Source organism: Myxine glutinosa, chromosome 1, assembly GCF_964187855.1.
Source record: "Myxine glutinosa chromosome 1, kmMyxGlut1.1, whole genome shotgun sequence".
Lineage (NCBI taxonomy): Eukaryota > Metazoa > Chordata > Myxini > Myxiniformes > Myxinidae > Myxine > Myxine glutinosa.
The window spans coordinates 14413572-14555340 of NC_136261.1; the positions used below are offsets into that span (position 1 = coordinate 14413572).

The 141769-nt window shown below is 53.2% G+C and overlaps 1 protein-coding gene across 1 annotated transcript; it reads left to right on the forward strand.

The window, feature by feature from the left end:
• The first annotated feature begins 57912 nt into the window (after positions 1-57912).
• Positions 57913-118763, forward strand: LOC137415075 (uncharacterized). The gene is made up of 5 exons (XM_078784043.1): positions 57913-58012; positions 69744-69797; positions 106378-106422; positions 110858-110908; positions 116923-118763. The coding sequence occupies exons 1-5, from the start codon at positions 57949-57951 to the stop codon at positions 118536-118538; spliced, it is 1830 nt and encodes a 609-aa protein (XP_078640169.1). The 5' UTR covers positions 57913-57948; the 3' UTR covers positions 118539-118763.
• Positions 118764-141769: the final 23006 nt, after the last annotated feature.

A 141769-nucleotide genomic window follows, 5' to 3' on the forward strand; every position in this document is an offset into this window, starting at 1 on the left:
GATCGTTTAGCCCCTCCTCGATCGTTTCACCCTGCCTCGATCGTTTCGCCCCGCCTCGATCGTTTCGCCCCGCCTCGATCGTTTCGCCCCGCCTCGATCGTTTCGCCCCTCCTCGATCGTTTCGCCCCTCCTCGTTCGTTTTGCCCCTCCGCGTTCGTTTCGCCCCTCCGCGTTAGTTTCGCCCCTCCGCGTTAGTTTCGCCCCTCCGTGTCAGTTTCGCCGCTCCGCGTCAGTTTCGCCCCTCCACGTCCGTTTCGCCCCTCCGCGTCCGTTTCGCCCATCCTCGTCCGTTTCGCCCCTCCTCGATCGTTTCGCCCCTCCTCGATCGTTTCGCCTCTCCTCGATCGTTCCGCGCCTCCTCGATCGTTTCGCCTCTCCTCGATCGTTCCGCGCCTCCTCGATCGTTTCGCCCCTCCTCGTTCGTTTCGCCCCTCCGCGTTCGTTTCGCCCCTCCGCGTTCGTTTCGCCCCGCCTCGATCGTTTCGCCCCGCCTCGATCGTTTCGCCCTGCCTCGATCGTTTCGCCCCTCCTCGATCGTTTAGCCCCTCCTCGATCGTTTCGCTCCTCCTCGATCGTTTCGCTCCTCCTCGATCGTTTCGCTCCTCCTCGATCGTTTAGCCCCTCCTCGATTGTTTCACCCTGCCTCGATCGTTTCGCCCCGCCTCGATCGTTTCGCCCCGCCTCGATCGTTTCGCCCCGCCTCGATCGTTTCGCCCCTCCTCGATCGTTTCGCCCCTCCTCGTTCGTTTTGCCCCTCCGCGTTCGTTTCGCCCCTCCGCGTTAGTTTCGCCCCTCCGCGTTAGTTTCGCCCCTCCGTGTCAGTTTCGCCGCTCCGCGTCAGTTTCGCCCCTCCGCGTCCGTTTCGCCCCTCCGCGTCCGTTTCGCCCATCCTCGTCCGTTTCGCCCCTCCTCGATCGTTTCGCCCCTCCTCGATCGTTTCGCCTCTCCTCGATCGTTCCGCGCCTCCTCGATCGTTTCGCCTCTCCTCGATCGTTCCGCGCCTCCTCGATCGTTTCGCCCCTCCTCGTTCGTTTCGCCCCTCCGCGTTCGTTTCGCCCCTCCGCGTTCGTTTCGCCCCTCAGCGTTAGTTTCGCCCCTCCACGTTAGTTTCGCTCCTCCGCGTCAGTTTCGCTCCTCCGCGTCCGTTTGGCCCCTCCTCGTCCGTTTCGCCCCTCCTCATCCGTTTCGCCCCTCCTCGATCGTTCCGCCCCTCCTCGATCGTTTCGCCCCTCCTCGATCGTTTCGCCCCTCCTCGATCGTTTCGCCCCTCCTCGATCGTTTCGCCCCTCCTCGATCGTTTCGCCCCTCCTCGATCGTTTCGCCCCTCCTCTATCGTTTCGCCCCTCCTCTATCGTTTCGCCCCTCCTCGTTCGTTTCGCCCCTGCTCGATCGTTTCGCCCCTCCTCGTCCGTTTCGCCCAGCCTCGATCGTTTCGCCCCTCCTCGATCGTTCCGCCCTCCTCGATCGTTCCGCCCCTCCTCATTCGTTTCGCCCCTCCTCGATCGTTTTGGCCCCCCTCGATCGTTTCGCCCCTCCTCTATCGTTTCGCCCCTCCTCTATCGTTTCGCCCCTCCTCGATCGTTTCGCCCCTCCTCGATCGTTTCGCCCCTCCTCGATCGTTTGGCCCTTCCTCAAACGTTTCACCCCTCCTCGTCCGTTTCGCCCCTGCTCGATCGTTTCGCCCCTCCTAGTCCGTTTCGCCCCTGCTCGATCGTTTCGCTCCTCCTCGATCGTTTCGCCCCTCCTCGATCGTTTCGCCCCTCCTCGATCGTTTGGCCCTTCCTCGATCGTTTTGCCCCTCCTCGATCGTTTCGCCCCTCCTCGATCGTTTCGCCCCTCCTCGATCGTTTTGCCCCTCCTCGATCGTTTCGCCCCTCCTCGTTCGTTTCGCCCCTCCTCGATAGTTTCGCCCCTCCTCGATCGTTTCGGTCCCCCTCGTTCGTTTCGCCCCTCCTCGATCGTTTTGCTCCTCCTCCTTCATTTCGCCCCTCCTCGATCGTTTAGCCCCTCCTCGATCGTTTCGCTCCTCCTCGATCGTTTCGCTCCTCCTCGATCGTTTCGCTCCTCCTCGATCGTTTAGCCCCTCCTCGATCGTTTCGCCCCTCCTCGATCGTTTCGCCCCTCCTCGATCGTTTTGCCCCTCCTCGATCGTTTCACCCCTCCTCGATCGTTTCGCCCCTCCTCTATCGTTTCGCCCCTCCTCTATCGTTTCGCCCCTCCTCGTTCGTTTCGCCCCTGCTCGATCGTTTCGCCCCTCCTCGTCCTTTTCGCCCAGCCTCGATCGTTTCGCCCCTCCTCGATCGTTCCGCCCTCCTCAATCGTTCCGCCCCTCCTCGTTCGTTTCGCCCCTCCTCGATCGTTTCGGCCCCCCTCGATCGTTTTGCCCCTCCTCTATCATTTCGCCCCTCCTCTATCGTTTCGCCCCTCCTCGATCGTTTCGCCCCTCCTCGATCGTTTCGCCCCTCCTCGATCGTTTGGCCCTTCCTCGAACGTTTTGCCCCTCCTCGTCCGTTTCGCCCCTGCTCGATCGTTTCGCCCCTCCTAGTCCGTTTCGCCCCTGCTCGATCGTTTCGCCCCTCCTCGATCGTTTCGCCCCTCCTCGATCGTTTCGCCCCTCCTCGATCGTTTGGCCCTTCCTCGATCGTTTCGCCCCTCCTCGATCGTTTGGCCCTTCCTCGATCGTTTTGCCCCTCCTCGATCGTTCCGCGCCTCCTCGATCGTTTCGCCCCTCCTCGTTCGTTTTGCTCCTCCGCGTTCGTTTCGCCCCTCCGCGTTCGTTTCGCCCCTCCGCGTTCGTTTCGCCCCTCCGCGTTAGTTTCGCTCCTCCGCGTCAGTTTCGCCCCTCCGCGTCCGTTTGGCCCCTCCTCGTCCGTTTCGCCCCTCCTCATCCATTTCACCCCTCCTCCATCGTTTCGCCCCTCCTCCATCGTTTCGCCCCTCCTCGATCGTTTCACTCCTCTATCGTTTCGCCCCTCCTCGATCGTTTCGCCCCTGCTCGGTCGTTTCGCCCCTCCTCGATCGTTTCGCCCCTCCTCGATCGTTTCGCCCCTCCTCGATCGTTTGGCCCTTCCTCGATCGTTTCGCCCCTCCTCGATCGTTTCGCCCCTCCGCGTTCGTTTTGCCCCTCCGCGTTAGTTTCGCCCCTCCGCGTTAGTTTCGCCCCTCCGTGTCAGTTTCGCCGCTCCGCGTCAGTTTCGCCCCTCCGCGTCCATTTCGCCCATCCTCGTCCGTTTCGCCCCCCTCGATCGTTTCGCCCCTCCTCGATCGTTTCGCCTCTCCTCGATCGTTCCGCGCCTCCTCGATCGTTTCGCCTCTCCTCGATCGTTCCGCGCCTCCTCGATCGTTTCGCCCCTCCTCGTTCGTTTCGCCCCTCCGCGTTCGTTTCGCCCCTCCGCGTTCGTTTCGCCCCTCAGCGTTAGTTTCGCCCCTCCACGTTAGTTTCGCTCCTCCGCGTCAGTTTCGCTCCTCCGCGTCCGTTTGGCCCCTCCTCGTCCGTTTCGCCCCTCCTCATCCGTTTCGCCCCTCCTCGATCGTTCCGCCCCTCCTCGATCGTTTCGCCCCTCCTCGATCGTTTCGCCCCTCCTCGATCGTTTCGCCCCTCCTCGATCGTTTCGCCCCTCCTCGATCGTTTCGCCCCTCCTCGATCGTTTCGCCCCTCCTCTATCGTTTCGCCCCTCCTCTATCGTTTCGCCCCTCCTCGTTCGTTTCGCCCCTGCTCGATCGTTTCGCCCCTCCTCGTCCGTTTCGCCCAGCCTCGATCGTTTCGCCCCTCCTCGATCGTTCCGCCCTCCTCGATCGTTCCGCCCCTCCTCATTCGTTTCGCCCCTCCTCGATCGTTTTGGCCCCCCTCGATCGTTTCGCCCCTCCTCTATCGTTTCGCCCCTCCTCTATCGTTTCGCCCCTCCTCGATCGTTTCGCCCCTCCTCGATCGTTTCGCCCCTCCTCGATCGTTTGGCCCTTCCTCAAACGTTTCACCCCTCCTCGTCCGTTTCGCCCCTGCTCGATCGTTTCGCCCCTCCTAGTCCGTTTCGCCCCTGCTCGATCGTTTCGCTCCTCCTCGATCGTTTCGCCCCTCCTCGATCGTTTCGCCCCTCCTCGATCGTTTGGCCCTTCCTCGATCGTTTTGCCCCTCCTCGATCGTTTCGCCCCTCCTCGATCGTTTCGCCCCTCCTCGATCGTTTTGCCCCTCCTCGATCGTTTCGCCCCTCCTCGTTCGTTTCGCCCCTCCTCGATAGTTTCGCCCCTCCTCGATCGTTTCGGTCCCCCTCGTTCGTTTCGCCCCTCCTCGATCGTTTTGCTCCTCCTCCTTCATTTCGACCCTCCTCGATCGTTTAGCCCCTCCTCGATCGTTTCGCTCCTCCTCGATCGTTTCGCTCCTCCTCGATCGTTTCGCTCCTCCTCGATCGTTTAGCCCCTCATCGATCGTTTCGCCCCTCCTCGATCGTTTCGCCCCTCCTCGATCGTTTCGCCCCTCCTCGATCGTTTCACCCCTCCTCGATCGTTTCGCCCCTCCTCTATCGTTTCGCCCCTCCTCTATCGTTTCGCCCCTCCTCGTTCGTTTCGCCCCTGCTCGATCGTTTCGCCCCTCCTCGTCCTTTTCGCCCAGCCTCGATCGTTTCGCCCCTCCTCGATCGTTCCGCCCTCCTCAATCGTTCCGCCCCTCCTCGTTCGTTTCGCCCCTCCTCGATCGTTTCGGCCCCCCTCGATCGTTTTGCCCCTCCTCTATCATTTCGCCCCTCCTCTATCGTTTCGCCCCTCCTCGATCGTTTCGCCCCTCCTCGATCGTTTCGCCCCTCCTCGATCGTTTGGCCCTTCCTCGAACGTTTTGCCCCTCCTCGTCCGTTTCGCCCCTGCTCGATCGTTTCGCCCCTCCTAGTCCGTTTCGCCCCTGCTCGATCGTTTCGCCCCTCCTCGATCGTTTCGCCCCTCCTCGATCGTTTCGCCCCTCCTCGATCGTTTGGCCCTTCCTCGATCGTTTCGCCCCTCCTCGATCGTTTGGCCCTTCCTCGATCGTTTCGCCCCTCCTCGATCGTTTGGCCCTTCCTCGATCGTTTTGCCCCTCCTCGATCGTTCCGCGCCTCCTCGATCGTTTCGCCCCTCCTCGTTCGTTTTGCTCCTCCGCGTTCGTTTCGCCCCTCCGCGTTCGTTTCGCCCCTCCGCGTTCGTTTCGCCCCTCCGCGTTAGTTTCGCTCCTCCGCGTCAGTTTCGCCCCTCCGCGTCCGTTTGGCCCCTCCTCGTCCGTTTCGCCCCTCCTCATCCATTTCACCCCTCCTCCATCGTTTCGCCCCTCCTCCATCGTTTCGCCCCTCCTCGATCGTTTCACTCCTCTATCGTTTCGCCCCTCCTCGATCGTTTCGCCCCTGCTCGGTCGTTTCGCCCCTCCTCGATCGTTTCGCCCCTCCTCGATCGTTTCGCCCCTCCTCGATCGTTTGGCCCTTCCTCGATCGTTTCGCCCCTCCTCGATCGTTTCGCCCCTCCTCGATCGTTTCGCCCCTCCTCGATCGTTTCGCCCCTCCGCGTTCGTTTCGCCCCTCCGCGTTCGTTTCGCCCCTCCGCGTTCGTTTCGCCCCACCTCGTTCGTTTCGCCCCTCCTCGTTCGTTTCGCCCCTCCTCGATAGTTTCGCTGCTCCTCGATCGTTTCGCCCCGCTTCGATCGTTTCGCCCCACTTCGTTCGTTTCGCCCCTCCTCTATCATTTCGCCCCTCCGCGTTCGTTTTGCCCCTCCGCGTTCATTTCGCCCCTCCGCGTTCATTTCGCCCCTCAGCGTTAGTTTCGGCCCTCCGCGTTAGTTTCGCTCCTCCGCGTCAGTTTCGCCCCTCCGTGTCCGTTTCGCCTCTCCTCATCCGTTTTGCCCCTCCTTGTCCGTTTCACCCCTCCTCGATCGTTCCGCCCCTCCTCAATCGTTTCGCCCCTCCTCGATCGTTTCGCCCCTCCTCGATCGTTTCGCCCCTCCTCAATCGTTTCGCCCTCCTCTATTGTTTCGCCCCTCCTCTAGCGTTTCGCCCCTCCTCTATCGTTTCGCCCCTCCTCGTTCGTTTCGCCCCTGCTCGATCGTTTCACCCCTCCTCGTCCGTTTCGCCCAGCCTCGATCGTTTCGCCCCTCCTCGATCGTTCCGCCCTCCTCGATCGTTCCGCCCCTCCACGTTCGTTTCGCCCCTCCTCTATCGTTTCGGCCCCCCTCGATCGTTTCGCCCCTCCTCTATCGTTTCGCCCCTCCTCTATCGTTTCACCCCTCCTCTATCGTTTCACCCCTCCTCGATCGTTTCGCCCCTCCTCGATCGTTTCGCCCCTCCTCGATCGTTTGGCCCTTCCTCGAATGTTTCGCCCCTCCTCGTCCGTTTCGCCCCTGCTCGATCGTTTCACCCCTCCATGTCTGTTTCGCCCCTGCTCGGCTGTTTCGCTCCTCCTTGATCGTTTCGCCCCTCCTCGATCGTTTCGCCCCTCCTCGATCGTTTGGCCCTTCCTCAAACATTTCGCCCCTCCTCGTCAGTTTCGCCCCTGCTCTATCGTTTCGCCCCTCCTCGATCGTTTCACCCCTCCTCAAATGTTTCGCTCCTCCTTGATCGTTTCGCCGCTCCTCGATCGTTTTGCTCCTCCTCCTTCGTTTCGCCCCTCCTCGATCGTTTAGCCCCTCCTCGATCGTTTCGCCCCTCCTCGATCGTTTCGCCCCTCCGCGTTCGTTTCGCCCCTCCGCGTTCGTTTCGCCCCTCCGCGTTCGTTTCGCCCCTCCGCGTTCGTTTCGCCCCACCTCGTTCGTTTCGCCCCTCCTCGTTCGTTTCGCCCCTCCTCGATAGTTTCGCTGCTCCTCGATCGTTTCGCCCCGCTTCGATCGTTTCGCCCCACTTCGTTCGTTTCGCCCCTCCTCTATCATTTCGCCCCTCCGCGTTCGTTTTGCCCCTCCGCGTTCATTTCGCCCCTCCGCGTTCATTTCGCCCCTCCGCGTTAGTTTCGGCCCTCCGCGTTAGTTTCGCTCCTCCGCGTCAGTTTCGCCCCTCCGTGTCCGTTTCGCCTCTCCTCATCCGTTTTGCCCCTCCTTGTCCGTTTCACCCCTCCTCGATCGTTCCGCCCCTCCTCGATCGTTTCGCCCCTCCTCGATCGTTTCGCCCCTCCTCGATCGTTTCGCCCTCCTCTATTGTTTCGCCCCTCCTCTAGCGTTTCGCCCCTCCTCTATCGTTTCGCCCCTCCTCGTTCGTTTCGCCCCTGCTCGATCGTTTCGCCCCTCCTCGTCCGTTTCGCCCAGCCTCGATCGTTTCGCCCCTCCTCGATCGTTCCGCCCTCCTCGATCGTTCCGCCCCTCCTCGTTCGTTTCGCCCCTCCTCGATCGTTTCGGCCCCCCTCGATCGTTTCGCCCCTCCTCTATCGTTTCGCCCCTCCTCTATCGTTTCGCCCCTCCTCTATCGTTTCACCCCTCCTCGATCGTTTCGCCCCTCCTCGATCGTTTCGCCCCTCCTCGATCGTTTGGCCCTTCCTCGAATGTTTCGCCCCTCCTCGTCCGTTTCGCCCCTGCTCGATCGTTTCGCCCCTCCTAGTCTGTTTCGCCCCTGCTCGGCTGTTTCGCTCCTCCTTGATCGTTTCGCCCCTCCTCGATCGTTTCGCCCCTCCTCGATCGTTTGGCCCTTCCTCAAACATTTCGCCCCTCCTCGTCAGTTTCGCCCCTGCTCTATCGTTTCGCCCCTCCTCGATCGTTTCACCCCTCCTCAAATGTTTCGCTCCTCCTTGATCGTTTCGCCGCTCCTCGATCGTTTTGCTCCTCCTCCTTCGTTTCGCCCCTCCTCGATCGTTTAGCCCCTCCTCGATCGTTTCGCCCCTCCTCGATCGTTTCGCTCCTCCTCGATCGTTTCGCTCCTCCTCGATCGTTTAGCCCCTCCTCAATCGTTTCGCCCCGCCTCGATCGTTTCGCCCCGCCTCGATCGTTTCGCCCTGCCTCGATCGTTTCGCCCCTCCTCGATCGTTTAGCCCCTCCTCGATCGTTTCGCTCCTCCTCGATCGTTTCGCTCCTCCTCGATCGTTTCGCTCCTCCTCGATCGTTTAGCCCCTCCTCGATCGTTTCACCCTGCCTCGATCGTTTCGCCCCGCCTCGATCGTTTCGCCCCGCCTCGATCGTTTCGCCCCGCCTCGATCGTTTCGCCCCTCCTCGATCGTTTCGCCCCTCCTCGTTCGTTTTGCCCCTCCGCGTTCGTTTCGCCCCTCCGCGTTAGTTTCGCCCCTCCGCGTTAGTTTCGCCCCTCCGTGTCAGTTTCGCCGCTCCGCGTCAGTTTCGCCCCTCCACGTCCGTTTCGCCCCTCCGCGTCCGTTTCGCCCATCCTCGTCCGTTTCGCCCCTCCTCGTCCGTTTCGCCCCTCCTCGATCGTTTCGCCCCTCCTCGATCGTTTCGCCTCTCCTCGATCGTTCCGCGCCTCCTCGATCGTTTCGCCTCTCCTCGATCGTTCCGCGCCTCCTCGATCGTTTCGCCCCTCCTCGTTCGTTTCGCCCCTCCGCGTTCGTTTCGCCCCTCCGCGTTCGTTTCGCCCCGCCTCGATCGTTTCGCCCCGCCTCGATCGTTTCGCCCTGCCTCGATCGTTTCGCCCCTCCTCGATCGTTTAGCTCCTCCTCGATCGTTTCGCCCCTCCGCGTTCGTTTCGCCCCTCCGCGTTCGTTTCGCCCCGCCTCGATCGTTTCGCCCCGCCTCGATCGTTTCGCCCTGCCTCGATCGTTTCGCCCCTCCTCGATCGTTTCGCTCCTCCTCGATCGTTTCGCTCCTCCTCGATCGTTTAGCCCCTCCTCGATCGTTTAGCCCCTCCTCGATCGTTTCGCCCTGCCTCGATCGTTTCGCCCCGCCTCGATCGTTTCGCCCCGCCTCGATCGTTTCGCCCCGCCTCGATCGTTTCGCCCCTCCTCGATCGTTTCGCCCCTCCTCGTTCGTTTTGCCCCTCCGCGTTCGTTTCGCCCCTCCGCGTTAGTTTCGCCCCTCCGCGTTAGTTTCGCCCCTCCGTGTCAGTTTCGCCGCTCCGCGTCAGTTTCGCCCCTCCGCGTCCGTTTCGCCCCTCCGCGTCCGTTTCGCCCATCCTCGTCCGTTTCGCCCCTCCTCGATCGTTTCGCCCCTCCTCGATCGTTTCGCCTCTCCTCGATCGTTCCGCGCCTCCTCGATCGTTTCGCCTCTCCTCGATCGTTCCGCGCCTCCTCGATCGTTTCGCCCCTCCTCGTTCGTTTCGCCCCTCCGCGTTCGTTTCGCCCCTCCGCGTTCGTTTCGCCCCTCAGCGTTAGTTTCGCCCCTCCACGTTAGTTTCGCTCCTCCGCGTCAGTTTCGCTCCTCCGCGTCCGTTTGGCCCCTCCTCGTCCGTTTCGCCCCTCCTCATCCGTTTCGCCCCTCCTCGATCGTTCCGCCCCTCCTCGATCGTTTCGCCCCTCCTCGATCGTTTCGCCCCTCCTCGATCGTTTCGCCCCTCCTCGATCGTTTCGCCCCTCCTCGATCGTTTCGCCCCTCCTCGATCGTTTCGCCCCTCCTCTATCGTTTCGCCCCTCCTCTATCGTTTCGCCCCTCCTCGTTCGTTTCGCCCCTCCTCGTTCGTTTCGCCCCTGCTCGATCGTTTCGCCCCTCCTCGATCGTTTCGCCCCTCCTCGATCGTTTCGCCCCTCCTCGATCGTTTCGCCCCTCCTCGATCGTTTCGCCCCTCCTCGATCGTTTCGCCCCTCCTCTATCGTTTCGCCCCTCCTCTATCGTTTCGCCCCTCCTCGTTCGTTTCGCCCCTCCTCGTTCGTTTCGCCCCTGCTCGATCGTTTCGCCCCTCCTCGTCCGTTTCGCCCAGCCTCGATCGTTTCGCCCCTCCTCGATCGTTCCGCCCTCCTCGATCGTTCCGCCCCTCCTCATTCGTTTCGCCCCTCCTCGATCGTTTTGGCCCCCCTCGATCGTTTCGCCCCTCCTCTATCGTTTCGCCCCTCCTCTATCGTTTCGCCCCTCCTCGATCGTTTCGCCCCTCCTCGATCGTTTCGCCCCTCCTCGATCGTTTGGCCCTTCCTCAAACGTTTCACCCCTCCTCGTCCGTTTCGCCCCTGCTCGATCGTTTCGCCCCTCCTAGTCCGTTTCGCCCCTGCTCGATCGTTTCGCTCCTCCTCGATCGTTTCGCCCCTCCTCGATCGTTTCGCCCCTCCTCGATCGTTTGGCCCTTCCTCGATCGTTTTGCCCCTCCTCGATCGTTTCGCCCCTCCTCGATCGTTTCGCCCCTCCTCGATCGTTTCGCCCCTCCTCGATCGTTTTGCCCCTCCTCGATCGTTTCGCCCCTCCTCGTTCGTTTCGCCCCTCCTCGATAGTTTCGCCCCTCCTCGATCGTTTCGGTCCCCCTCGTTCGTTTCGCCCCTCCTCGATCGTTTTGCTCCTCCTCCTTCATTTCGCCCCTCCTCGATCGTTTAGCCCCTCCTCGATCGTTTCGCTCCTCCTCGATCGTTTCGCTCCTCCTCGATCGTTTCGCTCCTCCTCGATCGTTTAGCCCCTCCTCGATCGTTTCGCCCCTCCTCGATCGTTTCGCCCCTCCTCGATCGTTTCGCCCCTCCTCGATCGTTTCACCCCTCCTCGATCGTTTCGCCCCTCCTCTATCGTTTCGCCCCTCCTCTATCGTTTCGCCCCTCCTCGTTCGTTTCGCCCCTGCTCGATCGTTTCGCCCCTCCTCGTCCTTTTCGCCCAGCCTCGATCGTTTCGCCCCTCCTCGATCGTTCCGCCCTCCTCAATCGTTCCGCCCCTCCTCGTTCGTTTCGCCCCTCCTCGATCGTTTCGGCCCCCCTCGATCGTTTTGCCCCTCCTCTATCATTTCGCCCCTCCTCTATCGTTTCGCCCCTCCTCGATCGTTTCGCCCCTCCTCGATCGTTTCGCCCCTCCTCGATTGTTTGGCCCTTCCTCGAACGTTTTGCCCCTCCTCGTCCGTTTCGCCCCTGCTCGATCGTTTCGCCCCTCCTAGTCCGTTTCGCCCCTGCTCGATCGTTTCGCCCCTCCTCGATCGTTTCGCCCCTCCTCGATCGTTTCGCCCCTCCTCGATCGTTTGGCCCTTCCTCGATCGTTTCGCCCCTCCTCGATCGTTTGGCCCTTCCTCGATCGTTTTGCCCCTCCTCGATCGTTCCGCGCCTCCTCGATCGTTTCGCCCCTCCTCGTTCGTTTTGCTCCTCCGCGTTCGTTTCGCCCCTCCGCGTTCGTTTCGCCCCTCCGCGTTAGTTTCGCTCCTCCGCGTCAGTTTCGCCCCTCCGCGTCCGTTTGGCCCCTCCTCGTCCGTTTCGCCCCTCCTCATCCATTTCACCCCTCCTCCATCGTTTCGCCCCTCCTCCATCGTTTCGCCCCTCCTCGATCGTTTCACTCCTCTATCGTTTCGCCCCTCCTCGATCGTTTCGCCCCTGCTCGGTCGTTTCGCCCCTCCTCGATCGTTTCGCCCCTCCTCGATCGTTTCGCCCCTCCTCGATCGTTTGGCCCTTCCTCGATCGTTTCGCCCCTCATCGATCGTTTCGCCCCTCCTCGATCGTTTCGCCCCTCCTCGATCGTTTCGCCCCTCCGCGTTCGTTTCGCCCCTCCGCGTTCGTTTCGCCCCTCCGCGTTCGTTTCGCCCCACCTCGTTCGTTTCGCCCCTCCTCGTTCGTTTCGCCCCTCCTCGATAGTTTCGCTGCTCCTCGATCGTTTCGCCCCGCTTCGATCGTTTCGCCCCACTTCGTTCGTTTCGCCCCTCCTCTATCATTTCGCCCCTCCGCGTTCGTTTTGCCCCTCCGCGTTCATTTCGCCCCTCCGCGTTCATTTCGCCCCTCAGCGTTAGTTTCGGCCCTCCGCGTTAGTTTCGCTCCTCCGCGTCAGTTTCGCCCCTCCGTGTCCGTTTCGCCTCTCCTCATCCGTTTTGCCCCTCCTTGTCCGTTTCACCCCTCCTCGATCGTTCCGCCCCTCCTCGATCGTTTCGCCCCTCCTCGATCGTTTCGCCCCTCCTCGATCGTTTCGCCCCTCCTCAATCGTTTCGCCCTCCTCTATTGTTTCGCCCCTCCTCTAGCGTTTCGCCCCTCCTCTATCGTTTCGCCCCTCCTCGTTCGTTTCGCCCCTGCTCGATCGTTTCGCCCCTCCTCGTCCGTTTCGCCCAGCCTCGATCGTTTCGCCCCTCCTCGATCGTTCCGCCCTCCTCGATCGTTCCGCCCCTCCACGTTCGTTTCGCCCCTCCTCGATCGTTTCGGCCCCCCTCGATCGTTTCGCCCCTCCTCTATCGTTTCGCCCCTCCTCTATCGTTTCACCCCTCCTCTATCGTTTCACCCCTCCTCGATCGTTTCGCCCCTCCTCGATCGTTTCGCCCCTCCTCGATCGTTTGGCCCTTCCTCGAATGTTTCGCCCCTCCTCGTCCGTTTCGCCCCTGCTCGATCGTTTCGCCCCTCCTAGTCTGTTTCGCCCCTGCTCGGCTGTTTCGCTCCTCCTTGATCGTTTCGCCCCTCCTCGATCGTTTCGCCCCTCCTCGATCGTTTGGCCCTTCCTCAAACATTTCGCCCCTCCTCGTCAGTTTCGCCCCTGCTCTATCGTTTCGCCCCTCCTCGATCGTTTCGCCCCTCCTCAAATGTTTCGCTCCTCCTTGATCGTTTCGCCGCTCCTCGATCGTTTTGCTCCTCCTCCTTCGTTTCGCCCCTCCTCGATCGTTTAGCCCCTCCTCGATCGTTTCGCTCCTCCTCGATCGTTTCGCTCCTCCTCGATCGTTTCGCTCCTCCTCGATCGTTTAGCCCCTCCTCGATCGTTTCGCAACGCCTCGATCGTTTCGCCCCTCCGCGTCCGTTTCGCCCATCCTCGTCCGTTTCGCCCCTCCTCGATCGTTTCGCCCCTCCTCGATCGTTTCGCCTCTCCTCGATCGTTCTGCGCCTCCTCGATCGTTTCGCCTCTCCTCGATCGTTCCGCGCCTCCTCGATCGTTTCGCCCCTCCTCGTTCGTTTCGCCCCTCCGCGTTCGTTTCGCCCCTCCGCGTTCGTTTCGCCCCTCAGCGTTAGTTTCGCCCCTCCGCGTTAGTTTCGCTCCTCCGCGTCAGTTTCGCTCCTCCGCGTCCGTTTGGCCCCTCCTCGTCCGTTTCGCCCCTCCTCATCCGTTTCGCCCCTCCTCGATCGTTCCGCCCCTCCTCGATCATTTCGCCCCTCCTCGATCGTTTCGCCCCTCCTCGATCGTTTCGCCCCTCCTCGATCGTTTCGCCCCTCCTCGATCGTTTCGCCCCTCCTCGATCGTTTCGCCCCTCCTCTATCGTTTCGCCCCTCCTCTATCGTTTCGCCCCTCCTCTATCGTTTCGCCCCTGCTCGATCGTTTCGCCCCTCCTCGTCCGTTTCGCCCAGCCTCGATCGTTTCGCCCCTCCTCGATCGTTCCGCCCTCCTCGATCGTTCCGCCCCTCCTCATTCGTTTCGCCCCTCCTCGATCGTTTTGGCCCCCCTCGATCGTTTCGCCCCTCCTCTATCGTTTCGCCCCTCCTCTATCGTTTCGCCCCTCCTCTATCGTTTCGCCCCTCCTCGATCGTTTCGCCCCTCCTCGATCGTTTCGCCCCTCCTCGATCATTTGGCCCTTCCTCGAACGTTTCGCCCCTCCTCGTCCGTTTCGCCCCTGCTCGATCGTTTCGCCCCTCCTAGTCCGTTTCGCCCCTGCTCGATCGTTTCGCTCCTCCTCGATCGTTTCGCCCCTCCTCGATCGTTTCGCCCCTCCTCGATCGTTTGGCCCTTCCTCGATCGTTTTGCCCCTCCTCGATCGTTTCGCCCCTCCTCGATCGTTTCGCCCCTCCTCGATCGTTTCGCCCCTCCTCGATCGTTTCGCCCCTCCTCGTTCGTTTCGCCCCTCCTCGATAGTTTCGCCCCTCCTCGATCGTTTCGGTCCCCCTCGTTCGTTTCGCCCCTCCTCGATCGTTTTGCTCCTCCTCCTTCATTTCGCCCCTCCTCGATCGTTTAGCCCCTCCTCGATCGTTTTGCTCCTCCTCAATCGTTTCGCTCCTCCTCGATCGTTTCGCTCCTCCTCGATCGTTTAGCCCCTCCTCGATCGTTTCGCCCCTCCTCGATCGTTTCGCCCCTCCTCGATCGTTTCGCCCCTCCTCGATCGTTTCACCCCTCCTCGATCGTTTCGCCCCTCCTCTATCGTTTCGCCCCTCCTCTATCGTTTCGCCCCTCCTCGTTCGTTTCGCCCCTGCTCGATCGTTTCGCCCCTCCTCGTCCTTTTCGCCCAGCCTCGATCGTTTCGCCCCTCCTCGATCGTTCCGCCCTCCTCAATCGTTCCGCCCCTCCTCGTTCGTTTCGCCCCTCCTCGATCGTTTCGGCCCCCCTCGATCGTTTTGCCCCTCCTCTATCGTTTCGCCCCTCCTCTATCGTTTCGCCCCTCCTCGATCGTTTCGCCCCTCCTCGATCGTTTCGCCCCTCCTCGATCGTTTCGCCTCTCCTCGATCGTTCCGCGCCTCCTCGATCGTTTCGCCTCTCCTCGATCGTTCCGCGCCTCCTCGATCGTTTCGCCCCTCCTCGTTCGTTTCGCCCCTCCGCGTTCGTTTCGCCCCTCCGCGTTCGTTTCGCCCCTCAGCGTTAGTTTCGCCCCTCCACGTTAGTTTCGCTCCTCCGCGTCAGTTTCGCTCCTCCGCGTCCGTTTGGCCCCTCCTCGTCCGTTTCGCCCCTCCTCATCCGTTTCGCCCCTCCTCGATCGTTCCGCCCCTCCTCGATCGTTTCGCCCCTCCTCGATCGTTTCGCCCCTCCTCGATCGTTTCGCCCCTCCTCGATCGTTTCGCCCTTCCTCGATCGTTTCGCCCCTCCTCGATCGTTTCGCCCCTCCTCTATCGTTTCGCCCCTCCTCTATCGTTTCGCCCCTCCTCGTTCGTTTCGCCCCTGCTCGATCGTTTCGCCCCTCCTCGTCCGTTTCGCCCAGCCTCGATCGTTTCGCCCCTCCTCGATCGTTCCGCCCTCCTCGATCGTTCCGCCCCTCCTCATTCGTTTCGCCCCTCCTCGATCGTTTTGGCCCCCCTCGATCGTTTCGCCCCTCCTCTATCGTTTCGCCCCTCCTCTATCGTTTCGCCCCTCCTCGATCGTTTCGCCCCTCCTCGATCGTTTCGCCCCTCCTCGATCGTTTGGCCCTTCCTCAAACGTTTCACCCCTCCTCGTCCGTTTCGCCCCTGCTCGATCGTTTCGCCCCTCCTAGTCCGTTTCGCCCCTGCTCGATCGTTTCGCTCCTCCTCGATCGTTTCGCCCCTCCTCGATCGTTTCGCCCCTCCTCGATCGTTTGGCCCTTCCTCGATCGTTTTGCCCCTCCTCGATCGTTTCGCCCCTCCTCGATCGTTTCGCCCCTCCTCGATCGTTTTGCCCCTCCTCGATCGTTTCGCCCCTCCTCGTTCGTTTCGCCCCTCCTCGATAGTTTCGCCCCTCCTCGATCGTTTCGGTCCCCCTCGTTCGTTTCGCCCCTCCTCGATCGTTTTGCTCCTCCTCCTTCATTTCGCCCCTCCTCGATCGTTTAGCCCCTCCTCGATCGTTTCGCTCCTCCTCGATCGTTTCGCTCCTCCTCGATCGTTTAGCCCCTCCTCGATCGTTTCGCCCCTCCTCGATCGTTTCGCCCCTCCTCGATCGTTTTGCCCCTCCTCGATCGTTTCACCCCTCCTCGATCGTTTCGCCCCTCCTCTATCGTTTCGCCCCTCCTCTATCGTTTCGCCCCTCCTCGTTCGTTTCGCCCCTGCTCGATCGTTTCGCCCCTCCTCGTCCTTTTCGCCCAGCCTCGATCGTTTCGCCCCTCCTCGATCGTTCCGCCCTCCTCAATCGTTCCGCCCCTCCTCGTTCGTTTCGCCCCTCCTCGATCGTTTCGGCCCCCCTCGATCGTTTTGCCCCTCCTCTATCATTTCGCCCCTCCTCTATCGTTTCGCCCCTCCTCGATCGTTTCGCCCCTCCTCGATCGTTTCGCCCCTCCTCGATCGTTTGGCCCTTCCTCGAACGTTTTGCCCCTCCTCGTCCGTTTCGCCCCTGCTCGATCGTTTCGCCCCTCCTAGTCCGTTTCGCCCCTGCTCGATCGTTTCGCCCCTCCTCGATCGTTTCGCCCCTCCTCGATCGTTTCGCCCCTCCTCGATCGTTTGGCCCTTCCTCGATCGTTTCGCCCCTCCTCGATCGTTTGGCCCTTCCTCGATCGTTTTGCCCCTCCTCGATCGTTCCGCGCCTCCTCGATCGTTTCGCCCCTCCTCGTTCGTTTTGCTCCTCCGCGTTCGTTTCGCCCCTCCGCGTTCGTTTCGCCCCTCCGCGTTCGTTTCGCCCCTCCGCGTTAGTTTCGCTCCTCCGCGTCAGTTTCGCCCCTCCGCGTCCGTTTGGCCCCTCCTCGTCCGTTTCGCCCCTCCTCATCCATTTCACCCCTCCTCCATCGTTTCGCCCCTCCTCCATCGTTTCGCCCCTCCTCGATCGTTTCACTCCTCTATCGTTTCGCCCCTCCTCGATCGTTTCGCCCCTGCTCGGTCGTTTCGCCCCTCCTCGATCGTTTCGCCCCTCCTCGATCGTTTCGCCCCTCCTCGATCGTTTGGCCCTTCCTTGATCGTTTTGCCCCTCCTCGATCGTTTCGCCCCTCCTCGATCGTTTCGCCCCTCCTCGATCGTTTCGCCCCTCCGCGTTCGTTTCGCCCCTCCGCGTTCGTTTCGCCCCTCCGCGTTCGTTTCGCCCCACCTCGTTCGTTTCGCCCCTCCTCGTTCGTTTCGCCCCTCCTCGATAGTTTCGCTGCTCCTCGATCGTTTCGCCCCGCTTCGATCGTTTCGCCCCACTTCGTTCGTTTCGCCCCTCCTCTATCATTTCGCCCCTCCGCGTTCGTTTTGCCCCTCCGCGTTCATTTCGCCCCTCCGCGTTCATTTCGCCCCTCAGCGTTAGTTTCGGCCCTCCGCGTTAGTTTCGCTCCTCCGCGTCAGTTTCGCCCCTCCGTGTCCGTTTCGCCTCTCCTCATCCGTTTTGCCCCTCCTTGTCCGTTTCACCCCTCCTCGATCGTTCCGCCCCTCCTCGATCGTTTCGCCCCTCCTCGATCGTTTCGCCCCTCCTCGATCGTTTCGCCCCTCCTCAATCGTTTCGCCCTCCTCTATTGTTTCGCCCCTCCTCTAGCGTTTCGCCCCTCCTCTATCGTTTCGCCCCTCCTCGTTCGTTTCGCCCCTGCTCGATCGTTTCGCCCCTCCTCGTCCGTTTCGCCCAGCCTCGATCGTTTCGCCCCTCCTCGATCGTTCCGCCCTCCTCGATCGTTCCGCCCCTCCACGTTCGTTTCGCCCCTCCTCGATCGTTTCGGCCCCCCTCGATCGTTTCGCCCCTCCTCTATCGTTTCGCCCCTCCTCTATCGTTTCACCCCTCCTCTATCGTTTCACCCCTCCTCGATCGTTTCGCCCCTCCTCGATCGTTTCGCCCCTCCTCGATCGTTTGGCCCTTCCTCGAATGTTTCGCCCCTCCTCGTCCGTTTCGCCCCTGCTCGATCGTTTCGCCCCTCCTAGTCTGTTTCGCCCCTGCTCGGCTGTTTCGCTCCTCCTTGATCGTTTCGCCCCTCCTCGATCGTTTCGCCCCTCCTCGATCGTTTGGCCCTTCCTCAAACATTTCGCCCCTCCTCGTCAGTTTCGCCCCTGCTCTATCGTTTCGCCCCTCCTCGATCGTTTCACCCCTCCTCAAATGTTTCGCTCCTCCTTGATCGTTTCGCCGCTCCTCGATCGTTTTGCTCCTCCTCCTTCGTTTCGCCCCTCCTCGATCGTTTAGCCCCTCCTCGATCGTTTCGCCCCTCCTCGATCGTTTCGCCCCTCCGCGTTCGTTTCGCCCCTCCGCGTTCGTTTCGCCCCTCCGCGTTCGTTTCGCCCCCCCGCGTTCGTTTCGCCCCACCTCGTTCGTTTCGCCCCTCCTCGTTCGTTTCGCCCCTCCTCGATAGTTTCGCTGCTCCTCGATCGTTTCGCCCCGCTTCGATCGTTTCGCCCCACTTCGTTCGTTTCGCCCCTCCTCTATCATTTCGCCCCTCCGCGTTCGTTTTGCCCCTCCGCGTTCATTTCGCCCCTCCGCGTTCATTTCGCCCCTCAGCGTTAGTTTCGGCCCTCCGCGTTAGTTTCGCTCCTCCGCGTCAGTTTCGCCCCTCCGTGTCCGTTTCGCCTCTCCTCATCCGTTTTGCCCCTCCTTGTCCGTTTCACCCCTCCTCGATCGTTCCGCCCCTCCTCGATCGTTTCGCCCCTCCTCGATCGTTTCGCCCCTCCTCGATCGTTTCGCCCTCCTCTATTGTTTCGCCCCTCCTCTAGCGTTTCGCCCCTCCTCTATCGTTTCGCCCCTCCTCGTTCGTTTCGCCCCTGCTCGATCGTTTCGCCCCTCCTCGTCCGTTTCGCCCAGCCTCGATCGTTTCGCCCCTCCTCGATCGTTCCGCCCTCCTCGATCGTTCCGCCCCTCCTCGTTCGTTTCGCCCCTCCTCGATCGTTTCGGCCCCCCTCGATCGTTTCGCCCCTCCTCTATCGTTTCGCCCCTCCTCTATCGTTTCGCCCCTCCTCTATCGTTTCACCCCTCCTCGATCGTTTCGCCCCTCCTCGATCGTTTCGCCCCTCCTCGATCGTTTGGCCCTTCCTCGAATGTTTCGCCCCTCCTCGTCCGTTTCGCCCCTGCTCGATCGTTTCGCCCCTCCTAGTCTGTTTCGCCCCTGCTCGGCTGTTTCGCTCCTCCTTGATCGTTTCGCCCCTCCTCGATCGTTTCGCCCCTCCTCGATCGTTTGGCCCTTCCTCAAACATTTCGCCCCTCCTCGTCAGTTTCGCCCCTGCTCTATCGTTTCGCCCCTCCTCGATCGTTTCACCCCTCCTCAAATGTTTCGCTCCTCCTTGATCGTTTCGCCGCTCCTCGATCGTTTTGCTCCTCCTCCTTTGTTTCGCCCCTCCTCGATCGTTTAGCCCCTCCTCGATCGTTTCGCCCCTCCTCGATCGTTTCGCTCCTCCTCGATCGTTTCGCTCCTCCTCGATCGTTTAGCCCCTCCTCAATCGTTTCGCCCCGCCTCGATCGTTTCGCCCCGCCTCGATCGTTTCGCCCTGCCTCGATCGTTTCGCCCCTCCTCGATCGTTTAGCCCCTCCTCGATCGTTTCGCTCCTCCTCGATCGTTTCGCTCCTCCTCGATCGTTTCGCTCCTCCTCGATCGTTTAGCCCCTCCTCGATCGTTTCACCCTGCCTCGATCGTTTCGCCCCGCCTCGATCGTTTCGCCCCGCCTCGATCGTTTCGCCCCGCCTCGATCGTTTCGCCCCTCCTCGATCGTTTCGCCCCTCCTCGTTCGTTTTGCCCCTCCGCGTTCGTTTCGCCCCTCCGCGTTAGTTTCGCCCCTCCGCGTTAGTTTCGCCCCTCCGTGTCAGTTTCGCCGCTCCGCGTCAGTTTCGCCCCTCCACGTCCGTTTCGCCCCTCCGCGTCCGTTTCGCCCATCCTCGTCCGTTTCGCCCCTCCTCGATCGTTTCGCCCCTCCTCGATCGTTTCGCCTCTCCTCGATCGTTCCGCGCCTCCTCGATCGTTTCGCCTCTCCTCGATCGTTCCGCGCCTCCTCGATCGTTTCGCCCCTCCTCGTTCGTTTCGCCCCTCCGCGTTCGTTTCGCCCCTCCGCGTTCGTTTCGCCCCGCCTCGATCGTTTCGCCCCGCCTCGATCGTTTCGCCCTGCCTCGATCGTTTCGCCCCTCCTCGATCGTTTAGCCCCTCCTCGATCGTTTCGCTCCTCCTCGATCGTTTCGCTCCTCCTCGATCGTTTAGCCCCTCCTCGATCGTTTCACCCTGCCTCGATCGTTTCGCCCCGCCTCGATCGTTTCGCCCCGCCTCGATCGTTTCGCCCTGCCTCGATCGTTTCGCCCCTCCTCGATCGTTTCGCCCCTCCTCGTTCGTTTTGCCCCTCCGCGTTCGTTTCGCCCCTCCGCGTTAGTTTCGCCCCTCCGCGTTAGTTTCGCCCCTCCGTGTCAGTTTCGCCGCTCCGCGTCAGTTTCGCCCCTCCGCGTCCGTTTCGCCCCTCCGCGTCCGTTTCGCCCATCCTCGTCCGTTTCGCCCCTCCTCGATCGTTTCGCCCCTCCTCGATCGTTTCGCCTCTCCTCGATCGTTCCGCGCCTCCTCGATCGTTTCGCCTCTCCTCGATCGTTCCGCGCCTCCTCGATCGTTTCGCCCCTCCTCGTTCGTTTCGCCCCTCCGCGTTCGTTTCGCCCCTCCGCGTTCGTTTAGCCCCTCAGCGTTAGTTTCGCCCCTCCACGTTAGTTTCGCTCCTCCGCGTCAGTTTCGCTCCTCCGCGTCCGTTTGGCCCCTCCTCGTCCGTTTCGCCCCTCCTCATCCGTTTCGCCCCTCCTCATCCGTTTCGCCCCTCCTCGATCGTTCCGCCCCTCCTCGATCGTTTCGCCCCTCCTCGATCGTTTCGCCCCTCCTCGATCGTTTCGCCCCTCCTCGATCGTTTCGCCCCTCCTCGATCGTTTCGCCCCTCCTCGATCGTTTCGCCCCTCCTCTATCGTTTCGCCCCTCCTCTATCGTTTCGCCCCTCCTCGTTCGTTTCGCCCCTGCTCGATCGTTTCGCCCCTCCTCGTCCGTTTCGCCCAGCCTCGATCGTTTCGCCCCTCCTCGATCGTTCCGCCCTCCTCGATCGTTCCGCCCCTCCTCATTCGTTTCGCCCCTCCTCGATCGTTTTGGCCCCCCTCGATCGTTTCGCCCCTCCTCTATCGTTTCGCCCCTCCTCTATCGTTTCGCCCCTCCTCGATCGTTTCGCCCCTCCTCGATCGTTTCGCCCCTCCTCGATCGTTTGGCCCTTCCTCAAACGTTTCACCCCTCCTCGTCCGTTTCGCCCCTGCTCGATCGTTTCGCCCCTCCTAGTCCGTTTCGCCCCTGCTCGATCGTTTCGCTCCTCCTCGATCGTTTCGCCCCTCCTCGATCGTTTCGCCCCTCCTCGATCGTTTGGCCCTTCCTCGATCGTTTTGCCCCTCCTCGATCGTTTCGCCCCTCCTCGATCGTTTCGCCCCTCCTCGATCGTTTTGCCCCTCCTCGATCGTTTCGCCCCTCCTCGTTCGTTTCGCCCCTCCTCGATAGTTTCGCCCCTCCTCGATCGTTTCGGTCCCCCTCGTTCGTTTCGCCCCTCCTCGATCGTTTTGCTCCTCCTCCTTCATTTCGCCCCTCCTCGATCGTTTAGCCCCTCCTCGATCGTTTCGCTCCTCCTCGATCGTTTCGCTCCTCCTCGATCGTTTCGCTCCTCCTCGATCGTTTAGCCCCTCCTCGATCGTTTCGCCCCTCCTCGATCGTTTCGCCCCTCCTCGATCGTTTCGCCCCTCCTCGATCGTTTCACCCCTCCTCGATCGTTTCGCCCCTCCTCTATTGTTTCGCCCCTCCTCTATCGTTTCGCCCCTCCTCGTTCGTTTCGCCCCTGCTCGATCGTTTCGCCCCTCCTCGTCCTTTTCGCCCAGCCTCGATCGTTTCGCCCCTCCTCGATCGTTCCGCCCTCCTCAATCGTTCCGCCCCTCCTCGTTCGTTTCGCCCCTCCTCGATCGTTTCGGCCCCCCTCGATCGTTTTGCCCCTCCTCTATCATTTCGCCCCTCCTCTATCGTTTCGCCCCTCCTCGATCGTTTCGCCCCTCCTCGATCGTTTCGCCCCTCCTCGATCGTTTGGCCCTTCCTCGAACGTTTTGCCCCTCCTCGTCCGTTTCGCCCCTGCTCGATCGTTTCGCCCCTCCTAGTCCGTTTCGCCCCTGCTCGATCGTTTCGCCCCTCCTCGATCGTTTCGCCCCTCCTCGATCGTTTCGCCCCTCCTCGATCGTTTGGCCCTTCCTCGATCGTTTCGCCCCTCCTCGATCGTTTGGCCCTTCCTCGATCGTTCCGCCCCTCCTCGTTCGTTTCGCCCCTCCTCGATCGTTTCGGCCCCCCTCGATCGTTTTGCCCCTCCTCTATCATTTCGCCCCTCCTCTATCGTTTCGCCCCTCCTCGATCGTTTCGCCCCTCCTCGATCGTTTCGCCCCTCCTCGATCGTTTGGCCCTTCCTCGAACGTTTTGCCCCTCCTCGTCCGTTTCGCCCCTGCTCGATCGTTTCGCCCCTCCTAGTCCGTTTCGCCCCTGCTCGATCGTTTCGCCCCTCCTCGATCGTTTCGCCCCTCCTCGATCGTTTCGCCCCTCCTCGATCGTTTGGCCCTTCCTCGATCGTTTCGCCCCTCCTCGATCGTTTGGCCCTTCCTCGATCGTTTTGCCCCTCCTCGATCGTTCCGCGCCTCCTCGATCGTTTCGCCCCTCCTCGTTCGTTTTGCTCCTCCGCGTTCGTTTCGCCCCTCCGCGTTCGTTTCGCCCCTCCGCGTTCGTTTCGCCCCTCCGCGTTAGTTTCGCTCCTCCGCGTCAGTTTCGCCCCTCCGCGTCCGTTTGGCCCCTCCTCGTCCGTTTCGCCCCTCCTCATCCATTTCACCCCTCCTCCATCGTTTCGCCCCTCCTCCATCGTTTCGCCCCTCCTCGATCGTTTCACTCCTCTATCGTTTCGCCCCTCCTCGATCGTTTCGCCCCTGCTCGGTCGTTTCGCCCCTCCTCGATCGTTTCGCCCCTCCTCGATCGTTTCGCCCCTCCTCGATCGTTTGGCCCTTCCTCGATCGTTTCGCCCCTCCTCGATCGTTTCGCCCCTCCTCGATCGTTTCGCCCCTCCTCGATCGTTTCGCCCCTCCGCGTTCGTTTCGCCCCTCCGCGTTCGTTTCGCCCCTCCGCGTTCGTTTCGCCCCACCTCGTTCGTTTCGCCCCTCCTCGTTCGTTTCGCCCCTCCTCGATAGTTTCGCTGCTCCTCGATCGTTTCGCCCCGCTTCGATCGTTTCGCCCCACTTCGTTCGTTTCGCCCCTCCTCTATCATTTCGCCCCTCCGCGTTCGTTTTGCCCCTCCGCGTTCATTTCGCCCCTCCGCGTTCATTTCGCCCCTCAGCGTTAGTTTCGGCCCTCCGCGTTAGTTTCGCTCCTCCGCGTCAGTTTCGCCCCTCCGTGTCCGTTTCGCCTCTCCTCATCCGTTTTGCCCCTCCTTGTCCGTTTCACCCCTCCTCGATCGTTCCGCCCCTCCTCGATCGTTTCGCCCCTCCTCGATCGTTTCGCCCCTCCTCGATCGTTTCGCCCCTCCTCAATCGTTTCGCCCTCCTCTATTGTTTCGCCCCTCCTCTAGCGTTTCGCCCCTCCTCTATCGTTTCGCCCCTCCTCGTTCGTTTCGCCCCTGCTCGATCGTTTCGCCCCTCCTCGTCCGTTTCGCCCAGCCTCGATCGTTTCGCCCCTCCTCGATCGTTCCGCCCTCCTCGATCGTTCCGCCCCTCCACGTTCGTTTCGCCCCTCCTCGATCGTTTCGGCCCCCCTCGATCGTTTCGCCCCTCCTCTATCGTTTCGCCCCTCCTCTATCGTTTCACCCCTCCTCTATCGTTTCACCCCTCCTCGATCGTTTCGCCCCTCCTCGATCGTTTCGCCCCTCCTCGATCGTTTGGCCCTTCCTCGAATGTTTCGCCCCTCCTCGTCCGTTTCGCCCCTGCTCGATCGTTTCGCCCCTCCTAGTCTGTTTCGCCCCTGCTCGGCTGTTTCGCTCCTCCTTGATCGTTTCGCCCCTCCTCGATCGTTTCGCCCCTCCTCGATCGTTTGGCCCTTCCTCAAACATTTCGCCCCTCCTCGTCAGTTTCGCCCCTGCTCTATCGTTTCGCCCCTCCTCGATCGTTTCGCCCCTCCTCAAATGTTTCGCTCCTCCTTGATCGTTTCGCCGCTCCTCGATCGTTTTGCTCCTCCTCCTTCGTTTCGCCCCTCCTCGATCGTTTAGCCCCTCCTCGATCGTTTCGCTCCTCCTCGATCGTTTCGCTCCTCCTCGATCGTTTCGCTCCTCCTCGATCGTTTAGCCCCTCCTCGATCGTTTCGCCCCGCCTCGATCGTTTCGCCCCGCCTCGATCGTTTCGCCCTGCCTCGATCGTTTCGCCCCTCCTCGATCGTTTAGCCCCTCCTCGATCGTTTAGCTCCTCCTCGATCGTTTCGCTCCTCCTCGATCGTTTCGCTCCTCCTCGATCATTTAGCCCCTCCTCGATCGTTTCACCCTGCCTCGATCGTTTCGCCCCGCCTCGATCGTTTCGCCCCGCCTCGATCGTTTCGCCCCGCCTCGATCGTTTCGCCCCTCCTCGATCGTTTCGCCCCTCCTCGTTCGTTTTGCCCCTCCGCGTTCGTTTCGCCCCTCCGCGTTAGTTTCGCCCCTCCGCGTTAGTTTCGCCCCTCCGTGTCAGTTTCGCCGCTCCGCGTCAGTTTCGCCCCTCCGCGTCAGTTTCGCCCCTCCGCGTCCGTTTCGCCCATCCTCGTCCGTTTCGCCCCTCCTCAATCGTTTCACCCCTCCTCGATCGTTTCGCCTCTCCTCGATCGTTCCGCGCCTCCTCGATCGTTTCGCCTCTCCTCGATCGTTCCGCGCCTCCTCGATCGTTTCGCCCCTCCTCGTTCGTTTCGCCCCTCCGCGTTCGTTTCGCCCCTCCGCGTTCGTTTCGCCCCTCAGCGTTAGTTTCGCCCCTCCGCGTTAGTTTCGCTCCTCCGCGTCAGTTTCGCTCCTCCGCGTCCGTTTGGCCCCTCCTCGTCCGTTTCGCCCCTCCTCATCCGTTTCGCCCCTCCTCGATCGTTCCGCCCCTCCTCGATCGTTTCGCCCCTCCTCGATCGTTTCGCCCCTCCTCGATCGTTTCGCCCCTCCTCAATCGTTTCGCCCCTCCTCGATCGTTTCGCCCCTCCTCGATCGTTTCGCCCCTCCTCTATCGTTTCGCCCCTCCTCTATCGTTTCGCCCCTCCTCGTTCGTTTCGCCCCTGCTCGATCGTTTCGCCCCTCCTCGTCCGTTTCGCCCAGCCTCGATCGTTTCGCCCCTCCTCGATCGTTCCGCCCTCCTCGATCGTTCCGCCCCTCCTCATTCGTTTCGCCCCTCCTCGATCGTTTTGGCCCCCCTCGATCGTTTCGCCCCTCCTCTATCGTTTCGCCCCTCCTCTATCGTTTCGCCCCTCCTCTATCGTTTCGCCCCTCCTCGATCGTTTCGCCCCTCCTCGATCGTTTCGCCCCTCCTCGATCATTTGGCCCTTCCTCGAACGTTTCGCCCCTCCTCGTCCGTTTCGCCCCTGCTCGATCGTTTCGCCCCTCCTAGTCCGTTTCGCCCCTGCTCGATCGTTTCGCTCCTCCTCGATCGTTTCGCCCCTCCTCGATCGTTTCGCCCCTCCTCGATCGTTTGGCCCTTCCTCGATCATTTTGCCCCTCCTCGATCGTTTCGCCCCTCCTCGATCGTTTCGCCCCTCCTCGATCGTTTCGCCCCTCCTCGATCGTTTCGCCCCTCCTCGTTCGTTTCGCCCCTCCTCGATAGTTTCGCCCCTCCTCGATCGTTTCGGTCCCCCTCGTTCGTTTCGCCCCTCCTCGATCGTTTTGCTCCTCCTCCTTCATTTCGCCCCTCCTCGATCGTTTAGCCCCTCCTCGATCGTTTTGCTCCTCCTCGATCGTTTCGCTCCTCCTCGATCGTTTCGCTCCTCCTCGATCGTTTAGCCCCTCCTCGATCGTTTCGCCCCTCCTCGATCGTTTCGCCCCTCCTCGATCGTTTCGCCCCTCCTCGATCGTTTCACCCCTCCTCGATCGTTTCGCCCCTCCTCTATCGTTTCGCCCCTCCTCTATCGTTTCGCCCCTCCTCGTTTGTTTCGCCCCTGCTCGATCGTTTCGCCCCTCCTCGTCCTTTTCGCCCAGCCTCGATCGTTTCGCCCCTCCTCGATCGTTCCGCCCTCCTCAATCGTTCCGCCCCTCCTCGTTCGTTTCGCCCCTCCTCGATCGTTTCGGCCCCCCTCGATCGTTTTGCCCCTCCTCTATCGTTTCGCCCCTCCTCTATCGTTTCGCCCCTCCTCGATCGTTTCGCCCCTCCTCGATCGTTTCGCCCCTCCTCGATCGTTTGGCCCTTCCTCGAACGTTTTGCCCCTCCTCGTCCGTTTCGCCCCTGCTCGATCGTTTCGCCCCTCCTAGTCCGTTTCGCCCCTGCTCGATCGTTTCGCCCCTCCTCAATCGTTTCGCCCCTCCTCGATCGTTTCGCCCCTCCTCGATCGTTTGGCCCTTCCTCGATCGTTTCGCCCCTCCTCGATCGTTTGGCCCTTCCTCGATCGTTTCGCCCCTCCTCGATCGTTTCGCCCCTCCTCGATCGTTTCGCCCCTCCTCGTTCGTTTCGCCCCTCCTCGATAGTTTCGCCCCTCCTCGATCGTTTCGGTCCCCCTCGTTCGTTTCGCCCCTCCTCGATCGTTTTGCTCCTCCTCCTTCATTTCGCCCCTCCTCGATCGTTTAGCCCCTCCTCGATCGTTTTGCTCCTCCTCGATCGTTTCGCTCCTCCTCGATCGTTTCGCTCCTCCTCGATCGTTTAGCCCCTCCTCGATCGTTTCGCCCCTCCTCGATCGTTTCGCCCCTCCTCGATCGTTTCGCCCCTCCTCGATCGTTTCACCCCTCCTCGATCGTTTCGCCCCTCCTCTATCGTTTCGCCCCTCCTCTATCGTTTCGCCCCTCCTCGTTTGTTTCGCCCCTGCTCGATCGTTTCGCCCCTCCTCGTCCTTTTCGCCCAGCCTCGATCGTTTCGCCCCTCCTCGATCGTTCCGCCCTCCTCAATCGTTCCGCCCCTCCTCGTTCGTTTCGCCCCTCCTCGATCGTTTCGGCCCCCTCGATCGTTTTGCCCCTCCTCTATCGTTTCGCCCCTCCTCTATCGTTTCGCCCCTCCTCGATCGTTTCGCCCCTCCTCGATCGTTTCGCCCCTCCTCGATCGTTTGGCCCTTCCTCGAACGTTTTGCCCCTCCTCGTCCGTTTCGCCCCTGCTCGATCGTTTCGCCCCTCCTAGTCCGTTTCGCCCCTGCTCGATCGTTTCGCCCCTCCTCAATCGTTTCGCCCCTCCTCGATCGTTTCGCCCCTCCTCGATCGTTTGGCCCTTCCTCGATCGTTTCGCCCCTCCTCGATCGTTTGGCCCTTCCTCGATCGTTTTGCCCCTCCTCGATCGTTCCGCGCCTCCTCGATCGTTTCGCCCCTCCTCGTTCGTTTTGCTCCTCCGCGTTCGTTTCGCCCCTCCGCGTTCGTTTCGCCCCTCCGCGTTCGTTTCGCCCCTCCGCGTTCGTTTCGCCCCTCCGCGTTAGTTTCGCTCCTCCGCGTCAGTTTCGCCCCTCCGCGTCCGTTTGGCCCCTCCTCGTCCGTTTCGCCCCTCCTCATCCGTTTCACCCCTCCTCCATCGTTCCGCCCCTCCTCGTTCGTTTCGCCCCTCCTCGATCGTTTCGGCCCCCCTCGATCGTTTTGCCCCTCCTCTATCGTTTCGCCCCTCCTCTATCGTTTCGCCCCTCCTCGATCGTTTCGCCCCTCCTCGATCGTTTCGCCCCTCCTCGATCGTTTGGCCCTTCCTCGAACGTTTTGCCCCTCCTCGTCCGTTTCGCCCCTGCTCGATCGTTTCGCCCCTCCTAGTCCGTTTCGCCCCTGCTCGATCGTTTCGCCCCTCCTCGATCGTTTCGCCCCTCCTCGATCGTTTCGCCCCTCCTCGATCGTTTGGCCCTTCCTCGATCGTTTCGCCCCTCCGCGTTCGTTTCGCCCCTCCGCGTTCGTTTCGCCCCTCCGCGTTAGTTTCGCTCCTCCGCGTCAGTTTCGCCCCTCCGCGTCCGTTTGGCCCCTCCTCGTCCGTTTCGCCCCTCCTCATCCGTTTCACCCCTCCTCCATCGTTTCGCCCCTCCTCCATCGTTTCGCCCCTCCTCGATCGTTTCACTCCTCTATCGTTTCGCCCCTCCTCGATCGTTTCGCCCCTCCTCAAATGTTTCGCTCCTCCTTGATCGTTTCGCCGCTCCTCGATCGTTTTGCCCCTCCTCGATCGTGTCGCCTCTCTTCGATCGTGTCACCCCTCCTCTATCGTTTCACCCCTCTGTGCTCGTTTCGCCCCTCCTCGTTCGTTTTGCTCCTCCTCCTTCATTTCGCCCCGCCTCGATCGTTTAGCCCCTCCTCGATCGTTTCGCTCCTCCTCGATCATTTCGCTCCTCCTCGATCGTTTCGCCCCTCCTCGATCGTTTCGCCCTGCCTCGATCGTTTCGCCCCGCCTCGATCGTTTCGCCCCTCCTCGATCGTTTCGCCCCTCCTCGTTCGTTTCGCCCCTCCGCGTTCATTTCGCCCCTCCGCGTTAGTTTCGCCCCTCCACGTTAGTTTCGCCCCTCCGCGTTAGTTTCGCCCCTCTGCGTTAGTTTCGCCCCTCCTCGATCGTTTCGCCCCTCCTCGATCGTTTGGCCCTTCCTCGAACGTTTCGCCCCTCCTCGTCCATTTCGCCCCTGCTCGATCGTTTCGCCCCTCCTAGTCCGTTTCGCCCCTGCTCGATCGTTTCGCCCCTCCTCGATCGTTTCGCCCCTCCTCGATCGTTTCGCCCCTCCTCGATGGTTTGGCCCTTCCTCGATCATTTTGCCCCTCCTCGATTGTTTCGCCCCTCCTCGATCGTTTCGCCCCTCCTCGATCATTTCGCCCCTCCTCGATCATTTCGCCCCTCTGCGTTCGTTTCGCCCCTCCGCGTTCGTTTCGCCCCTCCGCGTTCGTTTCGCCCCACCTCGTTCGTTTCGCCCCTCCTCGTTCGTTTCGCCCCTCCTCGTTCGTTTCGCCCTTCCTCGATAGTTTCGCCCCGCCTCGATCGTTTCGCCCCGCTTCGATCGTTTCGCCCCGCTTCGATCGTTTCGCCCCTCCTCAATCGTTTCGGTCCCCCTCGTTCGTTTCGCCCCTCCTCGTTCGTTTCGCCCCTCCTCGATCGTTTCGCCCCTCCTCGTTCGTTTCGCCCCTCCGCGATCGTTTCGCCCCGCTTCGATCGTTTCGCCCCTCCTCGATCGTTTCGGTCCCCCTCGTTCGTTTCGCCCCTCCTCGTTCGTTTCGCCCCTCCACGTTCGTTTCGCCCCTCCTCGTTCGTTTCGCCCCTCCGCGTTCGTTTCGCCCCTCCTCGATCGTTTGGCCCTTCCTCGAACGTTTCGCCCCTCCTCGTCCGTTTCGCCCCTGCTCGATCGTTTTGCCCCTCCTAGTCCGTTTTGCCCCTGCTCAGTCGTTTCGCCCCTCCTCGATCGTTTCGCCCCTCCTCAATCGTTTGGCCCTTCCTCGAACGTTTCGCTCCTCCTCGTCCGTTTCGCCCCTGCTCGATCGTTTCGCCCCTCCTAGTCCGTTTTGCCCCTGCTCGGTCGTTTCGCCCCTCCTCGATCGTTTCGCCCCTCCTCGATCGTTTTGCCCCTCCTCGATCGTTTGGCCCTTCCTCGATCGTTTCGCCCCTCCTCGATCGTTTCGCCCCTCCTCGATCGTTTCGCCCCTCCTCGATCGTTTCGCCCCTCCGCGTTCGTTTCGCCCCTCCGCGTTCGTTTCGCCCCTCCGCGTTCGTTTTGCCCCACCTCGTTCGTTTCGCCCCTCCTCGTTCGTTTCGCCCCTCCTCGATAGTTTCGCTGCTCCTCGATCGTTTCGCCCCGCTTCGATCGTTTCGCCCCACTTCGTTCGTTTCGCCCCTCCTCTATCATTTCGCCACTCCGCGTTCGTTTTGCCCCTCCGCGTTCATTTCGCCCCTCCGCATTCATTTCGCCCCTCAGCGTTAGTTTCGGCCCTCCGCGTTAGTTTCGCTCCTCCGCGTCAGTTTCGCCCCTCCGTGTCCGTTTCGCCTCTCCTCATCCGTTTTGCCCCTCCTTGTCCGTTTCACCCCTCCTCGATCGTTCCGCCCCTCCTCGATCGTTTCGCCCCTCCTCGATCGTTTCGCCCCTCCTCGATCGTTTCGCCCCTCCTCAATCGTTTCGCCCTCCTCTATCGTTTCGCCCCTCCTCTATCGTTTCGCCCCTGCTCGATCGTTTCGCCCCTCCTCGTCCGTTTCGCCCAGCCTCGATCGTTTCGCCCCTCCTCGATCGTTCCGCCCTCCTCGATCGTTCCGCCCTCCTCGATCGTTCCGCCCCTCCTCGTTCGTTTCGCCCCTCCTCGATCGTTTCGGCCCCCCTCGATTGTTTCGCCCCTCCTCTATCGTTTCGCCCCTCCTCTATCGTTTCGCCCCTCCTCTATCGTTTCACCCCTCCTCGATCGTTTCGCCCCTCCTCGATCGTTTCGCCCCTCGTCGATCGTTTGGCCCTTCCTCGAATGTTTCGCCCCTCCTCGTCCGTTTCGCCCCTGCTCGATCGTTTCGCCCCTCCTAGTCTGTTTCGCCCCTGCTCGGCTGTTTCGCTCCTCCTTGATCGTTTCGCCCCTCCTCGATCGTTTCGCCCCTCCTCGATCGTTTGGCCCTTCCTCAAACATTTCGCCCCTCCTCGTCAGTTTCGCCCCTGCTCTATCGTTTCGCCCCTCCTCGATCGTTTCGCCCCTCCTCAAATGTTTCGCTCCTCCTTGATCGTTTCGCCGCTCCTCGATCGTTTTGCTCCTCCTCCTTCGTTTCGCCCCTCCTCGATAGTTTCGCCCCTCCTCGATCGTTTCGCCCCGCTTCGATCGTTTCGCCCCGCTTCGATCGTTTCGCCCCTCCTCAATCGTTTCGGTCCCCCTCGTTCGTTTCGCTCCTCCTCGTTCGTTTCGCCCCTCCTCGATCGTTTCGCCCCTCCTCGTTCGTTTCGCCCCTCCTCAATAGTTTCGCCCCTCCTCGATCGTTTCGCCCCGCTTCGATCGTTTCGCCCCTCCTCGATCGTTTCGGTCCCCCTCGTTCGTTTCGCCCCTCCTCGTTCGTTTCGCCCCTCCTCGTTCGTTTCGCCCCTCCGCGTTCGTTTCGCCCCTCCTCGTTCGTTTCGCCCCTCTGCGTTCGTTTCGCCCCTCCTCGATCATTTGGCCCTTCCTCGAACGTTTCGCCCCTCCTCGTCCGTTTCGCCCCTGCTCGATCGTTTCGCCCCTCCTAGTCCGTTTTGCCCCTGCTCGGTCGTTTCGCCCCTCCTCGATCGTTTCGCCCCTCCTCGATCGTTTCGCCCCTCCTCGATCGTTTGGCCCTTCCTCGATCGTTTCGCCCCTCCTCGATCGTTTCGCCCCTCCTCGATCGTTTCGCCCCTCCTCGATCGTTTCGCCCCTCCGCGTTCGTTTCGCCCCTCCGCGTTCGTTTCGCCCCTCCGCGTTCGTTTCGCCCCACCTCGTTCGTTTCGCCCCTCCTCGTTCGTTTCGCCCCTCCTCGATAGTTTCGCTGCTCCTCGATCGTTTCGCCCCTGCTCGATCGTTTCGCCCCTCCTCGTCCGTTTCGCCCAGCCTCGATCGTTTCGCCCCTCCTCGATCGTTCCGCCCTCCTCGATCGTTCCGCCCCTCCTCGTTCGTTTCGCCCCTCCTCGATCGTTTCGGCCCCCCTCGATCGTTTCGCCCCTCCTCTATCGTTTCGCCCCTCCTCTATCGTTTCGCCCCTCCTCTATCGTTTCACCCCTCCTCGATCGTTTCGCCCCTCCTCGATCGTTTCGCCCCTCCTCGATCGTTTGGCCCTTCCTCGAATGTTTCGCCCCTCCTCGTCCGTTTCGCCCCTGCTCGATCGTTTCGCCCCTCCTAGTCTGTTTCGCCCCTGCTCGGCTGTTTCGCTCCTCCTTGATCGTTTCGCCCCTCCTCGATCGTTTCGCCCCTCCTCGATCGTTTGGCCCTTCCTCAAACATTTCGCCCCTCCTCGTCAGTTTCGCCCCTGCTCTATCGTTTCGCCCCTCCTCGATCGTTTCGCCCCTCCTCAAATGTTTCGCTCCTCCTTGATCGTTTCGCCGCTCCTCGATCGTTTTGCTCCTCCTCCTTCGTTTCGCCCCTCCTCGATCGTTTAGCCCCTCCTCGATCGTTTCGCTCCTCCTCGATCGTTTCGCTCCTCCTCGATCGTTTCGCTCCTCCTCGATCGTTTAGCCCCTCCTCGATCGTTTCGCCCGTCCTCGATCGTTTCGCCCGTCCTCGATCGTTTCGCCCGTCCTCGATCGTTTCGCCCGTCCTCTATCGTTTCGCCCCTCCTCCATCGTTTCACCCCTCCTCCATCGTTTCACCCCTCCTCCATCGTTTCGCCCCTCCTCCATCGTTTCGCCCCTCCTCGATCGTTTCACTCCTCTATCGTTTCGCCCCTCCTCGATCGTTTCGCCCCTCCTCAAATGTTTCGCTCCTCCTTGATCGTTTCGCCGCTCCTCGATCGTTTTGCCCCTCCTCGATCGTGTCGCCTCTCTTCGATCGTGTCACCCCTCCTCTATCGTTTCACCCCTCTGTGCTCGTTTCGCCCCTCCTCGTTCGTTTTGCTCCTCCTCCTTCATTTCGCCCCGCCTCGATCGTTTAGCCCCTCCTCAATCGTTTCGCTCCTCCTCGATCATTTCGCTCCTCCTCGATCGTTTCGCTCCTCCTCGATCGTTTCGCTCCTCCTCGATCGTTTAGCCCCTCCTCGATCGTTTCGCCCCGCCTCGATCGTTTCGCCCCGCCTCGATCGTTTCGCCCCTCCTCGATCGTTTCGCCCCTCCTCGTTCGTTTCGCCCCTCCTCGTTCGTTTCGCCCCTCCGCGTTCATTTCGCCCCTCCGCGTTAGTTTCGCCCCTCCACGTTAGTTTCGCCCCTCCGCGTTAGTTTCGCCCCTCCGCGTTAGTTTCGCCCCTCTGCGTTAGTTTCGCCCCTCTGCGTTAGTTTCGCCCCTCCTCGATCGTTTCGCCCCTCCTCGATCGTTTAGCCCCTCCTCGATAGTTTCGCTCCTCCTCGATCGTTTCGCTCCTCCTCGATCGTTTCGCTCCTCCTCGATCGTTTCGCTCCTCCTCGATCGTTTCGCTCCTCCTCGATCATTTAGCCCCTCCTCTATCGTTTCGCCCTGCCTCGATCGTTTCGCCCCGCCTCGATCGTTTCGCCCCTCCTCGATCGTTTCGCCCCTCCTCGTTCGTTTCGCCCCTCCGCGTTCATTTCGCCCCTCCGCGTTAGTTTCGCCCCTCCACGTTAGTTTCGCCCCTCCGCGTTAGTTTCGCCCCTCTGCGTTAGTTTCGCCCCTCCTCGATCGTTTCGCCCCTCCTCGATCGTTTGGCCCTTCCTCGAACGTTTCGCCCCTCCTCGTCCATTTCGCCCCTGCTCGATCGTTTCGCCCCTCCTAGTCCGTTTCGCCCCTGCTCGATCGTTTCGCCCCTCCTCGATCGTTTCGCCCCTCCTCGATCGTTTCGCCCCTCCTCGATGGTTTGGCCCTTCCTCGATCATTTTGCCCCTCCTCGATTGTTTCGCCCCTCCTCGATCGTTTCGCCCCTCCTCGATCATTTCGCCCCTCCTCGATCATTTCGCCCCTCTGCGTTCGTTTCGCCCCTCCGCGTTCGTTTTGCCCCTCCGCGTTCGTTTCGCCCCACCTCGTTCGTTTCGCCCCTCCTCGTTCGTTTCGCCCCTCCTCGATAGTTTCGCCCCTCCTCGATCGTTTCGCCCCGCTTCGATCGTTTCGCCCCGCTTCGATCGTTTCGCCCCTCCTCAATCGTTTCGGTCCCCCTCGTTCGTTTCGCCCCTCCTCGTTCGTTTCGCCCCTCCTCGATCGTTTCGCCCCTCCTCGTTCGTTTCGCCCCTCCTCAATAGTTTCGCCCCTCCTCGATCGTTTCGCCCCGCTTCGATCGTTTCGCCCCTCCTCGATCGTTTCGGTCCCCCTTGTTCGTTTCGCCCCTCCTCGTTCGTTTCGCCCCTCCGCGTTCGTTTCGCCCCTCCTCGTTCGTTTCGCCCCTCCGCGTTCGTTTCGCCCCTCCTCGAACGTTTGGCCCTTCCTCGAACGTTTCGCCCCTCCTCGTCCGTTTCGCCCCTGCTCGATCGTTTCGCCCCTCCTAGTCCGTTTTGCCCCTGCTCGGTCGTTTCGCCCCTCCTCGATCGTTTCGCCCCTCCTCGATCGTTTGGCCCTTCCTCGAACGTTTCGCCCCTCCTCGTCCGTTTCGCCCCTGCTCGATCGTTTCGCCCCTCCTAGTCCGTTTTGCCCCTGCTCGGTCGTTTCGCCCCTCCTCGATCGTTTCGCCCCTCCTCGATCGTTTCGCCCCTCCTCGATCGTTTGGCCCTTCCTCGATCGTTTCGCCCCTCCTCGATCGTTTCGCCCCTCCTCGATCGTTTCGCCCCTCCTCGATCGTTTCGCCCCTCCGCGTTCGTTTCGCCCCTCCGCGTTCGTTTCGCCCCTCCGCGTTCGTTTCGCCCCACCTCGTTCGTTTCGCCCCTCCTCGTTCGTTTCGCCCCTCCTCGATAGTTTCGCTGCTCCTCGATCGTTTCGCCCCGCTTCGATCGTTTCGCCCCACTTCGTTCGTTTCGCCCCTCCTCTATCATTTCGCCCCTCCGCGTTCGTTTTGCCCCTCCGCGTTCATTTCGCCCCTCCGCGTTCATTTCGCCCCTCAGCGTTAGTTTCGGCCCTCCGCGTTAGTTTCGCTCCTCCGCGTCAGTTTCGCCCCTCCGTGTCCGTTTCGCCTCTCCTCATCCGTTTTGCCCCTCCTTGTCCGTTTCACCCCTCCTCGATCGTTCCGCCCCTCCTCGATCGTTTCGCCCCTCCTCGATCGTTTCGCCCCTCCTCGATCGTTTCGCCCCTCCTCAATCGTTTCGCCCTCCTCTATTGTTTCGCCCCTCCTCTAGCGTTTCGCCCCTCCTCTATCGTTTCGCCCCTCCTCGTTCGTTTCGCCCCTGCTCGATCGTTTCGCCCCTCCTCGTCCGTTTCGCCCAGCCTCGATCGTTTCGCCCCTCCTCGATCGTTCCGCCCTCCTCGATCGTTCCGCCCCTCCTCGTTCGTTTCGCCCCTCCTCGATCGTTTCGGCCCCCCTCGATCGTTTCGCCCCTCCTCTATCGTTTCGCCCCTCCTCTATCGTTTCGCCCCTCCTCTATCGTTTCACCCCTCCTCGATCGTTTCGCTCCTCCTCGATCGTTTCGCCCCTCCTCGATCGTTTGGCCCTTCCTCGAATGTTTCGCCCCTCCTCGTCCGTTTCGCCCCTGCTCGATCGTTTCGCCCCTCCTAGTCTGTTTCGCCCCTGCTCGGCTGTTTCGCTCCTCCTTGATCGTTTCGCCCCTCCTCGATCGTTTCGCCCCTCCTCGATCGTTTGGCCCTTCCTCAAACATTTCGCCCCTCCTCGTCAGTTTCGCCCCTGCTCTATCGTTTCGCCCCTCCTCGATCGTTTCACCCCTCCTCAAATGTTTCGCTCCTCCTTGATCGTTTCGCCGCTCCTCGATCGTTTTGCTCCTCCTCCTTCGTTTCGCCCCTCCTCGATCGTTTAGCCCCTCCTCGATCGTTTCGCTCCTCCTCGATCGTTTCGCTCCTCCTCGATCGTTTCGCTCCTCCTCGATCGTTTAGCCCCTCCTCGATCGTTTCGCCCCGCCTCGATCGTTTCGCCCCGCCTCGATCGTTTCGCCCTGCCTCGATCGTTTCGCCCCTCCTCGATCGTTTAGCCCCTCCTCGATCGTTTCGCTCCTCCTCGATCGTTTCGCTCCTCCTCGATCGTTTCGCCCCTCCTCGATCGTTTAGCCCCTCCTCGATCGTTTCACCCTGCCTCGATCGTTTCGCCCCGCCTCGATCGTTTCGCCCCGCCTCGATCGTTTCGCCCCGCCTCGATCGTTTCGCCCCTCCTCGATCGTTTCGCCCCTCCTCGTTCGTTTTGCCCCTCCGCGTTCGTTTCGCCCCTCCGCGTTAGTTTCGCCCCTCCGCGTTAGTTTCGCCCCTCCGTGTCAGTTTCGCCGCTCCGCGTCAGTTTCGCCCCTCCGCGTCCGTTTCGCCCCTCCGCGTCCGTTTCGCCCATCCTTGTCCGTTTCGCCCCTCCTCGATCGTTTCGCCCCTCCTCGATCGTTTCGCCTCTCCTCGATCGTTCCGCGCCTCCTCGATCGTTTCGCCTCTCCTCGATCGTTCCGCGCCTCCTCGATCGTTTCGCCCCTCCTCGTTCGTTTCGCCCCTCCGCGTTCGTTTCGCCCCTCCGCGTTCGTTTCGCCCCTCAGCGTTAGTTTCGCCCCTCCGCGTTAGTTTCGCTCCTCCGCGTCAGTTTCGCTCCTCCGCGTCCGTTTGGCCCCTCCTCGTCCGTTTCGCCCCTCCTCATCCGTTTCGCCCCTCCTCGATCGTTCCGCCCCTCCTCGATCGTTTCGCCCCTCCTCGATCGTTTCGCCCCTCCTCGATCGTTTCGCCCCTCCTCGATCGTTTCGCCCCTCCTCGATCGTTTCGCCCCTCCTCGATCGTTTCGCCCCTCCTCTATCGTTTCGCCCCTCCTCTATCGTTTCGCCCCTCCTCGTTCGTTTCGCCCCTGCTCGATCGTTTCGCCCCTCCTCGTCCGTTTCGCCCAGCCTCGATCGTTTCGCCCCTCCTCGATCGTTCCGCCCTCCTCGATCGTTCCGCCCCTCCTCATTCGTTTCGCCCCTCCTCGATCGTTTTGGCCCCCCTCGATCGTTTCGCCCCTCCTCTATCGTTTCGCCCCTCCTCTATCGTTTCGCCCCTCCTCGATCGTTTCGCCCCTCCTCGATCGTTTGGCCCTTCCTCGAAAGTTTCGCCCCTCCTCGTCCGTTTCGCCCCTGCTCGATCGTTTCGCCCCTCCTAGTCCGTTTCGCCCCTGCTCGATCGTTTCGCTCCTCCTCGATCGTTTCGCCCCTCCTCGATCGTTTCGCCCCTCCTCGATCGTTTGGCCCTTCCTCGATCGTTTTGCCCCTCCTCGATCGTTTCGCCCCTCCTCGATCGTTTCGCCCCTCCTCGATCGTTTCGCCCCTCCTCGATCGTTTCGCCCCTCCTCGTTCGTTTCGCCCCTCCTCGATAGTTTCGCCCCTCCTCGATCGTTTCGGTCCCCCTCGTTCGTTTCGCCCCTCCTCGATCGTTTTGCTCCTCCTCCTTCATTTCGCCCCTCCTCGATCGTTTAGCCCCTCCTCGATCGTTTCGCTCCTCCTCGATCGTTTCGCTCCTCCTCGATCGTTTCGCTCCTCCTCGATCGTTTAGCCCCTCCTCGATCGTTTCGCCCCTCCTCGATCGTTTCGCCCCTCCTCGATCGTTTCGCCCCTCCTCGATCGTTTCACCCCTCCTCGATCGTTTCGCCCCTCCTCTATCGTTTCGCCCCTCCTCTATCGTTTCGCCCCTCCTCGTTCGTTTCGCCCCTGCTCGATCGTTTCGCCCCTCCTCGTCCTTTTCGCCCAGCCTCGATCGTTTCGCCCCTCCTCGATCGTTCCGCCCTCCTCAATCGTTCCGCCCCTCCTCGTTCGTTTCGCCCCTCCTCGATCGTTTCAGCCCCCCTCGATCGTTTTGCCCCTCCTCTATCATTTCACCCCTCCTCTATCGTTTCGCCCCTCCTCGATCGTTTCGCCCCTCCTCGATCGTTTCGCCCCTCCTCGATCGTTTGGCCCTTCCTCGAACGTTTTGCCCCTCCTCGTCCGTTTCGCCCCTGCTCGATCGTTTCGCCCCTCCTAGTCCGTTTCGCCCCTGCTCGATCGTTTCGCCCCTCCTCGATCGTTTCGCCCCTCCTCGATCGTTTCGCCCCTCCTCGATCGTTTGGCCCTTCCTCGATCGTTTCGCCCCTCCTCGATCGTTTGGCCCTTCCTCGATCGTTTTGCCCCTCCTCGATCGTTCCGCGCCTCCTCGATCGTTTCGCCCCTCCTCGTTCGTTTTGCTCCTCCGCGTTCGTTTCGCCCCTCCGCGTTCGTTTCGCCCCTCCGCGTTCGTTTCGCCCCTCCGCGTTCGTTTCGCCCCTCCGCGTCAGTTTCGCCCCTCCGCGTCCGTTTGGCCCCTCCTCGTCCGTTTCGCCCCTCCTCATCCGTTTCACCCCTCCTCCATCGTTTCGCCCCTCCTCCATCGTTTCGCCCCTCCTCGATCGTTTCACTCCTCTATCGTTTCGCCCCTCCTCGATCGTTTCGCCCCTGCTCGGTCGTTTCGCCCCTCCTCGATCGTTTCGCCCCTCCTCGATCGTTTCGCCCCTCCTCGATCGTTTGGCCCTTCCTCGATCGTTTCGCCCCTCCTCGATCGTTTCGCCCCTCCTCGATCGTTTCGCCCCTCCTCGATCGTTTCGCCCCTCCGCGTTCGTTTCGCCCCTCCGCGTTCGTTTCGCCCCTCCGCGTTCGTTTCGCCCCACCTCGTTCGTTTCGCCCCTCCTCGTTCGTTTCGCCCCTCCTCGATAGTTTCGCTGCTCCTCGATCGTTTCGCCCCGCTTCGATCGTTTCGCCCCACTTCGTTCGTTTCGCCCCTCCTCTATCATTTCGCCCCTCCGCGTTCGTTTTGCCCCTCCGCGTTCATTTCGCCCCTCCGCGTTCATTTCGCCCCTCAGCGTTAGTTTCGGCCCTCCGCGTTAGTTTCGCTCCTCCGCGTCAGTTTCGCCCCTCCGTGTCCGTTTCGCCTCTCCTCGTCCGTTTTGCCCCTCCTTGTCCGTTTCACCCCTCCTCGATCGTTCCGCCCCTCCTCGATCGTTTCGCCCCTCCTCGATCGTTTCGCCCCTCCTCGATCGTTTCGCCCCTCCTCAATCGTTTCGCCCTCCTCTATTGTTTCGCCCCTCCTCTAGCGTTTCGCCCCTCCTCTATCGTTTCGCCCCTCCTCGTTCGTTTCGCCCCTGCTCGATCGTTTCGCCCCTCCTCGTCCGTTTCGCCCAGCCTCGATCGTTTCGCCCCTCCTCGATCGTTCCGCCCTCCTCGATCGTTCCGCCCCTCCTCGTTCGTTTCGCCCCTCCTCGATCGTTTCGGCCCCCCTCGATCGTTTCGCCCCTCCTCTATCGTTTCGCCCCTCCTCTATCGTTTCGCCCCTCCTCTATCGTTTCACCCCTCCTCGATCGTTTCGCCCCTCCTCGATCGTTTCGCCCCTCCTCGATCGTTTGGCCCTTCCTCGAATGTTTCGCCCCTCCTCGTCCGTTTCGCCCCTGCTCGATCGTTTCGCCCCTCCTAGTCTGTTTCGCCCCTGCTCGGCTGTTTCGCTCCTCCTTGATCGTTTCGCCCCTCCTCGATCGTTTCGCCCCTCCTCGATCGTTTGGCCCTTCCTCAAACATTTCGCCCCTCCTCGTCAGTTTCGCCCCTGCTCTATCGTTTCGCCCCTCCTCGATCGTTTCGCCCCTCCTCAAATGTTTCGCTCCTCCTTGATCGTTTCGCCGCTCCTCGATCGTTTTGCTCCTCCTCCTTCGTTTCGCCCCTCCTCGATCGTTTAGCCCCTCCTCGATCGTTTCGCTCCTCCTCGATCGTTTCGCTCCTCCTCGATCGTTTCGCTCCTCCTCGATCGTTTAGCCCCTCCTCGATCGTTTCGCCCCGCCTCGATCGTTTCGCCCCGCCTCGATCGTTTCGCCCTGCCTCGATCGTTTCGCCCCTCCTCGATCGTTTAGCCCCTCCTCGATCGTTTCGCTCCTCCTCGATCGTTTCGCTCCTCCTCGATCGTTTCGCTCCTCCTCGATCGTTTAGCCCCTCCTCGATCGTTTCACCCTGCCTCGATCGTTTCGCCCCGCCTCGATCGTTTCGCCCCGCCTCAATCGTTTCGCCCCTCCTCGATCGTTTCGCCCCTCCTCGTTCGTTTTGCCCCTCCGCGTTCGTTTCGCCCCTCCGCGTTCGTTTCGCCCCTCCGCGTTCGTTTCGCCCCTCCGCGTTCGTTTCGCCCCTCCGCGTTCGTTTCGCCCCTCAGCGTTAGTTTCGCCCCTCCGCGTTAGTTTCGCTCCTCCGCGTCAGTTTCGCTCCTCCGCGTCCGTTTGGCCCCTCCTCGTCCGTTTCGCCCCTCCTCATCCGTTTCGCCCCTCCTCGATCGTTTCGCCCCTCCTCGATCGTTTCGCCCCTCCTCGATCGTTTCGCCCCTCCTCGATCGTTTCGCCCCTCCTCGATCGTTTCGCCCCTCCTCGATCGTTTCGCCCCTCCTCTATCGTTTCGCCCCTCCTCTATCGTTTCGCCCCTCCTCGTTCGTTTCGCCCCTGCTCGATCGTTTCGCCCCTCCTCGTCCGTTTCGCCCAGCCTCGATCGTTTCGCCCCTCCTCGATCGTTCCGCCCTCCTCGATCGTTCCGCCCCTCCTCATTCGTTTCGCCCCTCCTCGATCGTTTTGGCCCCCCTCGATCGTTTCGCCCCTCCTCTATCGTTTCGCCCCTCCTCTATCGTTTCGCCCCTCCTCTATCGTTTCGCCCCTCCTCGATCGTTTCGCCCCTCCTCGATCGTTTCGCCCCTCCTCGATCGTTTGGCCCTTCCTCGAACGTTTCGCCCCTCCTCGTCCGTTTCGCCCCTGCTCGATCGTTTCGCCCCTCCTAGTCCGTTTCGCCCCTGCTCGATCGTTTCGCTCCTCCTCGACCGTTTCGCCCCTCCTCGATCGTTTCGCCCCTCCTCGATCGTTTGGCCCTTCCTCGATCGTTTTGCCCCTCCTCGATCGTTTCGCCCCTCCTCGATCGTTTCGCCCCTCCTCGATCGTTTCGCCCCTCCTCGATCGTTTCGCCCCTCCTCGTTCGTTTCGCCCCTCCTCGATAGTTTCGCCCCTCCTCGATCGTTTCGGTCCCCCTCGTTCGTTTCGCCCCTCCTCGATCGTTTTGCTCCTCCTCCTTCATTTCGCCCCTCCTCGATCGTTTAGCCCCTCCTCGATCGTTTTGCTCCTCCTCGATCGTTTCGCTCCTCCTCGATCGTTTCGCTCCTCCTCGATCGTTTAGCCCCTCCTCGATCGTTTCGCCCCTCCTCGATCGTTTCGCCCCTCCTCGATCGTTTCGCCCCTCCTCGATCGTTTCACCCCTCCTCGATCGTTTCGCCCCTCCTCGTTCGTTTCGCCCCTCCTCGATCGTTTCGGCCCCCCTCGATCGTTTTGCCCCTCCTCTATCGTTTCGCCCCTCCTCTATCGTTTCGCCCCTCCTCGATCGTTTCGCCCCTCCTCGATCGTTTCGCCCCTCCTCGATCGTTTGGCCCTTCCTCGAACGTTTTGCCCCTCCTCGTCCGTTTCGCCCCTGCTCGATCGTTTCGCCCCTCCTAGTCCGTTTCGCCCCTGCTCGATCGTTTCGCCCCTCCTCAATCGTTTCGCCCCTCCTCGATCGTTTCGCCCCTCCTCGATCGTTTCGCCCCTCCTCGATCGTTTGGCCCTTCCTCGATCGTTTCGCCCCTCCTCGATCGTTTGGCCCTTCCTCGATCGTTTTGCCCCTCCTCGATCGTTCCGCGCCTCCTCGATCGTTTCGCCCCTCCTCGTTCGTTTTGCTCCTCCGCGTTCGTTTCGCCCCTCCGCGTTCGTTTCGCCCCTCCGCGTTCGTTTCGCCCCTCCGCGTTAGTTTCGCTCCTCCGCGTCAGTTTCGCCCCTCCGCGTCCGTTTGGCCCCTCCTCGTCCGTTTCGCCCCTCCTCATCCGTTTCACCCCTCCTCCATCGTTTCGCCCCTCCTCCATCGTTTCGCCCCTCCTCCATCGTTTCACTCCTCTATCGTTTCGCCCCTCCTCGATCGTTTCGCCCCTCCTCAAATGTTTCGCTCCTCCTTGATCGTTTCGCCGCTCCTCGATCGTTTTGCCCCTCCTCGATCGTGTCGCCTCTCTTCGATCGTGTCACCCCTCCTCTATCGTTTCACCCCTCTGTGCTCGTTTCGCCCCTCCTCGTTCGTTTTGCTCCTCCTCCTTCATTTCGCCCCGCCTCGATCGTTTAGCCCCTCCTCGATCGTTTCGCTCCTCCTCGATCGTTTCGCTCCTCCTCGATCGTTTCGCTCCTCCTCGATCGTTTCGCTCCTCCTCGATCGTTTAGCCCCTCCTCGATCGTTTCGCCCTGCCTCGATCGTTTCGCCCCGCCTCGATCGTTTCGCCCCTCCTCGATCGTTTCGCCCCTCCTCGATCGTTTCGCCCCTCCTCGTTCGTTTCGCCCCTCCGCGTTCATTTCGCCCCTCCGCGTTAGTTTCGCCCCTCCGCGTTAGTTTCGCCCCTCTGCGTTAGTTTCGCCCCTCCTCGATCGTTTCGCCCCTCCTCGATCGTTTGGCCCTTCCTCGAACGTTTCGCCCCTCCTCGTCCGTTTCGCCCCTGCTCGATCGTTTCGCCCCTCCTAGTCCGTTTCGCCCCTGCTCGATCGTTTCGCCCCTCCTCGATCGTTTCGCCCCTCCTCGATCGTTTCGCCCCTCCTCGATGGTTTGGCCCTTCCTCGATCATTTTGCCCCTCCTCGATTGTTTCGCCCCTCCTCGATCGTTTCGCCCCTCCTCGATCATTTCGCCCCTCCTCGATCATTTCGCCCCTCTGCGTTCGTTTCGCCCCTCCGCGTTCGTTTCGCCCCTCCGCGTTCGTTTCACCCCACCTCGTTCGTTTCGCCCCTCCTCTTCCGTTTCGCCCCTCCTCGTTCGTTTCGCCCTTCCTCGATAGTTTCGCCCCGCCTCGATCGTTTCGCCCCGCTTCGATCGTTTCGCCCCGCTTCGATCGTTTCGCCCCTCCTCAATCGTTTCGGTCCCCCTCGTTCGTTTCGCCCCTCCTCGTTCGTTTCGCCCCTCCTCGATCGTTTCGCCCCTCCTCGTTCGTTTCGCCCCTCCTCAATAGTTTCGCCCCTCCTCGATCGTTTCGCCCCGCTTCGATCGTTTCGCCCCTCCTCGATCGTTTCGGTCCCCCTCGTTCGTTTCGCCCCTCCTCGTTCGTTTCGCCCCTCCACGTTCGTTTCGCCCCTCCTCGTTCGTTTCGCCCCTCCGCGTTCGTTTCGCCCCTCCTCGATCGTTTGGCCCTTCCTCGAACGTTTCGCCCCTCCTCGTCCGTTTCGCCCCTGCTCGATCGTTTTGCCCCTCCTAGTCCGTTTTGCCCCTGCTCGGTCGTTTCGCCCCTCCTCGATCGTTTCGCCCCTCCTCAATCGTTTGGCCCTTCCTCGAACGTTTCGCTCCTCCTCGTCCGTTTCGCCCCTGCTCGATCGTTTCGCCCCTCCTAGTCCGTTTTGCCCCTGCTCGGTCGTTTCGCCCCTCCTCGATCGTTTCGCCCCTCCTCGATCGTTTCGCCCCTCCTCGATCGTTTGGCCCTTCCTCGATCGTTTCGCCCCTCCTCGATCGTTTCGCCCCTCCTCGATCGTTTCGCCCCTCCTCGATCGTTTCGCCCCTCCGCGTTCGTTTCGCCCCTCCGCGTTCGTTTCGCCCCTCCGCGTTCGTTTTGCCCCACCTCGTTCGTTTCGCCCCTCCTCGTTCGTTTCGCCCCTCCTCGATAGTTTCGCTGCTCCTCGATCGTTTCGCCCCGCTTCGATCGTTTCGCCCCACTTCGTTCGTTTCGCCCCTCCTCTATCATTTCGCCACTCCGCGTTCGTTTTGCCCCTCCGCGTTCATTTCGCCCCTCCGCATTCATTTCGCCCCTCAGCGTTAGTTTCGGCCCTCCGCGTTAGTTTCGCTCCTCCGCGTCAGTTTCGCCCCTCCGTGTCCGTTTCGCCTCTCCTCATCCGTTTTGCCCCTCCTTGTCCGTTTCACCCCTCCTCGATCGTTCCGCCCCTCCTCGATCGTTTCGCCCCTCCTCGATCGTTTCGCCCCTCCTCGATCGTTTCGCCCCTCCTCAATCGTTTCGCCCTCCTCTATTGTTTCGCCCCTCCTCTATCGTTTCGCCCCTGCTCGATCGTTTCGCCCCTCCTCGTCCGTTTCGCCCAGCCTCGATCGTTTCGCCCCTCCTCGATCGTTCCGCCCTCCTCGATCGTTCCGCCCCTCCTCGTTCGTTTCGCCCCTCCTCGATCGTTTCGGCCCCCCTCGATCGTTTCGCCCCTCCTCTATCGTTTCGCCCCTCCTCTATCGTTTCGCCCCTCCTCTATCGTTTCACCCCTCCTCGATCGTTTCGCCCCTCCTCGATCGTTTCGCCCCTCGTCGATCGTTTGGCCCTTCCTCGAATGTTTCGCCCCTCCTCGTCCGTTTCGCCCCTGCTCGATCGTTTCGCCCCTCCTAGTCTGTTTCGCCCCTGCTCGGCTGTTTCGCTCCTCCTTGATCGTTTCGCCCCTCCTCGATCGTTTCGCCCCTCCTCGATCGTTTGGCCCTTCCTCAAACATTTCGCCCCTCCTCGTCAGTTTCGCCCCTGCTCTATCGTTTCGCCCCTCCTCGATCGTTTCGCCCCTCCTCAAATGTTTCGCTCCTCCTTGATCGTTTCGCCGCTCCTCGATCGTTTTGCTCCTCCTCCTTCGTTTCGCCCCTCCTCGATCGTTTAGCCCCTCCTCGATCGTTTCGCTCCTCCTCGATCGTTTCGCTCCTCCTCGATCGTTTCGCTCCTCCTCGATCGTTTAGCCCCTCCTCGATCGTTTCGCCCCGCCTCGATCGTTTCGCCCCGCCTCGATCGTTTCGCCCTGCCTCGATCGTTTCGCCCCTCCTCGATCGTTTAGCCCCTCCTCGATCGTTTTGCTCCTCCTCGATCGTTTCGCTCCTCCTCGATCGTTTCGCCCCTCCTCTATCGTTTCGCCCCTCCTCTATCGTTTCGCCCCTCCTCGATCGTTTCGCCCCTCCTCGATCGGTTCGCCCCTCCTCAATCGTTTGGCCCTTCCTCGAACGTTTCGCCCCTCCTCGTCCGTTTCGCCCCTGCTCGATCGTTTCGCCCCTCCTAGTCCGTTTCGCCCCTGCTCGATCGTTTCGCTCCTCCTCGATCGTTTCGCCCCTCCTCGATCGTTTCGCCCCTCCTCGATCGTTTGGCCCTTCCTCGATCGTTTTGCCCCTCCTCGATCGTTTCGCCCCTCCTCGATCGTTTCACCCCTCCTCGTTCGTTTCGCCCCTCCTCGATAGTTTCGCCCCTCCTCGATCGTTTCGCCCTGCTTCGATCGTTTCGCCCCTCCTCGATCGTTTCGGTCCCCCTCGTTCGTTTCGCCCCTCCTCGATCGTTTTGCTCCTCCTCCTTCATTTCGCCCCTCCTCGATCGTTTAGCCCCTCCTCGATCGTTTCGCTCCTCCTCGATCGTTTCGCTCCTCCTCGATCGTTTCGCTCCTCCTCGATCGTTTCGCCCCTCCTCGATCGTTTCGCCCCTCCTCGATCGTTTCGCCCCTCCTCGATCGTTTCGCCCCTCCTCGATCGTTTCACCCCTCCTCGATCGTTTCGCCCCTCCTCTATCGTTTCGCCCCTCCTCTATCGTTTCGCCCCTCCTCGTTCGTTTCGCCCCTGCTCGATCGTTTCGCCCCTCCTCGTCCGTTTCGCCCAGCCTCGATCGTTTCGCCCCTCCTCGATCGTTCCGCCCTCCTCAATCGTTCCGCCCCTCCTCGTTCGTTTCGCCCCTCCTCGATCGTTTCGGCCCCCCTCGATCGTTTCGCCCCTCCTCTATCGTTTCGCCCCTCCTCTATCGTTTCGCCCCTCCTCGATCGTTTCGCCCCTCCTCGATCGTTTCGCCCCTCCTCGATCGTTTGGCCCTTCCTCGAACGTTTTGCCCCTCCTCGTCCGTTTCACCCCTGCTCGATCGTTTCGCCCCTCCTAGTCCGTTTCGCCCCTGCTCGATCGTTTCGCCCCTCCTCGATCGTTTCGCCCCTCCTCGATCGTTTCGCCCCTCCTCGATCGTTTGGCCCTTCCTCGATCGTTTTGCCCCTCCTCGATCGTTCCGCGCCTCCTCGATCGTTTCGCCTCTCCTCGATCGTTCCGCGCCTCCTCGATCGTTTCGCCCCTCCTCGTTCGTTTTGCTCCTCCGCGTTCGTTTCGCCCCTCCGCGTTCGTTTCGCCCCTCCGCGTTCGTTTCACCCCTCCGCGTTCGTTTCGCCCCTCCGCGTCAGTTTCGCCCCTCCGCGTCCGTTTGGCCCCTCCTCGTCCGTTTCGCCCCTCCTCATCCGTTTCGCCCCTCCTCGATCGTTTCGCCCCTCCTCGATCGTTTCGCCCCTCCTCGATCGTTTCGCCCCTCCTCGATCGTTTCGCCCCTCCTCGATCGTTTCGCCCCTCCTCGATCGTTTCGCCCCTCCTCTATCGTTTCGCCCCTCCTCGTTCGTTTCGCCCCTCCTCGTTCGTTTCGCCCCTGCTCGATCGTTTCGCCCCTCCTCGTCCGTTTCGCCCAGCCTCGATCGTTTCGCCCCTCCTCGATCGTTCCGCCCTCCTCGATCGTTCCGCCCCTCCTCATTCGTTTCGCCCCTCCTCGATCGTTTGGCCCTTCCTCGAAAGTTTCGCCCCTCCTCGTCCGTTTCGCCCCTGCTCGATCGTTTCGCCCCTCCTCGATCGTTTCGCCCCTGCTCGTTCGTTTCGCCCCTCCTCGATCGTTTGGCCCTTCCTCGATCGTTTGGCCCTTCCTCGAACGTTTCGCCCCTCCTCGTCCGTTTCGCCCCTGCTCGATCGTTTCGCCCCTCCTAGTCCGTTTCGCCCCTGCTCGATCGTTTCGCCCCTCCTCGATCGTTTCACCCCTCCTCGATCGTTTCGCCCCTCCTCGATCGTTTGGCCCTTCCTCGATCGTTTTGCCCCTCCTCGATCGTTTCGCCCCTCCTCGATCGTTTCGCCCCTCCTCGATCGTTTCGCCCCTCAGCGTTCGTTTCGCCCCTCCGCGTTCGTTTCGCCCCTCTGCGTTCGTTTCGCCCTCCTCAATAGTTTCGCCCCTCCTCGATCGTTTCGCCCCTCCTCGATCGTTTGGCCCTTCCTCGATCGTTTTGCCCCTCCTTGATCGTTTAGCCCCTCCTCGATCGTTCCGCCCCTCCTCGATCGTTTCGCCCCTCCTCTATCGTTTCGCCCCTCCTCGATCGTTTCGCCCCTCCTCGATCGTTTCGCCCCTCCTCGATCGTTTCACCCCTCCTCGATCGTTTCGCCCCTCCTCGATCGTTTCGCCCCTCCTCGATCGTTTCGCCCCTCCTCGATCGTTTCGCCCCTCCTCGATCGTTTCGCCCCTCCTCGTTCGTTTCGCCCCTCCGCGTTCGTTTCGCCCCTCCGCGTTCGTTTCGCCCCTCCGCGTTCGTTTCGCCCCTCAGCGTTAGTTTCGCCCCTCCGCGTTAGTTTCGCTCCTCCGCGTCAGTTTCGCCCCTCCGCGTCCGTTTGGCCCCTCCTCGTCCGTTTCGCCCCTCCTCGATCATTCCGCCCCTCCTCGATCGTTTCGCCCCTCCTCGATCGTTTCGCCCCTCCTCGATCGTTTCGCCCCTCCTCGATCGTTTCGCCCCTCCTCGATCGTTTCACCCCTCCTCGATCGTTTCGCCCCTCCTCTATCGTTTCGCCCCTCCTCTATCGTTTCGCCCCTCCTCGTTCGTTTGGCCCCTGCTCGATCGTTTCGCCCCTCCTCGTCCGTTTCGCCCAGCCTCGATCGTTTCGCCCCTCCTCGATCGTTCCGCCCCTCCTCATTCGTTTCACCCCTCCGCGATCGTTTCGGCCCCCCTCGATCGTTTCGCCCCTCCTCTATCGTTTCACCCCTCCTCTATCGTTTCGCCCCTCCTCTATCGTTTCGCCCCTCCTCTATCGTTTCGCCCCTCCTCGATCGATTCGCCCCTCCTCGATCGTTTGGCCCTTCCTCGAACGTTTCGCCCCTCCTCGTCCGTTTCGCCCCTGCTCGATCGTTTCGCCCCTCCTAGTCCGTTTCGCCCCTGCTCGATCGTTTCGCCCCTCCTCGATCGTTTCGCCCCTCCTCGATCGTTTCGCCCCTCCTCGTTCGTTTCGCCCCTCCGCGTTCGTTTCGCCCCTCCGCGTTCGTTTCGCCCCTCCGCGTTCGTTTCGCCCCTCAGCGTTAGTTTCGCCCCTCCGCGTTAGTTTCGCTCCTCCGCGTCAGTTTCGCCCCTCCGCGTCCGTTTGGCCCCTCCTCGTCCGTTTCGCCCCTCCTCATCCGTTTCACCCCTCCTCGATCATTCCGCCCCTCCTCGATCGTTTCGCCCCTCCTCGATCGTTTCGCCCCTCCTCGATCATTTCGCCCCTCCTCGATCGTTTCGCCCCTCCTCGATCGTTTCGCCCCTCCTCTATCGTTTCGCCCCTCCTCTATCGTTTCGCCCCTCCTCGTTCGTTTGGCCCCTGCTCGATCGTTTCGCCCCTCCTCGTCCGTTTCGCCCAGCCTCGATCGTTTCGCCCCTCCTCGATCGTTCCGCCCCTCCTCATTCGTTTCACCCCTCCGCGATCGTTTCGGCCCCCCTCGATCGTTTCGCCCCTCCTCTATCGTTTCACCCCTCCTCTATCGTTTCGCCCCTCCTCTATCGTTTCGCCCCTCCTCTATCGTTTCGCCCCTCCTCGATCGATTCGCCCCTCCTCGATCGTTTGGCCCTTCCTCGAACGTTTCGCCCCTCCTCGTCCGTTTCGCCCCTGCTCGATCGTTTCGCCCCTCCTAGTCCGTTTCGCCCCTGCTCGATCGTTTCGCCCCTCCTCGATCGTTTCGCCCCTCCTCGATCGTTTCGCCCCTCCTCGATCGTTTGGCCCCTCCTCGATCGTTTTGCCCCTCCTCGATTGTTTCGCCCCTCCTCGATCGTTTCGCCCCTCCTCGATCGTTTCGCCCCTCCGCGTTCGTTTCGCCCCTCCACGTTCGTTTCGCCCCTCCGCGTTCGTTTCGCCCCTCCTCGATAGTTTCGCCCCTCCTCCATCGTTTCGCCCCCCCTCGATCGTTTGGCCCTTCCTCGATCGTTTTGCCCCTCCTCGATCGTTTCGCCCCTCCTCGATCGTTTCGCCCCTCCTCGTTTGTTTCGCCCCTCCTCGTTCGTTTCACCCCTCCTCGATAGTTTCGCCCCTCCTCGATCGTTTCGCCCCGCTTCGATCGTTTCGCCCCGCTTCGATCGTTTCGCTCCTCCTCGATCGTTTCGGTCCCCCTCGTTCGTTTCGGTCCCCCTCGTTCGTTTCGCCCCTCCGCGTTCGTTTCGCCCCTTCTCGTTCGTTTCGCCCCTCCGCGTTCGTTTCGCCCCACCTCGATCGTTTCGCTCCTCCTCGTTCGTTTCGCCCCTCCTCGATCGTTTCGCCCCTCCTCAATCGTTTCGCCCCTCCTCGATCGTTTCGCCCCTCCTCGATCGTTTCGGTCCCCCTCGTTCGTTTCGCCCCTCCTCGTTCGTTTCGCCCCTCCACGTTCGTTTCGCCCCTCCTCGTTCGTTTCGCCCCTCCGCGTTCGTTTCGCCCCTCCTCGTTCGTTTCGCCCCTCCTCGTTCGTTTCGCCCCTCCTCGATAGTTTTGCCCCTCCTCGATCGTTTCGCCCCGCTTCGACGTTTCGCCCCTCCTCGATCGTTTCGCCTCTCCTCGATCGTTCCGCGCCTCCTCGATCGTTTCGCCTCTCCTCGATCGTTCCGCGCCTCCTCGATCGTTTCGCCCCTCCGCGTTCGTTTCGCCCCTCCGCGTTCGTTTCGCCCCTCAGCGTTAGTTTCGCCCCTCCGCGTTAGTTTCGCCCCTCCGCGTCAGTTTCGCCCCTCCGCGTCCGTTTCGCCCCTCCTCGATAGTTTTGCCCCTCCTCGATCGTTTCGCCCCGCTTCGACGTTTCGCCCCTCCTCGATCGTTTCGCCTCTCCTCGATCGTTCCGCGCCTCCTCGATCGTTTCGCCTCTCCTCGATCGTTCCGCGCCTCCTCGATCGTTCCGCCCCTCCTCGATCGTTTCGCCCCTCCTCGATCGTTTCGCCCCTCCTCGATCGTTTCGCCCCTCCTCGATCGTTTCGCCCCTCCTCGATCGTTTCGCCCCTCCTCTATCGTTTCGCCCCTCCTCTATCGTTTCGCCCCTCCTCTATCGTTTCGCCCCTCCTCTATCGTTTCGCCCCTCCTCGTTCGTTTCGCCCCTGCTCGATAGTTTCGCCCAGCCTCGTCCGTTTCGCCCCTCCTCGATCGTTCCGCCCTCCTCGATCGTTCCGCCCTCCACGATCGTTCCGCCCCTCCTCGTTCGTTTCGCCCCTCCTCGATCGTTTCGGCCCCCCTCGTTCGTTTCGCCCCTCCTCGATCGTTTCGGCCCCCCTCGATCGTTTCGCCCCTCCTCTATTGTTTCGCCCCTCCTCTATCGTTTCGCCCCTCCTCTATCGTTTCGCCCCTCCTCAATCGTTTCGCCCCTCCTCGATCGTTTCGCCCCTCCTTGATCGTTTGGCCCTTCCTCGAACGTTTCGCCCCTCCTCGTCCGTTTCGCCCCTGCTCGATCGTTTCGCCCCTCCTAGTCCGTTTCGCCCCTCCTCGATCGTTTCGCCCCTCCTCGATCGTTTGGCCCTTCCTCGATCGTTTTGCCCCTCCTCGATCGTTCCGCGCCTCCTCGATCGTTTCGCCTCTCCTCGATCGTTCCGCGCCTCCTCGATCGTTTCGCCCCTCCTCGTTCGTTTTGCTCCTCCGCGTTCGTTTCGCCCCTCCGCGTTCGTTTCGCCCCTCCGCGTTCGTTTCACCCCTCCGCGTTCGTTTCGCCCCTCCGCGTCAGTTTCGCCCCTCCGCGTCCGTTTGGCCCCTCCTCGTCCGTTTCGCCCCTCCTCATCCGTTTCGCCCCTCCTCGATCGTTTCGCCCCTCCTCGATCGTTTCGCCCCTCCTCGATCGTTTCGCCCCTCCTCGATCGTTTCGCCCCTCCTCGATCGTTTCGCCCCTCCTCTATCGTTTCGCCCCTCCTCGTTCGTTTCGCCCCTCCTCGTTCGTTTCGCCCCTGCTCGATCGTTTCGCCCCTCCTCGTCCGTTTCGCCCAGCCTCGATCGTTTCGCCCCTCCTCGATCGTTCCGCCCTCCTCGATCGTTCCGCCCCTCCTCATTCGTTTCGCCCCTCCTCGATCGTTTGGCCCTTCCTCGAAAGTTTCGCCCCTCCTCGTCCGTTTCGCCCCTGCTCGATCGTTTCGCCCCTCCTCGATCGTTTCGCCCCTGCTCGTTCGTTTCGCCCCTCCTCGATCGTTTGGCCCTTCCTCGATCGTTTGGCCCTTCCTCGAACGTTTCGCCCCTCCTCGTCCGTTTCGCCCCTGCTCGATCGTTTCGCCCCTCCTAGTCCGTTTCGCCCCTGCTCGATCGTTTCGCCCCTCCTCGATCGTTTCACCCCTCCTCGATCGTTTCGCCCCTCCTCGATCGTTTGGCCCTTCCTCGATCGTTTTGCCCCTCCTCGATCGTTTCGCCCCTCCTCGATCGTTTCGCCCCTCCTCGATCGTTTCGCCCCTCAGCGTTCGTTTCGCCCCTCCGCGTTCGTTTCGCCCCTCCGCGTTCGTTTCGCCCTCCTCAATAGTTTCGCCCCTCCTCGATCGTTTCGCCCCTCCTCGATCGTTTGGCCCTTCCTCGATCGTTTTGCCCCTCCTTGATCGTTTAGCCCCTCCTCGATCGTTCCGCCCCTCCTCGATCGTTTCGCCCCTCCTCTATCGTTTCGCCCCTCCTCGATCGTTTCGCCCCTCCTCGATCGTTTCGCCCCTCCTCGATCGTTTCACCCCTCCTCGATCGTTTCGCCCCTCCTCGATCGTTTCGCCCCTCCTCGATCGTTTCGCCCCTCCTCGATCGTTTCACCCCTCCTCGATCGTTTCGCCCCTCCTCGTTCGTTTCGCCCCTCCGCGTTCGTTTCGCCCCTCCGCGTTCGTTTCGCCCCTCCGCGTTCGTTTCGCCCCTCAGCGTTAGTTTCGCCCCTCCGCGTTAGTTTCGCTCCTCCGCGTCAGTTTCGCCCCTCCGCGTCCGTTTGGCCCCTCCTCGTCCGTTTCGCCCCTCCTCATCCGTTTCACCCCTCCTCGATCATTCCGCCCCTCCTCGATCGTTTCGCCCCTCCTCGATCGTTTCGCCCCTCCTCGATCGTTTCGCCCCTCCTCGATCGTTTCACCCCTCCTCGATCGTTTCGCCCCTCCTCTATCGTTTCGCCCCTCCTCTATCGTTTCGCCCCTCCTCGTTCGTTTGGCCCCTGCTCGATCGTTTCGCCCCTCCTCGTCCGTTTCGCCCAGCCTCGATCGTTTCGCCCCTCCTCGATCGTTCCGCCCCTCCTCATTCGTTTCACCCCTCCGCGATCGTTTCGGCCCCCCTCGATCGTTTCGCCCCTCCTCTATCGTTTCACCCCTCCTCTATCGTTTCGCCCCTCCTCTATCGTTTCGCCCCTCCTCTATCGTTTTGCCCCTCCTCGATCGATTCGCCCCTCCTCGATCGTTTGGCCCTTCCTCGAACGTTTCGCCCCTCCTCGTCCGTTTCGCCCCTGCTCGATCGTTTCGCCCCTCCTAGTCCGTTTCGCCCCTGCTCGATCGTTTCGCCCCTCCTCGATCGTTTCGCCCCTCCTCGATCGTTTCGCCCCTCCTCGTTCGTTTCGCCCCTCCGCGTTCGTTTCGCCCCTCCGCGTTCGTTTCGCCCCTCCGCGTTCGTTTCGCCCCTCAGCGTTAGTTTCGCCCCTCCGCGTTAGTTTCGCTCCTCCGCGTCAGTTTCGCCCCTCCGCGTCCGTTTGGCCCCTCCTCGTCCGTTTCGCCCCTCCTCATCCGTTTCACCCCTCCTCGATCATTCCGCCCCTCCTCGATCGTTTCGCCCCTCCTCGATCGTTTCGCCCCTCCTCGATCATTTCGCCCCTCCTCGATCGTTTCGCCCCTCCTCGATCGTTTCGCCCCTCCTCTATCGTTTCGCCCCTCCTCTATCGTTTCGCCCCTCCTCGTTCGTTTGGCCCCTGCTCGATCGTTTCGCCCCTCCTCGTCCGTTTCGCCCAGCCTCGATCGTTTCGCCCCTCCTCGATCGTTCCGCCCCTCCTCATTCGTTTCACCCCTCCGCGATCGTTTCGGCCCCCCTCGATCGTTTCGCCCCTCCTCTATCGTTTCACCCCTCCTCTATCGTTTCGCCCCTCCTCTATCGTTTCGCCCCTCCTCTATCGTTTCGCCCCTCCTCTATCGTTTCGCCCCTCCTCGATCGATTCGCCCCTCCTCGATCGTTTGGCCCTTCCTCGAACGTTTCGCCCCTCCTCGTCCGTTTCGCCCCTGCTCGATCGTTTCGCCCCTCCTAGTCCGTTTCGCCCCTGCTCGATCGTTTCGCCCCTCCTCGATCGTTTCGCCCCTCCTCGATCGTTTCGCCCCTCCTCGATCGTTTGGCCCCTCCTCGATCGTTTTGCCCCTCCTCGATTGTTTCGCCCCTCCTCGATCGTTTCGCCCCTCCTCGATCGTTTCGCCCCTCCGCGTTCGTTTCGCCCCTCCACGTTCGTTTCGCCCCTCCGCGTTCGTTTCGCCCCTCCTCGATAGTTTCGCCCCTCCTCCATCGTTTCGCCCCCCCTCGATCGTTTGGCCCTTCCTCGATCGTTTTGCCCCTCCTCGATCGTTTCGCCCCTCCTCGATCGTTTCGCCCCTCCTCGTTTGTTTCGCCCCTCCTCGTTCGTTTCACCCCTCCTCGATAGTTTCGCCCCTCCTCGATCGTTTCGCCCCGCTTCGATCGTTTCGCCCCGCTTCGATCGTTTCGCCCCTCCTCGATCGTTTCGGTCCCCCTCGTTCGTTTCGGTCCCCCTCGTTCGTTTCGCCCCTCCGCGTTCGTTTCGCCCCTTCTCGTTCGTTTCGCCCCTCCGCGTTCGTTTCGCCCCACCTCGATCGTTTCGCTCCTCCTCGTTCGTTTCGCCCCTCCTCGATCGTTTCGCCCCTCCTCAATCGTTTCGCCCCTCCTCGATCGTTTCGCCCCTCCTCGATCGTTTCGGTCCCCCTCGTTCGTTTCGCCCCTCCTCGTTCATTTCGCCCCTCCACGTTCGTTTCGCCCCTCCTCGTTCGTTTCGCCCCTCCGCGTTCGTTTCGCCCCTCCTCGTTCGTTTCGCCCCTCCTCGTTCGTTTCGCCCCTCCTCGATAGTTTTGCCCCTCCTCGATCGTTTCGCCCCGCTTCGACGTTTCGCCCCTCCTCGATCGTTTCGCCTCTCCTCGATCGTTCCGCGCCTCCTCGATCGTTTCGCCTCTCCTCGATCGTTCCGCGCCTCCTCGATCGTTTCGCCCCTCCGCGTTCGTTTCGCCCCTCCGCGTTCGTTTCGCCCCTCAGCGTTAGTTTCGCCCCTCCGCGTTAGTTTCGCCCCTCCGCGTCAGTTTCGCCCCTCCGCGTCCGTTTCGCCCCTCCTCGATAGTTTTGCCCCTCCTCGATCGTTTCGCCCCGCTTCGACGTTTCGCCCCTCCTCGATCGTTTCGCCTCTCCTCGATCGTTCCGCGCCTCCTCGATCGTTTCGCCTCTCCTCGATCGTTCCGCGCCTCCTCGATCGTTCCGCCCCTCCTCGATCGTTTCGCCCCTCCTCGATCGTTTCGCCCCTCCTCGATCGTTTCGCCCCTCCTCGATCGTTTCGCCCCTCCTCGATCGTTTCGCCCCTCCTCTATCGTTTCGCCCCTCCTCTATCGTTTCGCCCCTCCTCTATCGTTTCGCCCCTCCTCTATCGTTTCGCCCCTCCTCGTTCGTTTCGCCCCTGCTCGATAGTTTCGCCCAGCCTCGTCCGTTTCGCCCCTCCTCGATCGTTCCGCCCTCCTCGATCGTTCCGCCCTCCACGATCGTTCCGCCCCTCCTCGTTCGTTTCGCCCCTCCTCGATCGTTTCGGCCCCCCTCGTTCGTTTCGCCCCTCCTCGATCGTTTCGGCCCCCCTCGATCGTTTCGCCCCTCCTCTATTGTTTCGCCCCTCCTCTATCGTTTCGCCCCTCCTCTATCGTTTCGCCCCTCCTCGATCGTTTCGCCCCTCCTCGATCGTTTCGCCCCTCCTTGATCGTTTGGCCCTTCCTCGAACGTTTCGCCCCTCCTCGTCCGTTTCGCCCCTGCTCGATCGTTTCGCCCCTCCTAGTCCGTTTCGCCCCTGCTCGGTCGTTTCGCCCCTCCTCGATCGTTTCGCCCCTCCTCGATAGTTTCGCCCCTCCTCGATCGTTTGGCCCTTCCTCGATCGTTTTGCCCCTCCTCGATCGTTTCGCCCCTCCTCGATCATTTCGCCCCTCCTCAATCGTTTCACCCCTCCTCAATCGTTTCGCCCCTCTATCGTTTCGCCCCTCTATCATTTCGCCCCTCCGCGTTCGTTTCGCCCCTCCGCGTTCGTTTCGCCACTCCGCGTTCGTTTTGCCCCTCCGCGTTCGTTTTGCCCCACCTCGTTCGTTTTGCCCCTCCTCGTTCGTTTCGCCCCTCCTCGATAGTTTCGCCCCTCCTCGATCGTTTCGCCCCTCCTCGATCGTTTCGCCCCACTTCGATCATTTCGCCCCGCTTCGTTCGTTTCGCCCCTCCTCTATTGTTTCGCCCCTCCGCGTTCGTTTCTCCCCTCCGCGTTCGTTTCGCCCCTCAGCGTTAGTTTCGCCCCTCCGCATTAGTTTCGCTCCTCCGCGTCAGTTTCGCCCCCCCCGCGTCCGTTTCGCCCCTCCTCGTCCGTTTTGCCCCTCCTCGTCCGTTTCGCCCCTCCTCGATCGTTCCGCCCCTCCTCGATCGTTTCGCCCCTCCTCGATCGTTTAGCCCCTCCTCGATCATTTCGCCCCTCCTCGATCGTTTCGCCCCTCCTCTATCGTTTCGCCCCTCCTCTATCGTTTCGCCCCTCCTCTATCGTTTCGCCCCTCCTCGATCGTTCCGCCCTCCACGATCGTTCCACCCTCCACGATCGTTTCGCCCCTCCTCAATCGTTTCGCCCCTCCTCGATCGTTTCGCCCCTCCTTGATCGTTTGGCCCTTCCTCGAACGTTTCGCCCCTCCTCGTCCGTTTCGCCCCTGCTCGATCGTTTCGCCCCTCCTAGTCCGTTTCGCCCCTGCTCGGTCGTTTCGCCCCTCCTCGATAGTTTCGCCCCTCCTCGATAGTTTCGCCCCTCCTCGATAGTTTCGCCCCTCCTCGATCGTTTGGCCCTTCCTCAATCGTTTTGCCCCTCCTCGATCGTTTCGCCCCGCCTCGATCGTTTCGCCCCTTCTCAATCGTTTCGCCCCTCTATCATTCCGCCCCTCTATCGTTTCGCCCCTCCGCGTTCGTTTCGCCCCTCCGCGTTCGTTTTGCCCCTCCGCGTTCGTTTTGCCCCACCTCGTTCGTTTCGCCCCTCCTCGTTCGTTTCGCCCCTCCTCGATAGTTTCGCCCCTCCTCGATAGTTTCGCCCCTCCTCGATCGTTTCGCCCCTCCTCGATCGTTTCGCCCCGCTTCGATCATTTCGCCCCACTTCGTTCGTTTCGCCCCTCCTCTATTGTTTCGCCCCTCCGCGTTCGTTTCTCCCCTCCGCGTTCGTTTCGCCCCTCAGCGTTAGTTTCGCTCCTCCGCATTAGTTTCGCTCCTCCGCGTCAGTTTCGCCCCTCCGCGTCCGTTTCGCCCCTCCTCGTCCGTTTTGCCCCTCCTCGTCCGTTTCGCCCCTCCTCGATCGTTCCGCCCCTCCTCGATCGTTTCGCCCCTCCTCGATCCTTTCGCCCCTCCTCGATCCTTTCGCCCCTCCTCGATCGTTTCGCCCCTCCTCTATCGTTTCGCCCCTCCTCTATCGTTTCGCCCCTCCTCTATCGTTTCGCCCCTCCTCGTTCGTTTCGCCCCTGCTCGATCGTTTCGCCCCTCCTCGTCCGTTTCGCCCAGCCTCGATCGTTTCGCCCCTCCTCGACCGTTCCGCCCTCCTCGATTGTTCCGCCCTCCTCGATCGTTCCGCCCCTCCTCGTTCGTTTCGCCCCTCCTCGATCGTTTCAGCCCCCCTCGATCGTTTCGCCCCTCCTCTATAGTTTCGCCCCTCCTCTATCGTTTCGCCCCTCCTCTATCATTTCACCCCTCCTCGATCGTTTCGCCCCTCCTCGATCATTTCGCCCCTCCTCGATCGTTTGGCCCTTCCTCGAACGTTTCGCCCCTCCTCGTCCGTTTCGCCCCTGCTCGATCGTTTCGCCCCTCCTAGTCCGTTTCGCCCCTGCTCGGTTGTTTCGCCCCTCCTCGATCGTTTCGCCCCTCCTCGATCGTTTCGCCCCTCCTCGATCGTTTGGCCCCTCCTCGATCGTTTCGCCCCTCCTCGATCGTTTGGCCCTTCCTCGAACATTTCACCCCTCCTCGTCCGTTTCGCCCCTGCTCGATCGTTTCGCCCCTCCTAGTCCGTTTCGCCCCTGCTCGGTTGTTTCGCCCCTCCTCGATCGTTTCGCCCCTCCTCGATCGTTTCGCCCCTCCTCGATCGTTTGGCCCTACCTCAATCGTTTTGCCCCTCCTCAATCGTTTTGCCCCTCCTCGATCGTTTCGCCCCTCCTCGATCGTTTCGCCCCTCCTCGATCGTTTCGCCCCTCCGCGTTCGTTTCGCCCCTCCGCGTTCGTTTCGCCCCTCCGCGTTCGTTTCGCCCCTCCGCGTTCGTTTCGCCCCACCTCGTTCGTTTCGCCCCTCCTCGTTCGTTTCGCCCCTCCTCGATAGTTTCGCCCCTCCTCGATAGTTTCGCCCCTCCTCGATAGTTTCGCCCCGCTTCGATCGTTTCGCCCCGCTTCGATCGTTTCGCCCCTCCTCTATCGTTTCGCCCCTCCGCGTTCGTTCGCCCCTCCGCGTTCATGTCGCCCCTCCGCGTTCGTTTCGCCCCTCCGCGTTCGTTTCGCCCCACCGCATTCGTTTCGCCCCTCCTCGTTCATTTCACCCCTCCTCGATAGTTTTGCCCCTCCTCGATCGTTTTGCCCCGCTTCGATCGTTTCGCCCCGCTTCGATCGTTTCACCCCTCCTCGATCGTTTCGGTCCCCCTCGTTCGTTTCGCCCCTCCTCGTTCGTTTCGCCCCTCCTCGATCGTTTCGCCCCTCCTCGTTCGTTTCGCCCCTCCTCGATAGTTTCGCCCCTCCTCGATAGTTTCGCCCCTCCTCGATCGTTTCGCCCCTCCTCGTTCGTTTCGCCCCTCCTCGTTCGTTTCGCCCCTCCTCGATCGTTTCGGTCCCCCTCGTTCGTTTCGCCCCTCCTCGTTCGTTTCGCCCCGCTTCGATCGTTTCGCCCCTCCTCGATCGTTTCGCCCCGCTTCGATCGTTTCGCCCCTCCTCGATCGTTTCGGTCCCCCTCGTTCGTTTCGCCCTTCCTAGTTCGTTTCGCCTCTCCTCGTTCGTTTTTCACTCTCGTTCATTTCTCTCACTCACACTACAGATGATCCTTCCCTCCTCACCTCGTAAGCCTCTCGTTCGTTTTGCCCCTCCTCTATCTGAACGTAAGCTCATTGTCGGTATTTCAGCAGATTTCTGTCATATTTGCGTACATAATAAATAGATGCCTTCACCGAGTGTCAGCGGTGTTATTTCTGAGGTCAATAGTTTAAGCGAAACGTTTTCTCGGTATTGTTCTTGTTTCTTGAATCGCTGCTGGTTGCATCGCTATCTGAAAGCGCGGTTTATTTTCTGTGCCGCTGATGCAGTGCCCCTGTTACCTGTAATCTGGTACTCATTTTACCCAACCCGGAAAGACGACAGACTAAGTCAACCCATCTGGTGTTATTACAACCACACGACAGGTGCTCCAAGTCAACACACTAACATCTTAAACGATCCATTTTAACGTAAACAGAACACCAGACGAGGAATTGTGGGTAAAAAGTGAAAAATCCTGTTTCGTTTTTGATCGTGACGAATCTGGTTCCGCGAAACCCCGAATATGTGTTGATCGTGTCCGGCGGTTTTTTATCAGGTGGTTTTCGATCGAAATCCTCATCGAGAGAGATGGAGGTTGCAGCAGGTGAACCCGATACCTGTGGACTGCAAAACGTACCTTCCGATTATTCAGGTAAGAGAACAAGTTCAAAAACCCTGTTGTTTTACTCACGTGTTAAAATGTTGGGTTAACGTGACGCGTCCTTCGTTCAAGGACCAATGAGATTACAATCTACCTTTGTGTTCGGATCGACCTCATCAGGTACCTCACCTCACAAGGTGATGTTTTATGGTGTAAATCAGTGTACCGACCTTCTCTGTGGAAAACATGATTGGGGAATCATGTACTGTTCGTAATGTCTACAGAACAGGTGAACGTTACAGGTAGCTGAACTGAAAAGTCGGCTCTGGAATGGAGGGTTATCGAGAACTGTAGATCAAGGAATAATAACAGGATCAATCGGTTTGGATCAGACGAGACACCAAACTTCTTTTTCTGCACAACGATTTAACAAAACAAGGCAAAGATGGCGGCAACAACGACGCTCACACGAGGCTCAAGCAGGAAGCAGAAAGCCCCCCTGATCCCTTTCCGGTGTAAATAAATGATAAGAAAAAGGTAACAATCACAGTCTCGCACTACAACGACATGGCATCAACAGATTGTATGAAAACATTTCTGAACACAGCAGCAAAAACGTTCACGAATGTAAATAAAGCAGCAAAGACTTACAAACAGCCATCCCCAAATTTGTGAAGTAAATTTGTGCAATGATGAAAGTCTTTCAGTCCATGCACACCTCATCCGTTATCTTTAAACTTTGACAGCCGGATCAATTTAGCGAGGGGTCAGTTCTTGTCAGTTTCGAATTCTTGTGTTCTTGAAATTTAAGTTCTCGAATTTAACAGTTCTTGTCACGAACTTGAACTCTGGCAGTTGAAGCACGGCCATCTAGGCCCAAAAAGGTCTCCATGACCTTACCAACTGGGCACGAGGCAGCTGGGAATCGACGATCAGCACCACATCGTCCGTGGTCAACTCCATTCTCATTCTGACACTTCTGACAAAGCTGGACACTTGGGAGGTAATAATTAATAAAGTTGGACCAAAAATGATTGGCAAGAATATGCAAGGATCTGCTGTGACCCCAGCGGTGGTGCCGAGGAGCTCCGTGGCAGGACATACCACTTAAATTAGTGATGCATCATGGTGTCCCATCAGTAGCACAATGGGCATAACAGGAACAATATCAGCAATGTCTCACGACACATAACCCAAAGGCTTGGAGTGGAGGATGCTCTCGACCTCATTGTGGACTGTACGCAACACAGGCTCCGTCACATTATGGGTTCCATGTACAACCAATAGGCTGTTCTTCACCGACATGATTTCTCACCCCCATACTCCACCAAAATGTGGTGCATTGGTTGGGATTAAGGAAAAGCGGACTTGCCGGTCGGCGAGATATTGGGCGAGAACAGGTTTGAGGGCAGAGAAGATTTGTCGAAGTTCCGCATCTCCCCCTATGAAGTTGGTGCCTCCACCCAAAAATATATCATGAGGTTTCTCCCTGCAGGCAATGAAGCGACGGACGGACATTACGAAGGCATCAGCATCGACGGCCATCCAGGAGATTCAGATATACACTGTGGTGAGGTGAGGGACTTGAAGATTATACTCCAGTGTTTCTTTGTTCTTCCAATTTTATGGTGAAAGAACCGAAGCAATCCACTGCAGTGGGGTAGAAGGCAGACTTGTGTCGCCGTAACCAAGCAGGTGGTGGATCAGCCATCCTTGGCACCTCTGGGTTGGTGCGCCACATTCGGCACTCACGGCATTGATGTTGGCAACGACTTTTAGCCTCTCGACCACGCAGAAGCCAGTATTTTTATTTATTTTTTTGTATACAAGATCGAGGATCGTGAAAAAGCTAACATTAATCACACAAAATGTCAAACCGACACACAAAACACAAAATAAGGGGAGCGGTAGACAAGATGGGGAGAGAGGGGGAAGGACACAAACACAACACCTGAGAGCAGGACATCGAGAGAACTGTGGGAGGGAGAGGGCTTGGGGGGAGGTGGGAGAGGAATAAAACATATGGGCACTGCAAGGACTTCCAGGAAAGAAGTTGGAATTTTAAAAAAGTGTATCTGGGGTGAAAATTAGCGGAAAAATTTATTTGTTCTTCCAATTTTATGGTGAAAGAACCGAAGCAATCCACTGCAGTGGGGTAGAAGGCAAACTTGTGTCGCCGTAACCAAGCAGTTGGTGGATCAGCCATCCTTGGCACCTCTGGGTTGGTGCGCCACATTCGGCACTCACGGCATTGATGTTGGCAACGACTTTTAGCCTCTCGACCACGCAGAAGCCAGTATTTTTATTATTTTTTTTGTATACAAGATCGAGGATCGTGAAAAAGCTAACATTAATCACACAAAAAGTCAAACCGACACACAAAACACAAAATAAGGGGAGCGGTAGACAAGATGGGGAGAGAGGGGGAAGGACACAAACACAACACCTGAGAGCAGGACATCGAGAGAACTGTGGGAGGGAGAGGGCTTGGGGGGAGGTGGGAGAGGAATAAAACATATGGGCACTGCAAGGACTTCCAGGAAAGAAGTTGGAATTTAAAAAAAGTGTATCTGGGGTGAAAATTAGCGGGGGTAGAAAAGATCAAGGTTTTGGATGGGGGAAGATAAGAGATGGTGGTGAACAGCTGTTTTAAAGACCTGGAGGGAGGAGTAGGATTGAAGGGAGTGGGGGAGTTTGTTCCAGAGGTGGGAGAAAAGGGGAATGAAAGAGTGAAGGTGAACAGAGAGCCTTGATTTTGGCAGTTTAACCATAAGCGGGTTGCTGGCAGATCTTGTGCGACCTGTAGAAATATTTAGGGGACAGAGCACAGAGAGAGCTGGGGTGGGGGGGGGGGTGGGGGGGCAACGCCGGAGAGGAGTCGGTAGAAGACAGAAAGACCACCAACCTGCCTGCGGTGAGTGAGTGAAAGGCCCTCGGAATTAGCTTCATCGCAGGAGATTCCAATGATTCTGAAAGCTTTGGTTTCAACAGCATGAAGCGGGGCTAGGTGTGAGGCAGGAGCACCGGCCCAGAGGGGGGAACAGTATTCCATTGAGCTGCGGATGAAAGCCTTGTATGTGGTGAGGAGCTCAAGTTTGCCAAGGAAGGACTTCGCACGACAGAGGATGCCCAGATGGCGACTGGCTTTGGAGGCCAGCTTGGAAATGTGGTTTTCCCAAGAAATATCATGGCAGATAGTGAGACCCAAAAGCTTGAGCGACAGAACTTCTTGGAGAGGATTGTTGAGAAAGTAGATGGGAGGGTTGTCCAGTCGATCTTTTCGGAGAGATATAGTGAGAGTGAGGTATTTGTCAGGATTGAAAGACATGTTCCACTTGTTTGACCAGTCTGTGATTTTGTCTAGGTCTGCAGAGAGTGAGGAGGCCGCAGACTGCCAATCTGAAGGAAGAGCAATGGAGCGGCAGAGAGTGGAGTCATCAGCAAATATATAGAGAGGATTTTCCAGAGAGTCGGAGAGATTATTGATGAAGACCAGAAAAAGCACGGGGCCCAGAACACTGCCTTGGGGAACGCCAGCTTGAACAGGAAGGTGGAGATGAGAGAAACCCATTCAGGGCCACACGTTGACGACGACTAGAGAGGAAGTCCGCCAGCCATGCGTGGAGATTTCCATGGATACCAAAGGAGGAGAGTTTGGTGAGCAGAGCGGGGTGCCAGACCGTGTCGAAGGCACGTGATATGTCGAGGGAGACAGCTCTAATTTCCTGTTTGGCATTGAGGACCTCCATCCATTGTTGAGACAGCAGAAGCAGCATGTCCAGAGTAGAGTGACCTGGTCTGAAACCAAATTGATGATCAGAGATCAAGCCATTGGAGAAGAGGAAAGATTTCATATCAGAAGCAATGATGGATTCCATGACTTTGCTGATAATTGGGAGAAGGCTGATTGGTCTGTAGTTGCTAGGATCTGTTTTTGCACCTTTTTTGTGCAAAGCGGTGATGTTGGCTGATTTCCAAGCAGATGGCAGTTGACCTTGAGCAAAAGAGAGGGTGAAGAGAACAGAGAGAGGGTGAGATAGAGCAGCAGAGCAGGATTTTAGGACCCGTGGGCTGATGCCGTCGGGTCCAGTTGCAGAATCAGAGTCGAGGGTTGACAGAAACTTTTCCACCTTGTCAGGAGGAAAGGACACGGAGTCCAGAAGCAGCAGGGTACGACTGGGTATGGTGGGTACAGAGAGGGATGGGTTTGGGACACAAGATTTAGAGGCAAACACAGAGTTGAGGCATTCAGCTTTTTCACGTGCGGAGTCAGCTGTGTAGCCGTTTGAGGTAAGGGAGGGGATGGAGGGGGAACAAACACCAGAAACGGATTTGACCAGACGCCACCAGGATTTGGAAGAGGGAGACAGATAAGAGAGTTCGGTCTTGAGAACGGAGAGATATTGTTTCCTGGCTCTCCTGAGGGTGGACACACACTTGTTTCGGGCTTTGTGAAAGGAAATGAGATTTCCTTCCGTTGGATTTGCTTTCCAGGAGACGAAGGCAAGTTGTTTCTGGGCAACAGCCTCACCACAAGATTCCGTGTACCATGGACGGGAGGAAGGGTATGACAACTGAAGACGAGATGGGATAAATCTGTGCATGAGAGAGAGCAATTTACTTTGGAAGAATTCCCAGGATGAGTTGATGTCAGAGGTGGTAGAGATGGGAGACCAGTCCAGATGATTGATGGCTGCTTGAAGACCGTGCCAGTTGGCCTGAGTGAAATGCCAGACTCGTCGACGCTGAGCAGGCTCCCTGAGGATGGTCAGAGAGATGTCCACTTTAACAAGGACATGATCAGATGATCCGATCGGAGCAGAAGAAGAGCAGCAGACATTTTCAGGGAAGTTAGTCATAACCAAGTCCAGAAGAGAAGATGTTCCGTTGACTGAGATCCGGGTCGGGAAATTGACAGATTGTGTCAGTCCCAGTGAGTCGCAGAAGTCCTTTGCTGAGGAGCCATGGCTGGTGAGAGAGGTACCCACACCCAGCCAACTGGCATGATGACAGTTGAAATCACCACATATGAGGAAGAGAGAGTTGGGATGAGTAGATAGAAGTTGGTCCATATCATCAGACAGCGAGATGTAGATGGAGTCATCACTGTTTGGTGGACGGTACAACACACATATGAACAAGAGGTGGGAGCGAAGGGGAAGCCGTAGCCAGAGGTATTCCTGGGGGTGAGGTGGAGAGAGTGCAGTGCAGGGCGAGTGAGGAAGAGAGTTTTTGATAAAGATAGCAACCCCGCCTCCAGGACGAGGCTCAGGTCTATCATACCGGAGGAGGGAGTAGCCCGGGAGAGATACTATGGAATCAGAGACATCATAAAGGAGGAAAGTTTCTGTTAAGCAGATCACGTCTGGTTTGACAGAAGCAACCTGTATGGAGAGATCAGTTAAGTTTGAACGAAGGCCCCGGATGTTTGAGGTCCATACCGTTAATGAAGAGGAAGGGGGAGCATCAGATACAGAACAGGGGGGAGGAGGGGTAGGGTAAGATGTGGAAGAGGTGGAAGAGGTAGGGAGAGCTGTTGAAGGTGTGTCAGAGATTTCAGAATAGCTCGGAGAAAGGGAAGGATGGGGCGGACAAAAGGTTTGATGGTGATTGGGTGAGCCACAATGAGGTGTTATTTGAGGAGGGGGAAGAGCGAGGCAGAAGGTTGGGGGAGATGGAGGTGAGAGTTTGAAGGGGGAAGAAGCGGGGAGGACGCTTTGAGGAGGGGGAGTGAGAGGGGGGAAATTGAGAAGCAATAAGGGTGGGGAGATTTGAAGGGGAGGGGTGAGGGGGGAGTTTGGGAGGGAAGGGACAAGGGGAGGGATTTGAAAGGGATGGGATATGGGGGAGATTTGGAGGGGAGGGGTGAGGCAGGAGTCTAGGAGGGGAGGGGCGAGGGGGCGTCTTGGCGGGGAGGGGTGAGGGGGTAGTTTAGGAGGGAGGGTGCAAGGGGGGAGATTTGAAAGGGATGGGTGATGGGGAAGATTTGGAGGGGAGGGGTGAGATTGGATTTTTGAAAGTGTACGATTTATGGGAAACGAACATTTATTGCAAAATGAGTTTCTTGTGACCTTCGAGTTAAAAATACGTTTAAGGACTGTGGGAGAATTTCGTGTATGACTCACAGGACTCCAATGACCGGACACGGGTTACAAAAGGTCTAGTTTATTAAACTGTATTCACTTCATCCAATTACCAAATAATACCGCATTATTCAATGGCTGAGATTAACTCTTTTCCGTATCCTTTTCGTTCGGCTGATGTTCCTCCGCCATGGTCCCGTTCGTCAGAGCTCCTCGCAGCAAGTACTCTCGACTCCAGCCGCAGCTCCCGCTTATATGGACCAACTCGACTTAATCCTCTGTCCGCTGAACTCGTAATCTCTTCTCCGCTGACGTTACTGGTCGCCTTCCTGGCGCCAGCTAGCCCCCCCTGTTGTGAGTTCCATTTATCAAACAATAGGGGGGTGCTCCAGCCTGGGGCTGTGACCAGGTGTTTCAAGAGATTATCATGTTCGTGCACATTCCTAACTCATTTACAAACTCGTCCTTCACAGAGTTTGCATGTAAAATGTATTTGCTTTGTTACCAGGTTAATTAATAAGTTACCAGTGCCAATTAATAAGTTACGCTGAGTTACACTTCCACAGGACGCTGGATGGAGGATGGAGTGCAGGAGAGTTTAGGGAATGTAGAAAAAAGGCACTATAGGAGATGGATATTTTTTTTGGGATGAATTGATTTGGTGAGCAAGTCGAAAGCAGCCTTTTAAAGAAGAAGAAGAAAAAGGTGTTATAAAATATGACGGAATACATAACTTCAGGGGAAAGTGTAAACATTGAAGGTTAATGAGTGAAAACTATCTGGGGAAATGGGGGAGAAACACGTGGTCGAAGAACGAACGAACGAATAAGAATGAATAAACGAATGAGAACAGAGAAGGAAATGTTTTTTTTTTTTTTTTTTTTTTTTTTTTTTGAGTTGAGATTTACACAAGGAAGTAGGCTATGGGTGAAAAGACTGGGAATACAGAGAACGAAAGTTATTGGATCACAAACGACGGACCACTGAGAGAAAAACAAAGCCTCAAGGTTGTACAGTGCACACTGTACAAGGCCTTGCTCACGACACGGCAAACAGACGATCAATTTATGAAAGATAAACACCGAGAAACAACCAAAGTTGCACACAATAACTTCACACACCGAAAGATAAATACAGTTTCGACAAAATACAATTGTGAACAGACTTAACTTCGAAAAACGTGGAGACCGTGTGGAGCTTCGAAAATCCCTGCCGCCGTCTCCAAGATCTCGCGAGATTCACGGGGATTGATGGCAAGGAAAGGCAGGCAGTTGATGGCTCAAGGTGCACTCTTGGCTCAAGGCAGAATCGACTCGGTCCGGTCCAGAGATGCAGGGAGGTCACAGCGCTCGGAAGGCAACGTTCTTTCTCCAAGCTGGGGGCGCATCTCAACATCAACATCTCAACAACTTTGTTCTAACAAAGCGATAATCATCGTAATCAGCACTGGTCTTGTTAATCACAACTTTGCTCCCACAGAATAAGCAGTCTGTTTGCTATCAAAAGGGCCTGTAGACACACGTGCACTTCTTTTTACAGCTGGAGTGGAATCTAATTTAGCTTTCTTATATATCTCTCAATGTCTTTTTTGTTTGTGTAATTCAAGCGACAGGTCTTGTGTACCTTCGTTCCGTCAGCTACGTTGATGATGTCACCTCTCTCGGCGATTGCATTGTTGATTCTGGTAGCTCCTTTTTTAGTAATTACAACGCTGTCCTCACTTCCTGCTGCTATCTCCCCATTGCACAAGACCAGGTTTCTTGATTTACATTCATTTTCAGGACCTGAAACAGAGTATAAGCTTTGTTTTGACTGGGATTCTCTATATGTGTACTGTACAATCAATAACAACACATGTATATCAAGTCATTTTAACTGTAGTTGTTACTGGGTATTAGTCATCCTTCACCTGGCAATGGCCTCTTATACACACAGTTATACATGTATACACATGTCTCAAGAAAGCTCATGGCATGCATGGCCACCAGTGTTAACGAAGTTAAACAGTAGGATGGTCTGATAGAAAAAAAAGTTGCCTTTAAAAAGTTTGTTTTTTCTTACCTGTGTAATCTTTATTAGTTGAGACACATTTTGTCATTTTCTGTATTGCAATAAAACACTTTGATTACGTAAAATTTGGAAAAATCTGAATCTGATTGGAATATTTTGTCTTAATATTCTGAAGAAGAGATGTTTGTAGATGGCAGCACTACACTTGTGGGTTGGCTGCCTAACCAGGAAAAACCATGTTAATGCACTCACCTACCTTTTGTTCTTTGGCATGACTGGGGTTCCCTTTATAAAATGTAATGGCTAAAATGTCAGTAATACCATCTAAAATATTCTTCCACTAAAATTTGCCACAAAAACCTTAAATTATGGAAAGCTACATCATGACGTCATTATGACGTCTTGACGCAATGAATGACGTCATGACATCATTGGGACACTTGTCAACTGCAAGACGTCCAAGGTAATAAGTTTTATGGTTAATCTTTACTTTAAAAGTGGTTTAGAACGGCTTGTTTCAAAAGATATGTGTATATGAAATGAATGAATGATCGGTTTAAGGCCATTTTTCCCCGCCAGAGTGGGGGTTGGCCTTGCAGGCCCCATGACCTCATGGGGCCCTGTTTGAGGCAATGTTTTTATGGCCGGATGCCCTTCCTGACGCCAACCATTAGTTGCCTCTTACGATGCGCAGGGATACGATGTACCTATTCTAAACCGGGGTACACACCGTGATCATTCATCCCAGCAAGCTGGTACTCAATTTGCCGAACTCGGAAGGATGACAGGCTGAGTCAACCACCCTGGTGTTAATTCAGCCATCGATCGGGATTCGAACTCAGGATCCTAGGATCCCAAGCTAGCGCCCTAACCGCTAAGCCAACACCAGGCTTATGCGTATCTATTGAACATTTTGGTCTGATGACGGCCATATTGTTTGACGTCAAATTTGGACCTTTTCTGATGAGCCAATTTCGGCCTACTTTTGATATGTTGTTCTCTGGACCAAATACTACAGGAAAACACCATAAAACGTTTTCTTGCAATTTTTTTGGGGTCAGCCCATTTATTTCATATTTTGACCCGACTACACTGGGTAAGAATACTAATCAGCACAGCATTGTGGCAGTGAATGCTGCATCTATCGCGTACCTTTGGTTCGGGTTCTCGACCGATGATATTTCAAGCTTGACAGAAGCACCAGTACATTGCACCGCATTCTCCTGTACTGTCTTGAGCAGTAATGTTTCAGGTTTACCCACTAAGTTCAGCTGCTCCATTGTTGAATTCAAAAGCATGGTCCTTTCAGAATCATCAAAGATGGCATACATCTCTATGGATCCTTGTCAACGTACACTGCAGGTTGTGAGCCAGAATTCGAGCTGTACTGGTTTGGGGAGCGCACTGATGAGCATGCTTCCGCTCCAGTCCAGATTGCCTCACTCCATCCTCCACCACCTCAAAGGAGGGCAGGCCATCCTCCTCTACATACGCATCTTCTTTCTCTTCCCCATCTCATGTCCTGCATCTAATTGTGCCAGTCTGTGTCTTTTGGATTAGGACAGTGTTGCTGGATCTCTGTGCTGCATCATGTGGGATAGTTAGATGCAACTCTTTGCAAGTAATGCACGGCTTCCTCAATACACAGCGATCAGCTATGTGTGTCTGTCTGCACCTCCAGCAACAGTCTATTTCCCTCATCCACTTGATGTGGTCTCTGAAAAGCTTCCAGAATTCTGCACATGAACCGAGGTAATGGTCACTGGTGTTAACGTGAGGATAATGAGGGTTGTGCTTCGTTGTTGAAGAAACATTACTTGACGGCTGTGTCCTTGCGCCAGCCATTGGCGAGTCGGAGTTGTAAAACACATACATGTGTGATTGTTTCTCCTTGAAAGATGAAGAACACTGTTCCTTTCTCTCTGATCCCTGGCCCTCACATTTGTGGAAGACAGCAGCTTGGTTCGCTATACGTATAGCTCGGAACTTCCCCAGCAGTTAACCTGCCAGATGGTGAAAAGTGTAGGTCTGATTATAATCTACATTCAAGAGTCCTAAGATAATGCAGTGCTCGACAAATCCATCACGATAACTTTGTGGCCATTTGCTAATTAGCCCGTCTACATGTGAGCCACATCGTCATTGAAATCCATGTTCACCCTTGAGAGATTGCAACATACCCACAAGGGAGTGCACTGCAAGGGGAAAGTCTTCAAAGGCCTCTGCATCTCCAGTCCTCACTGCTGCCATGTTCATGATAGTGCCACTTTCACTCTGTACGAGTTGCCTCGGCTGTCCATACTTGTCCTGCAGGGCTCGTATGTGTGATTACTCATTAGGGTATCCAATTACAGCTTGAGAAGGGCAAAATCACTTTCTCTGCCACTCTGAAAATAAGGCAAACTCTTATTCGGTACCGCACAGTATTAAGCTCTTAGCAAGTCTATGATGTTGGATGTGGCAGGCGTCGTGGATGGATAAGCTGGATGCCCGTGTGGTGAAGTCAAAGGTGGCAGGTGCGGTGCCTGAGGACATGTTAACATGTTGGGATTAAAATTTGAAGGTTGGAATGGAGCAGTTGTAGTGGATGAATATGCCAGGGCATGTCCACCTGTTGACATCCCTGTAGCCATCTCATGGGTCCCAGGTTTGATCAGACTCCATCAAAACACGTAGTTTGATGCGTCTTCTTCACATTCTCATTGGGTGATGTATTGTCATTCATGATTAATTGAGGAGTGGGTTGTAGGAGTGGGTTGTATTCAGTGATTCATTCAGTGATTCAGTATTGAGGAGTGGGTTGTATTCAGTGATATCTATTGCCTGCCCTGGCTGCAGTAGCGGTAGCTGCACTGGCAACAGTTTGTTTGGTTGATCTGATGCAGAAAATGATGATTCGCCACTGTGCAGAATTGCATGCTGGGCGGTGACGGTTGGTCACCTGGATGAAGAGGTTGGCGACTCATCTCCGACATACAAGAATGACACGATCATCAGTGCTTCCTGCAGTTCCTGTTCAGCCTTCCTCAGACATCTCTGTCTTGCGAGACAGACGGTCAAGGCTTCGCGTTACATCACAGACTGGCGCCCGATCTTTTGAACCTGAATGACTTCATCCTGTAGCCAGATCTGTTCTTTTGCGGGACAGATCGAAGCGAAACTTCATACATATGATCGATGAGCCATTGGGAGAATAGTTTTAATTTTGTTTTCGTATGCATCTTTACAAATGCAATTTTGCCGAAATGTGCTCAAAAATGGTCGAGAAATATCCTAATAATTAATCAATAAAACAATGGATGATAGCAATGCAGGTGACATAATCTGGTGTGCATATGGATATCTGGGCCATAATAATAGAGTGTTCAGTTCATGATGGTATTTTTGCTCAGAATGATCGCACGAGGTGAGACTGTGTGCTCTACCGAGTGCCGTTCCTGTTTGTCCACGTTTTCCTCTATTTTTTGATTCAGCGCTGCCATTGGCGTGTCCGCCCCTCCTTCTACTGGTTCTTTTGTTCTGTTACGCCCTCGCTCTTTCACAAGCCTTGAATTTGTGTGCAACATCAAAATACAATTGGAGAAGGAAGAGGGAATTGTTTAATATAGTAATGAATGTCTGCTTTTACAGCTTTGGATTTTGGCTGCACACAAACGTTATTATTAGTCTCTAATAAGATGTGTTTGCAGATCTTCACATTATAAAGGTTGAACCTGAAGCATTGGACGCTTTGGATCAAAAAGGTGATGAGAGTTTTGCACTCTTCAAATATATTTTGTCGCTTATTGTTTTGTGAATCACTTTGTGGAGATTTCATGGTATTGTTGAATTGATTCAGTTGCATTCCTACTCAAGGCTGTGCTTTTTCCATTACATTTTTTTGGGGAGATGGAGTGGGAATATTTGGTAGTTGGGTTGAGTGGGAGAGGGAAGGAGAGCAAGCAGTTTGCATGGCAAATTGCACTTCAGAAGTTTGCTTCAAGTAGCATTGGGAGAGCTCGTGAGTGAGTTGTTGTGCTGCACTATTTTAAAATTTTATATATTGTGATGGAAATTATTTAAGGGGGGAGAGATCAATGGATTCGTTATTTAGACAGTTATCTGCTAATTAATGTTTCCATTCGCAATCTCAAAATAACCACAATTAGCCATCAGGAATAATTGTGTGGAATGTAGACAGTCCCTCGTATTCGTTCCAGCCCTCGATATTTTCTTTATCAGATGTACTTTTCCATTTCCTCTCCATTTCCCTGACCACTGAGGCTAATCAAGCAGTGGTGTGGCATCACACATCAAGCCAATAAAAATCTGTTCACTGGACATGCACCTCTAGTTGGAGTTTGAAACCAGTCAGAGACACATCATGAGTTGCCGATGGGGACCATTCAAAAAAGTCTTGAGTATAAGAGGTAGAGCTGTCAGAGGTATGTCACGAGTTGGAGATCAGTCAGACGTGCTTTGCAGATTGGAATTTGAGACGAGAGCTGCAGTCGATGTTCATCAGCAGTTGGAGGATCGGATCTAGAGAGGCAAGTCACCTGCATCGGAGCTGCAGCAGGTGCCAGTTCGAATCACGTTGTGGCCTCGAAGATTGGAGCCATACTTCAAGCTGTGCTGGTTTGGGGAGCGCACTGACGAGCATGCTTCCTCTCCAGTCCAGATTGCCTCACTCCATCCTCCACCACCTCAAAAGAGGAAAGGCCACCCTCCTCCACATCCTCATCTTCTTTCTCTTCCCCATCTCATGTCCTGCGTCTAACTGTGCCAGTCGGTGTCTTTCGGATTAGTTTTAGGATAGGCATGAGAAGGTTTTCACTAAATGTAAGCATTACTGCCGGGCTCATTGTTGCTGTGTTTTCATTCTTATTGATTAGATTAGATTTGATTCTTATATTGATTCTTATTCTGGGCTTTATTGCCCCCACACCCATATGATATATTAGGAAGGAAGTTAATTTTTTTTATGTTTGTTTGTGCATTTGTACCCTGCAGGAACCAGTACAACCAAACGTTTCATGGCTTCCTCTTTCATCCAGAGGAAAGTTGAGGGCAATGTTTGGAAAAAAAAAAGTCCCCAGATAAAATCAGATAATTTCCCTTCACGCCTTTATCAAGTCTTGTGCTTATACACTCCCTGAGTTTTTTTCCCTGGCAGCGATATAGTAATTTGTATTGTAAAGATCATATGTTGAGTTTGAAGTGATTTGTTGTCAACAACACAAATTTAATTATCACCAGTACACCCGTTCCCTGCACGAGCAGCAGGGGGTCACATTATTTTCGTTATTATTAGTCCCCTACCAGTGTACACCGGAGGGGACTATAGGTTTGCACGCCGTCCCTCCGTCTGTCAGTCCGTCACGCAAAGAACAGTTTTCCGGACTTTTTTTTCTAAACGCTTAACGCAAATGATTTCAAACTTGGCACATGGTTTCCTCATGATTACAGATCGAGTTCAAACTTCACGACGTTTCGATCATTTTTGACAAAGTTATGGCACTTTGAACTTTGGGAATTCTGATAATTCTGATGCTCCTTAACTCGGTGCCATTTTAAGTTTTAATTTCCTTTCAAAATGATTTTCTCTGCAATAATTGGACCGATTGAGATCACATTTTCACCACAGGAGGGACTCGGTCTGTACAATATAATATTTTAATGGTAATTATGATGTCACAGGTCACGTGGTTCGGCCGCCATATTGTTTTTCGTGAAAACACGAAAACCCCTTTTTTCTGCAAAGGCTGAACAGATCGAGGCCAAACTTTGCAGGCAGAATCGCATACCATGACGAACAAAAAAGTCAGCGAGCATGATGTCATGCGTGACATGGTTTCAGAGTTATGACGTTTTTAAGGATGAACCTTTAAAACCGAGCTCCTCAGTCATTTTTTATCCAACCGAGGGGGAAACTTCACAGATCTGTTCAGCGTGTCAATCTACTAAAAGGTCCTTTTGGAATTTCCAATAGGGCACGTGGTTTGGCAGATATCGTTAATTAAAAGAAAATATTTTAAAAAATGGATATCTCTTGTTTATTCGAGAGTTCTCCTCAAGCCGCACCGCGCGCTCTCACCCTCGTCTCGCGAACGTCAATAGCGCGACACAGCGCGCGTTTTCCGGAGGGGCGGAGCCAAGCCGAGCAACATATATATATATATATATATATATACACATCGATCATTGATCGTGAACTGGAAAATATAATAAATTACTGATATTTAGCAACTCGAAAGGTTCTTTATCAACAACTTCTTTTCTTGTGCTTCTGCTGACCTGTCTACAAGGTGTACAAATCGAAGTCCCGAGTGCGAATCACAGGTGAGCCCATCCTGAGGTAATTAGCGATTGGGGACGATTCGGAACCTGTGGATAAATAACCCTTGGTAATTTCCCCAACAGTTTTCTGGATGACCGACTGCCGGTAGGGCACATGTATTGCAGCGCAATACTCAGAATGCTTGTTATTGCTAATTATTAGTATTGTCGTGTCACCGGTGATTAAGATCACCGGTGACAGACAGACAGACGACTTGATCTTTAACTCCATGGCGTGTTGCTGAAATTGGCAGTCAGTTTGTCACGTGCGGATGGAAGGAAACGAAGCTTTTACCTGACAAAACACACGGGTTTATTCCCGAACCCAAAAAACATGCAAACACCACAATAAATCGATAATCAAACGATTTAATAACAAAATAAAGCAAAACAAAATAAATGTTGAGGGATAATTAATCCTACTTAGAGGGACCCTACTTAGAGGGACTATGCTGACTCAAAAACAGACAAGGGGACAGATAATAAAATAAAATTTCCTTAGCCGACACTCAGCTCTGGTCCCAAATGGCTTTCTGGAGGTTGGTGGTCATCCAAACTTGTGAGGTTGGTCAATGAAAGGACTGCGCGTCGAAGCACCCCAAAATGGCAGTGGTCAGTCACACGAGCGCACTGAGCCGTGAAGCGTCAGCCAAAAACGTCGCCCTCTCAATTCCTGGCCAGCGAGCACAATGCGACCCCCAGCTTCCCCGAAGAGCACCGCAGCTGCCAAAACCTCTTCACTTTGACTTGTAAAACCGCACTAAAAAGCTCAAACAGTTCTCCTTACAGGCGCACACCAAGGACAAGGTTTCTCACCAACTCCCCCGAGCTTTTTCTCGAAGCTTCTTTTTCGGATGTCACCCCGACCAATCACAAAGCACTTTCAAATCACCCCGTGTCTGCTCGACCAATCATGAACTTTGGGGGCGTGGCCTGCCGGCGCTGCTCTTTTGTAGGTGGGACTCGGTGCGATCGGCAATGTTCGGGCTATGTCGGAATGCAGTGGACAGTTGTTGCGGTTTCATGGAGGCTTTGCATGGCTGGCCTGGTTGTAGATTTAAAACATAGGGAAAGGCCACAGAGGGCATATCATGTACTGGGGAAAACTAAATTTAATCCATAGTTAACACAGCTTCACCCCTCATGTGAATTAACATAAACAATCTTAAGCTACATTTTCCACACTTTAATACATCGAGATGTCTCCTACGCGTCCACTGTCCATGCTATAACTTTACAATCCTATCTTTTCTATGTCATTCCATATCCGATCAGATCATTCCGATCATTGAAAATATATCACCTGGTGTTGGCCGAATTGTTAGGGCGGCGGGCTTGGGATCCAAAGGTCCTGAGTTTGAATTCCATTGAATTAACGCCAGGTGGGGTTGACTCAGCCTGTTCATCCTTCCGAGGTTGGCAAACGGAGTACCATACAGTCACATGAAAAAGTAAGTACACCCTATGTAAAGTTTTGACTTTTTCAACATATTTCAACATACAGCTATTTGATCTTCATTTCAACAATATTGACAGATAAAGGTGATATAATATAACAAATATCATGAAACATTCACATTTTGTAGTCCATTGTATAATTTAAATCAACATAAATGCAAATTTCACATGTGGAAAAAGTAAGTACACCCCTACATTTATCACTACTTCAAATACCTAAAATTTGAATCAGGTGCGCACCAGCTCAGGTGCAAATGATTAGAACATAGTTAGAGAGGATCTTGGAGGAACCTGTCTTATTTAAACCTCAGACATTTCGTTTGGTTTGCTCTTTGTTGTTGAAGTGTGCGGCGTCACCATGCCTAGATCAAAAGAGCTCTCTGAGGCCTTCAGAAAGAAGGTTATAGATGCCTACGAGTCTGGGAAGGGATTTAAAAAGATCTCCAAACAATTTGAAATCAATTATTCGACTGTCCGGAAGATCATCTACAAGTGGAGAAGATTCCAAACAACTGCCAACTTGTTCAGGCCAGGCCGCGCCAGCAAGTTCAGCCTGAGAGCAGACCGCAAGATGCTGAAAGAAGTCTCTAAGAACCCCAGAATGTCATCACGGAACCTACAGGTAGCTCTTGCCACTGTTAATGTCAAAGTGCACGAGTCTACCATTAGAAAGAGGCTGCACAAATTTGATCTACATGGGAGGTGTGCCAGGAGGAAACCTTTGCTGTCCAGAAAGAACATCAGGGCAAGACTAAAGTTTGCCAATGAACACCGAGGCAAAGACCAGCACTTCTGGAACAATGTGCTCTGGACAGATGAGTCAAAGGTAGAGCTATTTGGCCACAGTACCAGAAGACATGTTTGGCGAAAACCAAAGACGGCATTTGACCACAAGAACCTGATACCAACTGTAAAGCATGGTGGTGGAAATATTATGGTTTGGGGCAGCTTTGCTGCATCAGGGCCTGGGCAGCTCACCATCATAGAATCCACTATGAATTCTTCATTGTATCAGAGGGTGCTTGAGGATAATGTGAGGCCATCTGTCGGAAAGTTGAAGCTCAACCAAAGGTGGACCTTGCAACATGACAATGACCCTAAACATACCAGTAAATCCACCAAGAAATGGCTGAAAAGAAAGAAATGGAGGGTGCTGGAATGGCCAAGTCAAAGCCCGGATGTAAATCCCATCGAGATGTTGTGGGGGGATTTGAAACGAGCTGTGCATGCAAGAAACCCCTCAAACATCGCACAGCTGAAAGAATTCTGCATGGAGGAGTGGGCAAAAAATTCTCCCAGTCGATGTCAGAGACTGATAGACAGTTATAAGAAACACCTACTTGAGGTTGTTTCTGCCAAAGGGGGCAATACCACCTATTAGAGTCAAGGGTGTACTTACTTTTTCCACATGCGAAATTTGCATTTATGTTTATTTAAATTATACAATGGACTACAAAATGTAAATGTTTCATGATATTTGTTATATTATATCACCTTTATCTTTCAATATTGTTGAAATGAAGATCAAATAGCTGTATGTTGAAATATGTTGAAAAACTCAAAATTTTACATGGGGTGTACTTACTTTTTCACATGACTGTATAACTAACTGGTTATAGAGAGGCATTGCGTCAGGGGCAGATGCGCACACAGAAAAATGATGCAAACAGCAGCCGGGTGGCTGCACATGAACCACCCATTGAAAAGATCAGACCGTGCCTCACCATTTGAACTTCCCGATAATAAAATTTACTTCTGTGAGGGTGTCCGGGAGAGGGTGGCAATATCGCAAGTCAAAATAACCACTTGGGGAATGGGAATATTGTTTCTTCATATCAATAATATTATGATATTATCATAAATGTTGTTATTGCTTTTGTAATGAGAAGCAACTTTGGAAAAAGGCCACAAAAACGCCACAGAAGCGGCAAGAAGGGTCATGTTATTAATCTTTGTGGTGTATATAGACTACAGTAGATCATCGATCAGGTGCGCTCATCGACGTAATAAGCATGGCTTGATGCACGGATTCCTCCAAATTTCTGTCAAATTAGTGTTAAACAGCATTAGCGACTGTTGATAAAGGTAATCAAACGTGTTTGTGATTTATAATCTTTTCACTTCCAGTCAAGGCCGTTTCTGCCAGGAACACGGCAGGATAAGCTCTTTATAAACATTAACACGGCATTTAGCCAATGAGAAAACACTTATTGAGAAGGTGGGATATTATTCAACCAACCACCTTTCGAGGCCATTTTCCCCACAGAGCAGGGGTTGGCCAGGGGAGCAGGGATTGGCAGGGGTTTCAGGCACTGTGGTCCCCTTTTTGAAGCGATGGTTAATGGCCGGATGCCCTTCCTGCCACCAACCCTGTTAGTCGCCTCTTGTGACACACATGGAATTACCAGTGAACTGGTACTCATTTTGCCGACCTCGGAAGGATGACAGGCTGAGTCAACCCCCCTGGTGTTAATTCAGCGATCGACCGGGATTCCAACCCGCCACCCTAACCACTAAGCCAACACCAGGCTTCTGTGGGTTGTTATTTGTTTTAATATTATTTTTCTAATAACATTAATATTATGCTATTATCATAATTTTTGTTATTAAAAGCATTCTTGGCAAAACGCCATGATAAAGCTAACTTAACACTAAAGATGGTAGAGCGGCGCATAGCGGCACAAGATTGCTCACCCTGACACGACCATGTATGATTCGGTGTTGTACGCAATGGAGTGAAACATCCGCAATTTAATTAGTGTGTGTGCTAATGGGCCTAACTACTCTACGTGTCTGTGTGCGTTGCCATATGGGACAATGGATGGATCACAGGTCTCACGACCAAGGGAATTGGCATAATCCTTACTCTATTTAACACAAGGCCATCCTCGTATGACCACAAAGACACACTTAATCCGACATCCGGGCCAGACAGGTCCCTGCTTATGTACATTGAGATGGTTCTCCTTCTTCCTCACGACAGTCGTAGCATGATACCTACACAGATCTACCTGATCTATACATCATTCTACCACAAAATTCATAACAATACTGTCGTGCGGCCACCTTTGATTAAAATCAGACGGTCATGGAAGCCAATTAGCCAATTGCGAAGGCCTTAGCCCTCGAGGCGAAAACTCAATGGCGGACTCCAAAAACAAAAAGCTACACCAAAGTGCGCGGGATGGAGGGGGGCGGCGCAAGAGCCCTGCAGTCTTACCTATTAAATCAACCACACGGAAACTGCGTTCAGATATATATACAGAAAATAATAAAAGGGTTTATTCGCAAGGATGGTGGGACAGGAAAAGCACACGCCGGTAATAAATATCCTAATTGGGACGTCCCCACACGACAGATTCCGGATACGAGACGAGGGAATGAATTACGAAAAGAACCGTTCTTCATGGTGTGTATGTGGTGTGCGGTCTTATCTGTCCGTAGTCTTGTCCCCACGCGGCTCCAAGCTCCGATGCGGAGAAACCCTCGGTCCGCCCTGCACGCTTCGCTAGGCCCCGATGCGACTCACTCCGCTGCACACCACAAGGTCCCGCCCGCTCAGCACCAACCCAAGCTCCAGATGCACCGAGCACCGCGCACCGAGCACCGCTCCAAGCACCATGAAGATGGCGAACCAACGACCACCAGAGACCTCCCAAGACCAAGAAGGGAAGCGCAGAGAGCACAAGATGTCATGCAGCGTCAAGACAGCCAGAGAGCGCCAGAGCTAGAGCTGCTAAAATGTCATGCAGCACCCTTTTATCACCTGCGGCGGTGACGTCAGCCTTGGCGCGCCACCTAATCAGCCCCTTCCAGCGTTCACCGAACCTTCCAGCGCCTTCCCTCCAATCACACGTTCCCTGTGGCGTGGTCATAGCTTGTGTCACGCGATGTTGCTCGGCCAAGCTGGTGGTGTAGCTGACGGCGGCCACCCGGCGGTGCCCCAATCTGGCTTTCTGCCTGTCTTCTTCCAAAGTCGTTGCAAGGGAAGGGGATTTAATTACTGTTGCACTAAAGGGCCTATCTAAGTGTTTATGTTGGTGTGCATTGCCATAAGGGACAAAGGTTTGATTACCAGGTGTGACACACAAGCCTGTTATCTTATTCCCGACACTATTTAACACCCGAACATCCTGATATGTTCACAGGTATACTCTTATCCTGACAAACCGCCCAAAAAACACAGAACGTATTACAAGGTTGATTCCCTATCGCGACAGTCGAATACCTACCTATACAGATCTACCTGACTCTAGATATTCCTTTACCCCACCGACATAACAATACTTTAATGCGCGCTTGTATCTTCATGCTGAAGGGCTTTGTAGTTGCAAACAATTAAAGTACGCCTTTTTGTACGCTACCCCCTTAATATGCCCGGCAGCATGACGTCACTGGAAACTGATATATGGGCATTGGCAAAGGTGAGTTGTATCTTTGCTGCAATTTTTTAAAGCAAATCCTTGTGTGCATGTTCGTTACAGTTTTCCACTGACTGAAATTGCAAACTTCATTTGAAATCCAACATTATTTTCTCATTTCCTTGCATATGTAACTTAACTATAGATTAACGAATATGTATATTATATCATTCAGAACAAACCACAAAAGAAGCTTGTCTTAAATTGCTACAAATTCATGCAATCACACAACTAATCGGAACTATTTGAATTTGTGATACTTAAAGAGTATCAACATATAAAACCAAACAACATGGATAAAATGCAATGTGAAGTTTATACATTTTTTTATGGACATTGCATGTGCATGATCAATCAGAAAGCTTTCCAAATGAAACGCAAAGGGGCTTGTAACAGGATTTGGAAACACGCATTAGAACAAGCAACAAATCATTAAAGAAAAAAATCTTCTTCCCTCTTCTTCCAAATGCCTCTTCCAAACCCTGGTGGCATCTGGTCAAATCTGTTTCTGGTGTTTGTTCCCCCTCCATCCCTCCCTTACCTCAAACGGCTTCACAGCTGACTCCGCACTTGAAAAAGCTGAATGCCTCAACTTTGTGTTTGCTTCAAAATCTTGTGTCGCAAACCCGTCCCTCTCTGTACCCACCGTACCCAGTTATACCCAGCTGCTCCTGGACTCTGTGTCCTTCTCTCCTGACAAGGTGGAGAAGTTTCTGTCAATCCTCGACTCTGATTCTGCAACTGCAACAGACGGCATCAGCCCACGGGTCCGAAAATCCTGCTCTGCCGCTCTTTCACACTGTTCACACTGTTTCACACTGCTCTTTCACACTGCTCTGCCACTCTTTCACAAATGTCTGTTCTCTTCACACTCTCTTTTGCTCAAGGTCATCTGCAATCAGCTTGGAAATCAGCCATTATTACTGCTTTACACAAAAAGGTGCAAAAACAGATCCTTGCAATGACAGACCAATCAGCCTTCTCCCGTTTATCAGCGAAGTCATGGAATCCATCATTGCTTCCGATATCAAATCCTTCTTCTTCTCCAATGCTTGATCTCTGATCATCAATTTGCTTTCAGACCACGTCACTCTACTCTGGACATGCTGCTTCTGCTGTCTCAACAATGGATGGAGGTCCTCATTGTCAAGCAGGAAATTAGAGCTGTCTCCCTTGACATATCATGTGCCTTCGATACGGTCTGGCACCCAGCTCTGCTCACAAAACTATACTCCTATGGTATCCATAGAAATCTCCACTCATGGCTTGCGGACTTACTCTCTGCTCGTAGTCAACGTGTGACCCTGAATGGGTTTCTCTCATCTCCCCTTCCTGTTCAGGCTGGGGTTCCCCAAGGCAGTGTTCTGGGCCCTGTGCTTTTTCTGGTCTTCATAAATGGTCTCTCTGACTCTTGAAAATCCTCTCTATCTCTTTGCTGATGACTCCACACTCTCTGCCGCTCCATTCCTCATCCCTCAGATTGGCAGTCTGCAGCCTCCTCACTCTCTGAAGACCTGGACAAAATCACAGACTGGTCAAACAATTGGAACATGTCGTTCAATCCTGACAAATCTCACACTCACTGTGTCTCAGAAAAGACCAAATGGACAACCCTCCCATCTACTTTCTGAACAATCCTCTTGAAGAAGTTCTGTCACTCAAGCTTTTGGGTCTCACTATCTGCCATGATCTTTCCTGGGAAAACCACATTTCCAAACTGGCCTCCAAAGCCAGTCGCCGACTGGGCATCCTCCGTCGTGCGAAGTCCTTCCTTGGCACAACTGAGCGCCTCACCACATACAAGGCTTTCATCGGCAGCTCAATGGAATACTGTTCTCCTCTCCGGCCTGCTGTTCCTGCCTCACACTGAGCTCGTCTTCACGCTGTTGAAACCAAAGCTTTCAGAATCATTGGAATCTCCTGCGATGAAGCTTTACCCATCTCTTTCAAATATTCCCCCTTGCCCCTCCCCTCCAAATCTTCCCCATCACCCATCCCTTTCAAATCTTCCCCCTTGCCCCTCCCCTCCAAATCGTCCCCATCACCCCTCCCCTCCAAAACTTCCCCATCACCCCTCCCCTCCAAATCTACCCCCTTGCCCCTCCCTTCCAAATCTTCTCCATCACCCATCTCTTTCAAATCTTCCCCCCACACCCCTCCCCTCCGAGACTCTCCCTCGCCCCTCCCCTCCTAGACTCCCCTCTCACCCCTCCTCCTCAAAGCGTCCTCCCCGCTTCTTCCCCCTTCCAACTTTCACCTTCATCTCCCCCAACCTTCTGCCTCGCTCTTCCCCCTCCTCAAATACCACCTCACTGTGCCTCACCCAATCACCATCAAACATTTTGTCCGCCCCATCCTTCCCTTTCTCCAAGCTATTCTGAAATCTCTGACACACCTTCAACAGCTCTCCCGACCTCTTCCTCCTCTTCCACATCTTACCCTATCCCTCCCCCCCTGTTCTGTAGCCGATGCTCCCCCTACCTCTTCATTAACGGTATGGACATCAAAAATCCGGGGCCATCGCTCAAACTTGACTGATCTCTCCATACAGGTTGCTTCTGACAAACCAGACGTGATCTGCTTAACAGAAACTTTCCTCCTTCATGATGTCTCTGATTCCTTGGTATCTCTCCCAGGTTACTCCCTCCTCCGGTATGATAGACCTGAGCCTCGTCCTGGAGGTGGGGTTGCTATCTTTATTAACAAAACTCTCTTCCTCACTCGCCCTGCACTGCCCTCTCTCCACCTCACCCCTCATGAAATCTTTCCTCTTCTCCAATGGCTTAATCTCTGATCATCAATTTGGTTTCAGACCTGGTCACTCTACTCTGGACATGCTGCTTCTGCTTTCTCAACAATGGATGGAGGTCCTCAATGCCAAACAGGAAATTAGAGCTGTCTCCCTTGACATATCACGTGCCTTCGATACGGTCTGGCACCCCGCTCTGCTCACCAAACTCTCCTCCTTTGGTATCCATGGAAATCTCCATGCATGGCTGGCGGACTTCCTCTCTAGTCGTCGTCAACGTGTGGCCCTGAATGGGTTTCTCTCATCTCCTCTTCCTGTTCAGGCTGGAGTTCCCCAAGGCAGTGTTCTGGGCCCTGTGCTTTTTCTGGTCTTCATCAATGATCTCTCTGACTCTCTTGAAAATCCTCTCTATCTCTTTGCTGATGACTCTACTCTCTGTCGCTCCATTCCTCATCCCTCAGATCGGCAGTCTGCAGCCTCCTCACTCTCTGCAGACCTGGACAAAATCACAGACTTGGCAAACAAGTGGAACATGTCTTTCAATCCTGACAAATCTCACACTCTTACGATGTCTCTCCGAAAAGACCGACTGGACAACCCTCCCATCCACTTTCTGAATAATCCTCTCCAAGAAGTTCTGTCACTCAAGCTTTTGGGTCTCACTATCTGCCATGATCTTTCCTGGGAAAACCACATTTCAAATCTGGCCTCCAAAGCCAGTCACCGACTGGGCATCCTCCGTCGTGCTAAGTCCTTCCTTGGCACACCTGAGCTCCTCCACATACAAGGCTTTCATCCGCAGCTCAATGGAATACTGCTCTCCCCTCTGGACTGGTGCTCCTGCCTCACACCTCGCTCGTCTTCACGCTGTTGAAACCAAAGCGTTCAGAATCATTGAAATCTCCCTCGATGAAGCTAACTCAAAGGGCCTTTCACTCAATCACCGCAGGCAGGTTTGTGGTCTTTCCGTCTTCTACCGACTCCTTTCTGGCCTTGCCCACCCCCCCCCCCCCAACTCTCTCTGGGCTCTGTCCCCAAATATTCCTACAGGTCGCACAAGATCTGCCTGCAACCCTCTTATGGTTAAACTGCCAAAATCAAGACTCTCTGCTCACCTTCACTCCTTCATTCCTCTTTTCTCCCACCTCTGGAACAAACTCCCTCACTCTTTTCAATCCCACTCCACCCTCCAGGTCTTTAAAACAGCTGTTCACCACCATCTCCTATCTTCCCCCATCCAAAACCTTGATCTTTTCTACCCCCGCTAATTTCACCCCAAATCCACTTTTTTGAAATACCAACTTCTGTCTTAGAAGTCCTTGGTGTCCTTGTGTTTTATACTTCTCCCCCCCCCCCCCCCCCCGCTTCCCACGCCTCCTCCCCCCAAGCCCTCTCCCTCCCACACATCTGCCTGCTCTCAAATGTTGTGTTTGTGTGCTTCCCCTTCTCTCCCCATCTTGTCTTCCGCTCCCACTTTTTATATATTTTGTTTGTCTGGTTGATTTGTTTGTGAAGTAAATGTTAGCTCTTTCACGAGCCTCGATTCAGTATACAAATCTAACTCTGAGGACCTTTCACTCACTCACCGCAGGCAGGTCGGTGGTCTTTCTGTCTTCCACCGACTGCTATACGGCCTTGCCCCCCCCCCCCCCAGCTCTCTCTGGGCGCTGTCCCCCAAATATTCCTACAGGTCGCACATGATCTGCCTGCAACCCTCTTATGGTTAAACTGCCAAAATCAAGACTCTCCTCTCACCTTCACTCCTTCATTCCTCTTTACTCCCACCTCTGGAACAAACTCCCTCACTCTCTTCAATCCCACTTGTCCCTCCAGGTCTTTAAAACAGCTGTTCACCACCATCTCTTATCTTCCCCCATCCAAAACCTTGATTTCTTCTACCCCCGTTAATTCACCCCAGAACCTTTTTGTCCCCCGTCGCACAGCGGAGCGAAAGGTGGACTATGGTTTTCCCCTCCGTCCGTGTGTCCGTCCGTCCGTGCATGCGTGTGTGCTTGCGGGCGTGCGGGTGTGCGTGCATGCGTAAGCGAAGGACCGCATTCGAATTTGATGTGTGAGTGCAACCCACGTCAAAATCCAAGATGGCCGCCGCCATGTTTGTCTGATGCCATGTATGTCTGAACCTTGTGAGATGAATATCTTGAAAAATAAGCGACGTACCAACTTCTAATCTGGTGTGTGGGTGTATCTAGGCACAAGCAAGAAGGTTGTTCAAAATTGGGTCGCCACGTCAAAATCCAAGATGGCCGCCACCATATATATGTCTGAACCTTGTGAGCGAAATATCTTTAAAAATAAGCGAAGTGCCAACTTCTAATCTGGTGTGTGGGTGTATCTAGGCACAAGCAAGAAGGCTGTTTAAAATTGGGTCGCCACGTTAAAATCCAAGATGGCCGCCGTCATGTATGTCTGAACCTTGTGAGATGAATATCTTGAAAAATAAGCGAAGTACCAATTTCTAATTAGGTGTGGGTGTATCTCGGCATAAGGAAGAACGCTATTGAAAATTGGGTCGCCACGTCAAAATCCAAGATGGCCTCCACCATATATATGTCTGATCTTTGTGAGTGAAATATCTTGAAAAATAAGCAAAGTACCAACTTCTAATCTGGTGTTTGGGTGTATCTAGGCACAAGGAAGAAGGCTATTGAAAATTGGGTCGCCACGTCAAAATCCAAGATGGCCGCCTCCATGTATGTCTGACCCTTGTGAGCGAAATATCATATCATCGCATGTTTTCTGCGTATTCCACTTCGTCAAGTCACATCACTTCACCGACGGGGGACCTAGGCGTAACGCTTGTTTTTTTTGAAATACCGACTTCTTTCCGACTTCTATGCTGTTGTACTTGTGTGCTTCCCTCTCTCTACCTATCTTGTCTCCCGCTCCCTTTATTGTGTTTGGTGTGTCCGTTTTTTTTGTGATTGATGTTAGTTCGAACACGAGCCTCAATCTTGTATACAAAAAAATTGTATTCACGTAAAACGTAAAATATATGTCCATTCACTTGTATACATTCACTTGTATATGTACGTAATACATTCACTTGTATTCACGTAAAATATATGGTCTGCTGCTCAGAGAAGTTCAGGTAAAAAGGAAAGACACTGGTGTTGCAATGATGTTTTCATCTATCTCCCAGTTGAACATCATAAGGCCATGCCTCATCCAAAAAGTGACACAAAGAAGATGATTTCAGAAATTAATGCCAATTCCTAATTACTTAGAAAAAATTTAAATCGCAAAGAAATCTTTTTGAATGCTTTATATCTTCCTTGTAAAACTGTGAACATCCACAATCATGTAAATGTACTTGCAGCTACATGGATCTCTTCATGTTTGCTAAGCTTTGGTGTGAAATCAGATAACTTTGTCAAAATCACAATAATTCAAATGATATCAAGAAATGAAATTCATGAAAGTCAACTTGTTCATGGCGGAATTGAATGATATCACATTCTCTACATATACATGTGATAGGGAAGTACATGTACATGGATAGACTGTTCGTATTTCAAAAGCTGCCTTCCCATTTGCAGATTCACTGCATTGAGTTACTTCAGTATGTTCACGATTCAGTTCAACTTGTGCGATACTTTCTGAACTTTGCTGCACTTCCTTTTGACAGTCACATTTACAAACACAGACACAATTCTGGACTTTACTCTTTCATTACAAGTAGCAAGAGCCTTGCATGCATCCAGCTCCCACATAGCCTGATTGAGCAGGAGGCAGATGTTCTCTCTCGTCATCTTGACATCGTCAAACTCTGTGTGAAGCACCTCCTCGCACTGAGAACAGGAAGTAACAAATTCATCTGATGGAACTGCAAGGGATCCAAAGTCCAACTTTGAAGTGTCGTATGCCTGGTTGTGAGTGAAAAGAAGGGTGGGGTCATGCAACTCAGTATCACTTGCTTGAAGAGCCGATCTGCACACCTGACATGATGAAAACAATTCATATCCACAAAGAACTCTGTGGGACAGGTAACCAGCAATGTATTCGAGTGTGTTCAGCTCTGGTAAGCTGAGCTTGACATTGAGTGCATGTTTGCTGCTTGTTTGATACGACATGTCTGCAGACTAATTTATCCATGCCCCTCTCCTATTTGTCAGGCTTTGAAGTGTTATCACACATTTATCTTTATCTGGCCTGCAATTGGCTCCTGCAGCTAGTTTCAGGAGTTCTGCAACCATCACCATTGGTAATGCACAACGAAACTCTTTTGCAGATGTATTGTCTCTGAAACCACCCTTCCTTCACACTGTAGAAAACAAATTCTCAACGATGTCCTTGTTGAGTCGGGATGTGAATGAGTACTTCACACCTAAGTCTGCCTTCAAATGCTGCCACAACTGTGTCAGAAAGGAAACAGCAAGGCACCATCCTTCAATAAACAGCACATTCCTTGCTCCCACCACTTTCAGGCTTGCGAAGACTGGCATGCACGTTTCCAAAAACTGCACATGCTCTGACTTGGTTCACATGGGGCGATTCAGTCTCTTCTTGTCCATGAATAATTTGCTGTTGAATGAATCAAAAAGACTATCCACAGTTTCTTTGAACTCGGCAGTGTGTACCGCTTCCGCCGGTAATCTTATCGATTTCTGCACAAGTTATTACCGATGCGTGTTCCTGTAGCACACCTTCATATTCATATCATGGTGTAAATCTATCAAAAACCATGTAGACCCCTTTTAACCTCTAAAGTGGTCTTCCTAATGATATTGACTGCTCCTGTAGATACCATAACACACAGAGTGTAGTCTCCATGTTTTCATACATGCACAATCAACCACACACAAATCCCTCTAAAGCTAGAACCCGACACTTGCTTTTAAATGTGACATTTTGAATCCTTTAAAATCAAACTACATCCCTCTCTTTGTTCTTCGGAAACCTGAGGAATGACACTTCAGGCCATTTGGACTCGATTTGAACAATTTATCGCAGAACAGTGAGAACTAGATCGACGCCATGTTGACTGAAAAGTACGGAACAGTAATTTGCTTTCTAAAATGGTGACCTGGTGCTCACTTTGGCTACGATGCTAATTTGGTTGACTGAGTTATCTTGCGGCGCTCTACCATCTTTGCTTAACACTGATATTCACCTCAACCCGCAACCCCATTGGCAGGGAAACCCCCTTTGGGGAAGAGGGCAAATGACTTCACTACAATCTTCATTGTGTGACCCTTAGTCCTCCTGTCAAGTTTGGTTGAGATTGGATGAGGAGAAGAATCTATCACAGTCAAATATCGACAGACAGATACCAAATTGCATTAATATTGTTACGTTTGTGGGGGGGCGGGGGGGGGCGGGGTAGGTATTTAAATACCTTAGTCCAGATATAATTGTATGGATTAGCGTGCCTCGAATTTCGCGAAGAAGAAGAAGAACCTTCATGTAACTAAGTGGGGAATCCATTAGGCCACATGTCCGGTAAGATCATATATGTGTCTCCATGCGAGGCGTGGAGCTGTGCTAATTAGGTAGGGCTTAAGAATAATCCCCAGTGTGTAATTGCCCTTGTCATTTTTCCCTTAGTTTCTTATAAAGCACACTTGGCCAGCCTTGACTTCGGCACATTACAACACCGACAAGCCCGATAGAAACCCATCACATTTGCCGATCGGCAAGGGAACCCCGCCCCCAAATGTTCTCAATGGGCGTCAAGAAAGGCCGTGAGGCCCCGTCCCAAAAGCAATGATTGGTCATGGTGATGGACTGAAGTGGTGGGGCATGGTGATTGGTTCGAGGAAAGTCAGCGAAATTCGATTCAAGTTCAAGTTCGATTGACATCAGCGAAAAGCGGAGAGGGTGTGTTCCCTCTCTCTCTCTCTCTTGGTCCGGGCTCTTGGTACAGGCAGTCACAGTGTGGATTTTCTCTCTCTTGTACTGGGTTCGTGATGAGCGGTCGCTTATTATTTTCTCTCTCTCGGTTCCTGGCTGTGGAGGAAGACAGTCGTGTTGCACTCTCTCTTGTCCTGGTCGCATTTTCCCTCTCCCTGTTCCGGGCTGCAGGAAAGGGGGTGGGTCGGTCGGGGTCTCTCTCTCTCTCTCTCTCTCTCTCTCTCTCTCTCTCTCTCTCTCTCTCTCTCTCTCTCTCTCTCTCTCTCTATCTCTATCTCTATCTCTATCTCTATCTCTATCTCTACCTCTATTTCTATCTCTATCTCTCTCTCGTGTGTGTGTTGGGTCGTGACGGCTGCGTTTCATGCCGTGCGCACCTGGGGAGGTGCAGCAGAGCGAGAAGGGTGAGGGAGGGTCACGGGCCTGTTCGCTTCGCGTCGGGGGTTTGCAGTGAATGCGGCTTCGCGCCAAAGCGTGTTTTCCCACGCAGGGACACGGGACCTGTGACGGCCCCGGACGGTCAAGGACGCTGGAGCTGAGTACCAGGCAAATGCACCATGCTACATTTTGTTAGTTTCATTATTTTATCATCCCCTTGTGTTGTGTATGAGTCCGTGTGGAGGCGCCTTATTGTTTTTACCCCACATTTTTTGTTATACTGTACTTGCATTTATTTTCATTAAACACATGATTTGTTACATTTTCAATGCCTTGTCTGTCTTGTACGTTTTTTCGTCCGTGGGATCACGGAATTAACTCCAGTCATGTCCGTTAAACATGAAAGGACCTCACTGCTCTCCACTACCCCCACCCCACCCCCCCCCCCCCCCCCCGCACATGCACAGGGTACCGCCATAGTCGGGTAAACGCCTCGGAGTTAAAGCACTTATGGTCATCTGTCGCCCTGAGGTCTTCACAACAGGGTGGACATAACAATATGATGGTGTTTTTGTGTCCCATTGTCAATTGTGTCCTGTTGTCAGTTGTGATTGGGTACACTTCATGGCTAATTAGAGACTATAAAACTGACCAGTCATGCTTCTCCTTTTCTTCTTCTCAATAACTTTCCACTACAGTATCCCACCATTTCCTTACCTTTCCTTCATTCAACTGACTTCACCTTTCCGGATAAATTTTGCAACGCACAAGATTGGTAATTCATACGAAACCATGAGGGAAATATTCCCCAATTTTCATGCAGGAAATATATATATATATATACAGTGGAACCTTGACTTACGAGTTTAATTCGTTCTGTGACCGAGCTCGTAACTCAATTTGCTCGTTTCTCAAATCAAATTTCCCCATTAAAATGCATTGAAATGCTATTAATCCGTTCCAGCCCGCCAAAAACCACACCAATTTTTTTTTAAATATGCAGTCTATATAAAAATATCTCGCGCTTTATATTTCACCTGTATGCAGCATACAAGTTGGCAGGATGGCCTGGACTGGAGGTACGCACACTTGACTCTAAACTGTCCAGCCTGGGTTTGAATCCCGACCCAGCTATAACCTGTCATGTCGGTGTTTCACAGGCAGGGTGATTTATCAATGTGTGTACCGCTAAACTGGGCGCCCCGTTTGCGTCCCATTAGTTGTTGGATGTTAAGAATCTCACCGTGTCTTCCACAAAGAGAAGGCGAGCTATCGCCGGCACTCTGAACAAGTTGTGGCCTGGCATGCTCTTCTCCTCTGCCGTTATATACGTCCTCCTCGGCATCTTTTTCCAGAAGAGCCCTGTCTCGTCACAGTTGAAGATTTGCTGGGGGATGTATCGTTCGGCTTCTATCAGTTCGGCAAAAGTTATAATAAAATCTTCAGCTGCCTTCACATCTGCCTCACCAAGTCGACAACACGCACACGTCGCTCATGTTTTTCGACGATTGCGTGTTTTATATCCAAGCACATCAACCTCTTCTTCTTCTCAGTACTGCCCTTGGCACTCAATTACTTAGGACCCATGGTTAAAACTAAGAAATTTTCCAAAATAACCAACATGCGAAAACAAAACAGCAGCGATATACGGCAGATATGCTTGCACGGCAAGATAACCACGTGACCGGAACCCACCTGGTGGCGGCTGGCGTAAGCTCCAAAATAACCAACATGCAAAAACAAAACAGCAGCGATATATGGCAGATATGCTTGCACGGCAAGATAACCACGTGACCGGAACCCACCTGGTGGCGGCTGGCGTAAGCTCCAAAATAACCAACATGCAAAAACAAAACAGCAGCGATATACGGCAGATATGCTTGCACGGCAAGATAACCACGTGACCGGAACCCACCTGGTGGCGGCTGGCGTAAGCTCCAAAATAACCAACATGCAAAAACAAAACAGCAGCGATATACGGCAGATATGCTTGCACGGCAAGATAACCACGTGACCGGAATCCACCTGGTGGCGGCTGGCGTAAGCTCCAAAATAACCAACATGCAAAAACAAAACAGCAGCGATATACGGCAGATATGCTTGCACGGCAAGATAACCACGTGACCGGAACCCACCTGGTGGCGGGTGGCGAAAGCTCGTAACTCAAATCTCGGCTCGCATCTCAAAGCAATAAACCGCCCAAGCGACGGCTCGTATCTCGGAAAACTCGTAAGTTGGTGCACTCGTAAGTCAAGGTTCCACTGTATATTGTTACGGACCGCGGATAAGGATGTTGGTTTGCCGAGCGGATGGCGCCGCGGCCGTACAGTTACCCCGACTAACCCGATTCCCGAACGTTGGCCGGATCGCGCCACAGATATTCAATAGGGAAAAGACTAAGGCGACACGGATGTGAAGAAGAAGCAGACAAAAAGGTTGGAAATACGAATATAATTTATTTGCTATTTACAGGCTAAAAAGTAACCAAGGAGAAGGAAGGATAATAAAATAAAATAGACAGAGGGATGGACCAGAAGGACACAGTGAAAATCGCTAGCTTATCCTATGCAGTCTTAATTAACCCAGGGACAGAACAAACAAGGACAGACTCATGCGGGGAATGATGATAGGACTGGCGGGAGATGGATGGCTGGAGGGAGAGGAAGGTCCAAGGGTACTGCAGCACGATCGGCGGTGCCGTTTCCTCAAAACTGCCGTCAAGGCCCCAATTTGCTGTCGTTGCTGCTGTGGCTGTGGCTGCTCTGGGGACGCCGCGTGCTTTGCCAGGACTCGTCTGGTCCAACCACACAACTGAACAACGTGCTTACTTCTTGCCCAACTCTCTTACTTGGTCCAACTTTGGCGAGCAAGGCGACGAATAGCAGGCTTTGTGCTTCCCTGGACGATCTCCTCTGGACAAGAATCGCTGCTGGATGATCTTGCGCGCGCGCTTTTTATAGCGCCTCCGGCGATCAAGCCGCCGGCCTTTAGGACACGCCCATCGGTGTGCTCACCTCGGCCCTGGTTGGTCGCGCGACCCTCTGGCTCCGCCCTTGATGACGACGGGCGGGCACGGCCTTCTTCCCTGACCCGAGCACATGTTCAATGGTGGTTTTGGAGGGGATGTAATTGGCAATCGAGGCTTGGCAATGATGAAAGGGGAAAGTGAAAGGAATCTACTCTATTTCACTTGGTGCAATGGAGTGTCATCTTAATGGGAGACAAGGCCTTACCCTAATACACATAATAAAGATATAACAATCAACCAGGGGGAAATCTATGATTGGCTGACGTGTATGCTTTATGGACTAATTATGGGACGCCCTTTGACCTTTACACAACACCGGAGGCAGGAGGGTCCAGAATCGAGCAATATTAATAAAACACACAATAAAAAAAATACAATCCTCATATCCACAACACTGCACCCTCCTCCTCTTAGGCACGTCCCGGGCCTATAACTTTAACTTAGTGTGACACGTAGGTGTAGTTCCCTCTACTTTTAACCTGACCCTGAGTGCGACAGTTTTAAAACATAAATAAATATGTCCCGCTGCTCCATTGCACCCTACCTAACAGACTCACGCCCACAGCTAACCGAATTGCGGAATGGTCTTCAAACTATACACTGACGGTGGGGAGCATTATTTACAATGACTCTGCTTTTATTTACAAAACTAACCCAGGACCTGTGATTGTTCTTTTGGGGGGGAGAGACAGTCTGCTCTGCATCGACGCACCATGAAAGCACCCAAAACGCACCAACACACCCCCAAGCACCAATCGGTGCACAGTCATCACTGTTCATCAAAAAAAAAATAACAACCCCTAACCCTGCAGGTGGTCTCTTGCTCTTCGGCTCCCTCTGCTGGCTATTGCTTTCTTCCAGATGTTGTCATCTTCCTTTGCTGGCGGCCTATTTGTATTACAATAAAATGCACCCAACGTGTCCATTGTTATTTATTTATGGCCCACAGGGGCCGACTATGTATGGTTCACCTGTGGGGCATCGGTGCCCTGTGGCCAAGGTCTGCCAGCAAGATTTCGGGCCTTCAGGGCCGGTTCCAGCAGAGGGGCCATGCCCCAACCCACGGGGTCCATAAGTGGTGCTCGGCCACAGACATGTGGTCCATAATGTGGTGCATCGATGCAGACAGCTGGTTCTGGGAGTTCCGGGCGCACAATGGCGGACTCACGCATGCTCCCCTCGGCGCCCAGTGGCGCACAGGTCCTCATGTGGGAGACAAAGGGGGGGGGAAGACAGATGAGCGAGGGGTAAGGTCTCAAGGGTACACATCAAACAAGGCAATGCAAGGCGAAATGCGTACGGAGAGCGAAGTGAGAAAGCTCGTCCCTACCGTACGTCACCCCCCCTGTCACCTACTCTACCCTTGCCCTTACCCCATATTTACAAAAATCTACACATTTACAAATCCGTCGCTACCGTCACATCTTCCCCCTATACCAAATTCGTCTTCACTCCCTCTACTTCAAAATTTGCCATCACCAATTCATCATCAATCCTCATAAGGAGGGAGAGATGGAACATCAAGCACAATGTCACACCCACGTCATGATGCGTCTCTCATTCCAAACATTTGCATCAAAATAATAAAAACATGGCATGGTGCGGAGTTACGTCACCTCAGGTGAGTGGATGTAGATGGTGCAAGGAGATTTTCATCCTAACTACTTTCTAAATGACATTAACACACTTTACACTACCCAGGGTCTTTCCCTGCCAATCCATTGACCATTTACACTATGGGTTCTAAAAACCAATTCCCATTGACCAAACTGTGGTGCTTCTCAATTTGGGGTCTCACTCCCCCGATGCAACTCCCTGTGCCCTTGCACAATTTCAGGACTGGGGCGTGTAGCTCTCCCAGCAGGCCTACCCACCTGCACACCTCCACCACTGCAGTTGCCACCTGAGCTTACCTAGCTCCTCACCCGAACCTATCTAACTGGGGAAGGCCCCTCCTGGCTCTGTCACCCCACGGTGCCCTCTGGCACTGGGCTACCCGGGTCTGTCCTCCGGATCCTCGGGCCCCATCCACAACAACTCTACCGGCTCCCAGAGCCCACCTGCGGCCTCACCTGGCCGACATCCTCACAGTGGTGGAGTGCCCAAACCAACTACACACACTAACAGGCTACACGCCGAGCCATTTCCACAACACTAATGCACCCATCCAAATACCATTCTTTCACCCGCACCACAGATGCCAATATCCAACCACAATTTACCTATACCCTCTACCTAACACTTGCACTACCCTCCCCGGGTATTCGTGATGGGGGTCCATCCTTCCCCCATTCACACCTTCGTACCATCCACTCCACTCCATAGTTTCCACCATACTCACTCCACGACCATCCATTCCAATACTCCATATATTCCATACCATTTATTCCATACAACCATTCTCCATTCACCTGTAGTTGCACACCTGTGCAATCTTACCTGGTGCCACCTGCACCCTCCTTCCTTCCTGGACCATTTGGTCAACACAACACCCATCACCATCACTCACTCATACTCTGCTCCATCCACCTGCTCAGTTGCACACCTGTGCAATCACACCTGTTCCTCACACACTTTTCACAATACACTTCTGAATACACCTCCAACACTCACACGGCATCTATCTATAATTCAAGTAATCTCTGTACGTTTGTACGTTTGTACGTCTGTTTGTCTGTGACCGCTGTTTCTCGACAACCACGGGTCCGATATACTTGAAACTTGCCAGGTATATTGCTGGGGACCCGAGGATGTGCCTTTTCAAGGTTTCATATTAATCGGACAATTACTTACCGAGCTATGTCCAAAAAACGATTCAACCAATCAGAGAGCAGCGAACGAATGCGTGTGCCGAACGTGGAGGACACACTCTGCCTCGGATGGCACATTTGAGAGCGTATTCATTTATTTCACGTTTGCAAACTATGTTGGCGTTAAACTATGTTTTAAAACTAATAAAACCGAATTTGCGATTCATTCGCTTTCCTGCGCGTTTGTGCACGCGATGGCGATTTCTTTACCAAACTCCGGAAGCCGTTCGCTTTGGACCAAACCATTGCATGTAAATAGAGGGGGGGGATTGTCACCGTACTCGCAAGCCGTTCGCTTTGGACCAAACCATTTCATGTAAATAGAGGGGGGGGATATAATTTTAGATATAGATATAGTACGGGCAATGCCCTAGTCATCTAAACTACCTGTTGCCCTGCTAACTTAGTGCTCCCCGTCTTCTTTAAACTAAGCACATACCACGTCATTATCATCCACTCTAATCTACCTGCGTCCCCACTACAGGTATCATTGTCACTACCTAACCTTAACGTTACCTAATGTCAATCTCTAGGTCCCTACACATTATCCAAACCCTCCCAGGCTAGTTTTCACTGCCATAAACCCCATAAATCTAGTGCTCCTTTGCCCCCCTCTGTGAGGGATGGCAGAGTTGCCATCCCATCACATCGGGTATCTCCCACTATAAATTTTGCTCGTCCAAATTCAACCAATCAAAAATTTGCCAATCACTACCCATCATCTGCCAATCATTACTGCCAATCATCAAATTTTGTTTTTCTAATTTCGGGGCCAAAACACTATCCTCATCATCACAGTCTACTCACTAGTGCCTCTCGGTGCGCCAATTCACTTCTACAGCCCGGCTTCGCACGGCCGAGCAATGAATGCGGGTTGCTTGGTGCCGGCGGCTGGATACGTCCCGCATTCGGTGCAGGGACGGGGGCTTACCCGGGCCAAGATCCCACGCACCATCTCGGTACAGAGCCGTCCAATGGCCCGATCTCGACCTGCCGGAACGCCTCAACAAAAAGGGGTCGCCATGATGACCCTTCCTATCGGGCTGCCCGCTCCACCTAGTGGAGCACGGACGCGGCCGTTCAAAGCGCGGCCCGGCGTGGATCGCGTACGGTGATTCTTTCGAAACCGCCGTGGTTCGGATCCCCGCTGGTCTTCGCGGCACGCGAAGCTGCCCGGTGCGCACCCAGGGCCCGATTCGGCTATAAGTCGCTCTAACCGCTAACCCGGTTACCGTCGATGCTTCACCTGCATGCTCACACGCATACGCTACCCCTTTCACCCTCACCGAGCTCGGTGCTCCAACGCCGCTCGTACACCCTGCATACTTCGTCATTGCACTCGTTCTTTCGCTCACAGACTTGGTCACACACCTGACCACCACACACCTTTGCACACACTCGTCGTTCGCACACCTCACCAACACACCTCTTCGCGCCCCCTTCTCGGTCACCTCCTCAGTGACAACCACAGGTGTGCTCTTACTTGCACACCCAACCACGTGCCTCACTACTAATTCCAGTGTGCATTCCCACACACGCTCTACCATTCCAGGTGTGCATCCTTCCATTCCAGGTGTACATCCTCTCTCACCTGCCACAACCAACTCACGCTCCTTGTCACTCTTACTACTCTCACCTCCACACTCGGTCGCGCACTCACCCTTACTCTCGACAGCGTACTCTGTACTCATGCACCCGTCCGTTACACACCTTTCTCGTGCACACTCTCCCGTTACACCCTCCGTAACACTCATCACAGGTGTGCACTCTCTCGTTACATCCTCTATAACACTCCCCACTACGCGCTTCCATGTGCTCCCTCGCACACGCGCTACGACCGACTCACTCTCGACAGCACACTCGCTCCTCGGCGCGCACTTTTTCCTCACACACCCCAGAGTCGGACATTCTCGCACACCTCCTCCTTCGCACTCCGTACCTGTCGCACACTTCACCAACGGCCTCTCACGAACACCCGGATCCAAATCAACCCCCAAGCCGACTGAAGCTCCCCTCACATCATATACATTTCCTCGTATATCGCCACTCACCTTGGCACCTCGTCTCCGCACCTCCTTCGCCACCTGCAAACTCTTTATTTGGTTAGCGAGCACATCATCACGATTTGAGCACCGACCTTGTACATATTCCATCACCTCCTCCTGTATTTCTCTCTTAGTTTCTGTCCGTCTCTTCTTAATTTCACTCATCCCCTCTTTCACCTTCTCTAACTTTTGCTTCACCTCTTTTATTTCCCGGTGCGTCTCCTCAATTTCGTCCTCTAAGGCTACTTTGACCGTCTCTATGTGCGTCCTCACCTCCCGGTCCTTCGTCTCCATTACTTCTGTCACCTCGTCCAACCTCGTTGTCAGTCCCTCACGTACCATCTGACATTGCTTCTGTGTCGCTATTAATTCATTTTTAATGTCCTTTTGTGTCGCTTTTAACCCCCCGATTATTGCAGTGTTCTTTTCCACTTGGTCTACGAGTTCCTTTTGTCCCACTGTCAGCTGTTCTACTCCCCTCGTCAGACCCTCTATTCCCCCCTGTAACCTAGCCGTATTATTCCTCACCTCTTTCTCCATACGCTTTTCACCTCGCTTTACCTCCTCGCGTACCACCGAGACCTCCTCGCTTACACCTCGTCGTATCTCCTCTTTCATCTCCTCCATCTCCTTAGTAGATGCCACCCTCATCTGTCCCAATTCATCCCTCTGAGCATCCAATTTACCTTCTAACCCGAATTTCACCTCCTCTATCTGGTTCCCCATCCGTTTGATTTCCCGGGCGGATTGCTCCCCTACTTCCCGCAATTTGCCTTCCATCCTATTTTCTAACCACATTAACCCATTTTTCACCCCCTCTATCTGATTCTCCTGGGCAGCCATTCTATTTTCCACCCCCATTAACCCATGTTTCACCCCTTCTATCCCATTGTCTAACCCCTCAAATTTCTTGTCTAACCCCTCAGATTTCTTGTCTAACCCCTCACCGGTACCCCTCGCTTCATCCCTCATTGCCCCCATTTGGCCCTCTAATCGCTCACTATCAGCCCTTGCTTCGTCCCTCATTGCTCCCATTCTGGCTTCTAGCCTGTCCATACTGTCGTTTTCTTTCTGCATTTTCACCATGAATTGGGCCATGATGGCTCGCATGTACCCTGGCATCTCGGGCTCGGCTGCCGCGACCACGGGCGCGGCTAAATTTGGTGCCGCTGTAATCACGTGCGCAAAGGCGCCATTTTGCGCGCCCGTAACCTCGTGCGTGAGAGCGCCATTTTGCGCGCCTGAAACCTCCTCAACCACCTCCTCATTGCCCTCCTCCACATACATTTCCCCGAGGTCCTGGGTCGATTCTACCCCGTCTATCTCTCCCACCGACATCCCGTCGCCTTGACCAGCCATGGCGCGATTTCAAAATTCGGGTTTTTTCTTTAAAACAACACAAATTTCGGCCGCTCCAAATTATGACCAAATTTTGTCTAGATGTTTTTAAAATTTGGTTCGGGCCTCGTATCTCAATCCCAGACACCAATTGTTACGGACCGCGGATAAGGATGTTGGTTTGCCGAGCGGATGTTTGCCAGCAAGGTGTCCCATACAGCTGGCGGTTCTCCACTGATGATAGGAAGGTCGCATAGTGACTGATATAAAAACCGAAAGGGTCACAGAGTTACAAGTGTACGGAAAGCCTCACTGCGTTGCCCTGATGAAGCCCCAACAAGGGCGAAACCAGGTCGGTAACTGTGAGTTTTGCATGCACTTGTGACAGTGTCTGTATTTATAATCCGTAATGACGCACTGCTAGATGGTTCTTCTGGAACTTTGCAGGCAAGGCGGACGTGCATGGCGATGACGTCATGTTGTCCGCTCATTATGTTGGAGAACCAGATTACAGATACCATTATTAGTAACTCCCAACCGCAACCAGGTCGACTCCATATGATGAGTGGATACCAGAGATAACGTCACCGCGTGGCAGGCGGTGCGTATCGCTCCCAGCAAGGTGCAGTAGCAGCTGTATGGGACACCTTGCTGGCGGTTCTCCACTGATGATATGAAGGTCGCATAGTGACTGATATATATATATATTGTTACAGACGTGGCTTGGATGTTATTTACCGAGCGGTTTTATGGTATGACCACGTCTGCACAAGTTACCCGATTGTGCCCGAACGTTGACTAATCGCGCTATGCTAGACCAATGAAGGAAAAAGAAGACACCCGGCTGGATCACAATAACACAATACGACACCAGGGATACGGTTCTCAAAGGTTGTTATTACAATAATGCGGAAGGTTTAGATTACAGGGACAAGAGGGAAACATAGGAAGGTGGGCACTTAAACACACTTATATTAACCCCAACAGACGACAGATAAACGGGACAAGGCTCACTCACACGGGGTTTGATGGCAAGGAAAGTGGGTAGCGATCGCTCCAGGTGCACCTGGGCTCAGGGCAGGATCACGTACGGTCCAGTTTAAGAGATGCGGTGGAGGTATTGCAGCGCTCGAGGGGTGGCGACTTCTCTCTCCAGGCTGGGGGCGCATCTCACGTCACATCCGGCGCGGGGCCGTGTATATCCGGCGGGGAGTGACACGCCCTCGGCTCGTTAGCTCCGCCTCGTGGAATCGGCACGTTGCTTCTCATTGGGTGCGTGCGGGGGGTTTACCAGGCTCCGCCCCTGACGAGGAGCTGACAGCCAGCCCCTTCGGGGTAACGCCGTGGAGCGCATGGTCATGGCGGGTAACCGAGCCGGTGTGAGGACGCACACTCCCCGCCCCTCTGTTGTTGTAGTCGTAGTTGTAGTTGTAATTGTTGTTGTAGTTGTTGTTATTGTTGTTGTTTGGGGAAGAAGATGGGAGGAGGTATGGGAAAGGTCCTAAACTCACTACTGATGCCATATAATCACATTCTGGTGCAACGAAGAGTCATAATTAATGGAAACGAGGCCTTAACTGACATAGATTAAGAATAACTAGGAAGATGTCCGAAAGTTGTCTACGTGTGGTGCGGTGGACCTGGGCACGACATTTAATGGGGGAATAAGGGGAAGGTCGGCTCTACTGATTGTTATTTACATGCAATGGGACTAGGGAATGGGGGATCGGGGAAAGTTGGGGAGTATTGGAGAAAATAGGGGAATATTTACAAGCGGATATGGAGGCCAAATTCCATATTCGCAACATTGCACCCTTCTCTACCCTCGGGGCGACCCGACCCGATAAATTTTTACCTACTTTAGTGTGGCACGCAATGTAGTTCCCTCTACTATTAACTCTACCCTGAGTGCGACAGTTTTACAGATATTCACAAATGAGTAAATATGTCCCCCTGCGACGTTGCACCCTTCTCCTCACAGAAACACACCCACAGGATAACCGAATCCGGAAAGAATTCTCAAACTAAACATACAGCCGGTAGGGAGCATTATTTACAAGACTACGCTGCTATTTACACTACGATCCAGGACCTGTTTTTGGAGGGACACATGCAGATGTTATGCATAGAGAGAGAGCGCGCTTGCCAACATCGATACACCAACCCACGAGTGCTCTGTGGCCGACGGCCTTTAATAACGTGCAGAGCACCCTTCCCGAGCATCAACAGCACCACCCCACCACCAATCGGTGCAGTCACCATTGTTCAATGATTAAAAATAAATGCGACAACCCCTAACCCTGCAGGTGTCTCTTGCTCTTCTTGTGGTGCACTTGGTGTCAACTAAAAGTGGTTCACCTGTATGGCATAGGTGCCACGTTGACCCATAGGTCCATCCCCGGGTGGTGCTTGGCCGCAAACGAACTGCGGTCCATTGTGGGTGGCCACAAACATTGCGGTCCATATGGTGTATCGATCCCGGCAGCAAACAGCGAAAGTGCAGGCCCACAACTGCGCAGCCAGCACCTCTCTCTCCTCTCTCTCTACCCCAAAGCCAGATCCTCGGAGGTGGGAGACAAAATAAGCAGACAAGTGAGTAAGGTGGTAAGGGCGCAAAAGTGCACGCAATGTAAGGTGATGCACACTGGGGGCACATGGGAACCAGGTGAGACAGGTACGTTCCTATCGTACGCCCCCCCCCCACCAGGTAACCTACATGGCCCCTCCCTTACCCCTTACTGTATCCACACAACACAACACTACCCATAAACATCTACTTTACAAATCAACAAACATCCCTACTGTCTTCCCCGTTCCTCCCATATACCAAATTCGTCTTCTCTCCCTCCTAACCAATCAAATTTGCCATTTTCAACTCTCATCAAAATTTGCCATCTCCAACTCAACATCAAAATTTGCCATCACCAATTCATCATCAGTCCCTCCTAGGGAGGGAGAGATGGAATCACCCCAATGTCTCATCCACGTCGTGATGCGTCTCACAAATCCTCACAGCAATCTCATTTCCTGCACAAAACAAAGAAAACACAGGTGTGGAGTCATCATCATCACCACAGGTAAGTGGCTGCGTATGGTGCGACAGGTTCATCACTCCTAACTATCTCCTAAATGACTTTAACAACTTTACACTACCCGGGGTCTTTCTCCGGCCAAACCATTGGCCCTCTTACACTATGGGTTCTAAAAACCAATTCCCATTGGCCAAACTGTGGTGCTCTTCAATTTGGGGTCTCACTCCCCCGATTCATCTCCCGGTGCCCTCGTACAATTTCTGGGCTGCGACGTGTACCTCTCCCAGTGGGTCTACCCACCTGCACACCTCCACCACTGCAGTTGCCTCCGAGCTTACCTGCTCCTTACCCTAACCTAACTACCAGGGGAAGGCCCTCTGGCTCTCTCCCCACTCCGTGCCCTCTCTGGCACTGGGCTGCCCGATCCACACCCGGGATCCTCAGGCACCCACTCACAACTACCGGCTCCCAGAGCCCACCTGCGGCCTCACCTGGCCGACATCCTCACAGTGGTGGAGTGCCCAACCAACTACACACACTAACAGGCTACACGCCCAGCCATTTCCACAACACTAATGCACCCATCCACAACACCATTCTGCAACCGCACCACAGATGCCAATATCTAACCACAATTTACCTATACCCTCTACCTAACACTTACACTACCCGCCCCGGGTACTCGTGAAAGGGGGTCCACTCTTCCCCCATCCACACCTTCGCACCATGCACACCACTCCGTACCACTTACTCCAACTCTCTCCACACACCTGTACCTGCACACCTGTGCTCTCACACCTGGTGCCACCTGCACCCTTCTCTCCCCAAGCGCATTCGCGCTGATCCACAACACTCACTACTCATACACTGCTCCACACACCTGTCCAGTTGCACACCTGTGCAATCACACCTGTTCAATTCTCACAAACACGGCATCATCTCAGCTAACTACTCCCCTCTGAAACTTGCGCTTCCCAGTCGCCCCTTTAAACTATTGTGCTCCCTCGTCATTATAATCCACACTAATCTACCTGCGTCCCCACTACAGGTATCAGTCACTAACTAATCTTAACGTCACCTAATGTCATCTTCGCTAGATCCCTATCAATATCCTAACCCACCCGGGCTAGTTTTCACTGCCATACACCCCATAAGCTATTGCGCATTTGCCCCACCTGTGAGGGATGGTGGATTTGCCATCCCACCACATCGGGGGTCTCTCACTATCAATTTTGCACGTCAAATTTCAACAAATCAAAAATTTGCCAATCACTACCCATCATCTGCCAATCACTACTGCCAATCCCTTGCCAATCATCAAATTTTGTTTTTCTCTAATTTTGGGTCCAAAACACTAACCTCATCACCCAGTCGACTCACTAATACCTCTCGGTGCGCCAATCCCTGTCCAAAGCCCGGCTTCGTAAAGCCAAGCAATGGATGCTGGTTGTTTTGTGCCAGCGGCTGGATGCGTCCGGCACTCGGTGCAGGGACGGGGGCTTACCCGGGCCGAGATCCCACGCATCACCTCGGCGTGGAGCCATCCAATGTCCCGATCTCGACCTGCCGGCACGTCTCAACAAAACGTGGTCGCCATGACGACCCTTCCTATCCAGCCGCCCGCTCCGCCTAGTGGAGCACGGACGCGGCCGTTCAAAGCGAGGCCCGGCACGCACCGAGGGCCCGATTCGGCTAAAAGTCGACCTAACCTCTAACCCGTGTAACGTCGATGCTTCACCTGCATGCTTACACCCCGCAGCCCGTTCCTTGCTAACACATCCAGCCGTCCCCATGCTCCTCGTACCTTTCCTTACACATCCAGGTACCCTCATTCCACTCACAGCCTTGGTCACACACCTGACCACCGAACACTTTGGCACACATTCGTTGGTCGCACACCTCACCAAAACACCTCTTCGCGCCCCCTCCTCTGTCACCTCCTCTGTGACAATCACAGGTGTGCCCTCATTCGCACACCCAACCACGTGCCTCACCACCAACTCCAGCGTGCATTCCCACTCACGCTCTACCATTCCAGGTGTGCATCCTTCCATCCCAGGTGTACATCCTCGCTCACCTGTCACAACTAACTCACGCTCCATGTCACTCTCACTACTTTCACCTCCACTCGTGACAACGCACTCACCCTTACTCTTGACAGCACACTCTTTCCTCATGCACCTGTCCGTCACACACCTTTCTCGCGCACACTCTCCCGTTACACCCTCTGTAACACTCACCACAGGTGGACACTCTTCCTTACTTCTGACAGCGCACTCTTTCCTCATGCACCTGGCCGTCACACACCTTTCTCGCGCACACTCTCCGGTCACACCCTCTGTAACACTCACCACACCACGCTTCCATGTGCTCCCTCGCACACGCGCTACGACCGACTCACTCCCGCCAGCACACTCACTCCTTGGCACGCACTTTTTCCTCACACACCCCAGAGTCGGACTTTCTTGCACACCTCCATTTTCGCACACCAGACCTGTCGCACACTTCACCAACGGCCTCTCACGAACACCCGGGTCTATCTCGACCCCCAAGCCTCTTAAATCACCTGGCGCATCATACGCACGACCATATTGGTCACCACTTACACCGGGTCCTCTTCCTCTTCGCTTCTCCTCCATCACCTGCGAATCCCTCATCCGGTTAATGAGCACATCATCACGATCCAAACACAGACTTTGGACCAATTCTTTTATCTCCTCTTTTATCTCTTTCTTATCCCCTCTCCGTCGCTTCTTAATTTCGCTCATCCCTTCCTCCACTTCTTCTAATTTGTGCTTCACCTCTTTTATTCCCCGGTACGTCTCCTCAAGCTCATCCTCTAAGGCTACCTTGACCGTTTCCATGTGCGTCCTCACCTGCCGGTCCTTCGTCTCCATTACCTCTATCACCTCGTCCAACCTCGTTGTCAGTCCCTCACGTACCATCTGACATTCCCTCTTTGTCGCTATCAAGTCGTTTTTTATGTCGTTTTGTGTCGCTTTTAAACCTCCTAATACCGCAGTGTTCCTTTGAACCTGCTCCACTAACTCCGTTTGTCCCACCGTCAGCTGCTCCACCTCCTGCGTCAGGTCCTCTATGCCCCCTTGTAACTTTACAGTCCCCTTTCTCACCTCCTTCTCCATGTGCTCCTTACAGTGCCTCACCTCCTCGCGCACTCCTCCGACCTCCTCACTCACTCCTCTTCTGATCTCTTCTCCCATCACTTGCATCTCCTGCCCAGATGCCACCCTCATCTGCTCCATTTCCTCCCTGTGAGCATCCAGTTTGGTTTCTACCCCCATTCTGACCCCCTCTATCTGCTGCTCCATTTGTTTAACTTCCCTTTCCGCTTGGTCCCTCATGTCCCTCAATTTGCCTTCCATACTGTTTTCTAACCCCTCTAACCCATTTTTCACTCCCTCTATCTGATTCTCCTGGGCAGCCATTCTATTTTCTACCCCCATTAACCCATTTTTCACTTCTTTTATCCCGTTGTCTAACCCCTCAAAATTATTGTCTAACTTCTCACCGGTACCCCTCGCTTCGTCCCTCATTACCCCCATTTGGTTCCCCATTACCCCCATTTGGTTCCCCATTACCCCCAATTGCTCACTCTGAGCATCCATCCGGTTCCCCATTTGTTCCCTATCAGCCCTCATTCCCATCATTATTCTGCTTTCCATTTCTTCATTATTCTTGTCCATAAGGGCCTTCATTTGCATAAAAAACAAATTCCAATCCACCGGGGGCGCTGCCACGGTCGCTGGCGCGGTGATCAGCGAGGCGCCATTTTGCGCGCCCGCTTCTTCGTGCGTGACGGCGCTATTTTGCGCGTCTGCTACCCCCGCTGTTTCGCTCTCCTCATGTCCCTCATGTCCCTCAATTTGGTCCTGGACCGACCCTGCTTCACTCTCCCCTACCGGACCCCAGCCGTCTTGATCCGCCATAGCGCGACTTGCAAAATTCGAGTTTCGTAAAACAAAACAAATTTCGGCCGCTCCAAATTTTGACCAAATTTTTTTTTTTTTCCTCTATTCGTTTTTTTTTTCCAAAATTTGGTCGGGCCTCGAATCCCACTCCTGACACCAATTGTTACAGACGTGGCTTGGATGTTATTTACCGAGCGGTTTTATGGTATGACCACGTCTGCACAAGTTACCCGATTGTGCCCGAACGTTGACTAATCGCGCTATGCTAGACCAATGAAGGAAAAAGAAGACACCCGGCTGGATCACAATAACACAATACGACACCAGGGATACGGTTCTCAAAGGTTGTTATTACAATAATGCGGAAGGTTTAGATTACAGGGACAAGAGGGAAACATAGGAAGGTGGGCACTTAAACACACTTATATTAACCCCAACAGACGACAGATAAACGGGACAAGGCTCACTCACACGGGGTTTGATGGCAAGGAAAGTGGGTAGCGATCGCTCCAGGTGCACCTGGGCTCAGGGCAGGATCACGTACGGTCCAGTTTAAGAGATGCGGTGGAGGTATTGCAGCGCTCGAGGGGTGGCGACTTCTCTCTCCAGGCTGGGGGCGCATCTCACGTCACATCCGGCGCGGGGCCGCGTATATCCGGCGGGGAGTGACACGCCCTCGGCTCGTTAGCTCCGCCTCGTGGAATCGGCACGTTGCTTCTCATTGGGTGCGTGCGGGGGGTTTACCAGGCTCCGCCCCTGACGAGGAGCTGACAGCCAGCCCCTTCGGGGTAACGCCGTGGAGCGCATGGTCATGGCGGGTAACCGAGCCGGTGTGAGGACGCACACTCCCCGCCCCTCTGTTGTTGTAGTCGTAGTTGTAGTTGTAATTGTTGTTGTAGTTGTTGTTATTGTTGTTGTTTGGGGAAGAAGATGGGAGGAGGTATGGGAAAGGTCCTAAACTCACTACTGATGCCATATAATCACATTCTGGTGCAACGAAGAGTCATAATTAATGGAAACGAGGCCTTAACTGACATAGATTAAGAATAACTAGGAAGATGTCCGAAAGTTGTCTACGTGTGGTGCGGTGGACCTGGGCACGACATTTAATGGGGGAATAAGGGGAAGGTCGGCTCTACTGATTGTTATTTACATGCAATGGGACTAGGGAATGGGGGATCGGGGAAAGTTGGGGAGTATTGGAGAAAATAGGGGAATATTTACAAGCGGATATGGAGGCCAAATTCCATATTCGCAACAATATATATATATATATATATATATATATATATATATATATATATATATATATATATATATATATATATATATTTCAATGAATTTTCCTCGGCAACACCGGGTACCTCAGCTAGTTATATATAAAATACAGTAACTTATTTTATTTCGCTGTAGTTCATGGGTTGTGAAACGACTTGTTGAAATTGAATGTTAAATTTTTAACACAAATCGCAATATGAATCGGAAAACAAACCTGCTATTTCACAGTAATTTGGCTCTGAATTTTTCCCGATCCTGCATGTGCAGAGAGGAGTGAGATAATTCACCGTCTGCCCATGTTTTTCGGTTTTATATCCAGAAAATACAGAGATATCAAATGAATCCAATGAAAATTGACGATTTTGTGACCGAGACCTTTTGACATATTGCCCTCTTGACCTTTTGCCCCTCAAAAACAATAGGCTTCGAGCTTGTCAATGCTGCTACCAGGTGCTCAAATTTCGTGAAGATCAGCGTACAACTCCTGCAGGCGATTAACATGCAGACAGACAGACAGACAGGGGTAAAACGATAACCTCCTCAACCTTCGGTGGTGTAGGAAACAACAAGGATGTAATACAGTTTGATACAAATTAATTTCATTATTTCTCATCCACATTTTCTTGAATTACAAGTCTTCATTCAACTCGGTCCTTTCACCCTGAAGTTGTTTTCCTGCAATGTCGAGAATTCCGAGTGCAATTCACATATGTGCAGGTAATTCGTGCCCTTTTAAATGCATTGTTGTTACTAGGGCATTGCCCGTACGTGGGTGCCCGTTCCTTGCCAAAAAAAAAAAAAACGCTACCCGTACGCTCTACCCCGCCCGTACGCCCGTAAACAAAAAAAACAACGCTCTTCGCTTCCGCCCTTCACTCTGACTGAATTGGGAGAAATAATGCGCATAAGAAATCGAGAAATTATTATTTTCTCCGGAAGAAATCGAATTACGAACCGTAATGGCGCACCGCCGCACACGCTAGGCTCCGCTCGCTCTCACATCGGCCACGCCTACGCAACAAAGCGTTCTGTGATTGGCTGCCGGAAGTGAAGTCTTCACTGTCCGGAAGGTCGCAAATCGTCGCAGTTACGATGAATCGTTTTAATTTAATCGCAGTTTGAATTCGCTTTAAAACATAGTTTAACGGCAACATAGTTTTCCAACGTGAAATAAATGAATACGCTCTCAAATGTGCCGTCCGAGGCAGAGTCTGATCGCCACGTTCGGCACACGTGATAGCTCGCTGCTCTCTGATTGGTTGAAGCGTTTTTTGGACATAGCTCGGTAAGTACTTCTCCGATTAATATGAAACCTTGAAAAGGCACATCCTCGGGTCCCCAGCAATATACCTGGCAAGTTTAAAGTATATCGGACCGGTAGTTGTCGAGAAACAGCGGTCACAGACAAACACACAGACATACAGACATACACACATACACACATACACACATACACACATACACACACACACACACACAGAGATTGCTGGAATTATAGATAGATGCAGTACCCGTCCAGCATCTATTGTTTTTGGTAAAACGTGGAGAATCTCGGATTGTTGGGGAAAGAAAAGGTTACTGTTAAATGCAGGAATGTTTGTTTTTATAATTTTAGATTTTATCTGCACACAAACCTTGTTGTTAGTCTCTTATGTGATGTATTTGCAGATGTTCACATTTTAAAGGTGGAACCTGAAGCTTTGGATCAAAAAGGTGATGAGAATTTTTGGACTCTCTTTAAATTTATTTTGTTACCTATCGATTTATGAATCACTTTGTGGAAATTATACAGTAATGCTGAAATTATACAGTAATGCTGAAAGTATGCAACAACATTGCGATTCAATGCTTTGCTTTTGCTATGATATTCTGCCAGGGAGAGGAGTGGGTATACTGTATTTGAAGGAGTGGTGCTGGGGTAGGTCATGAGTGGATGGTTATCTTCTATTATATATACTAGGGCATGCCCGTACTATATATATATATCTAAAATTATATCCCCCCCCCCCCCCTCTATTTACATGAAATGGTTTTGTCCATTCGCAAAGCCAAAGCGGACGGCTTGCGAGTACGGTGACAATCCCCCCCCTCTATTTACATGAAATGGTTTGGTCCAAAGCGAACGGCTTGCGAGTTCGGTGACAATCCCCCCCCCCCCCCCCCTCTATTTACATGGAATGGTTTGGTCCAAAGCGAACGGCTTGCGAGTACGGTGACAATCCCCCCCCCTCTATTTACATGAAATGGTTTGGTCCAAAGCGAACGGCTTGCGGAGTTTGGTAAAGAAATCGCCATAGCTCGGTAACTACTTGTCCGATTAATTTAAAACCTTGAAAAGGCACATCCTCGGGTCCCCAGCAATATACCTGGCAAGTTTCAAGTATATCGGACCGGTAGTTGTCGAGAAACAGCGGTCGCATACACACACGCATACACACACACAGACACACACACAGACACACACACAGAGATTACTGGAATTATAGATAGATATAAAAGAAAGTTTTTGTTTGTTTGTTTGTTTGTTTGTTTGTTTGCTTGTCTGCTGCACGCACTAATCTGAACGGTGAAAGATAGGAGGAAACCTCTGACACAAAAAATGTAGGGACGGGCCCCGGGAAGGTTTTAGGCTAGGTGGCGAGGCCGGTCGAGGCCACCTCAGCCGGGCTGGGCCCATTTCGCAATTGAAAGCTGAGCTGAATTATAGTAGTCAATCTTCTATGCCCGCGAGTAAAAGCTGAATTATAGTAGTAAATTCATTCAAAAAGAACTAAAAATGTCGGGACGGACCCCGGGAAGGTTATAGGCTAGGTGGCGAGGCCGGTTGAGGCCGCCTCGACCAGGCTGGGCCCATTTCGCAATTAAAAGCTGAGCTGAATTATAGTTGTCAATCTTCTACGGCCACGAGTAAAAGCTGAATTATAGTAGTAAATTAAATCAAAAAGAACTAAAAATGTCAGGACAGGTGGTGGCTCATGTGTTTATAAGTTCTGATTTGTGAGACAATGACTGTTTAAAACCTGTTGTAAGGTGTATCATGGTAAAAAAGAATGTGATCCAATAGCTATTGCCAACATTCTCACAGCGTCTCTGTGCTATTGTACACCGCTCCTTTCCGATGCCATCTCAAGGCACTGCATTACGTCATTGCCGGGCACCGAAGGGGGCTCGGCAATGACGCACGCTGAAAGGGAGTACTCAGTTTTCACTCTGTTTGTTTTCTTGTTTTCTTGTTTGTCCGGGCGATATCTCAGCTATCCTTTGAGCTAGGAAGCTGAAATTTCGGCACAATAGTGAGAAAACGGTGTTTTTTGTTTTTTGATTAATCAATTAATTGATGAGTTATTTAATTATTAGCGATTAATTAAGTACTTATTTAATTAATCAAATTTCCTTTCTCTTCTGGCCATTATCTCAGGCACCTTTTGAGTTAGGAAGATGATATTTGGACATGCCAATGACCAAGTGATTTGGCTGCAAAGGCTATTTTTGATTTATTGATGAATCTATTAATCAATTAATCGATTAATTATTTAATTATTCGATTAATGACTAATTCGTTTTTTTTAAGTTACAGATTCTGATGAAATGGTGGTGGTTTATGTGTTCTATTAGCGAATTGATTAATTATTTCATTTTTTTATGATTATGATTTATTTATTTTCATTATTAATTATTTATTTATTTTATTTCTCATCTGGGCAATATCTCAGGCTCATTTTGAGCTAGGAAGCTGATATTTGGACCTGACAATGACCAAGTGATTTGGCTGTAAATGGTATTTTCGATTTATTGATTAATTAATTAATCGATTCATTATTTAATTATTCAATGAATGACTTCATTAATTAATTTTTTTAAAGTTATAGATTCGGATGAAATGGTGGTGGTTTATGTATTCTATTAGCCAATTGATTAACTTTTTTTTTTAAAAATAATTATTCTTTATTTATTTTTATTATTAATAATTTATTTATTTTCTTTCTCATCTGGGCAATATCTCAGGCACCTTTTGACCGAGGAAGCTAATATTTGGACATGACAGTGACCAGGTGATGTGGCTACAAAGGATATTTTTGATTTATTGATTAATCATTTAATCGATGAATTTTATATTGATTAATCAATTATTAAATTTTTTATTAATGACTTTTTAAATTACATTTCTAAAAGATACAGTCACGTGAAAAAGTAAGTACACCCCATGTAAAGTTTTGACTTTTTCAACATATTTCAACATACAGCTATTTGATCTTCATTTCAACAATATTGATAGATAAAGGTGATATAATACAACAAATATCATGAAACATTTACATTTTGTAGTCCATTGTATAATTTAAATAAACATAAATGCAAATTTCGCATGTGGAAAAAGTAAGTACACCCTTGGCTCTAATAGGTGGTATTGCCCCCTTTGGCAGAAACAACCTCAAGTAGGCGTTTCTTATAACTGTCTACCAGTCTCTGACATCGACTGGGAGAAATTTTTGCCCACTCCTCCATGCAGAATTCTTTCAGCTGTGCGATGTTTGAGGGGTTTCTTCCATGCACAGCTCGTTTCAAATCCCCCCACAACATCTCGATGGGATTTGGATCCGGGCTTTGACTTGGCCATTCCAGAACCCTCCATTTCTTTCTTTTCAGCCATTCCTTGGTGGATTTACTGGTATGTTTAGGGTCAATGTCATGTTGCAAGGTCCACCCTCGGTTGAGCTTCAACTTTCCGACAGATAGCCTCACATTATCCTCAAGCACCCTCTGGTACAATGAAGAATTCATTGTGGATTCTATGATGGTGAGATGCCCAGGCCTTGATGCAGCAAAGCTGCCCCAAACCATAATATTTCCACCACCATGCTTTACAGTTGGTATTAGGTTATTGTGGTCAAATGCTGTATTTGGTTTTCGCCAAACATGTCTTCTGGTACTGTGGCCAAATAGCTCTACCTTTGACTCGTCTGTCCAGAGCACATTGCTCCAGAAGTGCTGGTCTTTGCCTCGGTGTTCATTGGCAAACTTTAGTCTTGCCCTGATGTTCTTTCTGGACAGCAAAGGTTTCCTGCTGGCACACCTCCCATGTAGATCAAATTTGTGCAGCCTCTTTCTAATGGTAGACTCGTGCACTTTGACATCAAAAGTGGCAAGAGCTACCTGTAGGTCCCGTGATGACATTCTGGGGTTCTTAGAGACTTCTTTCATCATCTTGTGGTCTACTCTCGGGCTGAACTTTCTGGGGCGGCCTGGCCTGAAGAAGTTGGCAGTTGTTTGGAATCTTCTCCACTTGTAGATGATCTTCCGGGCAGTCGAATGTTTGATTTCAAATTGTTTGGAGATCTTTTTAAATCCCTCCCAGACTCGTAGGCATCTATAACCTTCTTTCTGAAGGCCTCACAGAGCTCTTTCGATCTAGGCATGGTGACGCCGCACACTTCAAAAACAAAGAGCAAACAAAACTAAATGTCTGAGGTTTAAATGAGACAGGTTCCTCCAGATCCTCTCTGACGATGTTCTAATCATTTGCACCTGAGCTGGTGCACCTGATTCTCATTTTAGATATTTGAAGTAGTGATAAATGTCGGGGTGTACTTACTTTTTCCACATGCGAAATTTGCATTCATGTAAATTTAAATTATACAATGGATTACAAAATATAAATGTTTCATGATATTTGTTATGTTATACCACCTTTATCTATCAATATTGTTGAAATGAAGATCAAATAGCTGCATGTTGAAATATGTTGAAAAAGTCAAAACTTTACATGGGGTGTACTTACTTTTTCACGTGACTACATCTTCGGATGAAGCACAAGTGGTTTAGTTATGCTATTAGCCAATTGATTAAGAAAATATTTTATGACGATCTTTTATTGATTTTAATTATGCAATTAATCAATCAATTATTGTACATCTCTCCCTCCCAATGCAGTCTCTATGAGCCGTGCTGTCGGCTTTTTAATTATTTGGCATGGGGGCGGTGTACTTTGAATGTATCTGTACTTGTTTGGGTATTTTTCATTCATGAACATATTAGCTTTTTTATGCAGTATCGTCCTTACTTTGTCACGTTGTACCGATTTGATTTGTTTGTGCGTATAAATATTTCCTTACATTTAACTCGATACCAATTTGCTCTATTTTTTCAGTTTCCTTTGTGAAGATTGAACGACCTGATTGGGATGCTGTGGACACTGCAGGTAATAATAAAGTTGCTTGCTTTGTATTTTTATCCTTGTTGAGGTTCACACTTGCACATTTAAAATATATCAACTTCAGGTTCCCCTGCACTTGATAGAGTTTTGGTAACTTGTGAGTCATGAACACTTCAAGCCTAGAATTGATCCTCGATTGGTTACGCTTTGCCGCTTAATGCTGGAATATCCACTCAGCAGCCATGGAGATCAAACCCACACCCTTGACGGAAATGCAACAAGCTTACATGCACTCACAACCAAGCTTACATGCACTCACCACCAAGATTTGTTGCACTCGCCACCAAGATTTGGTGCACTCCCCATCAAGCTTTCATGCACTCACAACCAAGCTTACATGCACTCACCACCAAGCTTTCATGTACTCACAACTAAGCTTACATGCACTCACCACCAAGCTTACATGCACTCAGCACCAACCTTTCATGCACTCAGCACCAACCTTCCATGCACTCACCACCAAGCTTTCATGCACTGACCACCAAGCTTCCATGCACTCACCACCAACCTTCCATGCACTCACCACCAAGCTTTCATGCACTCACCACCAAGCTTTCATGCACTCACCACCAAGCTTCCATGCACTCACCACCAAGGTTTCATGCACTCACCACCAAGCTTTCATGCACTGACCACCAAGCTTTCATGCACTCACCACCAAGCTTACATGCACTCACCACCAAGCTTTCATGTACTCACAACTAAGCTTACATGCACTCACCACCAAGCTTACATGCACTCAGCACCAACCTTTCATGCACTCATCACCAAGCTTACATGCACTGACCACCAAGCTTCCATGCACTCACCACTAAGCTTTCATGTACTCACCACCAAGCTTTCATGTACTCACCACCAAGCTTTTATGCACTCACCACCAAGCTTTCATGCACTCACCACCAAGCTTTCATGCACTCACCACCAAGCTTTCATGCACTCACCACCAAGCTTTCATGCACTCACCACCAAGCTTATATGCACTTAGCACCAAGTTTATAAGCCCTCACCACCAAGCCTGCATGCACTCACAATCAAGCTTACATGCACTCACCATCAAGCTTGCATGCACTCACCATCAAGCTTTCATGCACTCACCACCAAGCTTATATGCACTCAACACCAAGCTTATAAGCACTAACCACCAAGCTTTCATGCACTCACCACCAAGCTTACATGCACTCACCAGCAAGCTCTCATGCACTCACCACCAAGCTTTTTATGCACTCACTACCAAGCTTACATTCACTCACCAGCAAGCTCTCATGCACTCACCAGCAAGCTCTCATGCACTCACCACCAAGCTTGTTATACACTCACCACCAAGCTTACATGCACTCACCACCAAGCTTACATGCACTCACCAGCAAGCTGCCATGCACTCACCAGCAAGCTTTCATGCACTCACCAGCAAGCTTTCATGCACTCACCAGCAAGCTTTTTATGCACTCACCACCATGCTTTCATGCACTCAGCACCATGCACTCACCACCAAGCTTTCATGCACTCGCACCAAGCATACAAGCACTCACCCCCGAGCTTCTATGCATTCACCAGCAAGCTTTCTTTCACTCACCACCAAGCTTTCATGCACTCACCACCAAGCTTATATGCACTTGTTGTAAATGTGGCCTGATTTCCGTTCAAACGTTTCTACCCATCTACTGTTGTACTTGCCGCACAAATCATTTCCATACTTTTTATAGTCCCTGGAGGATGAATATTGGATAGTTGTAATCGTGATGACGAGTGTGTTGCGCCATAATCATTGAAATGGGGTGCATCCCCCACAACTTGGAGTGTTCCGTGTCAAATTTTGTCTTGAGCCGGTCATCTGACTTTCAGACGAACCGAGCGTGTGCGATTCTCAGTCAACATGGCATGCTTTCTTGGTGGAGAGGAGAGCAGAGTGAGGGGTGGAGAGGTTAGGTATTCTGGTTATTTTGGGTCTTTCGGGGTCTTTATGGTTTTAAGGGTCTTGGGGGACTTCAAAGTTCTGAGCTAAGGGGACTCAGCAGTCTAAAGGGTCGACATGTATATTCCAACAGTAAGTAATTAATTGATGTATGTAATTAATAGCCAGGATGCAACGAATATTCAAACTACGTAATTCATAGATGCATTGTGACACAGCTTCACGGCTTCACGGACCGTGTTTTTTTGAAACTTAAAACTTAAGTTAACTTAACTTAACTTTCTTAAAGTTAACCCTAACTTTTTTAAGTTAATGTAACTTAAACTTAACTTAAAGTTAACTTAAAAAGTTAACTTAAAAAACTTAAAAAGTTAAAAAACTAAAGAAAAAAACTATAAAAGTAAAAAACTATAAAAACTATAAGTTTCTATATAAACTACTAGCAGAAGTACCCGGCATTGCCGGGCGGGGGAGGGGAGGGGAGGGGGAGGGGAGGAGAACGGGGGGGAGGGGAGGAGAGGGGGGGAGGGGAGGAGAGGGGGGGAGGGGAGAAGAGGGGGGAGCGGGGGGGAGAGGGAGAGGGGGAGGTGGGAGGGGTGAGGGGAGGTGGAAGGGGAGGGGCTAGGGGGAGGTGGAAGGGGAGGGGGGAGGGGGAGAGAGAGGGGGAAGGGGAAGAGGGGAAAGGGAGGGGAGGGGGGAGGGGAGCGAGGAGCCAATGAGGTGGTATACCTTGCACCTTGAATGTACGCATGAATCCTTGCTCAGTGGCGACGCGATCTGCTCCAAACGAAGTCATTTGGAACGAAGAGTTGTAATTACGGATTTCCTTCAGGAAGTGTCTGGATTGAGTCATAGTTGATTGAAGTAGTTCTTTCAAAGGTTCCGGTGGAGACTGGAGAGAAGGCAAAAGGACATTGCCTCCCCTGCAACACATTCCTGGTGTTTCTCCCTTCCATTTCAAGGCATGGCAAAACTGACAGGTGAACGACATGGAGCCAATATCAACATTTGAGGAGTAGTCAGTGTTCGGATTGTAACTGAATGCAGCCTTCTCCCATGCAATGGCCGGCTGCCGTCTGCCTGATGGTTGCCAGTTGTTGAGTCGTTTTTGGCGCTGTTCTTCTGTCTCCTGCTGTCTGGCCCTCGCTACACTTTGTTGATTGGCGTTTAGACGTGCCTCTGTCTCATCTTCTGTCTCTCGCTGTCTGGCCCTCGCCACACGTTGTTGATTAGCGTTCAGACGTGCCTCTGTCTCATCTTCTGTCTCTCGCTGTCTGGCCCTCGCCAGACGTTGTTGATTGGCGTTTAGACGTGCCTCTGTCTCATCTTCTGTCTCTCGCTGTCTGAATCTAGAGACACGTTCTTGATTGGCTTGTCGATGGTGAAAAGTATCTTCATCGGTTTCATGGAGTCTCCGATCAGCGATTTTCCTTGCTCGGGAGGTTGAACGCGACAAATTTCTTTTCTTCGGTGCCATTGCCTTTATCACAGTCAGTCTTCCAGTCACTCACTCGTGGACAAATTCACATTTTTTTCACTTTTACGTTTACACGTGGTAATGAAGATTGCAACTTCTGCAATCAAACAAACGACGCAAACGCAAGATTGCAACTCTGCGTCATGTTGTGGGCGTGGCCAACGTGGCCTCATGCTCCCAGGTGATTGGCTAACTCGAGCTCGAGTGAGCCATAATGTGCTACGTTATGGCAAAAAATATGGATCTAAAGATGAAAGAAAAAAGAAACCTATGTGGTGTGAATGGCAATGGTCATTCGATATATTTTCACTTTTACATTTTGGCTAACTCGCTTGCGAACCTGACGAAGATCCTGAGCGAGGATCGCTACGCTACGCTATGTTATGCTAACGCTACATTAGCTACGCTACGTTCGCTACGTTATGGCTAAAAATATGGATCTAAAGATTAAAGAAAAAAAAACCGATGTGGTGTGAATGGCAATGTTCCTCGCTGAAATGTGAAAAAACGCAATCGCTTTTTGCTCTGAATTACGTGCGAACGCGTAACTGCGAGATTATGGCGGCAAGGATGGAACATCACGTGATCGCTCTGAGCGAATCAGCACGCTGCTCTGCCACCGGCTCAGATTCCGTATATAATATTCCTCGCTGAAATGCGCTGAGGTAAAAATATGGATCTCGTCAAATATTTTTAGGTAGGCCATGTTCTTCCCTGGCTCAATGGCCATGTCTATGCCAAATATCAAGCACATGAGCCTCTCCGTTTAGGAGTCTATCGGTAACATTACACACACACACACACACACACACACACACACACACACACACACACACACACACACACACACACACACACAGTGTTTTATATATATAGATATAAACTATAAGTTATAAAAATAAAGTTAAAGTAAAGTTAAAGTAAAGTTTCTATATTAACTATAAGTTATAAAAACTATGTTATAGTTAAAAAACTATAAAAGTAAAAAACTATAAAAACAATTTTTTTAAAAAAAACTAAAAAAAACGTAAAAGTTAAAGTTAACTGAAAACTTAACTTAAACTAAACTTAAACTTAAAGTTAACTTAACTTAAACTTAAGTTAACTTAACTTTTTAAAGTAAACTTAACTTTTTAAAGTTAACTTTTTTTAAACTTAAAACTTAACTTCAAAGTTCTAAGCTAAGGGGACTCAGCAGTCTAAAGGGTTGACATGTATATTCCAACAGTAAGTAATTAATTGATGTATGTAATTAATAGCCAGGATGCAACCAATATTCAAACGACGTAATTCATAGATGGATTGTTACACAGCTTCACGTACCATGTTTTTTGGTGTTATATGTATTTGAAGATGAGGAAATAGAAAAAAAAGAATTCGACATTTAAACAAAACAATTAAAAAATGAAAAGCTTAAATGTCTTTCGTCAATAAGTCTTCAACACCTTGGTGATGCCACTCCAAATTGAGCTCAAGTGCATCCAATTTCCTTTGATCACTGTCAAGATAAGATGTCTCTTCAACTTGATTCGACATGATTAAGAAACAAACACACCGATATAAGGTCCCACAGTTTACAATGCACTTCAGTGCTGAAACTCCACCATGAAGGAACTGTCCGTAGAATTCTGAGATAATTGTGAGGAGGCATAGATCTGGGGAAGGGTATAAAACAATTTCTAGTGTTGAAAGTTCCCAAGAGCACAGTGAACTCCACCATTAGGAAATGGAAATAGAATGGAACTACTCAGTGAAATGGTGGATGCAGAATCAGGAAATGAAAATGGAATTGTGCAGAATTCCTTGACTGAGATGGGAGAACCTGATGGAGGGACAGGTCTCAACAGCACTTCACAAATCTAGGCTTTATGGGAGAATGGCCAGACAGAAGACACTCCTGAGAAAAAGGGACATGACAACATGCCTGGTGCAAAAAAGGCACGTGAAAGACTCAAAGCATAAGGCAAAATATTCTTTGATCTGATGAGGCGAAAAAAATTGTTTTTGTTCAAATGGTCAAGAATGCATACAATCGTTAATTTTCATCCGATTGACTTGATTAAATTTGAACACAATTTGCATATTGCATCATTGAATTGCTTCACCAATAAGATGCTGGGAAATCCAGTTATTTTGAGGTCAAAAGGTCAAATGTGAAGGTCACAAAATCGTCGATATCCACGTGATTCATTTGAAGTTTGGAGAGGGTTTGCATATTGGGTCACTGAAACCTATTGGTTTTGATGTGTAAAGGGTAAAATTGTCAATTTTTTTTTTTTTTTTTAGCTGTTTTTGTCATATTTAGCATACGCAAGAGGAGGTCTAAATACAAAGCGGACACTGACGGTCTTTGCATCATCAGATGCTTTCTAGTTTCTTTTTAGAATAATATGTTTTTCTTTCATTGCCACAAACTTCCATGTTTATCTAATTAATCAGATTGTTTAAGAAATTTGGACATTTGATAAATTGGACATTTGAGATGGACTTTAACTGTCCACATTGTAATTACAAGGAATAAATATAATTTGTGTTAAAACTTCGAATAACCCTTTATTAACCAGTTCAAATATATGTCTGATTTGTTTGTGCCCCTCAATCCCTCCTCAGGCCGTAAAACTGAGCATACTCAGAATAATTCTGACAGAAGTGTTTCAGGCTGCGTTCCTGATGTCCAAGTCAGACCTTGCTCGGAAAAGCAAGAACAGCAACCACGCAACAAGAAACCTAAACAGAACTTAAATATAACTCATTATGTTGATAAGTTGAGGCAGCATAGAGAAATATCTGTTGTTGCTAAGAAGTCATCCCATACATCAAAGTTTTTGCAAGGAGAGCTGAAAGGATATGTGGTGGGAAAACCTCACAAGTGCAAATTTTGCAACAAATCATTTTCAAAATCAAGTTTTTTCAAAAACCACATGCTTAACCACACAGGAGAAAAGACGCACAAGTGTACAGTTTGCAACAAGACATTCACACGGAGACACAATTTGCAATCTCATCATAGAATTCATACTGGAGAGAGGCCTTACATGTGCACAATCTGTAACAAGACATTCACGCAGTCAGGGAGTTTGCAATATCATCTGAAAATTCATACTGCAGAGAAGCCTTACAAGTGCACAATCTGCAACAAGACATTCACGCAGTCAGGCAATTTGCATTCTCATCTCAGAATTCATACAGGACAGAGGCCTCACAAGTGCACAATCTGTAACAAGTCGTTTGCACAGTCAGGCAGTTTGCAATATCATCTGAAAATTCACACAGGAGAGAGGCCTTACAAGTGCACAATCTGTAACAAGGCATTCATGCTGTCAGGCAGTTTGCAATCTCATCTTCGAATTCATACAGGAGAGAGGCCTTACAAGTGCACAATCTGTGACAAGACATTCACACAGTCAGGCAGTTTGCAATCTCATCTTAAAATTCATACAGGAGAGAGGCCTTACAAGTGCACAATCTGCAACAAGACATTCATGCAGTCATGCAATTTGCATTCTCATCTTAAAATGCATACTGGAGAGAGGCCTTACATGTGCACAATCTGTGACAAGACATTCACACAGTCAGGCAGTTTGCAATCTCATCTCAAAATGCATACTGGAGAGAGGCCTTACAAGTGCACAATGTGTAACAAGACATTCACACGGAGACACAATTTGCAATCTCATCATAGAATTCATACTGGAGAGAGGCCTTACATGTGCACAATCTGTAACAAGACATTCACACAGTCAGGCAGTTTGCAATATCATCTGAAAATTCATACTGCAGAGAAGCCTTACAAGTGCACAATCTGCAACAAGACATTCACGCAGTCAGGCAATTTGCATTCTCATCTCAGAATTCATACAGGACAGAGGCCTCACAAGTGCACAATCTGTAACAAGTCGTTTGCACAGTCAGGCAGTTTGCAATATCATCTGAAAATTCACACAGGAGAGAGGCCTTACAAGTGCACAATCTGTAACAAGGCATTCATGCTGTCAGGCAGTTTGCAATCTCATCTTCGAATTCATACAGGAGAGAGGCCTTACAAGTGCACAATCTGTGACAAGACATTCACACAGTCAGGCAGTTTGCAATCTCATCTTCGAATTCATACAGGAGAGAGGCCTTACAAGTGCACAATCTGCAACAAGACATTCACGCAGTCATGCAATTTGCATTCTCATCTTAAAATGCATACAGGAGAGAGGCCTTACAAGTGCACAATCTGACACAAGACATTCACACAGTCAGGCAGTTTGCAATCTCATCTCAAAATGCATACTGGAGAGAGGCCTTACAAGTGCACAATCTGTAACAAGACCTTCACATGGAGACACAATTTGCAATCTCATCTTAAAATTCATACAGGAGAGAGGATTTACTGTAACAAGATATGTAATCTGTAACAAGATATTCATGTGGTTAAGCAGTTTGCATTGTCATCTTCAAACTCATACAGAAGAAATTTGCGGGAGCGGTAGACAAGATGGGGAGAGAGGGGGAAGGACACAAACACAACATTTGAGAGCAGGGACCGAGAGACATGGAGACATCGAGAGATCTGAGAGAGGGCGAGGCCTTTGGGGGGGGGGGGCATGGGAAGGGGGCGGTGGGAGAGGTATAAAACATATGGACACTGCCAGGACTTCCAGGAAAGAAGTTGGAATTTCAAACAAGGTGGATCTGGGGTGAATTAGCGGGGGTAGAAAAGATCAAGGTTTTGGATGGGGGAAGATAAGAGATGGTGGTGAACAGCTGTTTTAAAGACCTGGAGGGAGGAGTGGGATTGAAGGGAGTGAGGTAGTTTGTTCCAGAGGCGGGAGAAAAGAGGAATGAAAGAGTGAAGGTGAGCGGAGAGCCGAGATTTCGGCAGTTTAACCATCAGAGGGTTGCTGGCAGATCTTGTGCGACCTGTAGGAATATTTGGGGGACAGAGCACAGAGAGAGCTGGGGGTGCAAGGCCGGAGAGGAGTCGGTAGAAGACAGAAAGACCACCTACCTGCCTGCGGTGAGTGAGTGAAAGGCCCTCAGAGATAGCTTCATCGCGGGAGATTCCAATAATTCTGAAAGCTTTGGTTTCAACAGCATGAAGCCGAGCTAGGTGTGAGGCAGGAGCACCGGCCCATAGGGGAGAACAGTATTCCATTGAGCTGCGGATGAAAGCCTTGTATGTGGTGAGGAGCTCAGGTGTGCCGAGGAAGGACTTCGCACGACGGAGGATGCCCAGTCGGCGACTGGCTTTGGAGGCCAGCTTGGAAATGTGGTTTTCCCAAGAAAGATCATGGCAGATAGTGAGACCCAAAATCTTGAGCGACAGAACTTCTTGGAGAGGATTGTTGAGAAAGTAGATGGGAGGGTTGTCCAGTCGATCTTTTCGGAGAGACATAGTAAGAGTGTGAGATTTGTCAGGATTGAAAGACATGTTCCACTTGTTTGACCAGTCTGTGATTTTGTCCAGGTCTTCAGAGAGTGAGGAGGCAGCAGACTGCCGATCTGAGGGAAGAGGAATGGAGCGGCAGAGAGTGGAGTCATCAGCAAAGAGATAGAGAGGATTTTCGAGAGAGTCAGAGAGATCATTGATGAAGACCAGAAAAAGCACGGGGCCCAGAACACTGCCTTGGGGAACTCCAGCCTGAACAGGAAGAGGAGATGAGAGAAACCCATTCAGGGCCACACGTTGACGACGACTAGAGAGGAAGTCCGCCAGCCATGCGTGGAGATTTCCATGGATACCAAAGGAGGAGAGTTTGGTGAGCAGAGCGGGGTGCCAGACCGTGTCGAAGGCACGTGATATGTCGAGGGAGACAGCTCTAATTTCCTGTTTGGCATTGAGGACCTCCATCCATTGTTGAGACAGCAGAAGCAGCATGTCCAGAGTAGAGTGACCTGGTCTGAAACCAAATTGATGATCAGAGATCAAGCCATTGGAGAAGAGGAAAGATTTCATATCAGAAGCAATGATGGATTCCATGACTTTGCTGATAATTGGGAGAAGGCTGATTGGTCTGTAGTTGCTAGGATCTGTTTTTGCACCTTTTTTGTGCAAAGCGGTGATGTTGGCTGATTTCCAAGCAGATGGCAGTTGACCTTGAGCAAAAGAGAGGGTGAAGAGAACAGAGAGAGGGTGAGATAGAGCAGCAGAGCAGGATTTTAGGACCCGTGGGCTGATGCCATCGGGTCCAGTTGCAGAATCAGAGTCGAGGGTTGACAGAAACTTTTCCACCTTGTCAGGAGGAAAGGACACGGAGTCCAGGAGCAGCAGGGTACGACTGGGTATGGTGGGTACAGAGAGGGATGGGTTTGGGACACAAGATTTAGAGGCAAACACAGAGTTGAGGCATTCAGCTTTTTCACGTGCGGAGTCAGCTGTGTAGCCGTTTGAGGTAAGGGAGGGGATGGAGGGGGAACAAACACCAGAAACGGATTTGACCAGACGCCACCAGGATTTGGAAGAGGGAGACAGATAAGAGAGTTCGGTCTTGAGAACGGAGAGATATTGTTTCCTGGCTCTCCTGAGGGTGGACACACACTTGTTTCGGGCTTTGTGAAAGGAAATGAGATTTCCTTCCGTTGGATTTGCTTTCCAGGAGACGAAGGCAAGTTGTTTCTGGGCAACAGCCTCACCACAAGATTCCGTGTACCATGGACGGGAGGAAGGGTATGACAACTGAAGACGAGATGGGATAAATCTGTGCATGAGAGAGAGCAATTTACTTTGGAAGAATTCCCAGGATGAGTTGATGTCAGAGGTGGTAGAGATGGGAGACCAGTCCAGATGATTGATGGCTGCTTGAAGACCGTGCCAGTTGGCCTGAGTGAAATGCCAGACTCGTCGACGCTGAGCAGGCTCCCTGAGGATGGTCAGAGAGATGTCCACTTTAACAAGGACATGATCAGATGATCCGATCGGAGCAGAAGAAGAGCAGCAGACATTTTCAGGGAAGTTAGTCATAACCAAGTCCAGAAGAGAAGATGTTCCGTTGACTGAGAACCGGGTCGGGAAATTGGAGGGAAGGGAGAAAAAGGAGAAGGAAGAGAGGGAGAAAAGAGAGAAGGAGGAACCCAAACAAAGCCAATGACAGATGACAGCTATATAGATGACTTTGAACTAAATGCTGCAGAAACCAAGAAAATACTGAAATACCATCACACAATTAATCTCCGAGGGTCTTCACGGTTTGGGTCCATGTCAATTACGAGTCTGACTGACAGCTGGACTGGGTCTGGTTTGAGGCAGCTAGTACACCCACTCTGAACAGGAGCGGCAGGAAGGGTTATGTTTTTATCCTCTGTGGGGCTATATAGATGACAGTAGATCTGTGCTTGGGACTCAAGAATGTCAGAGATGTATTCAGTGAGCAAGTTTCTGCCATCACGCTATATCTGTGGTAATAAACCTTTTGTCCTGAAAAACCTGTACGTGGTCATTCGATGTTCGGGACTTTGTCATTAAGCGCGACAGAATTGGCTTTAAAAATCCAGCAACATGTAGATTGGGAAAGGTGCATATGGCACTGCTCAAAAATTCTGTAACTATTTTTGAGGTGCGCATGGACTTGATGAATGCTTCCTAGAAATTTTACACACAACCCAAACAAAGCCAATGGAAATCTGACGCAACAAAGCCTGACATTGTGTTATAATCAACAGAGGCTTACAAAGGCCTAATGTGCTCGGCCAGGAAACAGGATGGTGGCCATTTTATTCCTCTTGGCTCTATGGTGGGTGGAGTCAATCGACAGATATGGGTATGGTCCGGCAGCTGTCCGACCAATGGATGCACATTTCAAAAATCGACCCCCAACAATAATCCCAGCAACAACAACGCAAAACATTATTTTCAGTAGACTTTGCATTTCTTTATTTTCCTCCTCAGTGCATGGGTGTTTTATTCCCAATACCACGAGCCTTTTATTAATCTCACTGGTTTCCACATTTTTATATTTTTTACACTCCCTCAACTTCTCCCTCTCTCTTTGCATCATTGCCTCCTCCCTTACCTCCCTTTCCTCCTTCTCTCTTTTCTCCCTCTCTTCCTTCTCCTTTTTCTCCCTTTCCTCCCTTGCCTCCCTCAGTCTTTTCTCCCATTCCTCCTTAACCTTCTCCCATTCCTCCTTCACCTCCTTCACCTTCTCCCATTCCTCCTTCACCTTTTTCTCTCTCTCCTCCCTCTCACTCTCTTCCTTCTCCTTTTTCTCCCTTTCCTCCCTCACCTTTTTCTCCTTTTCCTCCTTCTCCTTTTCCTCCTCCTTTTCCTTCTCCTCCTTATCCTTTTTCTCCCTCTCTTCCTTCTCCCTCTCTTCCTCATCCCTTGCTACCCTGAGAGCATCCCCCCATAGAATATTATACATATATTCATCTGGATTTTGAGCTATTCTTGTATTTATAATTATTTTTCTCATAATAGGATACCAATAGGATTTGTTGACAATTTCTAAAAGAGTTTTATATTTCATAACTTTGAGAAGTTCATTTTTATTTAATATTTTAATCAAGTCACGATTTGTGGGTTTAGCAATATCTGTATAGGGCCACTTCTTAAAAACAAAAGTTCCATGTCTATGGTCCAATTAATAAAGAATTAAAATTTTTACCCCCTTTTCTTGTAAGTATCCCTGGATACAAAAATTATAATTCTCTTGAAGCCTTTTTCCTGCCATTTTAATACAAAATGTTTATGTTTTTGAAATATACATGAGATTAATAATATGACAGGTAATACCACCCCATCTTCCCACTACCAAATCGGTTTGTATTCCATGACTTTGTATATTTATCTGATTTTCTTCCTTCTTTGTCATGCAAACCATCGCTTTGCTATCATATATTTTTTATTCTCGAAATCGTGTATTTGTTGTTTAAAATCGTGCTTCCACATATCTCCGTATGCCCACCAAGCGGATAATAGTATTCTTTACTAGACTGATTAAAATCATATAGGTCTTCTAAGTTTATTGAAAAAGACCAATTATACCCTAAATAAAACATATCATACCCCCATTTATCTATTCGCATGTCTATATATTGTTGCGGATATGGGACTTGGCCTCCATATCCGCTTGTAAATATTCCCCTATTTCCCCAATACTCCCCAACTATCCCCAATCCCCCATTCCCTAGTCCCATTGTCTGTAAACAACACTCTGTAGAACCGACCTTCCCCTTCTTCCCCCATTAAATGTCGTGCCCAGGTCCACCGCATCTCACGTAGACAACTTTCGGACCTCTTGCTAGTTATTCTTAGTCTATGTCAGTTAAGGACTCGTTTCCATTAATTCTGACTCTTCGTTGCACCAGAATGTGATTGTATGGCACCAGTAGTGAGTTTAGGACCTCCCCATACCTCCTCCCATCTTCCCCATGAAACAACAACTACAACAACGGCGTGCGGGGAGTGTGCGTCCTCACACCGGCTTGGTTAGCCGCCATTGCCATGTGCGCCCACGGGGTTACCACGAAGGGGCTGGCTGTCAGCTCCTCGTCAAGGGCGGAGCCCGGTAACCCCCCGCACCCAATGAGAAGCAACGGGCCGATTCCATCTGGGGCGGAGCTAACGAGCCGAGGGCGTGTCACTCCCCGCCGGATATACGCAGCCTACCGGACGTGACGTCAGATGCGCCTCAGCCACGAAAGAGAACCAGACGCCACCTCCGAGCGCTGTGAGACCTCCCGCATCTCTGGACCAGACCGGGTCGATTCTGTCCCTGAGCCAAGAGTGCACCTTGAGCCATCGACTACCCGCTTTCCTTGCCATCAATCCCCGTGTGAGTCAGTTTTGTCCTGTTTATCTGTCGTCTGTCGGGGCTACTATAAGACCGTAATTAAGTGCCCACCTTTCTATGCTGTCTCTCTTGTCTTTGTAATCTAACCTTCCGCAATATTATAACCTCCTCCGGAGGTCTTGAGAACCGTACCCCTGGTGTCGTTTCATTTTAATCCAGCCGTTGTGTCCTTTCCTCAATTGATTTAGCATAGCGCGACTTAGTCAACGTTCGAGTATAATCGGGTAACTTGTGCGGACACGGCGGCCATTCCGCTCGGCCCAGCATAACATCTTAATAAGTCGTGTCCGTAACAATTGGTGTCGAGGAGTGGAATTCGGACCTGGGACTAAATTTGTTAGGCCCAAATTTTGGAACACCAATTGTACCACTAGGGTAACAATTGGTGTTGGGAGGTAGAATTCGATCCGGAGCGCGTTTCCCGCGCTCGAAATTATAACGGCGAAATTTGATTTTGTTTTACGAAAATAAAAACCCGAATTTTGAAAGTCGCGCTATGGCGGATCAAGACAGCTGGGTTCCGGTAGAGGAGAGTGAGGCAGGGTCGATCCAGGACCAAATTGAGGGACATGAGGGACAGGAGGAGAGCGAAGCAGTGAGGGCGGCAGGGTCGCAAAATAGCGTTGTCGCGCACGAGGTGGCCACGGCGTCCACGCCCGCGACCGTAGTAGCGCCACCGGTGGATTTGAACTTGTTTTTAATACAAATGAAGGCCCTTATGGCCCAGAATAGTGAGCAAATGAGGGCTGATAGTAAGCGATTGGAGGGCCAAATAGGGGTAATAAGGGACGAAGCGAGTGCTCAGAGTGAGCAAATGGGGGTAATGGGAAACCAAATGGGGGTAATGGGAAACCAAATGGGGGTAATGAGGGACGAAGCGAGGGGTACCGGTGAGGGGTTAGACAACGGGATAAAAGAGGTGAAAAATGGGTTAATGGGGGTAGAAAATAGAATGGCTGCCCAGGAGAATCAGATAGAGGGAGTGAAAAATGGGTTAGAGGGGTTAGAAAACAGAGACGGTAGACTCTCGGAGAAGACGGTGGGAGGGATTTTCGAAGTTCCACACGGTCTCCACGTTTTTCGAAGTTAAGTCTGTTCACAATTGTATTTTGTCGAAACTGTATTTATCTTTCGGTGTGCGAAGTTATTGTGTGCAACTTTGGTTGTTTCTCGGTGTTTATCTTTCATAAATTGATCGTCTGTTTGCCGTGTCGTGTCTTGAGGCCTTGTACAGTGTGCACTGTACAACCTTGAGGCTTTGTTTTTCTCTCAGCGGTCCGTCGTTTGTGATCCAATAACTTTCGTTCTCTGTATTCCCAGGCTTTTCACCCATAGCCTACTTCCTTGTGTAAATCTCAACTCAAAAAAAACAAACAAAAAAAAACAAAAAAAAACATTTCCTTCTCTGTTCTCATTCGTTTATTCATTCTTATTCGTTCGTTCGTTCTTCGACCACGTGTTTCTCCCCCATTTCCCCAGATAGTTTTCACTCATTAACCTTCAATGTTTACACTTTCCCCTCAAGTTATGTATTCCGTCATATTTTATAACACCTTTTTCTTCTTCTTCTTTAAAAGGCTGCTTTCGACTTGCTCACCAAATCAATTCATCCCAAAAAAAATATCCATCTCCTATAGTGCCTTTTTTCTACATTCCCTAAACTCTCCTGCACTCCATCCTCCATCCAGCGTCCTTAAACGTATTTTTAACTCGAAGGTCACAAGAAACTCATTTTGCAATAAATGTTCGTTTCCCATAAATCGTACACTTTCAAAAATCCAATCTCACCCCTCCCCTCCAAATCTTCCCCATAACCCCTCCCCTCCAAATCTTCCCCATCACCCCTCCCCTCCAAATATTCCCCATCACCCATCCCTTTCAAATCTCCCCCCTTGCCCCCTCCCTCCTAAACTACCCCCTCACCCCTCCCCGCCTCCCCGCTCAAACATCCGGGGCCTTCGTTCAAACTTAACTGATCTCTCCATACAGGTTGCTTCTGTCAAACCAGACGTGATCTGCTTAACAGAAACTTTCCTCCTTTATGATGTCTCTGATTCCATAGTATCTCTCCCGGGTTACTCCCTCCTCCGGTATGATAGACCTGAGCCTCGTCCTGGAGGCGGGGTTGCTATCTTTATCAAAAACTCTCTTCCTCACTCGCCCTGCACTGCACTCTCTCCACCTCACCCCCAGGAATACCTCTGGCTACGGCTTCCCCTTCGCTCCCACCTCTTGTTCATATGTGTGTTGTACCGTCCACCAAACAGTGATGACTCCATCTACATCTCGCTGTCTGATGATATGGACCAACTTCTATCTACTCATCCCAACTCTCTCTTCCTCATATGTGGTGATTTCAATTGTCACCATGCCAGTTGGCTGGGTGTGGGTACCTCTCTCACCAGCCATGGCTCTTCAGCAAAGGACTTCTGCGACTCACTGGGACTGACACAATCTGTCAATTTCCCGACCCGGATCTCAGTCAACGGAACATCTTCTCTTCTGGACTTGGTTATGACTAACTTCCCTGAAAATGTCTGCTGCTCTTCTTCTGCTCCGATCGGATCATCTGATCATGTCCTTGTTAAAGTGGACATCTCTCTGACCATCCTCAGGGAGCCTGCTCAGCGTCGACGAGTCTGGCATTTCACTCAGGCCAACTGGCACGGTCTTCAAGCAGCCATCAATCATCTGGACTGGTCTCCCATCTCTACCACCTCTGACATCAACTCATCCTGGGAATTCTTCCAAAGTAAATTGCTCTCTCTCATGCACAGATTTATCCCATCTCGTCTTCAGTTGTCATACCCTTCCTCCCGTCCATGGTACACGGAATCTTGTGGTGAGGCTGTTGCCCAGAAACAACTTGCCTTCGTCTCCTGGAAAGCAAATCCAACGGAAGGAAATCTCATTTCCTTTCACAAAGCCCGAAACAAGTGTGTGTCCACCCTCAGGAGAGCCAGGAAACAATATCTCTCCATTCTCAAGACCGAACTCTCTTATCTGTCTCCCTCTTCCAAATCCTGGTGGCGTCTGGTCAAATCCGTTTCTGGTGTTTGTTCCCCCTCCATCCCCTCCCTTACCTCAAATGGCTACACAGCTGACTCCGCACGTGAAAAAGCTGAATGCCTCAACTCTGTGTTTGCCTCTAAATCTTGTGTCCCAAACCCATCCCTCTCTGTACCCACCATACCCAGTCGTACCCTGCTGCTCCTGGACTCCGTGTCCTTTCCTCCTGACAAGGTGGAAAAGTTTCTGTCAACCCTCGACTCTGATTCTGCAACTGGACCCGACGGCATCAGCCCACGGGTCCTAAAATCCTGCTCTGCTGCTCTATCTCACCCTCTCTCTGTTCTCTTCACCCTCTCTTTTGCTCAAGGTCAACTGCCATCTGCTTGGAAATCAGCCAACATAACCGCTTTGCACAAAAAAGGTGCAAAAACAGATCCTAGCAACTACAGACCAATCAGCCTTCTCCCAATTATCAGCAAAGTCATGGAATCCATCATTGCTTCGGATATGAAATCTTTCCTCTTCTCCAATGGCTTGATCTCTGATCATCAATTTGGTTTCAGACCAGGTCACTCTACTCTGGACATGCTGCTTCTGCTGTCTCAACAATGGATGGAGGTCCTCAATGCCAAACAGGAAATTAGAGCTGTCTCCCTCGACATATCACGTGCCTTCGACACGGTCTGGCACCCCGCTCTGCTCACCAAACTCTCCTCCTTTGGTATCCATGGAAATCTCCACGCATGGCTGGCGGACTTCCTCTCTAGTCGTCGTCAACGTGTGGCCCTGAATGGGTTTCTCTCATCTCCTCTTCCTGTTCAGGCTGGAGTTCCCCAAGGCAGTGTTCTGGGCCCCGTGCTTTTTCTGGTCTTCATCAATGATCTCTCTGACTCTCTCGAAAATCCTCTCTATCTCTTTGCTGATGACTCCACTCTCTGCCGCTCCATTCCTCTTCCCTCAGATCGGCAGTCTGCTGCCTCCTCACTCTCTGAAGACCTGGACAAAATCACAGACTGGTCAAACAAGTGGAACATGTCTTTCAATCCTGACAAATCTCACACTCTTACTATGTCTCTCCGAAAAGATCGACTGGACAACCCTCCCATCTACTTTCTCAACAATCCTCTCCAAGAAGTTCTGTCGCTCAAGATTTTGGGTCTCACTATCTGCCATGATCTTTCTTGGGAAAACCACATTTCCAAGCTGGCCTCCAAAGCCAGTCGCCGACTGGGCATCCTCCGTCGTGCGAAGTCCTTCCTCGGCACACCTGAGCTCCTCACCACATACAAGGCTTTCATCCGCAGCTCAATGGAATACTGTTCTCCCCTATGGGCCGGTGCTCCTGCCTCACACCTAGCTCGGCTTCACGCTGTTGAAACCAAAGCTTTCAGAATTATTGGAATCTCCCGCGATGAAGCTATCTCTGAGGGCCTTTCACTCACTCACCGCAGGCAGGTAGGTGGTCTTTCTGTCTTCTACCGACTCCTCTCCGGCCTTGCACCCCCAGCTCTCTCTGTGCTCTGTCCCCCAAATATTCCTACAGGTCGCACAAGATCTGCCAGCAACCCTCTGATGGTTAAACTGCCGAAATCTCGGCTCTCTGCTCACCTTCACTCTTTCATTCCTATTTTCTCCCGCCTCTGGAACAAACTCCCTCACTCCCTTCAATCCCACTCCTCCCTCCAGGTCTTTAAAACAGCTGTTCACCACCATCTCTTATCTTCCCCCATCCAAAACCTTGATCTTTTCTACCCCCGCTAATTCACCCCAGATCCACCTTGTTTGAAATTCCAACTTCTTTCCTGGAAGTCCTGGCAGTGTCCATATGTTTTATACCTCTCCCACCGCCCCCTTCCCATGCCCCCCCCCCCAAAGCCCTCGCCCTCTCTCAGATCTCTCGATGTCTCCATGTCTCTCGGTCCCTGCTAACCAAATTAACCTGCTAATACAAAGTTAACCAAATGGGGCAGCAGATAGAGGGGGTCAGAATGGGGGTAGAAACCAAACTGGATGCTCACAGGGAGGAAATGGAGCAGATGAGGGTGGCATCTGGGCAGGAGATGCAAGTGATGGGAGAGGAGATCAGAAGAGGAGTGAGTGAGGAGGTCGGAGGAGTGCGCGAGGAGGTGAGGCACTGTAAGGAGCGCATGGAGAAGGAGGTGAGAAAGGGGACTGTAAAATTGCAAGGTGGTATAGAGGAGTTGACGCTGGGAGTAGAACAACTGACAGTGGGACAAAAGGAGTTGGGGGACCAGGTCAAGAAGAACACAGCGGTAATAGAGGGTTTAAAATCGACACAGAAGGAGATGAAAAAGGACGTAGGGGTAATTAAAAAAGAGTGTCAGACGGTACATGAGGACCTGACGAGGAAAATGAACAAAGTGGTAGAGGTGATGGAGGTTAAAGAGCGGGAGGTGCGGGAGCACATAGAAAAAAATAAAGTGGAGTTAGAGGAAGAACTTAAAGGGGCGCACGAGGAGATGAAGGAGGTGAAACAGAAATTAGAAGAAGTGGAAGAAGGGGTGAGCGAAATTAAGAAGCGACAGAGAGAGGATAAGAAAGAGATAAAAGAGGAGGTAAAAGAATTGGTCCAAAGTCGGTGTTCGGATCGTGATGATGTGCTCATTAACCGGATGAGGGATTCGCAGGTGATGGAGGAGAAGCGAAGAGAAAGAGGACCCGGTGTAAGTGGTGACCAATATGGTCGTGCGTATGATGCGCCAGGTGATTTAATAAGCTTGGGGGTCGAGATAGACCCGGATGTTCGTGAGAGGCCAAGAGTGAGGTGTATGGCTGGTCCGGACGGTATGGAACGAGAGGTGCGAGGTGTGGGTGAGCAAGGTTGTGGTGGTATGGAATGGGTAGCGGGTTGCGGAGGTGTGACCCATGCATCGACACCAACAGGGGTAGTTGTTGGAGGGACCGGGGAGGCAGGGGAGCCCCTTGGGGGTAATGTACTGTGGGGGCCTGGCCGGTTCGGCCCAGCGCTGACCCCGCAAGGGGCGATGCACGGGGTCCGGCAGGCGGGCAACGACTCGCATACGAGGTGGTCCCACAAGGTCCCACTCGCGCCGTATGACGGCAAGAGTGATCTACGCGCGTACCTGGCGCAGTTCGACTGTGTGTGTAAGGGCAACGGTTGGGGTGAGGACGAAGGTGGAGTACACCTGGTGGCCGCATTGCGCGGCGCGGCGGCGGAGGTGCTGACGGCATTACCAGCGGGTGCTCTCACCCTGCCAGCCCTCCGCGACGCCCTAATTAATCGATTCGGCATTGAACAGCAGAGCGAGCTTGTTAAAGCTCAGCTCGCGCTGCGAAAACGCAAGCCCCAGGAAGCCATCGGGGAACTTGCCCACGACATTCGCCGTGCAGTGGGGATCGCACATGCTAGCATGGCAGCGGATTCCCGGGAAAGCCTGGCGCTGGACCATTTTATCCAGGCCCTCCCGGATATTGAGCTCCGGCAACAGCTCGCCATGTGGCGCCCGCAGACTCTGAGCCAGGCGGCTGACGCTGCGGCCCGTTGGGAAGCAGCGAGGCCCCTGGCCCGGGGGGGCGAGCGTCTCGCAATGGCGGTCCGCCAGGTGGGACCCCCGATGGAGGGCGGACCCCTTAGGGGGCCCGCCCCCGACGTGAGTCCTGACCTGGCGGGCATGGTCCGGAGGCTGGTGGACCAGCGCCTGGCGGGACCTGGACCATGGCAGGCGGCCCCAGAGGTGGCCCGCGGTGGACCACGAGCGGGTAATCCAATTCGGACCTACAGGGGGGGAAATTTGGAATTCCGGAGGCAAGCACCTTATCAGGTGAGGTGCTATACTTGCAACCGTCTGGGTCACCTGGCGCGGCACTGTCGAGCCACGCGCCGGGATGACCCCCGGCGGTTGAGGTCCTCAACTCCGCCCAGGGAGGAGCGGGTTAGCCGACCCCAGACACCCCCCCCCCCCCCCCCCCGCCAGACCCCGGGAAACTAGAAGGTGTCGGGCACGTAGGGCGGTGTTCGGCAGAAGAGGATGGAGGAGAGCCCTCATTGACGCGACAGGTCATTTATTGTGGCCAAATTGGAACCGGTAGCCTGACAATTAGATGCAAAATTGCCGGCGTGGGGGTAGACACCGTAGTGGACACAGGAGCTAGCGCCACGATCATCAGCCCTGTGGTCCTTGATTCGAGCGCAGGTGGCTGGGATAAGATCCAGCGCCTGCAAAATTATAGTTTGCAACTTGCTACCGGGGTAACGGCCCCGATCATAGGGCGTGGTTCTGTGACCCTCAAGTTAGGGTCGGTAAGGAGGGAGATAGATGTTTGGGTGGCGGAGGTGTGCGACCCATGTTTAATAGGGTTGGATTTGTTGACTGCCAGCGGTTGTAAAATCGACTTGTGCCGGGGGATCCTGCAGGTGGGAGTAGAAGAGCTGCCGTTAGGGGGAGTGAGCACGGCCGAGAGAGCGGAGCTGGAGGCTTCCGAGGCCGTGACCATCCCCCCAAGGGCCGAGGCGATAGTGCCGGCCCGGTGGGCAGCTCGCCCAACATGGCAGGAGTCCTGCGGCCTGGTCGAACCGGTGGCAGCGCAGTCCATACCGGGTTTAATCGTGGGCCGCACCCTTGTAAAAACGGACGGACCGGTAGTGGCCGTCCGAGTAATAAATATGAGTACAGAACCACGCACTATAGTAAGGGGCACGAGGGTAGCTGGCTGCACCCCAGTTGAGGAAGTCGCGACAGTGAGGGGCGAGAACGTCCAGCCGAGCCGACCCCGGGGGGAGCCTTCAATAACAAGTAGGAATTGGCCCGATCCCATTTGCGAGATGGTAAATCGTAGTAGCGTAGAGTTGGGAGGTACCCAGAGGGAGGCCTTACACAAACTGGTTGGGTCCCATTTGGACCTCTTCTCCCTGTCCACCGAGGATATTGGACGTACGGGCCTGGTGAAACATCAGATCCACACCGGTGAGGCCCGGCCTATTCGTCAGGCCGCCCGACGGCTCCCTTGGAGCAAGAGGGCGGAAGCTGATGAGCAGGTTGAAAAAATGCTCGACGCAGGCGTGATCGAGCCCTCGGGAAGTCCTTGGATGTCACCTGTTGTGCTGGTCAAAAAGAAGGATGGGACCACGCGGTTCTGCGTGGACTATCGCCAGCTAAACAACGTGACACTCAAGGACTCATATCCCCTGCCAAGGATTGATGACACCCTCGATGCCGTTGCGGGCTCAAATTGGTTCTCGACGTTGGACCTCAAGAGTGGGTATTGGCAGGTGGAAATGGATAGGGCAGGGAAGGAGAAAACGGCATTTTCCACAGGTAAGGGACTGTATCAGTTTACTGTGATGCCGTTTGGTTTGTGTAACGCCCCCGCCACCTTTGAAAGATTGATGGAGCATGTACTAGGCGGCATGCCATGGCAATCATGCCTGGTGTACCTGGATGACGTCCTGGTACATGCCCAAACGTTCCCCCAGGCAGTAGCTAATTTGGACCAGGTGTTCGGGTGCCTCAGACAGGCAGGGTTGAAGCTGAACCCAAGTAAGTGCACTCTGTTTGCAAGAGAGGTGGCCTATCTAGGTCACGTGATCGGCCGCGAGGGGGTAAAAACGGACCCAGACAAAATTAAAGCGGTAGAGGAGTGGCCCGCACCACGTACCATCAAGGAGGTGCGGGGATTTTTGGGACTCTGCTCCTACTACCGGCGCTTTGTGGCGAAATTTGCGGAGTTGGCCCGTCCCCTCCACCGGCTTACGGAGAAGGGGACGCGATTTAATTGGACACGGGAGTGCCACGAGGCCTTCCAAAAATTGAAGGGGTGTCTAACATCCGCACCCCTTCTAGCTTACCCCACTAGTGACGGGACATTTACCCTGGACACGGATGCGAGCCAGGAAGGATTGGGCGCAGTTTTGTCTCAGACACAGGAGGGCGTGGAGAGAGTGATTGGTTATTATAGTCGGGCCTTAAGTAGGCCCGAGCGAAATTATTGCGTCACTCGCAAAGAGTTATTGGCTATGCTGGCTGCCATGAACCATTTCCACCCGTACTTGTACGGGCGGAAATTTTTGGTTAGAACTGACCATTCCTCCTTGCAATGGCTCCTTCGGTTCAAGGAACCAGAGGGCCAAATTGCAAGGTGGTTGGAAAAGTTGCAGTAGTACGATTTTGATGTGGCCCATAGGGCCGGGAAGGCCCATGGTAATGCGGACGCACTCTCTCGGCGTCCTTGTCTGGGGGAAAACTGCAAATTTTGTGCGAGACACGAGGAGAGGGAACAATTGGGCGATTCGGACCCGACCCTCGTTGTCCGGGCAACCCGGGTGAGAGGGCCAATTTTGCCACTAACCGCAGATGAGGAATTCGGAACTTTGGCATGGAGCACGGCCCAGCATGAGGATCCTGTCCTGGGGCCAGTGTTCAATTGGGTCAAATTGGGGCAAAGACCTAATGGGGAAGAGGTCACCCCCCTCGGGGCGCAAACAAAGGCATATTGGGCTCAGTGGAAAACTCTGGAATTGAAGGATAACATCTTGTATCGCAAGTGGGTGGAGGTTCCCTCTGATAGAACTTCCTGGCTGGTGGTAGTCCCAAACAAATTTAAGACCGATATATTGCAACAGGTGCATGGTACCCGGCCCGGCGGCCATTTGGGCAGGACAAAGACAACATCGCGGGTACGCCGGAGGTTTTATTGGGTGAATATGGGGCGCGACATACAGGACTGGTGTCGGAGATGCGACGCCTGTACTGTCAAAAAGGGACCAGCACGGAGGATGAGGGCCCCCCTTCAATTACACCAGGTGGGGGCCCCCCTAGAGCGGGTGGCCATGGATATCCTAGGCCCACTACCCCGCACCCGCCTAGGTAATAAGTACATCCTCGTTGTGATGGACTACTTCACCAAGTGGCCGGAGGCCTACGCCCTCCCCAACCAAGAAGCAGGGGTGGTAGCGCAGGCCTTCGTGGAAGGATTTGTGTGCCGGCATGGGATTCCACAGGAGTTGCACACCGACCAGGGACGAAATTTTGAGAGCAAATTGCTAAAAGATGTGTGCAGTCTCCTGTCAATTCGGAAAACCAGAACAACGCCTTTAAGACCTCAATCTGACGGGATGGTGGAAAGATTTAACCGAACTCTAATCCAACAACTGGCACTGTTCACCGCCACCCGTCAGGATGACTGGGACGAACATCTCCCTTATTTGCTCATGGCCTACCGAACCAGCCAGCACGGGGCCACCGCATGCGGTCCAGCGTTGCTTATGTATGGGCGGGAGTTACGGGCTCCCGCCGACTTGCTATGCGGTCCCGTGCCAGACACAGTGGTTAACCCGCCGAGGGAGGGGTACGCACGTCACCTAGAGGAAGGCATGGAGCTAGTCCATGCCTTCGCCCGCCGCCAACTCCATCTGGCGGGGGAAAAGATGAAGCGCAGGTACGACGACCGGAGCCAGGGGAGTCAATACGCTCCGGGGATGAAGATTTGGTTCTTTAATCTCCGGAGACGGAAGGGAAGGTGCCCAAAACTCACCTCCCCCTGGCAAGGCCCAGGAGTCGTCCTGTCGCAAATCTGTGACGTGGTCATTAAGATCAAAATGGGGCCACGAGCCCTCCCTCGGATCGTCCACGCCGACCGGATAAGACCTTACACCGGCGAGCAGGCGCCCCCGTGGATTGCCTCGGCTTTAGATGCCGAGGCGGGACCCAGTACCTCTGAATAAGGGGGGCTTATTAGTGCCAGAGGACTGGGGGATTGAGGAGCGATGGGCCCGGTGGGTAAGGGTGGCATCCTTGCCACCCTTCCCATATGTGGGGCAAAGGAGCAATAGCTTATGGGGTGTATGGCAGTGAAAACTAGCCCGGGTGGGTTAGGTTATATTGTAGGGATCTAGCGAAGATGACATTAGGTGACGTTAAGTTTAGTTAGTGACTGATACCTGTAGTGGGGACGCAGGTAGATTAGTATGGATGATAATGACGGGGGAGCGCAATAGTTTAAAGGGACGTCTGGGAAGCGCAAGTTTCAGAGGGGAGTAGTTAGATGAGATGATGCCGTGTGTGTGAGGATGGAACAGGTGTGATTGCACAGGTGTGCAACTGGACAGGTGTGTGGAACAGTGTGTGAGTAATGAGTGTTGTGGATCAGCGCGAATGCGCTTGGGGAGAGAAGGGTGCAGGTGGCACCAGGTGTGAGAGCACAGGTGTGCAGGTACAGGTGTGTGGAGAGAGTTGGAGTAAGTGGTACGGAGTGGTGTGCATGGTGCGAAGGTGTGGATGGGGGAAGAGTGGACCCCTTTCACGAGTACCCGGGGCGGGTAGTGTAAGTGTTAGGTAGAGGGTATAGGTAAATTGTGGTTGGATATTTGCATTTGTGGTGCGGTTGCAGAATGGTGTTGTGGATGGGTGCATTAGTGTTGTGGAAATGGCTGGGCGTGTAGCCTGTTAGTGTGTGTAGTTGGTTGGGCACTCCACCACTGTGAGGATGTCGGCCAGGTGAGGCCGCAGGTGGGCTCTGGGAGCCGGTAATTGTGAGTGGGTGCCTGAGGATCCCGGGTGTGGATCGGGTAGCCCAGTGCCAGAGAGGGCACCGAGTGGGGAGAGCGCCAGAGGGCCTTCCCCAGGTAGTTAGGTTAGGGTAAGGAGCAGGTAAGCTCGGAGGCAACTGCAGTGGTGGAGGTGTGCAGGTGGGTAGACCCGCTGGGAGAGGTACACGCCACAGCCCAGAAATTGTGCGAGGGCACCGGGAGATGAATCGGGGGAGTGAGACCCCAAATTGAAAAGCACCACAGTTTGGGCAATGGGAATTGGTTTTTAGAACCCATAGTGTAAGAGGGCCAATGGTTTGGCAGGAGAAAGACCCCGGGTAATGTAAAGTTGTTAAAGTCATTTAGGAAATAGTTAGGATTGATGAACCTGTCGCACCATACGCAGCCACTTACCTGTGGTGATGATGATGACTCCACACCTGTGTTTTCTTTGTTCTGTGTGCAGGAAATGAGAATTGCTGTGAGGATTTGTGAGACGCATCACGACGTGGATGAGACATTGGGGTGATTCCATCTCTCCCTCCTTAGGAGGGACTGATGATGAATTGGAAATGGCAAATTTTGATGTTCAGTTGGAGATGGCAAATTTTGATGAGAGTTGAAAATGGCAAATTTGATTGGTTAGGAGGGAGAGAAGACGAATTTGGTATATGGGAGGAACGGGGAAGACAGTAGGGATGTTTGTTGATTTGTAAAGTAGATGTTTATGGGTAGTGTTGTGTTGTGTGGATACAGTAAGGGGTAAGGGAGGGGCCATGTAGGTTACCTGGTGGGGGGGGGGGCGTACGGTAGGAACGTACCTGTCTCACCTGGTTCCCATGTGCCCCCAGTGTGCATTACCTTGCATTGCGTGCACTTTTGCGCCCTTACCACCTTACTCACTTGTCTGCTTCTTTTGTCTCCCACCTCCGAGGATCTGGCTTTGGGGCAGAGAGAGAGGAGAGAGAGGTGCTGGCTCCGCAGTTGTGGGCCTGCACTTTCGCTGCTTGCTGCCTGGATCGATACACCATATGGACCGCAATTTTGGTGGCCACCCACAATGGACCGCAGTTCTTTTGCGGCCAAGCACCACCCGTGGATGGACCTATGGGTCAACGTGGCACCTATGCCAGACAGGTGAACCACTAATAGTTGGCCCCCTGACGGCCACAATAAAGAAATGGACGCGGTTGGCGCCTTTCTTTATTTTTTAAAGAAGCAAGAAGGCCAAGTGCACCACATGAAGGCAAGACCAGCGGCAGAACATCGGCCGGCTGCGACACCACCGGTGATTTATAAACATTTTATTGGTGCACCGGATGGTGCTGACTGTGTGATGGGGTGGTGCTTTTGGTGCTGGGAAGGGGTGCTCTGCACATTATTAAAGGCCGTAAGGCCACAGAGCACTCGTGGGTTGGTGTATCGATGCTGGCATGCGTGCTCTCTCTATGCATAACATCTGCATGTGTTCCTCCAAAAACAGGTCCTGGATCGTAGTGTAAATAGCAGCGTAGTCTTGTAAATAATGCTCCCTACCGGCTGTATGTTTAGTTTGCGAATTATTTCCGCGATTCGGTTATCCTGTGGGCGTGTTTCTGTGAGGAGAAGGGTGCAACGTCGCAGGGGGACATATTTACTCATTTGTGAATATCTGTAAAACTGTCGCACTCAGGGTAGAGTTAATAGTAGAGGGAACTACATCTGAGTGCCACACTAAAATAGGTAAAAATGTATCGGGTCGGGACGCCCCGAGGGTAGAGAAGGGTGCAATGTTGCGGATATGGGACTTGGCCTCCATATCCGCTTGTAAATATTCCCCTATTTCCCCAATACTCCCCAACTATCCCCAATCCCCCATTCCCTAGTCCCATTGTCTGTAAACAACACTCTGTAGAACCGACCTTCCCCTTCTTCCCCCATTAAATGTCGTGCCCAGGTCCACCGCATCTCACGTAGACAACTTTTGGACCTCTTGCTAGTTATTCTTAGTCTATGTCAGTTAAGGACTCGTTTCCATTAATTCTGACTCTTCGTTGCACCAGAATGTGATTGTATGGCACCAGTAGTGAGTTTAGGACCTCCCCATACCTCCTCCCATCTTCCCCATGAAACAACAACTACAACAACGGCGTGCGGGGAGTGTGCGTCCTCACACCGGCTTGGTTAGCCGCCATTGCCATGTGCGCCCACGGGGTTACCACAAAGGGGCTGGCTGTCAGCTCCTCGTCAAGGGCGGAGCCCGGTAACCCCCCGCACCCAATGAGAAGCAACGGGCCGATTCCATCTGGGGCGGAGCTAACGAGCCGAGGGCGTGTCACTCCCCGCCGGATATACGCAGCCTACCGGACGTGACGTCAGATGCGCCTCAGTCACGAAAGAGAACCAGACGCCACCTCCGAGCGCTGTGAGACCTCCCGCATCTCTGGACCGGACCGGGTCGATTCTGTCCCTGAGCCAAGAGTGCACCTTGAGCCATCGACTACCCGCTTTCCTTGCCATCAATCCCCGTGTGAGTCAGTTTTGTCCTGTTTATCTGTCGTCTGTCGGGGCTACTATAAGACCGTAATTAAGTGCCCACCTTTCTATGCTGTCTCTCTTGTCTTTGTAATCTAACCTTCCGCAATATTATAACCTCCTCCGGAGGTCTTGAGAACCGTACCCCTGGTGTCGTTTCATTTTAATCCAGCCGTTGTGTCCTTTCCTCAATTGATTTAGCATAGCGCGACTTAGTCAACGTTCGAGTATAATCGGGTAACTTGTGCGGACACGGCGGCCATTCCGCTCGGCCCAGCATAACATCTTAATAAGTCGTGTCCGTAACAATATATAAAACACAGTTTGTGTGTGTGTGTGTGTGTGTGTGTGTGTGTGTGTAATGTTACCGATAGACTCCTAAACGGAGAGGCTCACGTGCTTGATATTTGGCTTAGACATGGCCATTGAGCCTGGGAAGAACATGGCCAACCTAAAAATATTTGACGAGATCCATATTTTTACCTCAGCGCATTTCAGCGAGGAATATTATACATGGAATCTGAGCCGGTGGCAGAGCAGTGCGCTGATTCGCTCAGAGCGATCAAGTGATGTTCCATCCTTGCCACCATAATCTCACAGTTACGCGTTCGCACGTAATTCAGAGCAAAAAGCGGTTGCGTTTTTTCACATTTGAGCGAGGAACATTGCCATTCACACCACATCGGTTTTTTTTTCTTTAATCTTTTGATCCATATTTTTAGCCATAACGTAGCGAACGTAGCATAGCTAATGTAGCGTTAGCATAACGTAGCGTAGCGTAGCGATCCTCGCTCAGGATCTTCGTCAGGTTCGCAAGCGAGTTAGCCAAAATGTAAAAGTGAAAATATATCGAATGACCATTGCCATTCACACCACATAGGTTTCTTTTTTCTTTCATCTTTAGATCCATATTTTTTGCCATAATGTAGCACATTATGGCTCACTCGAGCTCGAGTTAGCCAATCACCTGGGAGCATGAGGCCACGTTGGCCACGCCCACGACACGACGCAGAGTTGCAATCTTGCGTTTGCGTCGTTTGTTTGATTGCAGAAGTTGCAATCTTCATTACCACGTGTAAACGTAAAAGTGAAAAAAATTGAATTTGTCTACGAGTGAGTGACTGGAAGACTGACTGTGATAAAGGCAATGGCACCGAAGAAAAGAAATTTGTCGCGTTCAACCTCCCGAGCAAGGAAAATCGCTGATCGGAGACTCCATGAAACCGATGAAGATACTTTTCACCATCGACAAGCCAAGCAAGAACGTGTCTCTAGATTCAGACAGCAAGAGACAGAAGATGAGAGAACGGCACGTCTAAACGCCAATCAACAACGTCTGGCGAGGGCCAGACAGCGAGAGACAGAAGATGAGACAGAGGCATGCCTAAACGCCAATCAACAATGTCTGGCGAGGGACAGACAGCGAGAGACAGACGATGAGACAGAGGCACGTCTAAACGCCAATCAACAACGTCTGGTGAGGGCCAGACAGCGAGAGACAGAAGATGAGACAGAGGCATGTCCAAACGCCAATCAACAACGTCTGGCGAGGGCAAGACAGCGAGAGACAGAAGATGAGACAGAGGCACGTCTGAATGCTAATCAACAAAGTGTGGCGAGGGCCAGACAGCGAGAGACAGAAGATGAGACAGAGGCACGTCCAAACGCCAATCAACAACGTCTGGCGAGGGCAAGACAGCGAGAGACAGAAGATGAGACAGAGGCACATCTGAACGCTAATCAACAAAGTGTGGCGAGGGCCAGACAGCAGGAGACAGAAGAACATCGCCAAAAACGACTCAACAACTGGCAACCATCAGGCAGACGGCAGCCGGCCATTGCATGGGAGAAGCCTGCATTCAGTTACAATCCGAACACTGACTACTCCTCAAACGTTGATATTGGCTGCATGTCGTTCGCCTGTCAGTTTTGCCATGCCTTGAAATGGAAGGGAGAAACCAGGAATGTGTTGCAGGGGAGGAAATGTCCTTTTGCCTTCTCTCCAATCTCCACCGGAACCTTTGAAAGAACTACTTCAATCAACTACGACTCAATCCAGACACTTCCTGAAGGAAATCCGTAATTACAACTCTTCGTTCCAAATGACTTCATTTGGAGCAGATCGCGTCGTCTCTGAGCAAGGATTCATGCCTACATTCAAGGTGCAAGGCCAGGTATACCACCTCATTGGCTCTATCCACCCTCAACCAGGTGAGCAACCGAAATTTTTACAAATCTATTTTATGGGTGACAACCGAGAAGAAGCTGCCCGACGAGGACAGAACTTCCCCAACCTACGCTCTGAACTAATCCTCGCCTCACAAGATATGCTCCACTCAAATAATGCGCTGGTCAACAGCTTCAAGTCGACATTGGAGAGAATGCCTTCAACTGATTACAAGGTCGTAATTTGAGCTGACAAACGTCCTCACGGAGAGCACGAACGTCGGTTTAACGAGCTAGTCAACAATGACGTTGCAGTTCTCATGGTAGGAGAGCAGTACAACAATCTCGACATCGTCCTGCATCTTCGCGACAACAGCACGAAGCGGATTTCGGAGACTCACGGATTCTATGACGCCCTCCAGTACCCTCTGATTTTCTGGAAAGGACAAGATGGCTATCATTTTGAAGTTGAACAAGCTGGCGGCCGGGGAAAGAAAGTATCTGCGAATGACTTCTATGCCTTCCACATCATGGTCAGAAAGAATTCCACGAATCATATCCTGCAGTGCCGTGATCTGTTCCACCAGTTCATCGTCGACATGTATGCCAAAATCGAAAGTGAGAGACTCCTCTTTATCCGGCTCCACCAACGTCAACTGAGGGCAGAATCGTACGCACACCTCAAGGATGCTGTCAACAATGATGGAGATGTTCAGAACATGGGGCAACTGGTCATCTTGCCATCCACGTTCACCGGAGGTCCCCGATACATGCACGAGCAGACCCAGGATGCGATGGCATACGTACGCAATTACGGTCGCCCCGACCTTTTCCTTACCTTCACCTGTAATCCGAAGTGGGAAGAAATTAAGCGAGAGTTGATGATCAACTAGCAGCCAACACATCGCCATGACATTGTCGCAAGGGTATTCCACCAGAAACAGAAGGAACTCATGCAGACGATTAAGAAGGGCAAAGTTTTCGGGACTGTCCGATGCTTCATGTACACCATTGAATGGCAGAAACGAGGCCTACCCCATGCCCACATTCTGGTGTGGCTAGAAGAAAAGATCCACGCTTCCAATGTAGACTCTTTTATCAGTGCTGAACTTCCAAACCCTGATGAGGATCCAGAGCTGTTCAACATCGTCAAAACGCAGATGGTGCATGGCCCTTGCGGCCGGCTGAATCCATCGTCTCCGTGTATGAAGGACGGTAAATGCACCAAGCGATATCCTAGGGCATTTCTCAAGGAAACGCAGACTGGTCTGGATGGATACCCACTTTACCGGAGGAGAAAGCCTGAAAGTGGTGGATCTGAAACATCTATTTCAATTTCCAAGACAGGAAGCATAGACGTTGACAACCGATGGATTGTACCATACTGTCCACTTCTCTCTAAAATGACAAGGGGGCAAGGCGCAAGGACAATCTCTCAAGGTGGTTGGACTGAACCTTGATTCGCCGTGCTTCTCCCATG

What these genes read in the sequence shown, in the direction of transcription:
- LOC137415075 (XM_078784043.1), top strand. Translation starts at nt 57,949, where the DNA reads ATGGAGGTTGCAGCAGGTGAACCCGATACCTGTGGACTGCAAAACGTA. An exon ending in GGACGCTTTGGATCAAAAAG is followed by an intron (nt 69,798 to 106,377) that starts GTGATGAGAGTT and finishes ATGTATTTGCAG; the next exon opens with ATGTTCACATTTTAAAGGTG. An exon ending in TGAAGCTTTGGATCAAAAAG is followed by an intron (nt 106,423 to 110,857) that starts GTGATGAGAATT and finishes CTATTTTTTCAG; the next exon opens with TTTCCTTTGTGAAGATTGAA.